Source organism: Capricornis sumatraensis, chromosome 15 (genome assembly GCF_032405125.1).
Source record: "Capricornis sumatraensis isolate serow.1 chromosome 15, serow.2, whole genome shotgun sequence".
NCBI classification, from domain to species: domain Eukaryota; kingdom Metazoa; phylum Chordata; class Mammalia; order Artiodactyla; family Bovidae; genus Capricornis; species Capricornis sumatraensis.
In genome coordinates this window covers 28,755,805-28,877,233 of record NC_091083.1, presented here as the reverse complement: position 1 = coordinate 28,877,233, position 121,429 = coordinate 28,755,805, and the positions used below count along the sequence as shown (strand labels likewise).

At 42.3% G+C, this 121,429-nt stretch overlaps 1 protein-coding gene across 1 annotated transcript; it reads left to right on the top strand.

The window, feature by feature from the left end:
• The first annotated feature begins 7,882 nt into the window (after positions 1 to 7,882).
• On the top strand, positions 7,883 to 113,055 carry PRTFDC1 (phosphoribosyl transferase domain containing 1). The gene is made up of 9 exons (XM_068987624.1): positions 7,883 to 7,939; positions 17,098 to 17,204; positions 24,264 to 24,447; positions 89,438 to 89,503; positions 102,859 to 102,876; positions 104,216 to 104,298; positions 104,786 to 104,832; positions 110,428 to 110,504; positions 112,957 to 113,055. The coding sequence occupies exons 1-9, from the start codon at positions 7,892 to 7,894 to the stop codon at positions 113,002 to 113,004; spliced, it is 678 nt and encodes a 225-aa protein (XP_068843725.1). The 5' UTR covers positions 7,883 to 7,891; the 3' UTR covers positions 113,005 to 113,055.
• Positions 113,056 to 121,429: the final 8,374 nt, after the last annotated feature.

Sequence of the window (121,429 nt, the reverse complement as noted above, 5' to 3'; positions counted from 1 at the left end):
GTGGTAAAGAATCCACCTGGAATGCAAGAGATGCAGACAGACCCAGGTTTAATCCCTGAGTTGGGAAGATTCCCTGGAGGAGGGCATGGCAACTCACTCTGGTATTCTTGCCTGGAGAATCCCCATGGACAGAAGAGCTTGGTAGGCTATGGTCTGATGCAGAGGGTTGCAAAGAGTTGGACATGACTGAAGCGACTTTGCGTGTAGCATGCATATATATATATCAAGCTGATAACACAACAAATATAATTTCATGGAAAATACTGGCTCATTTACATGAAGAAACTGTAAGTGATATAGTATAGGTTTATTTACTTAAAACTTTTCAACTGATCTGTTTATTAATTCAGAAATTCTAATTAGGGATTCTATTTAAAATTATTCTTAATAGATAAAATGTATTGTGCGCTCCTTAGGTTATCTGGACACATTATTTAAGCCTCACAATAGCCCCGAGAAGGAGGAACTAACATTATCTTCATTAAACAAATGCAAAAAATAAGGCAAAGAAATTAAGAAACTTGCCCAAGGTCAGGTAGGAGGTGGTGGAGTCTGATTTTAAAGCTGAGTCTGCCTGACTTGGAGCCAAAAGCCTAACACAGAGTACCATAAACTTTTCACTAGTCTAGGTATTACTTCATGGACTACAGCAATAAAAGCACATTGTTTTAAAGTAGTCTATAGTTAAGAATTTATCATAAATTCAAATTGACTTTTTCTTATTAGTTCCAATTACTAAGCTTTTAACATATGTTAGCTAATACTCTACCCTCAAACCTCAAAGTATTTTTGTAACAAAGTTTTATTCATGTTCAGTTAAAAATCCCATGAGATTTACTATAATTTTCCATTGAAGAGAGACATTAATATTGCAAGCTAAATTTAGAACTATATATCAAGAGTCTTAAAAAATATTTATACCCTATAACAGAAATTCCATTTCTAGAGAATTTATCCACCAGAAATAGTTAAAGTATACATAAATATTTTATTAAAAACATAGCTATTTATATATTTTTATAAAATCAAAATTTGGAAGTAATAAAAATATATTGAGGAATGGTTGGCATTGCCATTTCAAGTGATATTTATAAAGAGTTTACTATCCCATGGAAAAACACTTGTGCTATGTGTTTATTTTACATATAACACCAAAAGGTATTGATATTGTTAAAATGTCCATACTGCCCAAGGTAACCTACAGATTTAATGCAATCTTTATCAAAATGTGAAATACCTATATCTATTGTAATATAATATATATAATGTAATGTTATATATTATCCATTATATTTATACTATACATTCATTATATATTATATACATTATCTTATTTTATAAATATAAATTATATTTTATTTCATCTGTATGGTTACTTATTACTCACCATAATAAAGAAGGAAGTCCTCCCTTTTATGATAACATGGATGCATCTGGAGGACAGTATGCTATATGAAATAAGACAAGACAAATACTGTATACTCTCACTTAGAAGTAGAGAAAAGAGTGGTAATTTCTGAGGACTCAGGGTGAGGTGGAATTTGGGAGATGATAAAAATGTAGCAACTTTCAGTTATAAGATAAATAAGTTCTGGCCGTCTAATGTATGGCATGGTGACTGCAGTTAATAATACTATCTGGTACATTTTATATTTGCTATCACACACACACACAAAGACAACTGTGTGATTACTATGGGGATATATTAATTAGCATGATTATGGTTAATTATTTCACAATGTATAGGTATATCTTATGTTACTACATTTTCCACTTCCTGTGTACGTGTGTGTGTGCACGCATGTGTATGTGTGTGCACGCATGTGTATGTGTGTGCGTGCTCAGTTGTGTCAGACTTTTTGTGACTCTATGGATTGTAGACCACCAGGCTCCTCTGTCCATGGAATTTTCCAGGTAAGAATACTGGAGTGAGTTGCCATTTCTTTCTCCAGGGGATCTTTCCAACCCGGGGATAGAACCTGTGTCCCCTGTGTCTCCTGCATTTGTAGGCGAATTCTTTACCACTGAGCCACCTGGGAAGCCCCTTTTATATCTTAAATACATACAATTTTTATTTGTCAATTATACTTAAAAAAGCTGGAACAAAACCAAAAACTTAAAATGAAAAGTTATAAACTTAAAACGTAGTAATTTTCACCCTCTGTGAATCAGGTTTGACTTGCCATGAATCCCACTGGTGCAGCTGAGGTAGTCAGTAGAGTTAAAGGTCCCAAGTTAGAAAACACCGGGACTCAGTCCCTTCAAGTACAAATCCCACAGGACTATGAACCTGGCCACTGCAATAGAATCTCATTGTCCTGGCTATGACAACGAATGACTTGCTATATCACATCCCTGCTTTGCCTCTTGGCTCATCTGGATATTCTATATCCTGGCAGTGTCTAAAAACAATGGCCTTTGGAAGCCACCACAGCCACCGCAGTTACCGAGAGAGACCAAAGGAGACTGCCACAATGAGATAGCTTGCATCTATCTTGCTACTCTGAAGGCTGATCTTATTTGTAGTTAGAGGGGAAATAAAGTATGAATGGCAGGGGGAGAGGGAGTGGGTGTGAGAGTAAATCCTTGTCTTCTAAAATACTCAAGTTTCATGTCCACTTGAAGGATGGCACAAATTGCAAAGCCATGGCCTTTCACAGGTTGAGAAAGGCCTTAGCCATGTCCATTTAAGTTTACTGCATATTTTTGAAAAAAAATAAGACAAAAAACAATGCATAGTCAGAAAACTGTATTTTAAATATTTAGTCCTCTCAAATATAGCCTTTAAGTTCATATAAAATTGCCTACTTCCAGATAAGTATAAATATAAATATCTTATAATAATGCAATTTTAAAAACCTTTTATAAAACACCCTCTAAGAAGATTTGCATGGTAAAAAAAAAATAAAATTTGGGAAACACTGCATTTTGCTATAGTCTTCTTGACTATTGACAGTACATGTTGGCATATTTAAGACTCCCAGACATTCCACAAGATAGAAATGTTTAGCTTTGCTTATCTCATTGTTTCTCAAACATAATGAATCACAGCTTCATCTTTTTCAAACATAAAGAAAAATGAATTGAAACACACTTTGGGAAATGTTCCTCTAGGTAGATCAGTGTCCAAATCTCTTTTTCTTTCTCAGTCTCTTTTCCCATGTGAGATGGTCTCGACCTCAAATCACTTCTCAGCCTCTTCCCCAAGCTAAAATATAACCCTAAAATACAATGCAGGACCTGACAAGAACTGGATTCATTCCTGGGATATTGCCAGTGGATGTCATACATCAACTCTCATCTGAAGAGAATCCATGTTCAGCCAAGAGAATTTTCAGCTCCCAGTCCAGTTGGTCCTTATAATTCCTACACCAGCAAGTTTTCACCAACTAAGGTTTCCTTGTTCTGTGTGTATGTGTGTATATTTGAAGTAGACATCTTTCCATTAGGAACTGGGCACTGGCTGAGGTGCCAATTAATTTTGCATAAGCTGCCACTGCGCCCTTGGATGCTAATCCGCTCATTCATAACCACAAGGTATTGTGCTAGGGTCATGTACATGACTTGTGCCTCCAGCCCTGGGATTTATTTAGTCCTTAGCCTCTAGTTCCTGCAGCTGTGTCCTTTCAATGACTGCTTTATGGTGGCCAAGAGAGTTGAGGGCGGCTGCCAGGACTCTGAGATCTGGAGGAACACATGGATGCATTATTCTTCTCTGAACCTTTCCAATTCCTGTTCCGGTCAGATGGGGGAGATGGTGGGAGGATATCTCTGAAGCAGCCCAGCACTTACTGTTGATGGTATTGTTCGTGTCTGACATTATTGCAAAAGACAGACTTAAATTTTACCCTCTGTGTGTTCTTCAGGGTAAGGTTAATTACCAGTGAAAGTGTCATAATGCAAAACATAAATTCTGAATTTAGCTCCTGGGTTGTTTTGTATGAACTGCTATGGAGTCATTATTTTTTGCTTACTCTAAGACTACACACTGGATCCAGTCTGCTTCAGACAAGAGTCCAGGAAAGAGGGCTTACTGTGCTAATTAAATACTAATTGGGCTTTTGCTTAAGTTGTTTTGTGTTACAGTCATTTGCAACTATATTATTTTCTGTATTTATGTAAAGGGGAAAAGAATACCTCAAAGGTAGCAAGATTCTTACTTAACCTGAATATCTGGAATAAAGTATCTTGCCACTTTTTTTTTTGGTACTTGTAATATTTGTAAAGGGTTTTGTTCTGCACTAAGAAAAAGCAAAATATCATCCAATGGACTTCATCCAGACTCTAACCAGTGACTCTATGACTAACAATCTGAGTCACTAAGTTTCACATGTTTATGAATTTCAACACAATTCCCAGGCTGAGAGTTTTTTGTTTATTTTCATGTTTCAGGACTCAGAAAAAAGTAAATGCCCTTCTGGATTTCAAATCTGGTGTCACTGAGTGACTGCTCAGAACAACTCAGCACATAGACTGAATCACTCCTTCAATAAAGATTAATATTGGCAAAGGTTCAAGAACTACCAACTGTCAAAAGGTTAGTATATTCTTTTGTTAGGGGAAACACATTAAATGAAACCGCCTACCCTGGCCAGGCACAATTACCATATCTGTGAGTTATTTTATGACAGGAGGTCCTGGTGAGGAACATATAACTACCAAGCCACCACCAACTGGAAGAACTGGGGAAATGTCAAAAGGAGACTCCATGTGTCCTACCACCTCCCAGAATCCTTCTTGCTGGCATCCACCTTGACTGAGCCACGTGTGTGCCACCAAGGAAGGAGCCTGAGTCAAAATGATTAACCAGAGAAAACCCGGGAACTAATCTCATCACCATAAAACCTGAGACTGTGTGCCACGTTGCAGAGCAGTTCTCCTGGGTTCCCTCACCCTCCTGTTCTCCACCCAGGTGCCCCTTCCCAATAAAGGTCTCTTGGTTTGTCAGCACATGTGTATCTTTGGACAATTCATTTCTAAGTGATAGACAAGAGCCCACTTTCGAGCCCTGGAATCAGTTCCCCTTCCTGCAACACTTTCAGGACAAAAGCCTTTAGCCTGGTAGAGAATTCAGGTAACCATATATGTTTGCATTTTCACCATGGTAGTGATACTAGACAATTTCGGAATTGAAAATGCAGGAACCTCCAACTAAAAAGTGGATCAAGAGAAGGACTGAAAAATGCAAGTATATTTACTGGTTATTAACTTTGCAAAGACGTAGTCTTTATCCTTTTAGCTTCTTCAAAGGAGTATCAGAAAATGGACAATCTGAGCTAAAATACCATTTTTGTGTGTGAAAAATTCCATTATTTTAATAATTTTCATTTTTTTTTACTGTATCCACTCTCATACCAGTTCCACCTTGTCCCTAGATGATAACTGTCCCTGATTGGTCACCCTACACCCATCTTAAAAAGGCAATTACTGTATCATTATCCCATCAGATAACATTATAAACAATTGGTCACACACTGTCACAGCATCTCAAAGTAACACCTTACAGTTTTACAGCATTTTTCAAAGGATTCTCTAGCGTGTCACCTCACGTTAATCTCATCTTCACAGCCAGCAGAGCAAAAAAAACAAAAAACAAAAACAAACTTCATATGCAGTATTGTCCTTCTTACTGATGAGAAAATTGAGGGATACTGTTGGACGTAATTGGCTTAGCCTCATTATCTAACTTCATATGGATCATTACTAAAAAAATCAGAACCGTCGTCCAAAGCCATTGCAGTAGATGCATAACAAATCTGAGATTTAAAAAGAATTTTTGCCTCTTGGTCCTCATATCAGGATTAAGAATAAAGTCAGGGTGGATGATGTTATTCTTGGGTATTGGTTCCTGCACATGCGATTTGTGATGTCAAATGTATACTGTATTACATTAATGCAGTCCAAAGCAGAGAAGCATAAATAGATCACCCAAAATGTTATCAAAATATACAAAGGTAATAAATAAAATGAATTCAATTTTAAAAAGCCATTTGTGCACATTCCATATTCTTCACAGGATGTCCTGTGGGTCTCTACAGGATCTTCTTGAGATTCTGTGATCATTCAAGTAAGTGATTTTTTTTTTCATTGTGAACCTACTGGATTTTCCATTTAAATTAATGGCCCTTTTAAGGAAAGATTTATCTGCCATTTCCTTTACATCTTTCACAGTGCCTGGGCTGAGCACACAGTAGTCGCTTTTTTATTTCTTTAGAGCAGCTACATCTGTAACTGATACTGAAGTTTCTTGTCCCCAAGACCCATGTACCCACGGGTAAACCTGACTTTGCCACAGTAACAGTGGGATTCCTTAAGGTAAACCACTGCATTCCCACCTCTGAGTGTCTCAGCAGTTCAGGTGTCTGAATCTGAGCACACAGCTTCTACACGGTAACCTGCCCCGACGTGGGGTGGCTGGCTTCCCACCAGAGTCTTCTGGACACTCCAGTCTGATGATCACCTTCAGTTCCTGGAAATTTTAGTGACTTTGGTTGTGAAGATGCTTCCTGGGCTTGCTCTTCGACAATGAAAATAGAAGGTGGTGCCTCACCTTTGAGAAAAGAGGTGGGTCAGACTATAAAAATTGCCCCAAACAAGGACGTCTGACACGTTTATCTGTGCAAGAAGCACCTAAGCGCTGGTTAACAGGAGCCTCCCCGCCGCCTTTCCCCTGCCCATCCCCAGAGCCCCCAGGGCAGCGCCTAATCTCAGCGACGCACGTGCTGGCTGTAGACACACAAGAGACTGAAGGCACACAGGGCTGAGTCGGGCCATGTCGTAATGACTAATATTTTCCCCACCCGGAGCGACATTCACGGATTGATAACTATTTTCCCCTCAAACCAAGCAAAATCAGCAGTCCTTCCCTGCTTTGCGCCAGAACTTGAAGATGAACAAAATAGTCTTTCGGAGAGGCCTGAGTCCAGCTCGGGGCTTCAGACCAGAGCCGGCTGCAAAGGATGAAGCGAGATGGCAGAGAAGAGGGCAGTGAATACATTTAAAGGGAGAGCCGGGCCCTGGAGGAAGGGACAAAGAACCAGGACCCTGTAAGGGGGAAAGCTGAGATCAGGGGTTGAATTAACAAAAGATTCATAAAAGAAGGCTCGTGAATCTGAGAAGAGCTATGGCTTTAAGCTGCAACCCGAAACAATTAAACTCTGACCACACGTTCTTTAAAAAGTGATGAAGTGGATGACGTATAAAAAACTCTTTTTTCACCCCCGCCCTGAAATCAATAAAGGAAGGGCCTTCTTTCCAAGTCCAGATCCTGTAACCGCGGGTTTGGTTCAAGGGTAAACCACCGCACAGCTCTTTCCAACTGGGCAGTTAGAGGGTTTTAAAAACACATCATAGTTTGGTCCACAGCCGCACTTCGAGAACATCCCATACCGCAGGCTCTTTGGCGGATTTACTTGCGGTCAAGAGCACCCAGAAGTCAGCAGGCAGGATTCCAGGACCTTGTTAGCCTGAAAGCGGGGACGACAGACTTAGGGAGGCGGGGGACCTGGGCACGGCTTCTGTTGCAGCCTGGGCGAGCTGCGTGCAGCCTGGGTCCCCCGGGTCCCCGAGCTCGCAGACGGGCGGTGGCCGCAGGGGACCCGCGCTCAGGTGGAGACGGCCTCGCGGCAGCTGCGTCCCGACCCCCTCCCCCCTCCCCGCCCCCACCGACGCCCCGGGCCCTTCCCCGCCCCGCCCGCGCCCAGGACCCGCCCGAGATGCGGGCGCGGGCCGAAGCGCTGGAGTCCCGCCAGGCCTGGGGTCCTGGGTGCGCAGCGGCTCTGCCGCCCTGCGGCCAGGGGCGGAGCGGTCCCCCCTCTCACCCCCACCCACCCTCTCCCGGCCCCTCACCCTCCCCTCTCGCTCTTTTCCTTCCCGCTTTCCCCGGAGAAACATGGCCGGGAACCGTGAGGAGGCGCCAGACTACGGGCGAGGCGTCGTGGTAAATGCAAACTCCGATTTCGGGGCCGAGGCGCGCGCTCCCCGCCCCTCCTTCGTTGGCACCCCCTCCCCCACCTCCTTTTTAGATTAAACGCCCGAAATGCATTCGGGAGCGAGCTGGCCACGGCTTTGTTCTTCCCTCCCAGCGGGTCGCTTCCATTCTGCCCCTCCCCCGTCTGACCCCGCGATTAACAACCCTTCCTCCGGGTCCTCGGTGTCCCCACCGCCCCCCGACAGCCATGCGCTACTCCCGGGGTTGAGCCCGCGTGGTTCCGGGTCCCACTCCCGCTGGCAACCAGGAGTCACCCCTGGGCGCCGGGGCGGGGCGGGGGGTGGTGCGAGGACCCCCGCGGGTGGCTCTTACGGGCCTCCGTGCTTACGTGCTCCCTCCTGACTCCCCCAGCGCGGGCTTCACGTGTTTTCAAAAAGGATACCGAGAGTTGGCCAGGGCAGTAGGACATAAAGTTTTAGATTTGAAACGCCGACCAGGGCTCTTACTGTGGGGCCTCTGCATGAGCTCCCCTCGAGAGAGCATCCGTGTCTGCAAAAGGACCCGCTGAGCGAACTCGAGAGCATGTGTATGGAGTATCAGAAGGTGTTGGGAGGTTGGGGTCGCAGACCAAATCCTCTTTATCCCTGGGAACCCCACAAAGTCAGCCATCGCCCGGTGGGTACCCAAAGATCAGTATCCTGGAATCAAATCTGGTCTTGCCATACGGCTGCTGGCTTCCTTGGAAGGTGGTGGTTTCAACGTGTCAGGTTTAAAGTGAAACTGTGGCGAGGGTGGTGGGTGGGTGGGGCCAACTTCCTACTTTAAGATTCTTTGTTCAGAAATCAGCCTGTACTGTACAGATAATCCTGTCTGTGATTGAGGCCTGCAGGAGTGGGAGGGTTGCATTAGGAAACATCTCATTGTAACTGATCTGTTCGGGTTGAACTCTGTTGCCCAGGGTTAATTTCACAGCAAGCCTGTTAGTCTTAAAGGAGTTCATTTATTTGTTCACTGGGCTCCTGTTTATTCCACTGCTGGGTTCCAGGCAGTGTTCTAGTCTCTGGGAAAACCGGACAGACCCCTGTGTTCGTGGACCTTACATTCTAGAGAGGATCACAGGCAAGCAGTGTGAAAGCACCTACACGAAGAATATGCTCACAGACAGTGATATGTGCAGGGAAGAGAAAAGAGAGTCTTGAGATAGTGATTGGAGGAGGACTGGGGCTGCTGATTTAGCTCAGATGGTCAGGTTGGCCCCCTGAGTGACATCTAAGCCAAGAGTGGAAGGCTGAGGGGGAGGCTGGAGATTGAAGAAGGGTACCTGTAGCAAGTCCCCTACATACGAACAAGTTCCATTCAGAGAGTGTGTTCACAAGTCCAATTGGTCTGTAAGTCCAACAGTTAGCCTAGGTACCCAACTAACATAATTGGTTGTATAGTATTGTACTATAACGTTTATAATATTTTTCACAAATTATATATTAACAAAAAATAAAACATTTTAAATCTTATAGTACAGTACCTTGAAGAGTACAGTAGTCCAGTAGAACAGTTGGTATACTGTAGGGGACTTATTCTCCAAGACAGCACCTGCCAAGGGCAAGGAAATCGTTATATTCTGAGAAGGAATCGTAACATCCAGTTTATGCTTTTTGAAAAAACGATCACTCCACTTGCCATGCAGAGGATGGTCAGGCCTAGATTTGACGTGAAAAGGTGTGAAAAGAGGAAGTCATTCAGTTCAGTTCTGGGCAAGTTGAGTCTCTAATGCCTATAAAGCCTATGGGTCAGGATACACAAGAGGCAGTTTGAAATTCCTGTTTGGAATTCAGGAGGGTGACTGGATAGATTGGAAGTCATCAGCAAACAGAAATATCTGATGCTTATCCGTGGGCTTCCTTGGTAGCTCAGTTGGTAAAAAAAAAAAATCTGCCTGCAATGCAGGAGATCCTGGTTGGATTCCTGGGTCGGGAAGATCCACTGGAGAAGGTATAGGCTACCCACTCCAGTATTCTTGGGCTTCCCTTGTGGCTCAGCTGGTAAAGAATCCACCCGCAATGCGGGAGACCTGGGTTTGATCCCTGGGTTGGGAAGATTCCCCTGGAGAAGGGAAAGGCTACCCATTCCAGTATCTGGCTTGGAAAATTCCATGGACTGTATAGTCCATGGCATTGCAAAGAGTCAGACACGACTGAGTGACTTTCACTTCACAGTGGATGGGGATACCTGGCGAACAAGGTGGGGAAATAAAACTGTTGTTAAGGGTAGAAACCTGAAAATCCCTGGATGTAAGAGACTTAGTGGGAGAAGCCAGATAAGGAGACCAAGAATGAGTAAGACAGTAGGAGAGAGCAGATAGGGTGGTCGGTGCCTAAGGAACAGAGTTTTATGGTGGTGAGGGGGCAAAAGCAGGGGCTTCCCTCGTGGCTCAGATAGTAAAGAATCTGCCTGCAATGTGGGAGACCCAGGTTCGATCCCTGGGTCAGGAAGATTCCCTGAAGAAGGAGCTGGCAACCCATTCCAGTATCCTTGCCTGGAGAATCCCATGGACAGAGGAGCCTGGCAGACTACAGTCCAAAGGATCACAAAGCACTGGACATGACTGAGCGCACACGCATGTTCCGGGGGGGGGGGGTGGGTGTTAAGATTGAGCAGGAGGGTCACATGCTGCAGAAAGAGCAGGTAGCATCAAGATGGCAAAGCCAGTTATGAAGCCAGCAGTAGTGAGAGTCTTTTAAACAACTATGTCATCAGTAGAATGGTTAAATACAGTAAGTACTATTATTTAGTAATAGATACTCTTAATAAGGGATGAGGCCAGTCATTGTGACTAGTTGGAAAGGTAGATTTTAAAGTCTAAAAAGCAAATGGTGGAACAGTGAATAGCCCATCTATCAGTGTTAAAAGAAGCCCTCTTAAAAACAAGGTAATTTGGTGAAAGATAAAGGAAGGCAGTGTGAGGGTTCACCAAGGTTAGAAATAAGGTATTGTGGAGATACTCCCTGCACGCGTGTCATTCTTTCCAGTAGAGCTTGGGATAATTAGATTCACATCAAGTTGGCTATGGGCAGGCACAAATTCAGAGTGAATTCAAGGTGAGCTAATGGCATCAAGGGTCAGGAGGATAAAGAAAGCTCAGGAGGAACGGTATACTGGAAAAGTAGAGAGCCTCTCTAGAAGGGATTGCAAAAAGCCAAAGGGAAATTTCAGTACCTGTGGGAAAAGGGATAGGTAATAACATTGGGTTGGCCAAAAGGTTTGTTCAGAGCTGGGGCTGCTGTGGCGGATGTGCTGTGGCCAAGGTGGAGGGAAGGCAAAGTCATTTGAGCTAAGGTGGGTGATGTTGCCTCAAGATGGAGTAGCTAGAATGATCATCGGGGTGTGTATTGGAGTATCCAGAAATGAGGTGGTGAAGAGAACTCTGAGTTGGTAGAAACTTGGTGATGAAGATGGCAAGGGGCCTAGATGACTTAAGCCTAAAATGAGTACAGTTTGTGCAAGAGAAGGGAAAATGAAGAGATGGAAACTGGCTCTTGGGTGCAGATGGCTTTCAGTTGAATTGGGGAGATGGGACATTAGATTGTTAACAGTACATGGGATGGCCAAACCAGAGATGTGGCCCTGGGTTCAGATACTCTGCTTAGAATAGCTGGTCACCAGGGTTCCCCCACTATCCCTCACCCCACTCCTCCGCTGGTGTATCTTTGTTACTTCTCAGGGAGAGAAAAGATCTTTACCTGTCTGCCCGTTCGGCTCCAGGTTTATAGATATGTTTTGCTTTTACAGAACCATTATCAGAAGAACCATAGTTAGTACCTACACATGTGAGTTTGGTAGGAAAATAAGGAGAAGAGGAAAATCTAAAATAATTGTGCTTCTGTCATCTCCCTCCCCATCCATCCATGGAAACGTGGCGGGAATCAGAAAATCCATCGGAATCACAACTTTCCTAGGGGTGATGAGTTTCACCTTCAGGGTGTAGAACCTTCCCATGGAAGAGGAAGGCATGCAGGACACAAGGTGTCATTTGGCCTGTGTGGGTCCCCCTGCGTTCTCCTGGTGGCAGATCTCCAGGGCCCTTCTTTTCAGGCTCTGTTTGGACTCAGTTTCTCAACATGTGGCTCTGAGGCGTTCGTTGCAGTGCGCCTCCCTCCCTGGTTCTGGGCCTGGACTAGTGACCCCAGCTGGGCCAACTCCTGTTCTTGTCTGGGGTTCCTGGAAGCAGAGACTCCCTTCCTCTCCTGCGGCGGATGTGTCGATGTGAACCTGAAATTGGTGGTCGCCGTGGTCATTGCCTGAAGGAGCGAGTGGGGCCCGTGGTCTGGGGCTTACTTAGCAGCAGAGAGGAGCCTAGCCTTTTGTATGTGTTTCCAAACTGTTTTTATCCCCAAGGCAGCCGACTTGAAAAATAAAGCAGGAAATATTCTAAGCAAAAAATTAAGATTTAATGACTTAGAAAGAAGGTCTTTAGTATATCTTCAAATGGGGAACAGAGGGTCCGAGGGAGTTCAGAGGCTTGGATGTGATGTAAAATGGCTTGGTGAATGTGTTTGTCACTTCCCCAGCTTGGCCGTATTTTGGGTCTTTGAACAGAGAAAGCATTGTTCTGAAAAAACTTAGAGCGTATTATCTGTGATACTGAAACTATTTAAAGACTTCTTGTTTTGATTTTTCAAAAAGCAGATGAATAACATAATTATCTGCAGTTCCCAACAGCCTCTGTTCCCTCAGGTCTGGGACACATTTACAGTGCAATTTTGCATGCACTTTTAAGGATAAACCAGTGGTTCCCTCATCTCTTTGTCTTTTATCTCGACAGTGAAAATGAACTATTTCAGACTCATTTGGAAATAGACTGGTTTGGCTTATAGAATAGTGTTTAGAGAAACACGTTTCTTCTACTTTTAAATTTACAGCTTTAACATAAGACTTTAGCAAAGAGGTTTGAGGTACTTTTTAAAGTTAATTAAAACATAATTTTAAAGTAAACTATTGATGTTTCAGTATGTCTTACTGGTTAGCATTTCTTGCAGGGCCATGTGGGAGACCCGGGTTCAATCCCTGGGTTGGGAAGATCTCCTGGAGAAGGAAATGGCAACCCACTCCAGTATTCTTGCCTGGAAAATCCCATGGATGGTGGAAACTGGTAGGCTGCCGTCCATGGGGTTGCCAAGAGTCAGACACGACTGAGCGACTTCAGCGACAGTGTAGACCAGATACTGATGTAAGAGTTATATATCCATGATCTGTCTTATTTAATCCTCAAGCTAGCCATGTGAGGTAGGCATTGACTGTTTTATAGAGGAAAACCCCAACCCAGAGAGGTTAACGCCTGAGGTCCCATGGCTAGTAAATGCACCCCCAAGTGTGTTAGGCTTCTGATCCATGCTCTTTACTGTTACTCCATGCTGCCTTTGAGCTACAGATTTCCAGTACAGTTTTTGTCTGTAGGTTTGATTGTTGTTTTTTATTTGGCTGCACCGGGTCTTAGTTGCAGCATGTGGGATCTAGTCCCCTACCTAGGGATTGAACCTGCGCTCCCTGCATTGGGAGCACGGAGTCTTAACCACCAGACCACTAGGAAAGTCTCTATAGGTTTGTTTTATTTGTCATTTTATCATTCTTTTCTTTTTGGGAGGCATCATTTATTAAGCATTTATCATAAATGGAAATGTACTAGGAATCTAAGTACATTATCTGTTCTTTTTATCCTCAAAACAACCCTGTCTTTGAGTTTTTATTGTGTTCTATTTAAAGGAGGGGGAAACGAGTCTCAGATAGAATTTTGTTCACATCCGTAGTAAGGTCAGAGCTGTGCCCAGAACATGAACTAGAGAGTGGTCTCAGATTCAGCTAGGCAGGGGCTACCACAGGATTTCACAGTGGGAGGAATAACCCCCAGTTCGTGCTGCCCCACTATAAGGGCTCCAGGAGGTGGTGTGTGTGTTCTGGCAGGGGAGCCAGAAGGTGCTGTGTCCCTGGGTGATCTTCCTGGGGCCGGGTGCTGCTCAGGCATCTCTTCTGGTCTCTATCATGGCCTGCCAGTGAGTCTTCTGGAAGCTCCTTGTGTTCAGCTGGTGGTTCCAGGCACTGACCAGTGGTGTTGAAAGTGAACAGCTGGCCCTAGGAGGTCTCAGGGTGGAAACCGGCGTTGCTTTGTAAACAGATTGAATTGTGCCCCAAGCCGATTTGCTGGTCAAGGCAGAGCCGGTGTGACACTCTGAAAATACACAGATGACACATTGTTTGACCACCCGTCTGCCCTTGGTCAGGTAGGAATTTCCAGAGCCATGAACAGTGGTGCTCTTTATCATGAGGAGATAGACTGAGGGTTGGGTAGTACGTGGGTGGAGACTGTCATTTATTCACTCAGCATTTTTGAGCACCTGCGATATTCCGGGTCAGTGTTCTGAACGCTGGAATTTCAACAATGCATGAGACAGACAAAGTCTGTACCAGAAGGAGCTAACATTCCAGTGCGAGGAGATAAAACACACAAGCACATGTACACATGTCACACCTGGTGGAAATACATGCTGTGAAGGACAGTGAGGCTGAGTAAGAGAGGTACAAAGATGCATGGCAAGGAAGGGGTGTGTTTTTACATAAGTGTCCAGAAGGCCTCGCTGTGGAGGTGATGTTTGAGTGGAGCCTTGAAGGAAGTAAAGGGTAAGCCATGTGGGCTTCCAGGCGATGAGCGTTGTAGGCAAAAGAAAAGCAAGTGTAAAGCTCTTGGGGCAGAAGATGCTTGGGACATTCAAGCATCAGGAAGGCGAATGGTGGCTGAAGCAGGACAGGGGTAGACAGCTCCAGGGATGAGTCAGAGGCCCCGCCCCCGCAGGCCATGGTGGCAACTCCAGTCGTACTCTTAGTGAAATGAGAAGCCCTTGAAAAAATCTGAGCAGAAGCCTGCAATGATGTACACGAGGTACATTTTTCAAAGGAGGACTCCAGCTGCCACGTGGGGGTGGAGGATGGGCGAGGAGCTGACACAGTGGAAGCAGGGAGGCAAAATTGGTAGCCATGGCAATGGTCCTGGAAGACATAGTGGTGGCAGGGACTGGAAGTGGGGCAGTGGAGATGCTGAGAGGTGTGTGTGCGTGCTAAGTCACTTCAGTCGTGTCCGACTCTTTGCGACCCCATGGACTGTAGCCCACCAGGCTCTTCTGTCCATGGGATTCTCCAGGCAAGAATACTGGAGTGAGTTGCCATGCCCTCCTCCAAGGGAATCTTCGCGACCCAGGGGTCCAACCCGTCTTTTATGTCTCCTGCGTTGGCAGGCGGATTCTTTACTTCTAGTGTCACCTGGGAAGCCTGCTGAGAGGTGGTCCTGGTTAGATTCTGAAGGAGCTGATGATAGGATTCGCTGCTGGCTTGCAAGAGGGGGATGATAGAAAGGGGTCAGTTACAACTCTGCGGCTTTAACCTCTGCAGCTGAGAAGAGTTGCCCTTCACTGAGAGGGAAGGGATTCATCTGCGATGGGTTTGATCTGGCCAGCATTCCAGAGCCTGGAACCAGGATGGGAGTCGGTGGAGTCTGGACCCTTTGTGGCCCTTCCAAGACCTGGGCGCAAGAGAACTGGTTTTGAGTTCCGGGTGAGGAGGCAGGGGAAAAGCAGGGGGGTATCCCAGCGTTTGATGAAGTACAGATGGGTTTTAAAGCGATAGGAAACAGATGAGATGAGGGAGCCAGAGGCAGGAAGACAGGAGTCTTCTCAAGGAGCAGAGAGCTCTGAGGGACACAAGGAGTTTGGGCGACAAGATCACACAGAGGTGGGAACAGCCGGCCATTACTGGGGCCTGTCCTGAGTTTCTGCGGATGATGTGGAGTTTGGGATACGGGTGGGGGAGTGGATTAGACAGGGAGAGGGTGTAGGTGAGAGACAACAGATGAACAGAACACAGAACTGGAGGATCTTGATTTGACCAATTGGAGAACAGGACAAGGAATGGGGAATTGGACTGGGAAATTAGGATAGGTCTGCATTAGGAGAGACCTTGAAAGCGTACAGCTGCATGGAGAAATCTGATGGAGGTGTGTGGGAGTAAGCAGAAAACTGGAGACTGCAGTTCAGCTACGGTTTAGCTTGAGTGCCTTTCTGGATGATCTGAAAGTAAAGGGAACATGGTCTTCACTGGCATTTTCTCTCCCGCCTCTTTATTATCTTAACCAGCAGACTTGCACATCCAGTCCTAAGCAAGAGGGAGGCTTGCTAGCAGTCTGTCCACTATCTGAATACAACAGTTTTCTGGAGCAATCGGTTCCCAACAGGACTGACTGATGTTCCCACCACAGCACATCCTTTTGAAGTCTTTACGAAAATGACCCAACCACTCAGAAGTTTGGGTGCGCGATAACCCCAGGAGACATGTACTTTTAGTAGGTAACCTTTCCTAGGCAGGTGAGGTGATTGCAATGTGTAGACTTGTTAGTATATATAATAATATATGATAATAATGTGGAGTGATGCTGTCTGTGTCAGTGGCCAGACCTCAGAGACAGTGTGGGTTCAGTTCCAGACCACCAAATTAAAGCAAATATCTCAATAATGCAAGTCACAAATTATTACTATTTCGGTTTTCCAGTACATATAAAAGTTAGGTTTACTGTATACTGTGGTCAATTAAGTGTGCAATACCATTGTGTCTAAAAAAAATGTACATACCTTAATTTAAAAATGCTTTATTGCTAAAAGTGCTAAGCATCCTCTGACAATGCAAGGTTGCCATAAACCTTCAATTTGCAAAAAAAAAAAAAATACTATCTGCAAAGCCCAGTAAAATGAGGTATGCCTGTAATTACAAAAATAATGTTGCTTATATTCATGATAATATTTACAGTGTAAATATGCATTGTATCTTCACGTTTGTGCACTCTTACAGTGCTGTCAGGTTAGCTGTAGGTCGGGATTTTCTCTTGTGACGCCAGAAGTCAGGAATGGCGTTCCCTGTTCACTTCAGTAGGTCCTTCATCAGGAAACAAACTAGCTTGTTCCACCTGGCTTCTCCTGGGTTGGCGGAAGACAGTTTAATGCCACATGGATCGTCAGACCTATTCTCTTGTTTTCAATGGTCTTCGTTTTTACAAAGCGTGCTCTTGTTTGTTTATGTTTTTTAAAATAAATTTCCAATGAAAAATATTGTAACCAAAATCAATTGGTTTGCAGATTATGGATGACTGGCCAGGGTATGATCTGAGCTTATTCACGTACCCACAGCACTACTATGGAGACTTGGAATACGTGCTCATCCCTCATGGCATCATTGTGGACAGGTGAGCGCTCTTGGCTGAGTCCATTTTCTCTAGTCCTCTCTTGTGTGAATCAGACAATATGCTCAGGGAACCTGTTGGGAATCTCTTCTATACAGTGGTGGATAGAATGTTTATAGGACAGAAAAATTGGAGTAAAGTAAATCTGTGATTTCCTTGGATATTTGTTCAGGGGAAAGAGTAAGAAGGCTGTACATGCAAAAAATAGTAATGACTATAGATAGTAAGATAGGAACGGCTGTACATACAAAAGATAGATAGCCTCAAAATAACCATGTCCTATACAGACTGATAAAAATGAGGGCCGGGAAAGCATTTGTCTCACATTTTTCACAGACTCTCACCAGGGAGAGTTAAGAGGTGACCTTTACCTTCATTTGCCTTCACAGGCCATACCCCGGAAACCCTGGCTTTTCCTGCAATTTGCATTTATCTCGAATAAGTCCCGTCTCACAGGTTGGCCAGTCTGTGAACAATGATGTTTTCAGCGGTAATGTTTTGGAAATAAAATCATGTCCAGCTTAAAAATAGCAGCACGGAACTGTTTCTCCACTCCTGTTCCTCGTTCTTTTGAACCCCTTGACACAGGTGTCCTCTGGCTCCTTCCTAGCCACTTGACGCTCCTCTTCTAAGGCCCTAAGTCACCCTCATTTGTTTCTTGGTTTTCAGAGAAAAGAAAGTAATAGGAAGTTAGTCACTCAGTTGTGTCTGACTCTTTGTGACCCTATGGACTGTAGCCACCTGCCAGGCTCCTCTGTCCATGGAATTCTCCAGGTGAGAATGCTGGAATGGGTAAGAGCCTCTTCCAATTCAGCCTACCACAGGCGTTAGCACTTGTAGGTCTTATCCCTTCAACAAAGCTGCCTTAATGCCCCGACTCCTGCCTTTCCGTGGACTTTTGATTTCTAGCACAAGATCAAACACGTAAACCTTCACATTTATATGAAAAGCGAGCTTCCTGTATTTGACACTCAGAAATCAGGGTGCGAGAAGCTCTGAGAAACAAGGGCAAGCTGAGACTTGGGGCTCCCACTCTCCCCTTTTCCTTAAGCCTTTGTACTTCTGCCTCTATTTTCTTAAACTGTGACTTTCTTCTGAGTTAAAATTTAACTTATGAAATAGATCCTCAGCCAAAGGAAAGTTTGAAAAGCACTGACTGGTCACTATTCCCAGGATGTTATCTCACCATCAGTGCCTGTCTGTAAGCAAAAGGAAATGTCATTCTTTCACTCAAATTCTAAGGTTTCCCGTTGCTTAAGATCTGCATATTGCGTGTTCTCTCAAACTATAAAATATTATTAAAACAAGATCTAGTTTGGGATTTCCCACAGCCTCAGGTGACCTTCCACGGAGTGCAAGTTTTGATCCTTAGAGGGAAAAAAGGTTCTGAGAAGAAATAAATGTGAAAATTTTGGCATCTCCCAACTTGTCAAACCTCCCAGTTGGCAATTCATATTAAAGATGCAGATTCCTGAGTCATTTCATTAGAGAGCACCTGATACTTGCTACTATTCTGTTTTACAAGATTGGGAGACAGGTTTCTAAGCCCAGTGATACTCACTGTGTGGCACCAAGGAAAACAGCTGTTCAATAAATTTTTCCTTTTCCAAATGTAGACAAATATGAATGCAAAACTCCTGTTATTGATATGGTAGGGGAAAAGTGGTCTCCGTTACTGAATAGAATATTTATCCATTTTTTTATGCACATGCTTGGAAAGAAATTTCTCCCAAATTAATTTGATTCAGGGGCTGCATTAACTCAATATTTTGTTTAGTCCAACCTCAGCCATTATGATGAATGCATTACACATAAAATATGGTGGAAGGTTAGAAAACAATAAAAATACCTAATTTTGAAAAACGGGTAAATTTTATAAAATATATTCAGCTTCCTAAGAATCAGTCTACTGGATTTCTCCTACCAAAAAAAAAAAAAAAGGATACAGATTCTTGCAAAGGAAAGGGGAGGGATGGGGAAGAAATATGTTTGACTTTGATAGTTAAGCCAACTTCTCTTGTGCAGTGGGCATCCTTGTACTCGATTCACTTCTTAATAGTTCTCAGAAGTGCTTTGTCTTTGCATGAGTTTGGGAACCCCCTGGTTTAAACAAATTCTGGCTTTTCTCATCTGAAAATTAATTTATGACTTAAGTTAATTGCATCCTGATCTAGTACAGGATTGAATCCTGGCAAGGTTACCAGTTGCCTCTACTGGAAGCTTTATGTCAAGAAATTCTGATTCAGGGGTCTGGGGTGGGGCCTCAAGAATGCCCATCCCCACCTTTAAAATGAATTTATTGAGATATAATTTACATACAACAAAACTCACCCATTGTAGGTAAATGACTCAGTGATTTTTAGTACATGTTTATGGCTAGGCAACAACTACCAGCACCGGTTTACAATATTTTGTTGTCAGTCAAAAGTTTGTTGTCAATCTCTGCTCCTACCCACACTATCAGGCAATCACTAATCTAATTTCTTTCTCTATAAACTTGTGTCTTCTGAGCTTTAAATATAAATTAAATCAAAATCTGATCATCGATTCATCGATTGATGGACACTTAGATTTCTTGTTTTGGGCTACTGCGAATAATGCTTCCAGGAACATTTGCATGTAAGTCTTTGTGTGGACACGTCTTTTCCTTTCTCTTGGATGGGTTTTTGGAGAGGAATTCTGAGTTTTATGGTAAGTGTAAGAAACTGCCAATTACTTTCCAGATGGCTAACACCATTTTTCATTCCCATCAGCAACGTTTGAAGGTTCCAGTTTCTCCACGTTGTTGTTGTTGTTGTTTCAATTGCTCAGTCGTGTCCGACTCTTTGTAACCCCATGGACTGTAGCCCACCAGGCTCCTCTGTCCATGGAATTCTCCAGGCAAGAATACTGGAGTGGGTTGCCATGCTCTTCTCCCTAGTTTCTCCACATACTTGCCGACATTTCATATTGTTTGTCCTTTTAACTCTAGCCATTCTAGGCCTTCCCAGGCTCAGTGATAAAGAATCTGCCTGCCAATGCAAGAAACAGAGGTTTGATTCCTGAATTGAAAAGATCTCCTGGAGAAGGAAATGGCAACCCACTCCAGTATTCTTGCCTGGGAAATCCCACGGACAGAGGAGCCTGGTGGGCTACAGTCCATGGGGTCACAAAGAGTTGGACATGACCTAGTGGCTAAGACAACAAAACAAAAACATGGATATATAAAAGTGTTTCATTGTGATTTCAAATTTTCCTAATGATTAGTGTACTTTCTAGCTGTTCATACATCTTCTTTGGAGAGGTGCCTATTTAAGTTTTTTTGCCAATTTTGCAGTTGGGTTGTTTGTCTTCTAAATGAGTTGTAAGAGTTCTTTATATATTCTGGACACAGCCCTTTATCAGACATATGGTTTGCAAATATTTCCCACTAGTATATGGCTTGTCTTTTCATTATTGATATACTTTAAGGAGAACATTGGGTGAAGTATTCTGTAAATGTCAACCAGGGCCAGCTGTTATGTGGTATTGTTCCTTTATATCCGTACTGGTTTTCTGCCTTGTTGGATCTGTCATGTACTAAGAGAGGGATATTGAAGTTTCCAACTACATTAGTGGATTCATCTACTTCTAGTTCTGTCAGCTTTTTGACAGTCTGTTGCTAGGTGCAGACACATGAAGGACTGTTAGGTTTTCCTGGAGAACTGACCTCTTTTTATTACAGTAATGTCACTCTTTATTCCTGACAATTTCCTTGCTCTGAAGTCTGCTTTGTCTGAAATTGATGTAGCTTTTCCAGGTTTCTGTTGATATGTTTGCATGGTGCATCTTTCTCCATCTGTTTCATCTGGGTCTTTTATCTGGATCTTTGTGTTTAAGATGAATTTCTTGTGGACAACATACCTTCGGGTATTTTTTGATCCCCTCTGACAGTCTCTGCCTTTAATTGATGTTTTTAGACCATGTGTGCGTGCTGTGCATGCTAAGTCACTTCAGTTGTGTCTGACTCTTTGTGACCTATGGACTATAGCCAGCCAGGCTGCTCTGTCCGTGGGGATTCTCCAGGCAAGAATACTGGAGTGGGTTGCCATGCCCTCCTCTAGGAGATGTTCCTGACACATATATCAAACCTGTATCTCTTATATCTCCTGCATTGGCAGGCAGGTTCTTTACCACTAGCACCACTCGGGAAGCCTGTTTTTAGACCATTCTCATTTAAAGTCATGATTGATATTCTTGGTTTAATCCCTACTGTATTTGTAACTATTTATGACTCACTGCTCTTGTTGTTTGTTTCCTTTTTTGTCCACCAGTCTGTGAAGACTGTCTCCCCAGCGGTGCATAGCTGTTGATGATGTGCAATCTATTTTTCTTGTTTTTCCTTTTAAGTTTTGCTCACTGGGGTTCACACCTGTGTCTGAATAGCCTGTCTTCGGCCTAATATTGATTAGAGATTGTTCTCAAACACCTCGAGATAGTAAGGCTTCCACCCTCTGCTGATGAAGGTGTGTGGAGGCCTGGCGAACACATTCATATTGCCAGGCTTTTTTTTTCTTTTTTAATTAATTTTTATTGGAGTATAGTTGCTTTGCAATGTTGTATTAGTTTCTACTGTAGAATAAAGGGGATCGGCTGTGTGTGTGTGTGTGTCTCTTCTCTTTTGGATTTCCTTCCCATTTAGGTCACACAGAGCACTGAGTAGAGCTCCCTGAGTTATATAGTAGGTTCTCATTAGTTATCTATTTTATACATAGTATCAACAGTGTATATATGTCAACCCCAGTCTCCCAATTCTTTCCAGCCTTTTCCAAGTCTTCCCTGGATTTTTACTTTTCACAAAGCTTTCTTGTGTGTCTTCTGCACAGGCTTACAGGCTCTACCATTCAGGGATGTGTGGGTGGCTTGGGCCCACACTAGTCTCTGCTGTGCATACGCATAGCTTCCTTAGCTTCTGGTCAGCTTGGGATATGTGAAGTTTGTCATGGTCCCCTCCCATGAATGTAACCTCTTGGAACTCCCTATCAAATCCATGTCTGGTCTGCCAGTTAGCTGCTCAAACAGGACTGCAACTTCAAGATAGTGAGGCCCCTGGCCCTCCCTGTTCACTTGCTACCACGATGGCCATGTTAGCTGGCTGTGCTCCTTACCAGGTGAGCAGTGCCCCCCCGACCCCAGTTGAACTACCTGGTAAAACATTAGAGCTGATTGGGGGGCAGGGAGAATGGGAGCATTCTCAGACAAGGATGCCACAGACCTTTTCTGTTTCTACCTGGTGTTCAGTAGTTTCATGAATAAATGGTCTCAGTTTGGGGCACACCTTTGGTGGGTCTCCAGAGGGCTGAAAGGGTTGGTTTTGACAGTTTCATTCAGCTCTCTACTTGCTTTTTGTGAAGAGGATGTGTTGACCTCCTCACTCCATCATGCCAGAAACAAATGTCCCTTTATTATAGAGTATTTGGCATGCTGACGTTAATGTTTCCCTGATCATATTTTTGAGAAGCCACGGTTGTCATATCACGTGTGTGTGTATATGCATGGTAAGTCACTTCAGTCGTGTCTGACTCTGTGAGACCCCATGGACTGTAGCCTGCCAGGCTCCTCTCTCCAGGGGATTCTCCAGGCAAGAATACTGGAGTGGGTTGCCATGGCTTCCTCCAAGGGATCTTTCTGACCCAGGGATTGAACCTGCATCTCTTATGTCCCCTGCATTAGCAGATTCTTTATCACTGTGCTACCTGGGAAGCCCATGTGGATGTATATATACCCATATAAAAGCATATAAAAGTATATTGTAAAAGTATATATTATATATAGAACATATGTGATATAATATTTTTTCATATCATTCAGTTCATCTGTTTTATTTCTTTAAGACCTGCCTGGCTGGGCACCCCACTCCAGTACTCTCGCCTGGAAAATCCCATGGATGGAGGAGTCTGGTAGGCTGCAGTCCATGGGGTCACTAAGAGTCGGGTACGACTGAGCAACTTCACTTTCACTTTAGACTTTCATGCATTGGAGAAGGAAATGGCAACCCACTCCAGTGTTCTTGCCTGGAGAATCCCAGGGACGGTGGTGCCTGGTGGGCTGCCGTCTGTGAGGTCGCACAGAGTCGGACACGACTGAAGTGACTCAGCAGCAGCAGCAGCAGCAGCTCTGGGTCTTAGTTGCAGCACACAGAATCTTTAGTTGCTGTATGCAAACTTAGTTCTGTGAGTGGGATCTAGTTCCCTGACCAGGGATCAAACCTGGGCCCCTACAAAAGAGTGTGGAGTCTTAGGCAGTCAACCACCACGGAAGTCCCAGTTCATTTGTTTTAAATCTAATTCAGTTTGAAGTGGCAGTGGGAATTTTTTTTAAAAATATGTGCCTTAGAACATGCCTGCATTCAAGATTTTAGTGTTGTATGCATATATGGACCATGGACTTACAGATCTGAAACAATGAGAGAAAATACAATGACACTTCCAGATTAGGTGTTGGGTGTCAGCCCAGGTTGAAGAACTTCAGGAGACACCATTCAGACTGTGATCCGTGGAAATGGTGTCCATTGAGATTGTCTGGGGCACCTTTCACATAGGTAACATGCTATCTTCAGTAAATAAAAGACAAATATTATTCTTTTGATAGTAACTACGGACTTGACTTTTCCTCTAGTCTTGTCTAACGTGGTCAGGTGGGTGAGTCATTCTCCATTTCCTCTTTCTTTGCTTTAAAGTGAGTATAATATCACCACATACCATCATAGCCTTGTTAAAGCTAACAACCAGGCTCTGTAGTGATCAAATAGTTGCCTTCATGATCTTTGACATCATGTTTTACACCTTAATCATTTTTTTTGTGACACAGAGGAGAAAAAAATGTACCACTGATGATATGGTTATCAGAAATATGTTTTGAACACTCTCTCTTTGTCCGACATTAACAAAGCTTCTTTATCTGGAGGCTTTGGTCTCCCAAGACCTTTTCCACTTTTCTCCTGCATAATCAAATATGTAGAGTACATCATACAGGTTTTTTTTTTTTTTTTTGAAAGGAACAAATATGCTCAGAAATTAAGTGTCTTTTAATCCCTTCTTTCAGAATTGAACGGCTGGCTAAGGATATTATGAAAGACATAGGATACTGTGACATTATGGTCCTGTGTGTACTCAAAGGAGGCTACAAGTTCTGTGCAGATCTGGTAGAACACCTAAAGAACATCAGTAGAAACTCTGATAGATGTGTCTCTATGAAGGTTGATTTCATCCGACTAAAAAGTTATAGGGTAAGTTATGATTTACTCCATTTTCATTATATGATGTTTAGAATGAACAGTGTTATAAAAGCAGAGAACTAATAATGTGATGAAAATGAAGGATGTATTTTATTTTAATTTGCAAGATACTACAACCTGTCATTCTAATAATGTTCTTGGTGGGGCAGGGAGACCCTCCTATCTATTGCTCATATAGAGATAGAAACTTCAGGCATGATTCATGCTTTCTTTTATGGCTATAAAGTTGAGTGGTTATTTCCTGGCGCCTAGTCTCATGAATAAATGTGAGGAGAAAGAGTATTAAGGAAGTCCAGTGAATACAGATATATCTGCTCTGGATATCGCTCTTGGGCCTGGAGATCTGTATGAGGGCGTCCCCCCAGCATTAGTACTTGGGTGACCGCAGTCAGGGCCCAGATATGAAGAACTAAAACCTGTAGGGACAATGAATTATCAAGAGCAGTGAGACAGAAGACCAGCGAATCTCCAACAGAAGGCTCCTACCAGTCTGTGCTGGGTTTTCGTGACCTGATGACTGTTGTCCGCCAAGCCCCTCTGTCCTTGGGATTTCCCAGGCAAGAATACTAGGGTGGGTTGCCATTCCCTTCTCCAGGGAATATTAGCGACCCGAGGATCGAACCCGGGTCTCCTGCATTGCAGGAAGATTCTTTACCATCTGAGCCACCAGGGAAGCCCAAATCACTAGCTTTGAATTGTGTTTTCATTGCTTTGGGACAAAATAACCACAAACTTAGTGACTTAAACCAACACATGTTTATCGTCCTACAGTTTCTCTAGGTCAGAAGTTCTCTGCTCAGAATCTTTCCAGACCGAAAACAAGGTGTTAGGTGGGGCTTTGATCACTTCTAGGATTTGGGGTCCTTCTCCAAGATCACTGATCATTAGCAGATTTCAACCCCTGATTCCCTGCTGACTCTAGACTGGATTCACTGTCAGCTCTGAGAGGCTGCCCTGGGGTCCCTGCCTCGTGGACAACAGCATAGGCTGTTCATTGCAGGGCAGGAGAACTGCTCCCTCCAGTGGGGCCCTGCTCCTTTCTAAAGGACTCCCCTGATTAGGTCAGGTCTACCCAGGATAAACTCTTTCTGATGAACTCAAAGTCAGTTGACTAATCACCTAATCATGAGAGTAAATTCCATCATATTTACAAGTCTCGCCAACAGGTAAGTGGAGGAAATTATACACAAAGGGTGTGTGCATGGGGACAGGGATGGGAGGGCATCTTAAAATTCTGCCTACCCTACCATTCTCTTTCTTTGACTCAGTTGCTTCAGCTTTCAAGCATCTAGTAAATTTTTCATTGCTTAAGATACTCTGTATTTTCCTGATGACCTCTCAGGTCAGGATAAAATTGTGTTTTGGTTTTGTTTTGGGGTGTGTGTGTGTGTGTGGTGTGTGTGGCCATCTTAACTCTAATTTATTCATTTCATCTCTTGAAAATCTTTTCTCTCTTTGTCTCTCATCCTAGTTTAAGTAGCTGTACTTCCTTTTTACAAGATTTTTTTTCCCCACTTACTTGACTCTGATCCTTATTGTAAAATCTTCTAAAATCTTAAAAAAAATTAAAGTCAGGTTTATTTGAGCCTAATTTACATGCAATAGAATTTACCTCTGTCACTTTGGTGTTCTATGAGTTTTAACAAATGCATAGTCATGTAAATCACCACAGTCAAGACACAGAACAGCCCTTATCACAAAAATTGTCCTTGTGTCCCTTGGTAGTTAATCCTTTCCCCAACCCCCAAGCTCTGGCAACCGCTGATACAGTTTCTTTCCATGGAGTTCTGCTCTTTTTAGAATGTCATATAATGTAATCAGATACTATGTGGCCTTAGTAAATCTGTAAAGCTTAGCATCTCTCATTTGAAATTCATCAACATTGTTATATGTCCCAATAATGCATTTCTTATTGTCAAGTAGGATTTCATTGTATGGATATGCCAGTTTTAAAATCATTCATCAGCTGAAGGATATTTGGTTTGTTTCCTTTCTGGGGTGATTATGAATAAAGCTACTAAGGGGGGGTGGCAGAAGATGAGATGGTTAGATGGCATCCCTGACTCAATGGACATGAGTTTGAGCAAACTCTGGGAGACGGTGAAGGACAGGGGAGCCTGGCATCCTGCAGTCTACGGGGATCACAAAGAGCCAGACATAGCTTAGCAGCAGCACAACAAAATATTCACATGCAGGTTTTTGTATGTACTTATGTCTTTGTTTCTCTCGAGCAAATTTGTCTTGAGATTGCTAGGTTATATGGGGAGTATTTATAAGAAATTACCAAACTATTTTCCAAAGTGATTGAATAATTTTGCTCACCCACCAGGACTATATGAGAGTTCCAGTTGCTCTACACTTTTGGCAACACTTGGTATTGTCAGTATTTCTTTATTTTTTCCTTTTTTTGTTTTACCCATCCAGATAACCAATAGTATCTCGCTGTGGTTTTAATTTGCATTTCCCCAGTGAATAATGATGTTGAGCATCCTTTTATTTGCTTTTTTGTTGTTTATACAGTTTCTTTGATGAAATGTTTATTCACATATCTTGCTCATTTAAAAATTGGGTTGTTTCTTATTATTGAATTTTAAGTTTCTTATATATTTTTGTTACCAATCCTTTATTAATATGTTTTTGAGTGTATTTTCCTTTCAGTGGGTTGTTATTTTTGTTTTCATTAGAGTGCTTTTTTTCCCAAAGGGTATAATTTAAACATTTTTATAAACTCTACTTTATCATTTTTTCTTTTGTAGATCATAATTTTTGTGTCTGTAAGCAATCTTTGCTTAAATCTTTGTGTATATGAGTAATCTTTGCTTAATTCAAGGTCATGAAGATTTAGCCTCTGTTTTCTTTGAGAACTTTCCTAGTTTTAGATTTCTAGGTGTATCTAGGTGTATAATTCATGTTGTGCATGCGTGCCTAGTCACTTTAGTCGTGTCCGACTCTCTGCGACCCCATGGACCATGGCCAGCCAGGCTCCTCTGTCCATGGGATTCTCCAGGCAAGAATACTGGAGTGGGTTGCCATTAATTTATTAAAGTGGTACAGATCAATATTTCTTTTTTTTTCTTTTTGCACGTGAATGTCCAATATTTCCAAGATCATTTGATGAAAAAACTATTCTTTTCCATCAAATTGCCTCTGATCGTTTATTGAAAATCAGTTCACTGTATATTCGTGGGTCTATTTCTGAGCACTCTATTCAGTTCAGCTCATCTCTATGCTTATTCTTTGGTCAGTATCACACTGTTTTGATTACTATGTCTGCACAGAAGTCTGGAAGTCAGAGAGTATGTGTCCTTCAACTTTGTTCTTTTTCATAGCTGTTTATGAAAGTTTATCTTTCTATGTAAGTTTAAAAATCATGTTGTTGATGTCTACAGAATAACCTGTAATTGATGTCCTGTACAGGAGTGTTGGAGTTACATGTTCCTTCTGGGATGCATGCTCAGAGAATTGTGTGTTAGGGTGATCTGAGAGTGGGGGTTTGGGTCCTATGATGTCAAAAGGTCATCCATTAGATCTTTCCACTAGACTAGTTTAAGGGTCGGGGATCTTGACTGGTTTGACTTGGATAAGACTAACTCTCTGCCCCTGAAAGAACAGCTGTACTGTAGCAATCCATGTATCAGATGTGTTATCTGTAGGGGCTGCTGAAAGGAGTCTAGTGATATATTGTCTAAGCGATGTGGACCTTGGAGGGTGTGCAATTTTCAAAACAATTAAAGAGCGCTTAGTCAGGAAAGGCAGTTACAGGATGTTATTTATGGAGCAAGTTATAGTTTAAGGGATCCAACTGATGACTGCCCTTGGTTTCACTATTATATATGGTAAACTTTTCCTTGAATTTCAATTTCTAATTGTCTGTTGCAGGTACATAGAAATTTTGTGTATTGAACACTTGACTTTTCAAAACTCTCATTAGTTTAAATAGCTCTTCTGTAGATGCTTTGGGGTTTTTCTATGAAGATAATGGTTTTCCTTCTTTCTTTCTAACTTGTGTATTTATTTCATTTTATTGCTTTACTGCACTGGCTAGGACTTCCTATACAATTCTGAATAGAAATAGTGAAAGAAAATCTTCTTACCTTGTTATCAGTCATGTGATATTAACTGTTACATCCTCAAATTTTTGTTGTATTGTTTTCATTTTCATTCAACTCAAACTATTTTCAAATTTCCTTTGTGACTTCCTTTTTCATTCATGGATTATTTCTTGCTGCTTAATTTCCAAATATTTGGGGATTTTCCAGAGATAGCTCTGCATGATTTCTAGTTTAATTCTGTTGCAGAAAGAGTACTTTGTATGACTTCACTTCTTTTACATTTTTTAAGTCTTGTTTTATGGTCCAGAATATGGTCAATCTTGCTGAAACTTTTATGATCCATGTCAGATTAAACAGTGTTACTGCTTTTCACCATCCATTTCTCTAAACATCCTCTATTTTATCAGTGTTTTAACCTAGAGGCACACGTTCTAACACTTCTTATAATGTATCCTGTTTGTTTGTTACTAGTTCTGAACAAACATTTGTATGTATATAGCTCCAGGAATATTGTGATCATTTTTGCTGCATCTAAACAGATATTTTTGGACTTCCCTGCTGGTCCAGTGGTTAAGACTTCTCGATTATAATGTAGAGGGTGCAGGTTTGATCCCTTTTCAGGGAACTAAGATCCCACATGCTGTGTGGCACAGCCAAAAAAAAAATTTTTTTTAAAGCAATGAACAGATATATTCAAATCAACATTATTTCTCCTGGGGATCAGGCTGTGGAGGCTCCTACCCAGGGTTCTGATGAAGGAGGAAGCGAGAATAGACTTTAAATGTTTATCGCCAGCATCGGTCCTTACACACACATTTTAGTGTTTGTCCCACCTTTAAATCATGTAGCAACCAAGCATAACTGTGGCATCTCTCCTCTTCCCTTCTTACAAAATGTCCTTCCTCTTGTCCATCACCAAGGTGACGCAGATCATCTGCTGATCGATCACCTCACATAAAAGCCTGCCTGCTCACTCAGAGCAAGCTTTGCCCCTGATTAAATACCCTCTCAGAAATGGATAGAAAACCATACTCATAGACCAGGATCTCAGGCAAACAGCCCAGCTTTCTCTGCTCACAGCATGTAAGCTGTCCTCATCCGGAGGTGGATTCAGTGCCTTCAGATTAGTCTTGAGCTGACCACCCCTTTACACACTCGAACTCTTTCCACAGTCCTGAGGACAGAGAACCATTAAAATCCCAAGCTAATAACACCACCAAGGAAGGGAAACAGGACTAACTCATTTTCCTCTGAGGGTGTCTGGGGCTCCCGCATACCTCCAAGCCGACTCATCTTGGCAGAAACAGCGGCCGCTGAGGTATTCTTTTCATTGCTGCAGAAGCTCCTGGGGGCAGTCAGGACTCTGTGGGCTGTTGCGGGTGCTGGGCGAAAGCATCCCGTAGGTTTACTCCCTCCTATGCTTCTACTCTGTGATTCTTTTATTTGCCTGAGGAAAACGTTGCAAGTTCCGTTTACTGAGAAGCTGTGTCTCCTTGTCACAGCCATTGGCATTCGGAGGTCACTCAAGGGGCTCTTTTACTAGGAGGGGACCCAGTTGTTTTACGCCCTCCACGTAAGTTTACTAAGGGACCTGCCTAGGGTATGGATGGGTCAGACGTCCCAAGGCAATTTGACTTGTCTTTGTGTTGTATTACACTTCCCATGAGACATGAAATGAATTTGCGGAACGATACCCATCTAGACGAAGATTACTTAGAAATTAGCCTTAGGCTAATTTATTGGAGAGCATGGCCCACAGACTCCTGGTTTTTAAATGAAGTGAGAGGCGCTGGCAGCCTAGATTCCTTAACGTTTCAAGGTTTCCTTCCTCCTTCCCTTCTTTCGTTTTCCCTTCTGTCCCTCTGTTCAGTAGTTCTCACTTAGCTCTCGCTAGATTAATTAATTTAATCTCATTTAATCCTGACTGTAACTCTGCCAAGTATCTCTCAGCTTTTTTATTTTTTTAAACTGGTGAAGAAAAAGAGGCTCAGAAAGTTTAATTAACTCATTCATATAAGGTCACACAGCCAGTAAATAGTAGAGAAAGCACCAGAGGCCAGACCATCTATCTCTCAAGCTTGTGCCCTTTGCAACATATCACATTTTCCACAAAATTTTACTGTTTCGTGAGGTATTGATATGTTTGCTAACATTTATTAAAGGAGTTAGTTGTATTTTTCTGCTAAAAAATATATAAGACAAACATTAAGTTCATATATACAGTTATTATTATCATTATGCAATAATTTGCCTTTAGGAAATGGTGACATTACTTGAGAAAATTCAGAAGTTGCATGACAGAGAGAACTTATAGCATGTATTACATTCCATGTGCCCACAGGAGGTTATACTTTGTAGTTTGACTTAAAAGATCAACAAAACTTGTGAGAGTATTCAGTGTTTATTTTATTTAGCAAAGAATCTAATTTCAATTATTTCTCAAAAGAATTTATTTATTTGAGGGCCCTGATTTTTCAGCTGATCTAATAACCCAAAGATAACACTGCATTATGTGAGCACTTATTTGTGTTACACCATTACATTACACATTAAAAAAATATTTTGTTTTTCTCAAAGTAATACATTCAAATAGTTAACAACCCAAATAATAAATTTAATTGTGGCAGTTTTATGGAATAAGCAACTTGAAAATTCTCTTGCTACAAACATCTAATAATACTAGGTGAATATAATAATAAATTTTTAGTCACTTATTTACTGATTGTGGCACAAGGGATCTTAGTTCTTAGACAGAGGGTTGAACCCACAGCCCCCTGCAGTGAAACCGTGGAGTCTTAACCACTGGATTGCTAGGGAAGTCTCTAAAAAGCCTTTTAAATGCTTCCTGGAGTTCATAGAAGGTAGGGGATATCCAAGGCAGAAATGAAGAGTCTGAGAATCTAAGCATAAATGTGCACCGGGGGCTTCTAGGAGTGGGGGTTGGGAGTTGTCTTAGTAATCTGACTTTAACCCCCATGCAGAGACAGATGGCAAAGCCTTGGACTTGTATCAGATGGGACATTAGATGAGACCCTCATGCAAAGCCATTGCCTTCAAAAATATATGCCCTTGCTGAAAAAAAAAAAAAAATCCATCCTCTAGTAATGGGAGACACTAAGAAGCTAGCTTGTCATTCTTGGCCTGCCCTAGAGGGGAAAGTAAATATCCTGTGAGAACTTTTAAACATGAATCTGTACCACATGTGAGTCTGAGGTTTTCATTTACTTTACCTGTATCATCTGGGAAACTCCAACCAGAAAACTTAATACTAAAATTGGTCTCAGACCACAAAATCCACAAGACACCTGGTAGAAGCAAGTGGAAAACCTCTGTGGAGGAAATACCTTAACTTCAGCCAGATTCCTACAGATATACCTCACTTAACCTGAGCTCACAATCCCAAAGCACAGAAGATGCATAGAAGCAATCTTTCACAGGCAAGATCGGCTGGCAAAGTAAATAGCAAAAATAGGTAAGCAAGCTATGTGAAAGACAATATAAAATAATTATAGTTACTTTGACTAAAGACATAAAAGGATTTAAATAAAAGATAACACAAGAAGAAAAAAATAAATGAGAACTTTTGGATAGGAAAGAACAGAATGTCTAGCAGTGAGAAAGATACCGATTGAACGGATAAGAAAGTAACTCAGATAACAGGATAAGCAGCAGATTGAAGTTCTTATGGGTATGAATTTTGAACTGGAAGACAGATCTGAAAAAATGATCCAGGAGGTAGCATGGATAGAGATGAAATATGAGAGAGGATAAGAGACATGAAAAGTTGAGTGAGAAGATACAAAAGATGTTACCGAGGAATTCCATGAGGAAAGATTAGAGAAAATTGAGGAGAGGTAATTTTTGATAAGATAATGCCTAAACTGATTCCAAATAGGAAAAGGAGTACGTCAAGGCTGTATATTGTCATCCTGCTTATTTAACTTCTATGCAGAGTACATCATGAGAAACGCTGGGCTGGAAGAAGCACAAGCTGGAATCAAGATTGCCAGGAGAAATATCAATAACCTCAAGTATGCAGATGACACCACCCTTATGGCAGAAAGTGAAAGGAACTAAAAAGTCTCTTGATGAAAGTGAAAGAGGAGAGGGAAAACGTTGGCCTAAAGCTCAACATTCAAAAAACAAAGATCATGGCATCTGGTCCCATCACTTCATGGGAAATAGATGGGGAAACAGTAGAAACCGTGTCAGACTTTTTTTTTTTTTTGGCTCCAAAATCACTGCAGATGATGACTGCAGCCATGAAATTAAAAGACGCTTACTCTTTGGAAGAAAAGTTATGACCAACCTAGACAGCATATTAAAAAGCAGAGACATCACTTTGCCAACAAAGGTCCGTCTACTCAAGGCTATAGTTTTTCCAGTAGTCACGTATGGATGTGAGAGTCGGACAGTGAAGAAGGCTGAGTGCCAAAGAATTGATGCTTTTGAACTGTGGTGTTGGAGAAGACTCTTGAGAGTCCCTTGGACTGCAAGGGGATCCAACCAGTCCATTCTGAAGATCAGCCCTGGGATTTCTTTGGAAGGAATGATGCTGAAGCTGAAACTCCAGTACTTTGGCTACCTCATGCGAAGAGTTGACTCATTGGAAAAGACTCTGATGCTGGGAGGGATAGGGGGCAAGAGGAGAAGGGGACGACAGAGGATGAGATGGCTGGATGGCATCACGGACTCGATGGACATGAATCTGAGTGACCTCCAGGAGTTGGTGATGGACAGGGAGGCCTGGTGTGCTGCGATTCATGGGGTTGCAAAGAGTCGGACACGACTGAGCAACTGAACTGAACTGAACTGAACTGAAGCATATTCCAGAGCTGATGGGAGACATAAATATCCAGGAAGCACATATCCAGTGAGACCACATGTAGACACATCTGGTGAAACTGAAAAGCAAAATCCCAGAGTCAAAGAATAGATCATGAAAGTAACTGCGAAGAAATTAAAAATTCTCCCCTATCCTCTCAACAGACTTCTCAAAAGCAACAGCAGAAATCAGAAGACATGGTGTAGTAACATCGTCATTCTGAGAGAAAATACCTGGTAACAGATTTTCATTTGAGCTTATCTTGAACTCAAGTGTGAGGGCCAGCTACAGACATCAGTGGTCACCTTCCAGAAGAGTTTCCTGATAATAGATACTGGCTGAAAACACCTCCTAATTTATTTTAGTATATTTATGGTTCAGTTCAGTCGTTCAGTTGTGTCCGACTCTTTGCAACCCCATCAGTTGCAGCACACCAGGCCTCCCTGTCCATCACCAACTCCTGGAGTTCATTCAAAATCATGCCATCGAGTCCGTGATGCCATCCAGCCATCTCATCCTCTGTTGTCCCCGTCTCCTCCTGCCCCCTATCCCTCCCAGCATCAGAGTCTTTTCCAATGAGTCAACTCTTCTCATGAGGTGGCCAAAGTGCTGGCGTTTCAGCTTTAGCATCATTTCCTCAAAAGAAGGAAATTGAAGCCAGGTGAATAAACATAAACCCCTCATCCAAGATAAGGAGCAGTGGCTGTGCTTTGTTGGAGCAGCTGTGAAGCGATGCCCCATGTCCAAGGTAAGAGAAACCCAAGTAAGATGGTAGGTGTTCCAAGAGGGGATCAGAGGGCAGACACACTGAAACCATAATCACAGAAAACTAGTCAATCTAATCACACTAGGCCCACAGCCTTGTCTAACTCAATGAAACTAAGCCATGCCCACAGGGCAGCCCAAGACGGGCAGGTCATGGTGGAGAGGTCTGACAGAATGTGGTCCACTGGAGAAGGGAATGGCAAACCACTTCAGTATTCTTGCCTTGAGAACCCCATGAACAGTATGAAAAGGCAAAATGATAGGATACCAAAAGAGGAACTCCCCAGGTCAGTAGGTGCCCAATATGCTACTGGAGATCAGTGGAGAAATAACTCCAGAAAGAATGAAGGGATGAAGCCAAAGCAAAAACAATACCCAGCTGTGGATGTGACTGGTGATAGAAGCCAGGTCCGATGTGGTAAAGAGCAATATTGCATAGGAACCTGGAATGTCAGGTCCATGAATCAAGGTAAATTGGAAGTGGTCAAACAAGAGATGGCAAGAGTGAACGTCGACATTCGAGGAATCAGCAAACTAAAATGGACTGTAATGGGTGAATTTAACTCAGATGACCATTATATCTACTACTGTGGGCAGGAATCCCTTAGAAGAAATGGAGTAGCCATCATGGTCAACAAAAGAGTCTGAAATGCAGTATTGGATGCAACCTCAAAAACAACAGAATGATCTCTCTTCGTTTCCAAGGCAAACCATTCAGTATCACAGTAATCCAGGTCTATGCCCCAACCAGTAAAGCTGAAGAAGCTGAAGTTGAACAGGTTCTATGAAGACTTACAAGACCTTTTAGAACTAACACCCAAAAAAGATGTCCTTTTCATATAGGGGACTGGAATGCAAAAGTAGGAAGTCAAGAAACATCTAGAGTAACAGGCAAATTTGGCCTTGGAATACGGAATGAAGCAGGGCAAAGACTAATAGAGTTTTGCCAAGAAAATGCACTGGTCATAGCAAACACCCACTTCCAACAAAACAAGAGAAGACTCTATACATGAACATCACCAGATGGTCAACACTGAAATCAGATTGATTATATTCTTTGCAGCCAAAGATGGAGAAGCTCTATACAGTCAGCAAAAACAAGACCGGGAGCTGACTGTGGCTCAGATCATGAACTCCTTATTACCAAATTCAGACTTAAATTGAAGAAAGTAGGGAAAACCACTAGACCATTCAGGTATGACCTAAATCAAATCCCTTATGATTATACAGTGGAAGTGAGAAATAGATTTAAGGGACTAGATCTGATCAAGTGCCTGATGAACTATGGACTGAGGTTCGTGACATTGTACAGGAGACAGGGATCAAGACCATCCTCGTTGAAAAGAAATGCAAAAAAGCAAAATGGCTGTCTGGGGAGGCCTTACAAATAGCTGTGAAAAGAAGAGAAGCAAAAACGAAGGAGAAAAGGAAAGATATAAGCATCTAAATGCAGAGTTCCAAAGAATAGCAAGAAGGGATAAGAAAGCCTTCCTCAGGGATCAATGCAAAGAAATAGAGGAAAAGAACAGAATGGGAAAGACTAGAGATCTCTTCAAGAAAACTAGAGATACCAAGGGAGCATTTCATGCAAAGATGGGCTCGATGAAGGACAGAAATGGTCTGGACCTAACAGAAGCAGAAGATATTAAGAAGAGGTGGCAAGAATACACAGAAGAACTATACAAAAAAGATCTTCAGGACCAAGATAACTAGGATGGTGTGATCATTCACCTAGAGCCAGACATCCTGGAATGTGAAGTCAAATGGGCCTTAAAAAGCATCACTACGAACAAAGCTAGTAGAGGTGATGAAATTCCAGTTGAGCTATTTCAAATCCTGAAAGATGATGCTGTGAAAGTGCTGCACTCAGTATGCCAAGAAATCTGGAAAACTCAGCAGTGGCCACAGGAATGGAAAAGGTCAATTTTCATTCCAATCCCAAAGAAAGGCAATGCCAAAGAATGCTCAAACTACCACACAATTGCACTCATCTCACACGCTAGTAAAGTAATGCTCAAAATGCTCCAAGCCAGGCTTCAGCAATACGTGAACTGCGAACTTCCAGATGTTCAAGCTGGATTTAGAAAAGGCAGAGGAACGAGAGATCAAATTGCCAACATCTGCTGGATCATGGAAAAAGCAAGAGAGTTCCAGAAAAACATCTATTATTGCCTATGCCAAAGCCTTTGACTGTGTGGACCACAACAAACTGTGGAAAATTCTGAAAGAGATATGAATACCAGACCACCTGACCTGCCTCTTGGGAAACCTGTATGCAGGTCAGGAAGCAACAGTTAGAACTGGACATGGACCAACAGACTGGTTCCAAATAGGAAAAGGAGTACGTCAAGGCTGAATATTGCCACCCTGCTTTTTTAACTTATATGCAGAGTACATCATGAGAAACGCTGGGCTGGAAGAAGCACAAGCTGGAATCCAGATTGCCGGGAGAAATATCAATAACCTCAGATATGCAGATGACAGAAAGTGAAGAGGAACTAAAAAGCCTCTTGATGACAGTGAAAGAGGAGAGTGAAAAAGTTGGCTTAAAGCTCAACATTCAAAGAACGAAGATCATGGCATCTGGTCCCATCACTTCATGGGAAATAGATGGGGAAACAGTGAAAACAGTGTCAGACTTTATTTTTTGGGGCTCCAAAATCACTGCAGATGGTGACTGCAGCCATGAAATTAAAAGATGCTTACTCCTTGGAAGAACAGTTATGGCCAACCTAGATAGCATATTGAAAAGCAGAGATATTACGTTGCCAACAAAGGTCCGTCTAGTCAAGGCTATGGTTTTTCCCGTGGTCATGTATGGATGTGAGAGTTGGACTATCAAGAAGGCTGAGTCTCGAGGAATTGATGGTTTTGAACTGTGGTGTTGGAGAAGACTCTTGAGAGTCCATTGGACTGCAAGGAGATCCAACCAGTCCATTCTGAAGGAGTTCAGCCCTCGGATTTCTTTGGAAGGACTGATGCTGAAGCTGAAACTCCAGTACTTTGGCCACCTCATGCGAAGAGTTGACTCATTGGAAAAGACTCTGATGCTGGGAGGAATTGGGGGCAGGAGGAGAAGGGGATGACAGAGGATGAGATGGCTGGATGGCATCACTGACTGATGGACATGAGTCTGAGTGAACTCCGGGAGTTGGTGATGGACAGTGAGGCCTGGTGTGCTGCGATTCATGGGGTCGCAAAGAGTCAGACATGACTGAGTGACTGAACTGAACTGAATAAACATAATGGAAATGAATTGACAGGCATGTAGGTAAATCAGCAAAGAGAGGTTCAGATAATAATTGGTGAAATAATAGTAGTGACTACGACCCATTTTATGGGAAAACAATCAAGGTGGAATAAATACCAGCTCACAGTCAGTTTTAAAAGACCAGAGTAAAAGCATTCTAAGGTTTTCTATGGTTTAGGAGAAGTATAGAGAGGTTTATGATTTACAAAATTTCAGTTAGGTATGCCTGTTAAAGTTTTGGTGTAACCACTGAAAGAATAAAAATACGGTATATATTATGTATACCTTCCCAGCAAATAGAAAGGATGAAATGGAATAAAGAAGTCTCCGAACTTGATTGATTCAGTAGGAGAAGGAAAATGAGTAACAGTTGGTAACATTGTTATACCCATTTTACAGAGGAAGATGAGACCTGGGCTGTTAAGTAACATGCCAGAGGTGGAACAGCTTGTAATGGGACTAATATTCAAACCCAAGTTCAACTCCAGAGCCCAAGATTGTGACCACTAAAACATACTGTGAATCTAGAGATGTGTTGATGTATTGAGATGTATTAGGCTAAAAGGAGGGAAATTTCACCAAATGAATCAGCTTAATTTTTTCCTGAGGTTTATTTTGATTTACATACCTAGGTTAAGCCAACTCCTATAACTGCTGGAAGAATGGCAAAATCTATAAATAGACAATTAACTGCTTATTTTTCTGACATGTGTTATGTTTGATATTAATAAACTATGAAATGCCCTCCAAAAAAATGAATAATGAATATTCACAGGGGTTTTTTTTGGTAAATGATGGGAAATTATGATTTTTTTTTTCATCTTTGCCCCCTCCGCCATGGAGATTCTCCAAAAGGTTAGAACATTCATTCCACCTGCTTCCTCTCTGGATTCAGTTAGAGCTGCTGCTCTTTGGAAGGCAGACCTAGCAGAATCTCCAAGAAACCTTGAACTCCAAGCTCCCTGCCAACTCTGGAGGCTGTAGTCTTGAATCAAAGAGAAACGGGCATCATTCAGCTGCCAGTTGAACTCCCCACCTTAGTGTGTTCTGAAGAAGCTCTTTCTGGGTAAGGGTGGGAAGCCTTTCAAAACATCTATTCTAAGGCGCTTGGGGGTAAAGAAATGGGAGGATATGAGAGAAGTCGGATGGAATATTGGTAGGTGCTAACAAGGGCCAGCTCTTTCGTATGTGGACGTATTATTTGCAAGTCTTTTCCTTTGATTCCCTCTGAAATGCTGCCTTGATTTAAAGCTGCTTCAATCTGTGTACAATCCAATGTTGAGGATAAAGTGTGATTCAGGGAACTATACTCTGATTTGTTCATGTTCCACCATTTCAATAACTAACCTGCGAGCAAAGTAAAATCTTCATCGAACTTCAAGTCTTTACAAACCAAGAATTTAATTTGAGGCGTTGTAGTTGCCCTGGATCCCTTGCCTGTGCTCCTTGTACATGCCCTGCTTGTATTCATCAATAATTCCTGTGTGTTGGCAGCACCAAGAGGAAGCTTTCTGGACATAAAAAGAATGCAGAGTGGGCTGCAATGGGACTGAGACGTTTGCCATGCAGGGTATGTGGGCCCCTGGGGATGCTGGCACCTTTATTAAAGAGGCTCATTAGAGCAAAGAGTTGGCCACAGACCTATTCCCATGAGAGGAGTTTCTTCTCTTTCATTCCCAGAGTTCAGAACAAAAGCTTTAAGTCATCCTTTGTCATCCAAGCTAGTGAGGAATGGGTAAGGGATAGATAAACCAGACCCAGCATCCCGAGAGTTAGTGTTTTCACTTCACCCTGCAAAGCCTGTCACTGTAAGTTTTCCACATAGTAAGGGGGGCTGAATGCCTCCTTTCTTTTTTTTTTTTCAATTTATTTTAATAAAAACAAAGATAAGAACTGTTTACTCATTTCTTCCACCTCTTACTGCCCACCCACCCATCCACACCTCTAGTAACCACCAATCTGTTCTCTGTATCACCGAGGTTTTTTTAGTGTCCATGCACAAGTGATCATGTAATATTTATCTTTTTCTGATTTATTTCACTTAGCATAATGCCCTCAAATTCCCTCTACATTGTTGCGAATGGCAAAGTTTCATTCTTTTTTATGGCTGGATAATACTTCACTGTGTGTGTGTGTGTGTGTGTGTGTGTACCGCATCCTCGTCTTTATCCGTGTTTATCAGTGGGCACATAGGTTGTTTCTGTACTGATTATTGTGAATAATACTGCAGTAAGTATGCAGAACTGTTTTCAAATTAGTGGTTTTGGTTTTTTCAGATAAATGCCCAGAACTCGAATTGCTGAATCATAGGATAGTTCTATTTTTAATTATTTGAGGAATTTCCATTCTTTTTTCCATAGTGACTGCATCAATTGACTTTCCTACCAACAGTGCACAAGGGTTTTCTTTTCTCCATATCCTCACCAACACTTGCTATTTGAAATAGAAAATCTTAACAGACCAGTTACTATTAAGGTGATTGAATCAGTAATCAAAATCCTCCTAACAAACAAAAGTCCTAAGACTCGACAGCTTCACTGATGAGTCCTCCCTTTCTTTTTGAGGCAGGAAGTCCACCTTTAGTAGAGTCCCATCTTGGACTTGGGGTGAGAAAAAGGACCCCAGCTTGATTCTTTAGAGATAGACAGGTGGAGGAAAGAGGTCCTCAGTTCTTGGAGATGGCACCCCACTCCAGTACTCTTGCCTGGGAAATCCCATGGATGGAGGAGCCTGGTAGGCTGCAGTCCATGGGGTCGCGAAGAGTCAGACACGACTGAGCAACTTCACTTTCACTTTTCACTTTCATGCACTGGAGAAGGAAATGGCAACCCACTCCAGTGTTCTTGCCTGGAGAATCCCAAGGACGGGAGCCTGGTGGGCTGCCGTCTATGGGGTTGCACAGAGTCAGACACGACTGATGTGACTTAGAAGCAGCAGCAGTTCTTAGAGATGCTGGTTGGGTCCAAGACAGGTATATGTGTGTGTGTGTGTGTGTGTGTGTGTGTGTATCTATATACATATATATATACACACCTATATATATGTATATATGCATGTATGTATACACACACACATATACACACTATATACATTATATATATATATACATTTTACATATATACATTATGTGTATGTTCATGCCTTTTCAAGTGAGAAAGGGTGTAAAAACAAAAGGACTAGAAAAATAGAAGAAAATAAAGGAATAAAAGAGGGAAGTTAAGAGAAAAGAAACTCCAGACCTTACCATATTTTGTTAAATTCAAGACATCATTGATTGTAAAGAACACTGTTACTTTACCTACCAATAAGGGCTTCCCTGGAGGCTCAGTGATGAAGAGCCCACCTGCCAGTGCAGAAAACGGAAGAGACATAGGTTCAATCCCTGGGTCAGGAAGATTCCCTGGAGGAGGGCACAGCAACCCACTCCAGTATTCATGCCTGGAGAATCCCATGGACAGAGGAGCCTGGTGGGCTACGGTCCATGGGGTCACAAGGAGTTGGACACGACTGAAGCAACTGAGCACGCATGCTGGTTTGGGGCAGTTCTGAGTGTTTGAGTAGCTAATATGTGACAGAAAACACTGTCTTTATCCTTTGGTTATTCTTAAATCTCAGGTCTTGTGATTTTATTCCAATATTATTTTGCAAATGGTGGGATATTCCTTTGAGGCTACAGATTTTTTCCACCTTAGTATCTAAAATATTTTTAATATCCTGAAAACATTTTTGTAGACTTCAAAGGGAGAGTTATTTACCAAAGAATAAATGGGGGAGAAGCCTGGGTGGTTTGATTCAATCCACATAAATCCTTAAACGAAATCAAAAGCGCTTATGAAAACCAGAACATAATTTCTCTGTGACCTCTGGATAGAGATGCTGAAACATCTGTCATGTTTATATGTTTACCGAAACACGGAGTGTTGACATTACTTGCTTTGTCTTTGACCTTTGGTTCTTAAGATATATTTACTGTTGGCTTTCAGGATGCATGAATGAACAAACTTGGCATGAAGCAAATATCTAGTTTGGTTTTAAAAGAGATTATTTACCATTGCTCTGGGGAGGTTTACTTTGAGATTCCAATTCATCAAGTAAAATACATTAAAGTAAAATACATTAAAGAAAAATGTGAAACCAAACCATTTATGTAATGTAATAAGGTTATGTTGTGTTCAGTCACTCAGTTGTGTCCGACTCTTTGCGACCCCATGGACTATAGTGCACCAAGCTTCTCTGTCCATGGGATTTTCCAGGCAAGAATACTGGAGTGGGTTGCCATTTCCTCCTTCAAGGGATCTTCTGGACCCAGGGATCAAACCTTTGTCTCCTGCATCTCCTGCATTGGCAGGCAAGTTCTTTACCACTAGCGCCATCTGGGTAGCCCATAATAAGTTAATGAAGGAATGGCAACTCCAGTATTCTTGCCTGGAGAATCCCATGGACAGAGGGACTATATCCCTGGTGGGCTATAGTCCATGGGGTTGCAAAGAGTCAGACACAGCTGAGCGACTAACACATACACAGGGATTATAGCATATATTTTTAGTTAGCATTCCTAGTCTTTATCTTGTATCTGTGCATTTTATTAAAGTATACATTCTTTGTATTCAGGTTTACTGTCCTGTAGAACACTGAGAGGGCAAATAAGGGAATAATGCAGAAGCAATGATTAAATTATAGAGGCAACCAGGTTTTCAGAGAACACTCTGGGGTCAGAGCTGTGCTTAATTCAGTGTCTGCCTCAGGCTGTGTTTCGATCCGGGATAAGGAAGCATACAGAGGGTGGGTATCTATTTTACCCATGCAGAGCAGGGTGTACTGGGGAAGGACTCTGCTCCAGCACAAGGTGAAGTCCAATACAGCAGGCATGAGAGGTAGTTGAAAGATATGGACTGAAGGACCACAGGCTGCAGAGCTCCAAGCACTAGGCTGGTAGTTTCTGCTGGCTCGTGTTGTACTATCGGTTCTACTATTAATGAAGCCTGATATACCCTGAATACTCATTCATGGCCAGCTCTCGTCTAAGTGCATTATATGTACGAACTCTCTAAACCCTCACAAGATGCCTGTGAATTGGGCACTACTAATACTCCCTTTTCACATGTAAGGACACAGAGGCCAGAGAGGTTAGTTAGACCCCCAAGGACACGTGGCCAGGAAATAAAGATCTGTCAGACTTTCATACTAGAGCTTTTTTTTTTCCCCGAGGAAAATTGCTTTACAATGTTGTGTTGGTTTCTTCTGTGCAGCAGTGTGAATCAGCTGTAAGTATAACCTATATCTCCTCCCTCTTAAGCCTTCCTGCTACCCACTCCCTGCCCCCTATCGCCACAGAGCATCGAGCTGAGCTCCCTGTGTCATCCAGCAGCTGCCTGTTCTACACATGGCAGTGTGTATGTGTCGGTGCTATTCTCAACTCATCCCGCCTTCTCCCACCCCCGCTGTGTCCACAAGTCCACCAAACTAGAATTTTGAACCATAGTACCACAGCTGCCTCTTGAAGCTGTGGAGGGGACAAAGGAGCCCAGTGCTTAAGAGGTAGATGGGCAGAAGAAGGGAGCACCCCAGTTCTTCATGAATGCTGGGCAGGTTTCTAGGAGGAGACTTGGGCAAGGAAACAGAACAAGACACAAATGCAGCGTACAGTGGGTCCTGATCTTGAGAACGAGGCAGATTGCCAAAGCCAGCAGGAAAAATGTACTACTGAGTCATGGAGTATTAGGTTCTGATTGCCTGCCCAACAGTTCCAAAGAGTTCCAGTCCCATCTGACGCTGGAGTTGTTCCTAGAGATGCGATGAGGCCGATGCGATGAAGTGGGAGTGGGGAGCAAGTGACTGAGCTATTAGAGGCAGCTGCCGACGAGGCAGGGCCTGGCCTCTACAACATGTGTGTCCTGGAGTTTTGATGGCAGCACATGCCCCAGGCTTCCAGTTGTGTTTCATGCTCCCGTGTCACCCCATGTAGCCTTCACATGCATGCTGGACCCATGAAATTCAAGTGTACTGCATTTCAGCACACTTATGTGTTAATAGTATGTGTAAGTATGCTTAAAATCATTTAAATCCATTTGGACCTGACCTTTTCCCAGAAGTATGCAATGTGGTATTTTATTAATTATGTTCAGACAATTTCTAATTTTTTGGCACAGAAATAATTGCTGGCAGCAAAAATCCTTGTCCTCATTTTCAAGTGATGTTATTTAATCAACATTTTGTAACTGATGTAGAATATAAAACCTAGCATCAAGACCATAAAGCCTTTAAGAAATTTATGTATTCCATAGGTATTTTATAAACCACATGGGCTTTATATGCCAGGGAAGTTACCAAGGAGTAATTTGGATTTAGATGGGAAAAAATAGTTGGATATAATAAAATGACTTGGGGAAAATATTTGGGGGGAAATTAGTCTCTTTAAAAATCCTTTATGGTGGTCATTGTGCTATAACATGGTTTGAGTTTAATGTTTTGGTTTCAATTTTGGATTATAATATGGGTTACTTTAATGGCATGAGTTTGCTGTTACTAAGCACAATACTCCAATTAGGTAATTTCAATGTATATTAATATAATTTTGACATATTAAAATGCTTGAGATCCATAGCTTTAAAGGACAAGAATGATTTCACTCTGATTTTGTTAATTTGGCATTCTTCTTGAGGCTAGTTTTGAAAATACTTGTTTTTTTTGTTTGCCTAGCCCTATTTTCTCCTGGAGAATAGACATGGAATTCGAACAGACATTGACAAATGAGAGTCTTCCATGAAAACAGGATGACTCTCCGGGGGGGAAAGGGCACGGCAATACGTCAAGGGCCCCGAAACTCACGCCAGAGACAGAAATGACCGGTCAGAAGCGCCTCCGGCGGAGACTCGGCAGTCACTGTGGAGCAGTGGTCGCGATGAGTCAGCAGTGCTTTGGCTGCAGACGCTAATCTAACGCAGCAGTGGGAAGCGTGGACAGGCGTGTGGCGCGCGGAAGCCAGGAATTGCTCCTTCCTCTCTCATGGGCCCCTGCAGAAGTGCGGGCATGGGCTCAGTGCCCTGCTAACCTCTGTGTGTTGTTTTGGTTGTAAAGTCTCTTCTAATTAGGAAAGGCAGCTGGAAGAAATGGCTTCCAGAATCTGCCCCAGTTAGAATTCTGGTAAGGGCACACGTCTGAAGTTCATCTTGGCCTGTGTTTTCAGAAATCGGAGAAGTGAAAATGTACCATTTTAGCTTCCTTCCTCCTATGAAGATAATTTAAGAACTTTTCACATTGAAGCATAGTTGCTGTGGGCTTCCCTGGTGGCTCAGCAGGTAAAGAATCTGCCTGCCAGTGCCTGCCAGTGCAGGAGACTTGGGTTCGATCCTTGGGTTGGGAAGATCCCCTGGAGGAGGAAATGGCAATCCACTCCAATATTCTTGCCTGGAGAATCCCATGAACAGAGGAGCCTAGCGGGCTACAGTCCCTGGGGTTGCAAAGACTAAGACACGACTTAGTGACTAAACAACAGCATAGTTGCTGTGCAGTGTTATATGTTACATGTGTACAATACAGTGATTTCACAATTTTTAAAGATTATACTCCATTTATAGCTATTGTACAATATTGGCTGTTTTCCTCATATTGTACAGTATATCCTTGTAGCTTATTTTATACCTAGTAGTTTGTACCTCTTAATTCCCTACTCCTATGAGGCCCCTCCCATGAAGATAAGTTCTTAAAGATGAAAATAGGACTTTTCTTTTATTCTACTACTTTCTGCGCCCGAGTCACTCTGGAAAGTGTTAATTATGCCTCTGTTGTTTAGTTCTTTAGATCACTTCTAACTGTTATTGAATTGTAGGCATGGAAATACTTAACAATGGCAAGACAGGAAGGTGTGTCAATCGGGCCATAAGAGGGAAGGACTACAGATTAGGTGGAGACCGCCTTGTCAGGAAGTAGGTGTTGATGCCAAAGAGGGGTCCTTTGAGCATAAAATTTCCATAGGCTAGTCATGCAACAAATAATTATTCTATGGGTCAAGTCTTGTTCTAGGTACTAGCAAGACAGGAGTGAACAAAACAAAGTCCTTGCCATTCTCCAGCTTACCTTCTAGGTTCAACAAACAGAAAACTTCACAACAAAAAATATATGAAATATTTCAAATAGTGAGAGATACTGCAGGGACAAATAAAGCTGAGTCAGAGAGATAGGGTGAGTTGAGGAGGGTCAAGGGAGAAGTGGTTAGAGAAGATGGATTCTAATGGGCTTTGTGGGGGATGTGAAGCAAAGACTAGAAGGAAACCAGAGAGCACACTATGGATAAGGGAAGTAAGCTTTGGCTTCGTTGGGTTTTGAGCAGAGTGACACAATCTTACTTCTATTTTAAAGGATAAATCTTTTATGTTGAGAACAGAATGAATGGGGTAAAGATTGAAGCAGGGAGACATTTGGAAGGCCATTGTGGTCATCTGAGAGATAACAATAGGCTGAACCAGGCTGAACCATGTTTCCTGAGCAGGAAATACGGTGAGAAGTGTTTGGATTCTGTATGTGTCTTAAAGTAAAGCCAAAGCACTAGATTTACTGTCGATGGATTTGACATTGTGTTTCAAGAGTGACTCCCAAGTTTTGGGCCTGTGCAGTAGTTAAGAACTGAACTGCCATTTGCCTCAAATGAGGAAGAGTATGAAAAGAGGAGGTTTGGAAAGGAAACCAGAAGTTTGATTTCGAGCTGTTTTTCCTCTTGTACATCTAAAATGAGCAGCAGCTGGATGTGCCAGTCTAGAATTCAGAGAGAAGTTTGAGGATGAAGAGGTCAATGTATGGAAGGGATCTGAAGCCATAATAAAGGATGAGGTTACCCAGGGAGTAGGTAGAGAAGAGATCCAAGGACTGAGCCCCAGGGCATCCTATTATTTAGAAACTAGGAGGACAAGAAGAAACTAGCACAGGAGTCGGAGGAGAAGCAGCCAAAGAATCATGTCCTGGAAGCCAAGTGAAGGTGGGGCTGATCAAAAATTCAGTTGATGGATCAAGTAAGAAGAGTGAAACTTGACCTCTAGCTTTAGCAAGGTGAAACTTGTCAGTGGCCTTGACAAGAGCCAGGTGTCTTTAGGAACAAAGAGAGGACAGGTTCAGCAAATGATGCTGTCAGCAATAGCACCTAACCTAGACAGCCAGTCGTTGGAAGTGCGCTGCAGCATGGAAAGTGACTCCTTGTCTAGGAGGCGTGTACAGTTCCAAGATTGCCTGTAAGGGAACAGAAGTCAAATTTGGACAGTCATTAAGAAGAAAATAAGAGGCTCTGGTAAAACACCATTTGAGTAGTAAATTCCCTCTGAAGCTCTTATTCACTTGGAAGATAGAAGGCCGATTCCCCTGTCCAAATGTCAGAGATCTTTGAAAAGGCAGGCGTAATAAAAAAGAATATAAAGAGAAGAAAATGGAAGCAATAAGCATAAACTTTAGAATAAAGATGCATCTGATGCAAATTCCAATATTCCATACTAATTTTTGATACCAAGCTACTAAATCTTTCTGAATCTGAGTGTTCTCATCTATTAAAAAAGGCTGTTCACGCCTATCTTATGGGAAGATTTTATAAGCAGTAACTTAGATGACCCATAGAACACCCCTAGAATACAGATTCATGCAAATTGATGATCAGTAAATAGCAACCATGATTTTTATTATCATTATTGTTATTATATCCTAGTTAGGTCTGAGGTAGAGGCCTTTTGCTTTAATGTGGAAAAAAATGAGGCATTTCTTGACATGAACCTAGTTGGCTGTGCCTGCAGTTCCAATAAAATTCTCTGAAAGGCATTTCTCATAGCCTAGATCTTGTACAAAGCAGAGCAGGGCTCAAGGCCATATTTTCTCAATATCTTCCAAAACAAATTTCACTGACTTCTCTTAAACTCTACTCTTTAAACCAGATCATAGCCTGTGTTGAGGTTAAGATAATATCACACCCCTGGGATGCTGAGGGCAGAAACTTTGAGCAGGAGAGAACACCTTGCTGCCTAAGGATGTTGCCAGGCCAAGAAGTACATTTCTGTGAAGCACTCAGTGGCCATAAACTCAGCTTCATTCTCTGGTTTCCATTCTCTCTTATGTATTTTTCCAATATGTACTCATGGGTGTTGGTTCTCGTCTCGCTGGTTCACAAAACAGAAAGCAGATCGCAAAACCGAGGAAATAATTTTGTGAAAGCATGTTATGACTTTCTTTTTATTTTCACAGTAACTCAGACCAACTGGCATCTTTATAGCAGAAAGTGTCACATTCCTCACACTTGAGTAAAATATTTAGAAATTTAGCAAATGGATTCTATGTCCTAAAACAATGTTTACTTGTAACTATTACTGACTTCATTTTCTTATTTAAATATGTAATTTTGAGTCCAGGCTCTTCGATTTGTTTTTTCTAACTGACTGTGACTCTGAAACTTTATGGCATTGAAACAGTTGAGCCAAGAGGTTCACAGGACAGTGTTGGTTTTGGATTTTGTTTTTGTATTACAGTTCGTGGTCATTTAATTTATCAACAGAAAAATTCAAACAGATATTCCCAGAAGTCAAGTAGTTTCCCCAGAGGGCAAATAAAATGTCATTAGTCCCTTAAGTTTAAAATATTCTAACTCCCTTTAATAATAACCATGGAAATCCTATTTCTTCACATGTGACTCAAAGAAAGATTTTTTTGTGCTTCTTGGATGCACAGCTGCTTTGTATGCTAACCCTTATGTTTTTATTGTGCTCACTCAGTCGTGTCTGACTCTCTTGTGACCCCATGGACTGTAGCCCGCCAGACCCCCCTGTCTGTGGGTTTTTCAAGCAAGAATACTGGAGTGGGTTGCCATGTCCTCCTCCAGGGGATCTTCCCGACCCAGGGATCAAACCCGTGTCTCCTGCATTACAGGTGGATTCTTTACCCACTGAACCATCAGGGAAGCCCTATGATAATTCTAAAAACTTGCTTTAAAATCATTGCCTGAGTGACCTTTATCCTTATTAGCATCTGACTGTAATCTGAATGAAAATACATTCTGATGGGGCATTAGAAATCATTTAGGCTAACTCGAAAGGGTCATTTCTGGCAAAAATGATTCATGTTTATTATAATTAAAATTTTCTTTAAGCATCTCATAAACTTACCATACACATGAAGTTACTTAATGGGTTAAGCTTAAAGGAACATCAAGACTGATGCTGAAGCTGAAGCTTCAGTACTTTGGCCACCTCATGTGAAGAGCCGACTCATTGGAAAAGACCCTGATGCTGGGAAAGATTGAAGGCAGAAGGAGAAGGGGACAACAGAGGACGAGATGGTTGGATGACATCACCCACTCAGTGGACCTGAGTTTGAGCAAACTCAGGCAGATGGTGAAAGACAGGGAAGCCTGGCGTGCTTCTGTACATGGAGTCTTAAAGAGCTGGACACAACTGAGTGACTGAACAACAATAAAGATTGCTTGATGTCATTGTCTGATAACATAACACTCACCTCTCGTTGCTAACCTAACTTTGAACTGATAAGAGGAAGCCAGTTACAAGGTTATTTTTCGACATGAGGGCTTCCCTCATGGCTCAGCAGGTAAAGAATTTGCCTCCAGTGCAGGAGGCACAGGAGATGTGGGTTTGGTCCCTGGGTCAAGAAGATCCCCTGGAGGAGGGCCCAGCAACCCACTCCAGTATTCTTGCCTGGTGAATCCCGTGGACAGGGGAAGTTGAACATGACTGAGCATGAACATGAGCTCAGCATAGAGTTCCTCTACTGAGTGACTCTGCCTTCAAAGCTGGGCAGCCCTAGAAAAGGTAGTGTTTACTATAAAGTGGCTGAAATTTCAATGGCAAATGGTATTAGAACCATCCAAGAGGCCATGCTTGAAATCTTTTGTATTTGGTTCAGTGAAAAGATTTTATTATATTGTATTGCCAAGTCTACTTTTAAAAAATGTAAATGGGAAATATTTTCTGAAATGAAAATGTAAACATTTTGTCTGTTTTTATAACTGTAGTTTTGACTTAGTAAAGGGAAGACTTTGGAAGGTTTCAAGTGGGAAAATGACAGGATCTGACTTTTGGTCTGAAGGGATCACTCAGGATGCTATGTTTAAATAGAATGAAGGGGCAAGAGGGACCAGTTTAGAGGTTACTGCAGTAATCCCAGTGAGAGATGGTGGAGCAGAGTGGGAGCAGTGGAGGTGATGAGAAGTGTCAGATTCTGGATACATGTTAAGACAGAGGAAGGAGGGTTGGATTATGAAAGGAAAGAGAAAGAGAGGTGTCAAGGCTCACTCTAAGGTTTGGTGCTTAGGCACCAATTGGAGGGAAATATTTGCAAAATGTATCTGATAAAGGTCTTGCATGCAAACGTATAAAGAATTGTTACAGCTCATTAATGCCTGTGTGTGGTTGCTAAGTTGCTTCAGTCGTGTCTGACTCTGTGGAACCCCATGAACTGCAGCCCACCAGGCTCCTCTGTCCATGGGATTCTCCAGGCAAGAATACTGAAGTGGGTTGCCATTTCCTGCTCTAGGAGATCTTCCTGACCCAGGGATCAAACCCACGTCTCTTATGTCTCTTGCATTGGCAGGTGGGTTCTTTACCACTAGCACCACCTGGGAAGCCCCACAACTCATTAATAGGAGGACACACACCCAACTTTTAGAAATAAGCAAAAGAGAGACTTCCCTGGTGGCCCAGTGGTGAAGAATCCACCTTCCAATACAGGCGACATGGGTTCAGTCCCTGGTTGGGGAACTAAAATCTCACATGCCTCAGGGCAACTAAGTCTGCAGTCTACAACAAAGACCCAGTGCAGCCAAAAAAATAAATAAATAAATAAAAATAAAAATAAGCAAAAGATTTGAATAGACCATCCACCAAAAGAGATATATGAGTCACAAATGAGAACATGGGAAAATTCCCAGCATCATTAACCATCAGAGAAATGCACATCAAAACCCCAGTGAGATGGGACTTCCCATCCACTAGGGTATGTATAATCAAAGAGTCAGAAGATGATGTCAAGAAATTGAAACCCTCAAATTGCTAGTCAGAATGTAAAAAGGTTTAACCACTTTTTAAATCTCTCTGGTAGTTTCTTAGAAAGTTACATATGCACTTGCCATGTGACACAACAGTTCTGCTCCCAAGAACTTTTCCAAGTGGAATTAAAACGTGTTTTACACAGAGACTTGTATACAGATATTAATGGCAACTTTATTTATAATAACTCAAACTAGAAATAATTCAAGTGTCCGTGAACCACAGAAGGGACACATGGTGGTACATCCATGAATAGAATACTACTCAGCAATAAAAAAGAATGAACAATATGCAAAGAGCAATGCATGGCAACATGGATGAATCTCAGTGCATCATGCTGAGTAAAAGAGCCAGACTAGAAGAGCTACACACTGATTCCATTTCAGTGAAATTCTAAAACAAAAAAACCCCAAACACCCAAACTATCATAACAGCAAGCAGAACAACATTTGCCAAAGGCTGAAGGTAGAGAGGAGAGAAACACAAGGGCACAGTGAGCTCGGGGGGTGATTCTTGATTGTGTTGTGGTAATGGGAGCATAGCTGTTTACATTTGTCAAAACTCATTGAATTATATGCTGAAAATTGGCATATACAAATTAAGCTTCCAAAGAGTCAGTTCTTTAAAAAAAAATAGTTACAAGTATCACTGTCTTTATTTTTGAAGGTAGTGTATTTTCATTGTTTGAGATTCAGTAAATAAATGCACGGGTGGAAAGTGCCTAAGCAAGATTGAAAAAGCTACTGAACTCTCTGGCCATCTGTCTCCTTACCTGTAAAACGAAGCCCATTGTTCCCGATTTAGTTTTTTTAAACCTAAAAAGTCACGTGGGATAACCATTTTTGTAAATTGTGTTCAATTTTAATTGCTTCAAGTTCAGTTTTTATTTAATGGAATCCAGTAGTGATTCATATAGTCAAGTATCCTTTGGCAGTAAAAGAAGTGGGCTTGAATTTTGTAGACTTGCATTTTTGAATATTTGATTTATTTAAGCCAGATAGATCTATAAACATATTTCTGAGGGGAGAAAAAGGCATGCTCTCACACTGACAACCAGAAATTCTAGGATTTTAGTTGATTCTCACTGAATTAACATCGATTATGGGATTGGCTGTGACCGTACATTACAGTTTGGCATACATTATCTTCATCTTCCACAGCTATGACATACATAACGAGATAGAAGGAAAAAGCTATGGGTTGCTAGATGACTTGCTCGTGGTCACCCAGCTTGTGATTGGTAAAACCAGAATGAAATCTTAGGCTTTCTGGCTTTATGCCCTTTCCTCAACCAAAGCTGCATTCTCTCCCTAGTCCTTAAACTACACGTGAGTTGTCAAGCTAGTAATGGTCCTTAATTTGCTGATCTACCATCTTCTGCCATTGTTCAGCTCATTGGACAGGTTTGTCTTGTGTCCATTTTATTGGACTAAATCTGCATGAGAACACAGCGTTGTTGACAGAATCTGGCCACGGCACTGAGAAAGGTCCTTTTACTGCTCAACTAGCCCCCTACCTAATTTCACTGAGGTGCTAAGGGTTTTGTGGACTTTCTGTAGGAGGTGAGATGAAACAAAATGTCACTTTTCAATATCAAGGGTAAATATGGAACAAGAATCTTTGAAATCTAAATTTAGTGCCAGGAATAGCATATTAATCTTGACGGCACACTCCCAATGCAGGGCCCTGGGTTTGGTCCCTGGTCCTTAGTTCCCTTCAGGGAACTAAGATCCCACATGCTGCACAGGTGCAAGCAAAAAGTAAACAAAGATTTTGGGACTTCCCTGGTAGCTCAGATGGTAAAGAATCCACCTGCAGTGCAGGAGACCCGGGTTCAATCCCTGGGTCTGGAAAATCCCCTGGAGAATTCCATGGATTTCTGGTAGACTACAGTCTATGGGGTCACAAAGAGTTGGACATGACTGAGTGACTAACACAGTTAAGCATTGGAGGAAAGGGACATTCTGCCCCTACACAAAAAGCTGTCAAAATTAAGACGAAATATACACAATATTTTAAAATTCATCCATTCGACTAACATTCACTGAAAGTCTGTCCATCAGTGATTTTGCTAGATCTGTCAGTTTGCGAAAACATAAGCCCCGCACAATCCCTGTCCTTGAAGAGACCACAGCCCAAAGGGTAAACAGTGTGATCACAGATAATGGATATTTTTATAATAAAAAGAGTGTATCCCAGCTACTTATTTAAAAGTCCTGCAATATCTCTCTAATATTTCAGGTAGATGTTCTTTTATTTAATATTTATTTATTTAATTTATTTATTTAGCTGGTTGCGCCGGGTCTTAGTTGCAACATGTGGGATCTAGTTCCCTGACTAGGGATTGAACCTGGGCCCCTTGAACTGGGAGCTCAGAGTCTTAGCCACTGGACCACCATGGAAGTCCCTGAGGCAGATGTTCTCATCCCCCCTTAACATATGAGCTGACCAAGGCTCTGGAAGTTTAGGCACCCTGCTTGAGATTGGTCTTCTCAGGGTGGGAGTTGATGTTTCCAACAGCCGCCCTCTTTCCTGCACTATCAGTCCAGCCAGAGATCTGGTTTCCTTGAGGTAGAAGGAATCAAAGGGGCTATTTGGAAGAGAGGTTAATTCCTAATGTTCATCGCTCGCCTCCACCCCCCACCTCGGTCACTAGGGCCCGAGTGGAAATAGGTCTCAGATCCAGTGAAGGAGTACAGTTGCACATGGAAAGTTCTAGCACTCAGCCCTTCCTAGCTCCTTCCAGCCCTTTCTATGCTGGCAGTCCTTAGAGGAAAAAAACAGACACTTTGTCACTTAGTATGTTTCTTCCTGCCCTGAGACTATGAAAAATAACAAAATATGTAAAGAAACACTGTTTAGGCATTAAAAATGTTGCCTTGAAATACAGCTTGGAATCTTCCAGTCCTTTATTCATTAAAGCATAGAAGGTATGTTCAATTAAATTCAATTCATCAAAAATGCATTGAGGGTCTGTTATGTGGCAGCTTGGGTGGGAGAGGGGCTTGGGGGAGAATGGATATATGTACAGGTATGGCTGAGTTGAGTCCCTTCGCTGTTCACCTGAAACTGTCACAACATTGGTAATCAGCTCTACCCCAGTACAAAATAAAAAGTTCAGAGGTGAAAAAATAAAACACTTTTATTAAAAAAAAAAAAATGCATTGAGGGTCTTCTGTTACCACAGGAGTGGGCATGTAAACATGTGATGTAGCCCTGGGCCTTGGAAGACTTTGTTACAGATGAAGTCACGGTCAGTGAAACTTTACTCTAAAAGGCTCTATTCAACATTCATGTTAAATGTCTTGGACCATATCCTAGAAAGCAGTGTTGCCCTCAAGTAAAATTTTCCCACATTTAATGCTCAAAACAGTTGGTTGCTAGAAAACTCTGTAAAGAAATTTTACTGAAAATCAAACTCTGAGGGCAAAGGTTATGGCATTTTGTTGCCTGGCTCCAGAATGAAATAGTCTTTTATTCTGTATTCTCTCTTTACACTCTGTTTACTTCACTTTGAAATGTATTTGGATGTAGTTTTAAAATGAGAAAGGACAGAAAGAAAAAGAAAGAAAACAATCATTCAAAATATTTTTTTATTGTTAAGACATTACATTTGAAAGAAAAGAATTTCTTCAGTAGTGTGAATGAAGCTGTTATAGATTTTCAGACTCAAGTGAATTTTAATTAGCTCGAAAAACTATCATGTTGCTTTTTTCGTAGAAATTATTATTTTTTTCTAAAGAATTTGCCTAGAAGTGATTCAAGTCAGATACTTTTATCCTGTGGGAATTCTAACTCATAAGCTCACCATCTCTCCATCTCCATCTCTTGGGTCATTTTCCATTTTTATTCATATCTACACTGTCCCATTTTTCTGTAATGTGTTCATGTGACTTTTATATTCAAGAAAGTTAAAACGTGAGCTGCTTTCTATTATGAAAGGATAGAACTATGACATAACTGTATGCCCATATTCCAAAGAAACCCATTAAAGGAAAGATGAGCTAGCAGCAAATCAGGAAAAGTGCCAGAATTGCCTGACATCGTGTCCATTTCTCTGTTCTTCGGACCCTGTGCCTCTCAGAACCAGGGCCTGTGATGCTTGAGTGGGAGCAAACAGCCAGTAGCCCTCAAGACATCTCTGAGGAACAGCTGAGGCAAGCCTCTTATGTGTGTTGCTCCTGTAAAATGAGGTCTGGTAGCAATCTTGCTTTTATTTCTTTGATAAATAAAAATGTCCCAGTTCACTGGCCTCTTAGCAGAGATGCCAAGGATACCAAAGAATCAAAGACAGGCTTTCGGGTTCCTTCTGTGTGGTCTGTATTCTGGCCATGTATCAAGGGAGATATTATTCTGTTTGTTCCACATGATCAGGTAAATTCATTCATTCATTCTTAGGAGTCATTAGTTCCAGGTATCAGTGAGGCCCATCTGCATCTAGGAATTAGTAAGTGTGTGTGCACACATGTACACACATGCTATGTTTAGTTCAGTTCAGTCGCTCAGTCATGTCCGACTCTTTGCGACCCCATGAATCACAGCACGCCAGGCCTCCCTGTCCATCACCAACTCCCGGAGTTCACTCAGATTCACCTCCATCGAGTCTGTGATGCCATCCAGCCATCTCATCCTCTGTCGTCCCCTTCTCCTCCTGCCCCTAATCCCTCCCAGCATCAGTCTTTTCTAATGGGTCAACTCTTCACATGAGGTGGCCAAAGTACGGGAGTTTCAGCTTTAGCATCAGTCCTTCCAAAGAAATCCCAGGGTTGATCTCCTTCAGAATGGACATTCCAGTTATACCACATTATTTTTATTCTTCGTATTTCTTCATATGCAGCCTCTAAGGATCCTCATATGGTGGGTGACCCAGGCCTCTCTTGACTTTAGAGGGGATCTGGCAGCCACAGTGTCATGAGAACTGCAGTGAGGCGAATAGCACACAGAAGCATACAGTAGGAGACGCGGGTTCCATCCCTGAGTCAGGAAGGTCCCTGGAGAAGGAAATGACAACCCACTCCCGTACTCTTGTCTGGGAAATCCGTGGACAGAGGAGCCTGGTGGGCTATAGTCCATAGGGTGGCAAAGAGTCAGGCACGACTATAACGACTTGGCATGCACGTGTGTTGTACGCAAAGCCTGGGAGCAGAGAGACCGTGCAGAGCCTCCTCAGCCAAGTCATGGACGCAGAAGAGGGCTGTCTCTGAAGATAAGAGGAGCTGGGAGTCAGGCTGAGGAAGCAGCACCTCCCACTCCACAGGAACAAGAAGAAACTTGATCTGGGATGGATGGAGGCCCATGCGCTCGGGGTGCGATAGGAAGCAGGTCTGCAAAGATGGGCCTGGTCACCTCTGAGGAGTTGCCCCTGACCCTCTGGGCCTAGAGGATGAGTGTTATGTATAGTGAAATGAGTTGGGTAGAGAAAGACAAATACTGTGTGATGTCACCTAATGTGGATCTAAAAAACAAATGAATGAATATTACAAAATGAAGCAGACTCACAGATACAGAGAACAAACTAGTGGTTACCAGTGGGAAGAGGGTAGGGAAGGGCAAGATAGGGGTACGGGATTGAGAGGTTATACTACAAAACATAAAGAATTTAGCTAAGATTTTTTTAATAACCATGAACAGAGTATAACCTTTAAAATTTTTGAATCACTATGTTTTACACCTGAAATGTACATAATATTGTAGATCAACTATGAAAATTTTAGTTGCTCAGTTGTGTCCAACTCTTTTGAGATCCCATGGATTGTAGCCCACCAGGTTCCTCTCTCCATGGAATTCTCCAGGCAAGAATACTGGAGTAGGTTGCCATTCCCCTCTCCAGGGGATCTTCCTGACCCAGGGATTGAACCCAGGTCTCCTACATTGCAGGCAGATTCTTTACTGTCTGAGCCACTAGGGAAGCCCGCTAGATCAACTACACCACAAGTGTAATTACATACAGAAACGTGCTCAAACTGTGAGGGTACAACTCAATGAATCTTTTGCCAAGTAAATATGAATACACTTGTGTGATCATTACCAGTTAACTACAAATAGAACATTACCAATGGCTTCTTAACTAGTTTTCAACTTTTTAATTGGAGTATAGTTGATTTATAGTGTTGCAGGTATACAGCAGTGATTCAGTTATAAATATCTATTCTTTCAAAGACTTTTCCATTATAGAGTATTACAAGATACGGGATATCTGTGGTATACAGTAGGTCCTGCCCGCAGTAGTAGATAAAATGGTCATCTGAGTTAAATTCACCCATTCCAGTCCATTTTAGTTTGCTGATTCCTAGAATGTCGACGACGTTCACCCTTGCCATCTCTTGTTTGACCACTTCCAGTTTGCCTTGATTCATGGACCTGACATTCCAGGTTCCTATGCAATATTGCTCTTTACAGCATCGGATCTTGCTTCTATCACCAGTCACATCCACAACTGGGTATTGTTTTTGCTTTGGCTCCATCACTTCGTTCTTTCTGGAGTTATTTCTCCTCTGATCTCCAGTAGCATATTGGGCACCTAATGACCTGGGGAGTTCCTCTTTTGGTATCCTATCATATTGCCTTTTCATACTGCTCATGGGGTTCTCAAGGCAAGATACTGAAGTGGCTTGCCATTGCCTTCTCCAGTGGACCATGTTCTGTCAGACCTCTCCACCATGACCCGCCCATCTTGGGTTGCCCTGCAGGCATGGCTTGGTTTCATTGAGTTAGACAAGGCTGTGGTCCTAGTGTGATTAGATTGACTAGTTTTCTGTGAGTATGGTTTCAGTGTGTCTGCCCTCTGTTGCCCTCTTGCAACACCTACCATCTTACTTGGGTTTCTCTTACCTTGGGCGTGGGGTATCTCTTCACAGCTGCTCCAGCAAAGCACAGCCGCTGCTCCTTACCTTGGATAAGGGGTATCTCCTTAGCACCACCGTTCCTGACCTTCAGCGTGGGATAGCTTCCCTAGGTCCTCCTGCACCTGCGCAGCCACCGCTCCTCAGGTTGCTCCTCCCGGCTGCGGGCCCTGGCCTTGGGCTCGGGGTGGCTCCTCAGGGTCACCGCCCCTGGCCTCAGGCGCGAGGTGGCTTTTCTCGGCCGCTCCTGACCTTGGACGTGGGGTGTCTCCTCCCAACCGCCACTGGCCTCGGACGCGGGGTAGCTCCTCTCAGCCACCCCGACCTTGGATGCAGGGTGTCTCCTCTCGGCCGCCCCTGACCTTGGACGCGGGGTAGCTCCTCCAGGCCGCCGCCCTGACCTCGGACGCAGGGTGTCTCCTCTTGGCCGCCCCTGACCTTGGACATGGGGTAGCTCCTCTCGGCCATCGCCCATGACCTCGGACACAGGGTGTCTCCTCCCAGCCGCTGCCCCTGACCTCAGACGCGGGGTAGCTCCTCCTGGCTTCCACTGACCTCGGACGCAGGGTAGCTCCTCTTGGCCGCTGCCCCTGACCTCGGACCCAGGGTAGCTCCTCTCCGCCATTCCTGCGCCGTCGCAGCCTGTCACTCTAGGCCGCTGCCTCTGACCTCGGACATGGGTAGCCCCTCTTGGCCGCGCTTAGTGAGCCGGCTCTCGCAGCCGCCCGAGCAGGAATCCCTCAGAAGAAATGGAGTAGCCATCATGGTCAACAAGAGTCCAAAATGCAGTACTTGGATGCAGTCTCAAAAATAACAGAATGATCTGTTTGTCTCCAAGGAAAACCATTCAATATCACAGTTATCCAAGTCTATGCCCCAACCAGTAATGCTGAAGAAGCTGAAGTTGAACGGTTTTATGAAGACCTACAAGACCTTTTAGAACTAACACCACAAAAAGATGTCCTTTTCATTATAGGGGACTGGAATGCAAAAGTAGCAAGTCAGGAAACACCTGGAGTAACAGGCAAATTTGGCCTTGGAATGTGGAATGAAGCAGGGCAAAGACTAATAGAGTTTCACCAAAAAAATGCACTGGTCATAGCAAACACCCTCTTCCAACAACATAAGAGAAGACTCTACACATGGACATCACCAGATGGTCAACACCGAAATCAGATTGATTATATTCTTTGCAGCCAAAGATGGAGAAGCTCTATACAGTCAACAAAAACAAGACTGGGAGTTGACTGTGGCTCAGATCATGAACTCATTATTGTCAAATTCAGACTAAAATTGAAGAAAGTAGGGAAAACCGCTAGACCATTCAGGTATGACCTAAATCAAATCCCTTATGATTATACAGTGGAAGTGAGAAATAGATTTAAGGGACTAGATCTGATAGATAGAGTGCCTGATGAACTATGGGAATGAAGTTCGTGACATTGTGCAGGAGACAGGGATCAAGACCATCCCCATGGAAAAGAAATGCAAAAAAGCAAAATGGCTGTCTGGGGAGGCCTTACAAATAGCTGTGAAGAGAAGAGAGGCGAAAAGCAAAGGAGAAAAGGAAAGATATAGGCATCTAAATGCAGAGTTCCAAAGAATAGCAAGAAATGATAAGAAAGCCTTCTTCATCAATCAATGCAAAGAAATAGAGGAAAAGAACAGAATGGGAAAGACTAGAGATCTCTTCAAGAAAATTGGAGATACCAAGGGAACATTTCATACGAAGATGGGCTCGATAAAGGACAGAAATGGTCTGGACCTAACAGAAGCAGAAGATATTAAGAAGAGGTGGCAAGAATACACAGAAGAACTGTACAAAAAAGATCTTCATAACCCAGATAATCATGATGATGTGATCACTAATCTAGAACCAGACATCTTGGAATGTGAAGTCAAGTGGGCCTTAGAAAGCATCACTATGAACAAAGCTAGTGGAGGTGATGGAATTCCAATTGAGCTGTTTCAAATCCTGAAAGATGATGCTGTGAAAGTGCTGCACTCAATATGCCAGCAAATTTGGAAAACTCAGCAGTGGCCACAGGACTGGAAAAGGTCAGTTTTCATTCCAATCCCAAAGAAAGGCAATGCCAAAGAATGCTGAAACTACCGCACAATTGCACTCATCTCCCATGCTAGTAAAGTAATGCTCAAAATGCTCCAAGCCAGGCTTCAGCAATACATGAACCGGGAACTTCCAGATGTTCAAGCTGGTTTTAGAAAAGGCAGAGGAACCAGAGATCAAATTGCCAACATCTGCTGGATCATGGAAAAAGCAAGAGAGTTCCAGAAAAACATCTATTTCTGCTTTATTGACTATGCCAAAGCCTTTGACTGTGTGGATCACAATAAACTGTGGAAAATTCTGAAAGAGATATGAATACCAGACCACCTGACCTGCCTCTTGAGATACCTTTATGCAGGTCAGGAAGCAACAGTTAGAACTGGACATGGAACAACAGACTGGTTCCAAATAGGAAAAGGAGTACGTCAAGGCTGTATACTGTCACCCTGCTTATTTAACTTCTATGCAGAGTACATCATGAGAAACGCTGGACTGGAAGAAACACAAGCTGGAATCAAGATTGCTGGGAGAAATATCAATAACCTCAGCTATGCAGATGACACCACCCTTATGTTAGAAAGTGAGGAGGGACTAAAAAGCCTCTTGAAAGTGAAAGAGAAGAGTGAAAAAGTTGGCCTAAAGCTCAACATTCAGAAAACAAAGATCATGGCATCTGGTCCCATCACTTCATGGGAAATAGATGGGGAAACAGCAGAAACAGTGTCAGAGTTTATTTTGGGGGGCTCCAAAATCACTGCAGATGGTGACTGCAGCCATGAAATTAAGAGATGCTGACTCCTTGGAAGAAAAGTTATGACCAACCTAGATAGCATATTCAAAAGCAGAGACATTACTTTGCCGACTAAGGTCCGTCTAGTTAAGGCTATGGTTTTTCTACTGGTCATCTATGGATCTGAGAGTTGGACTGTGAAGAAGGCTGAGTGGCGAAGAATTGATGCTTTTGAACTGTGGTGTTGGAGAAGACTCTTGAGAGTCCCTTGGACTGCAAGGAGATCCAACCAGTCCGTTCTGAAGGAGATCAACCCTGGGATTTCTTTGGAAGGACTGATGCTAAAGCTGAAACTCCAGTACTTTGGCCACCTCATGCGAAGAGTTGACTCAGTGGAAAAAACTGATGCTGGGAGGGATTAGGGGCAGGAGGAGAAGGGGACGACCAAGGATGAGATGGCTGGATGGCATCACGGACTCGATGGACATGAGTCTGAGTGAACTCCGGGAGATGGTGATGGACAGGGAGGCCTGGCGTGCTACGATTCATGGGATCGCAGAGTCGGACACAACTGAGCGACTGAACTGAACTGAACTGAACTGAATTGAACAGTAGGTCCTTGTTTTAGTTTTCAACTTCTAAGCGAGGCTGAGTAAATAACAATTTACTTAGTTTGTGAAGATGACCCAGTCTTTCCTCATAGAAGTCTCTGTCCTGTGTCATTCCATTCATAGTGGGGAATTTGTGCTGAATAATCTACTCAGTCTTTTATGGTCTTACGGAAATCAGTAGATATTTGTTGAAAGAATAAATGAATGACTATCTACACCAACCATTATGGTAGAACACCAAAAATTGAAGGAGAAAGAAAGTTACCTAGACTCTTTTAATATATATAAATTTATTTATTTGTCTGCCCTGGGTCTTAGTTGTAGCATGTGGGATCTAATTCCCTGACCAGATATCAAACCTGGCCCCTCTGCATTGGGAGCACGGAGTCTTAGCCATTTAGAGCACCAGGGAAAAGTGAAAGTGAAAGTTGCTCAATTGTGTCCGACTCTTTGCAACCCCATGGACTCTACAGTCCATGGAATTCTCCAGGCCAGAATACTGGAGTGGGTAGCCTTTCCCTTCTCCAGGGGATCTTCCGAGCCCAGGGATCAAACCCAGGTCTCCTGCATTGCAGGTGGATTCTTTACCAGCTGAGCCACCAGGGAAGCTCTAATTTTGATAGACGGCATTTGCTTGCTTTTGCTCCTAGCTCTGTTCCTAAGACCTTGTCACTGTGTGGTGGGAGGAAAAAGCTAAGTTTCAGTGTCACTCTCTTTGGTCTCAAGTGTGAAGAAAACTGTAAAAAGTAACTTCCTCCAGGACTTCTAGAAAGAGCCAGATAGGCCGTTTGCGCTGGATTGCATTTACGAAGACTAGATTCTAACCCTGGTTCTGATGTGACCTACTGAATCACACAGTCCCAGGCAAAAGTTGACTGGGTCTCTCATCTGTGAAAGGACAGAAGTAGACAATTGCTAGAAATTATTCCTACTCTTAAGATTCTAAGGGCTTCCCTGGTGGCTCAGGGTAGAAAAAAAATCTTTCTGTGGTGCAGGAGACACAGGTTCAATCCCTGGGTTGGGAAGATCCTCCAGAAGAGGAAATGGCAACCCACTCCAGTATTGTTGCCAGGAAAACTCCACAGACAGAGTAGCCTGGCAGGCTACAATCCAAAGAGTCACAAAGAGTCAGACACCACTGAGCACGCGTGCACTACTACTGAAATTCTAGCCACACCCACTTTTTCCACAATGACTAGCTGTATGTAGTTCAGGGTGCAGCCTCTGGCCACAGAGAGAAAAACAAACTGGGCCTCGCCAGTAGTGAGCCATTGACATGGCTCTGTGAGTTGGTCAATCATACTAACCAGGCAGAGAGAGATCCGAGCCTAACTAGGATGTGAACTATCGCTCTGCAAAAGAGCAATTTAAAGATTAAGGGGAAAAAAAGAAAAAATCCCGGGCAATCTTATCCCTCTCCCATCTAGCCAGACGGGCAGCTTTGATGAGTAATCCATTGATTGCTCTAAACCATCAGCCTTCTTTCATCCAGATTTGCTGCAGCAGAATTTTCACTGCCAAAAGCAACTCCAAGTGTGCAGGCTCGCACCGTCCGAACAGTGCAGGAATTGCAGTGATACTCAATTGGGGGAGATTCTGGACCTTGTGGATAGATAGCCTGTGACAAGTCATCTGGGCTTTGGACTGTCTCATTTGGGGGAGTTGGATATTCTTAGATGTTCAGGAAGAGAAATTCACTGAAGTGCAGTGGTTTAACACAACAGAGAGATGCTTTTGGTGTGACTAGTTCCACAACATGGGAACGATTAGAAATGTTCTGTGGCAGCCTTTGTAAAAACACACTTTCGTGTGTGTTAGTGAGGTTAGGCAGTGGGGAGTCATCTCTTTTTAAAAGCAACTTTCTTTTGGTAACATCTATTTTTGTCACACTGTGACAGTGTGCACACGCTTTGACACTTGCCAGTTTCCACACGCTTTGACACTTGCCGGTTTCCACGTGCTTTGACACTTGCCGGTTTCTTGACACTTCTGATTGCTGACATTCTGCCAGAAAAGAAACACCCGCTTGGTTTCTTTCTCACACAGTTGCAGGTTCCTTTTTTCTTGCTGACCTGATGTTACCCTGCTTGGCCATTCAAGAAACAAGAGCCTGACAATTGAGAGATCTTAATTGTGACCTGCGAGCCACTACACATGCAGAAAGGAATGGCGATAGAATTTCCTATTAAATTGTGTGATGATATTTGAGGCATATGATTTTGAAGAGTTTTAGAGGATGAAACTCATTTCTGATGCTAAATTATGATTTCCAGGTTGTAAGTACTTTGTACTATGATAGTTTGAAGTTCAGTTTTCAGATTAGAAATTTCAAACACCCATTCTTGACAGGTGGCCATGAAGTAATTTCCTTTCTTAAGGATGTCCACAGGAGGCAAGCTTCTTCCTTTTTAATGCAGCCTTTATGCATAGATTTTATTTATATAAAATGTGCATCCCGAGTCTTTATAAATAGTGTTCTGCCCAGTTTTTTTTTTAAATTCTGAAAGCAAACATACAAAATTTAACAACTAAAAATCCAGACCCATTGGGCTTGCAAAGTGATGTTATATAGATTCGTTGATTTGGTTTGTAGGAGAAATGACTGATTTAAAAAAAAAAAATCAGTGAATGGATTTGAGTAAACTACCTAAAATAAAGAGCTGTATATCCCAAAGAGCATTTTCTTTTGGTTACCCAATTAGCACCTTCTTCTTTCTTTATCCTCACTCAAAATTCTAGAAGATTCTGAGGTGTTGCCTATGTTAATTAGCCAGAGTAAGGGGACAGCTTCTTACGAGCTGCAGAAGTTGGTGGGGAAAATTCAGTTGCAAAAATACTAAGTTCCCTAAAATTATATAAAAAGTCAGCTGCAGAGATGCAGAGTTTCTGTTTTTCTGGTTTACTTTCCTGTTTGAGCCGAGGCATGAAATGGTGTGTAACCTCCTGATCCAGGGCTTCAAGGGACTCTGGCCCAACACCACCACCGTCTCTCTCATGTCTGCTCAATACTTGTTCAGCTTTTCATAAGAATTTGTATTTGGAAAGAAACTCTGAGGAGTCCATTGTTTTTAAGTTCTCTCAGTTTAGCAATATAAGAAATGATCAAATAAATAGTATGCTTGTCAAAAGGGAGGATTAGGTTACATCGGGAAATTAGGTGAGGTCTGAAATTCTGCCTCTTCATGGGCAGTAGGCAGTAATTAAAGTTTTTTTTTTAATTGATTTTAAAACCTTCACCCGCTAGCAATCTCAGTAGATTCTTTATCTCTTCATAAATAAAATCTGTGCACTCATTTCCAATTCATCTTCAATCTGCTTTCTAAATCTCCCAGTTTTAGTGGGTAAGAATCCACAGATATCCATATCTGAACAATAAAGAAAATCCATAACAGGCAGCAGTATTATTTCGTTTGAAATACTTCCTGCAACATTGTGGGCTGTTCTCTAACAGAATTAGAGCATTTCACTGTTGTGGTAGCATGTTTAAAATGACCATCATTTGTCATGTCAACTGTCTATTGTCTTGAAATCTTGGATTTTTAAAGACTCATGCTGGATTTTTCTCTCTTTCTAAGCTATGGGTTTCAGCATGACATCTCTAATGATAGCATGATAGAGTACACTTTATGGTTAGTTAGAAATCAATATGTTTTAGAAATGCTAGATTTCAATGGAATAGATAAGTTGCTACTTGTTTCCCATAACCAGTTCTTACCCACTTTTGTGGAAGTGGGTATGAATTTCTTATGAATCTTTTGTGAAAGATTCGAAGTTTTTCATCAGTGGTGGCGGCTCATCTCTGGTCCCATTCAAACAATGAGACTGGGGACAGTCATGCCCCGGGTAACCCCTGTCTAGTGCCCTTTATCCCAGACCACTTCCCAACCACCAAGGGAATTCCTCTACATGAAATAGAGTAAGACATATTTCCTCTTTACTCTCTCTCTCTCTCACACACACACACAAAATTCAGTCCAGCTATTGGAAAGGAAGCAGTAACAAATAATATCAGCAACTGAAGTTGCCCAGGTGTCCCTGAGCATGCTGTTCCATCCTCTGTGCCTCTCACAAGGAATCCAATCACCCTGTTGATCACAGTGGTTGATCTCAAGTGGTTATTTGACACAAAGCAAGCAGATCCTTCCAGGTCACAAATACAATGATTGGAGTAGAGATGTGATCCAAACCAGGCCAACCAAGTCTTCCTTGGAATTTATCTCAGGGAGAAACTGTTTTCTCTTGGGCGATGAGGTTATTAGGATGAGCCCAGAGATAGAGTGGAAGCAGACACATGAGAAAGAGAGGGTCCTGAGACCATCTGAGTCTCCGGTTCAGGACGCCCTGTATTCATCCTGCCTTCCTAAGCTTAGCCATTCAGCTCTTCCTTGACAGTCACCTTTCTGTTTAAATTAGTTCAAATGAGCTTCCTATCACTTGCACTTCAGAAAATCCTGAGTTGCACATGTACCAAAAAGAATAATTTCAAACTCATAGAAAAAGAGGTCGGGTCTGTGGTTACCAGAGGAAGAAGTTGGGAGGTTGGGGGAAGGGGGGTAACTGGATGAAGGTGGTGAATAGGTACAAACTTGCAATTGAGGAATAAAAAGGTGCTAGTAATGGACAACATGATGAATATAATTGACACCACTGTCTGTTGTATATGAAACTTGTTAAGAGACTATATCCTGGGAGTTCTCATCAGATGAAAAAAGGTTTTTTTGTTTATTTCTTGAATCTTACATCTATTTAAGATGATGAGTGTTCACTAAACTTACTTTGGTAATCACTTTATGACGTATGTGAGTCAAATCATTATGCTGTACACCCTAAACGTACACAGTGCTATGTGTCAATTTCAATAAAACTAGAAGAAAAAATAATGAAATATTTTTTAGAAGAGCAATTTATGATACCATACTAGTAAGCAATGATAATCACGATGGTGTGATCATTCACCTAGAGCCAGACATCCTGGAATGTGAAGTCAAGTGGGCCTGAGGAAGCATCACTACGAACAAAGCTAGTGGAGGGGATGGGATTCCAGTTGAGCTCTTTCAAATCCTAAAAGATGGTGCTGTGAAAGTGCTGCACTCAATATGCCAGCAAATTTGGAAAACTCAGCAGTGGCCACAGGACTGGAAAAGGTCAGTTTTCATTCCAATCCCAAAGAAAGGCAATGCCAAAGAATGCTCAAACTACCGCACAATTGCACTCATCTCACATGCTAGTAAAGTAATGCTCAAAATGCTCCAAGCCAGGCTTCAGCAATATGTGAACCGTGAACTTCAAATTTTCAAGCTGGTTTTAGAAAAGGCAGAGGAACCAGAGATCAAATTGCCAATATCTGCTGAATCATCAAAAAAGCAAGAGAGTTCCAGAAAAACATCTATTTCTGCTTTATTGACTATGCCAAAGCCTTTGACTGTGTGGATCACAATAAACTGTGGAAAATTCTGAAAGAGATGGGAATACCAGACCACCTGACCTGCCTCTTGAGAAACCTATTTGCAGGTCAGGAAGCAGCAGTTAGAACTGGACATGGAACAACAGACTGGTTCCAAATAGGAAAAGGAGTACATCAAGGCTGTATATTGTCACCCTGCTTATTTAACTTCTATGCAGAGTACATCATGAGAAACGCAGGGCTGGAAGAAGCACAAGCTGGAATCAAGATTGCTGGGAGAAATATCAATAACCTCAGCTATGCAGATGACACCACCCTTATGGCAGAAAGTGAGGAGGAGCTAAAAAGCCTCTTGATGAAAGTGAAAGAGGAGAGTGAAAAAGTTGGCTTAAAGCTCAAATTCAGAAAACTAAGATCATGGCATCTCATCCCATCACTTCATGGGAAATAGATGGGGAAACAGTGGAAACAGTGTCAGACTTTCTTTTTTGGGGGGTCCAAAATCACTGCAGATGGTGACTGCTGCCATGAAATTAAAAGACACTTACTCCTTGGAAGGAAAGTTATGATCAACCTAGATAGCATATTGAAAAGCAGAGATTAATATATTACTTTGCCAACAAAGGTCCATCTAGTCAAGGCTATGGTTTTTCTACTGGTCATGAATGGATGTGAGAGTTGGACTGTGAAGAAGGCTGAGTGCCGAAGAATTGATGCTTTTGAACTGTGGTTTTGGAGAAGACTCTTGAGAGTCCCTTGGACTGCAAGGAGAACCAACCAGTCCATCCTAAAGGAGAGCAGTCTTGGGTGTTCATTGGAAGGACTGATACTGAAGCTGAAACTCCAATACTTTGGCCACCTCATGCAAAGAGTTGACTCATTGGAAAAGACCCTGATGCTGGGAGGGATTGGGGGCAGGAGGAGAAGGGGACGACAGAGGATGAGATGGCATCACCGACTTGATGGACGTGAGTTTGAGTGAACTCCAGGAGTTGGTGATGGACAGGGAGGCCTGGCGTGCTGTGATTCATGAGGTCGCAAAGAGTCGGACACGACTGAGCGACTGAACTGAACTGAAGCAATGCATCATATGCATATGTTTACAGACTTTTTAGACAGCCCACTATGATTAGATACTTAGATCGCTTAAAGTGTTCCTGCATTGTAGATAAAGCTGTGATACACCTCCTTATTCACAATGTATTGTGCTCATCTCTGATTGTTTCACTAGGCTTGCTACTAAAACCATGTGTACTTTGAAAGCTCATTTTCATTGGGATATAATTGCTTTACAGTGTTATGTTGGTTTCTGCTGTGCAACATCGTGAATCATCCATAAGTGTACATATATCCCCACCCTCTTGAGCCTTCTTCCCACCCACCCCTCTAGGTCATCTCCGAGCCGAGAGCTGAGCTCTAGCTTTCTTATTTTACTGGTAGGCTACAGTCCATGGGGTCGTGAAGAGTCGGACAGGACTGAGCGACTTCACTTTCACTTTTCACTTTCATGCATTGGAGAAGGAAATGACAACCCGCTCCAGTGTTCTTGCCTGGAGAATCCCAGAGACGCGGGAGCCTGGTGGGCTGCTGTCTCTGGAGTCGCACAGAGTCGGACACGACTGAAGCGACTTAGCAGCAGCAGCAGCAGTGTATGTCAGTGCTACTCTCTCAGTTGGTCTGCCCATCACTTCCCCCTGCTGTGTCCACAAGTCCATTCTGCATGTCTGTGCCTCTATTCCTGCCCTCAAAATAGGTTCATCAGTACATTTTTTTGTTACTTGTTTTTCTCTTTCTGACTTCACTCTGTATGACAGGCCCTAGATTCATCCACATCACTTCAGTTGACTCAGTTTTGTTCCTTCTTATGGCTGAGTAATATTCCATTCACACTGGCCGGAATGGCCAGCATCAAAAAAAATCTACAAACAACAAATGCTAGAGAGGGTGTGGAGAAAAAGAAATGCTCTTACACTGTTGGTGGAAATGTGAGTTGGTGCGACCACTACGACAAACAGTATGGAGGTTCCTTAAAAAAACTTAAACATAGAACTAACATATGACCCAGCAGTTCCACTCTGGGGAATATACCCAGTGAAAAATGAACTCAAAAAGACACATGTGTGGCAGTGTTCACCACAGCACTGCTAAACGATAGCCAGGACATGGAAGCAACCTAGAGTCCAGGGACAAATGAATGAATAAAGAAAATGTGGTACTTTGAAAGCTTTTGATACATTATCGCCAGGTTTCCCTGCCAAACAATTGCATTTAATATGTACTGTATCCCCAGTAGCGGATCATGGAAGTATTGGGTTTTTTCTCCCCCCGCATGTCACCACCTCAGGATATCGTCATTCTGTTTCTTTGATATGTTTCTCAATTATACAGGCAAAAAGGGCCAGCTCATTGTTTTCTTCAGTTTGCACTTCTTGGGAAAAACAGGTCATTCTTAAAAGAAGCCCTGAATTTGCTTCACATTTTAGAGCACCGTCACCATCATCACTGCACTGGGCCTCTGTGGCCACCTCACTCACTCTGTCAAAATGCTGACACAGTTTCCTGCCGTCGGAGGGTTCCGTCAGAACATCACATTGCCTAATTTTGATCCAAAATACCAACAAAATCCTTCATTCTTAGAGACAGGGAAGAGAAAGAATCAAATACGCATCCTGAGAGACAGTAGCAGGTGATAGGAGCATTTCTGCTTTCATTTGTCGGGATCTGTTTAGGTGTAGTGGCTGAAGGACAGGTAGGAAAGCCCTTTCACGGACAGGGAAACCGACCTTTCCCAGACCGTGGGCAGGGAAAGCTGAGCACTGAAGAATTGACGCTTTTGATCTGTAGTGCTGGAGAAGACTCTTGAGAGTCCCTTGGACTGCAAGGAGATCCAGCCAGTCAATCCTAAAGGAAATCAGTCCTGAATATTCATTGGAAGGACTGATGCTGAAGCTGAAGCTCCAATACTTTGGCCACCTGATGCAAAGAACTAACTGATTGCAAAAGACCCTGATGCTGAGAAAGATTGAAGGCGGGAGGAGCAGGGGATGACAGAGGATGAGATGGTTGGATGGCATCACCGACTCAATGGACATGAGTTTGAGCAGGTTCTGGGAGTCGGTGATGGACAGGGAAGCCTGGCGTGCTGCAGTTCATGGGGTCACAAAGAGTCGGACACGACTGAGTGACTGAACTGAACTGACTGAAACCAACCTTAAGGAGACTTTCTTTGAGCCAGCTCTTGATTTTTTTAATGCACCCACAATAGTTTCTCCTGGTATGGAGTTGGAATGACCTTGGATTTCACAGAGGCGCAGTACCTCTCATTGCAGACTGAACAACTCATGCTCTATCCTTCCTCTGTCTCAGTTCCAAACAGGGTGCATTTGCTCTTGTCTTTTTCTCCCCTTCCATTAGAAACAGACTAAATCTACCGTTACACTCTCAGAAGCTGAATTTAGTGAACCCTGGGATTCTCATGAAGAGGCTTGAGTGGAGAAAAGCCAGGTCTCATAATTAAAGGCTTTGGGAAGCATCCTTTTGTCCACGTGCCAGTGGCTTCTGGAACCTGTTGTCCAGCCAAAGCCCCTTCTCTGCGTGTTGCAGTGTGAGTGTGATGTGGCCAAAGAGAGTGGATGCTTGAGATTTTTTTCTCAGTGACAATGCAGAATATGAAGCAAGGGGGAGACACTATATTCATTTCATTTTTAGGTTAAGTTGATGTTGACTTTTAAATTCCATTGGTCTGAGAATTACTACATGAAAAAAAATTTAATAAAGTTTGTACTGTGCTGTGCTTAGTCATTTAGTCGTGTCTGACTCTTTGCAGCCCCATGGACTGTAGCCCGCCAGGCTCCTCTGTCCATGGGTATTCTCCAGGCAAGAATAGTGAAGTGGATTGCCATGCCCTCCTCCAAGGGATCTTCCCATCCAGTGATCGAACCCAGGTCTGCAGCATTGCAGGCAGATTCTTTACCACCTGAGCCAGCAGGGAAGTTTGTACTAATGTCTCATTATTATTGATGTAATGGGTTAAAAAGATTGCATTAAATTATATTGATTTTCATTTTAATCAGTCTATTATATGCAATATATATAGTGGATTGACCAAAAAGTTTGTTTAGGATTTTCCGTAAGATGCTATAGAAGAAACTAAATGTACTTTTTTTGCCAACTTAATATGTTAAATACAGTTTCCATATTTAAATACAGATGTGTATGTATATATTTGGGTTTCCCTGATAGCTCAACCAGTAAAGAATACACCTTTAATACAGGAGATCCCAGTTCGATTCCTAGGTCTGGAAGATTCGCTGGAGAAAGGGTAAGGTAGCCCCCTCCAGTAATCTTGGGCTTCCCTGGTGGTTCAGATGGTAAAGAATCCACCTGCAGTGTGGGAGACCTGGGTTCGATCCCTGGGTTGGAAAGATCCCCTGGAGAAGGAAATGGCAACTGACTCCAGTATTCTTGCCTGGAGCATCCCCATGGACAGAGGAGCCTGGCAGTCTACGGTCCATAGCGTTGCAAAGAGTCAGAAACCACTGAGCGACTAAGCACAGAGGTATATATTTGGCCAGCTTCAACTTTACACCCCTCCTAGGTTTTAAGGCTTTCTTTCACTTGTTCCAGAACTGCATCTTTTCCCTAAGCTCACAGCAGGTCCCCTCATATATAGAAAACTACTTTGTGTATTTAAATAAGAAAAATTTAGAGATTTGCAGAAGAAAGGAGAAAAGCTGCATGGATATAGAAACAGAATATAGACTATGCATTTCTAATTCAACCTTGGTGTAAGTCACGTCTTCTCTGGACCTCAGTTTTCACATTATGAAAGGAGAGTTTTATCATTAGAAGAGGTAACACAAGTAAACGCCTCTCTTTACCTCAGACCTGTCTGGCGAGCCAGGCCCCAAGTCCTTCACAAGCCATCAGCTCTTTCCTCTCCTCTTCCTCCTCCTAAATTTTAGCGCAATTCCCCTCTAGCTCTTCACCTGCTAATAACGTCAGTCCATAGGGTTAATAACCACCATTGCTTCTTACTCGGTAGTCGGAATAAGTTTGAGGTTCAGAGGTTGGGTTAACTTGCTCCGTGAGGCACATAAACCAGAAGAGCGGTTGAACTTGGACTTGAACCTATGTTATCAAGCTCCAGAGCCATGAGCTTAACCACTGAACTATGCCATCTCCAGCAGCCTGATGGTTCTCCAACTTTTTTTCAGCACTGAAACTTTTCAAGTGATATCCTCCATAAAACGTCAAAATTGGGGCTGCTCTGGGTCAGTGGGAACCAGGGTCTCAGCCGCTTGGCTTCATCTACAAAGTCAGGTGGGCCCCGTGGTGCTGCCACAGAACTCTGGGTGGCAGGAAGTGGGAAAGAAACCACTACACTCTCCTGACTACACGTGACCATGATGGATGGAGCAACACCCACCTTGCCTCCTCTCCAGAGTCTCTGGGTGAAGACCAGGCAGTCAGGGTCTGCAGAGGCAGAGGCCAGAGCGTGACTCACAGCTTGAGCAGCAGTGCCAACAGCCAGAGGGCCCGCAGAGCTGCCCTATTTTCATACTTCCTTTGAGGGCCACAGAAACATTATCAGGAGACAAGCAGCATCTGCACTTCCTCTGCCTTGCTCCCCGCTCACATTTCCCATAGATACGACGAGGGAGGAGCCCTCGGGCCTTCATTTTGGGGCACTGCTGCCAGTAGCATTGCCAAGTTGACGAGTGGTCATTTGTATCTTTTCTTTTTTTTTTTTTTGCCACATCTCATGGCTTGCAGGATCTCTGACCAGGAATTGAACCCTGTCCCCAGCAGTGAAAGCACCAAGCCCTAACCACTGGACCACCAGGAAATTCCCAAACTTGTATTGTTTTCATGACGTTCACCATAATGGTCCAGTGTAAGAACTCTGCCATGGGTGGACCTGGGTTCCCGTTCTGCCCTTGCCAGTGAGTGGGCTTGGAGCAGCTTTTTAACTAAGATGCCATTTTCTCATCTGAAAAATGATGAAGGGACTTCCCTGGGGGTCCAGTGGTTGAGACTTCACGCTTCCAATGCAGGGAATGAGGGTGCAACCCCTGGTTGGGGAACTAAGATGCCATGTGCCCTACAGACAATAAATAAATTTTTTTAAAAAAGGAAGAAAATGAGATAAAGCAAGTAAAACCCAGCATCTACCACAATAAAGGTTAGCTATTAATAATATTGCAAGTTAACAAAAGATATGTTTCTAGTTATAAGAAAAGTCAGTGTTTTAAAAAACTTCATTAATACATATAGTTATATAATTTTTAAGAGATGGACCCATGAAAAACTTTTTTTTTAAGTTTGGATACTTCCCTTCTGAACTGCATTTGAATATTTTTTAATGATTTCCACAGTAAGTCTAATTAATATCCATTGCCACATATAGTTACAAAACTTTTATCTTCTTATGAGAACTTTTAAGATCTACTCTCTTAGCATGATGTAAGATACAGCCTGTTGACTATAGTTAATAATACCAATTATAATAGTATTGTATATTTCAGAGTTGCATTGGAATTTTAAGTGAGTTTTCTCTCATTGTGTAATATAGGAAGCGCTACTTCCATTTCATGGCACTTCAGTCAGAGGTGCCCTTAGAAACACAGATGTTATATGATCAGAGTTTGGGAGATTTTATTAGCTATTGATTAGCTAAATCCCAGGGTTTTAAGAGAATTTGGAAACTCCTTCCAGTTCTTCTCAACCAAATAGAAAACAGTTTTATAAAAGTCAAACCTCCTATGTGGCAGGTTTGGGAATCATGAGTACATCCTTCATACCTCGCCATGTTGACAGTGGTAGCAAGGTCTGCGTTTAGGTCCTTAATGCTTCAGAAATAGCTAAAGCTTTAATAGAATCCGAATTGTCAGTTTCCTAGTGAAGGAGAATATGGTTTTCATTGCCACTTGCCTCCTGAAATACCTTAGTCCCTTTCTACTGTGGACAAGTGTATTTATAGTACCCACAATTTGTTATTACATTTCAGCTGCTGAGTTAGATGTGCTGGAAGGGTATGTGAGCACAAAACCACGGCTACACTACCTAATTGGCCTCGGCGGCACTTATCATCAGATAAGCGCGAGAAGAAGAGAATCTATTTTGACTGTAAGGGTAACAATCATAGTGTAAGAGCCAATCTGAGCAGATGAGGATCAGGGGTGAGCATGCAGAAGAAACAGATGGTGGTGAGTAAAGAGAAGCAGGAGGCCAGGAGTTTTACATAAGAAATGTGACCTAATCAGAACCCTGGCAACTTGAATGTGATTTAAAAGCACATCTGAAAGAAGTTTGCTTTACTGGTCTCTATGGTGGAAATGGAGTGAGAGCCCTTGGAGCAAGTTTCTAGAACTTTTGGCTACAGTAGAGTGTAAGTTATGTAACATTAATCAAATCTGTTTATTGATATTTTTTAAACTGAGTTTTTAGTTTTGAGTTTTTAGAATTTTCAAATGTTGTTCAGCCACCAACTGACTCTTTTTGACCCCATGGACTGCAGCACTCCAGGCTTACCATTTCCTGGGGTTTGCCCAAGTTCATGCCCATTGAATTGAATGCCATCCAACCATTTCATCCTCTGTCGCCCTCTTCTCCTTTTGCCTTCAACCTTTCCCAGCATCAGAGTCTTGTCCAATTAGGTGGCTGTTCGCATCAGGTGGCCAGAGTATTGGAGCTTCAGCTTCACCATCAGTCCTTCCAGTGAGTATTCTGGGTTAATTTATACTTCAGCCAGGTATGAAGTTCTCTTTGAAAATGGCCAGACCACACGTCACAGCACGCTTAGCACAGGAGCCTAGATGAACATCTACTCATCCTTTTATTCACTTCCAGTGTGAGGCATTTCCGTTTTCTAGTGCACAGCACCCTCCTGCCCACTTGGTACCTGTTGGTGGACATAGAAGTTTTCAGTTTGGGGCTATTGCAAGTACAGCTGTTATGAACATCTGTAACAGATCTTTGTATGGAGATAAGCTTTCTTTTCTCTTAGTAAATACCTAGTGGTGAATGAATACCTGGACTTTGTAGTAGATGCATATTTAACTTTCTTAAAAACTGCTCAACTGTTTCCCAAAGTGGCTGCACCTTTTCATATTCCCCTCAGTGTGAGTTCCACTTGCTCTACATCCTCACCCACATTTGGTATGGTTGTTAACTTCAGCTATTCAAAGGAATAAAACCATCTTATTGTCATTTGTATTTCTTTAATGAATGGTGATGTTATGTGTTTCTCTTTCCTTTTAGTTTTAACTAGTTTGTTCCTGAACATGCAAAGTTGGTGTCTGAAGGCAGCATATATCCAAATACCATCATACTAATCTGTAACTGTTCTGTAAGTCTGAAATTATTCCAAAAGTAAAAGTTTATGTTTTAAAAAAGAGTTATACTAAGAAAAAAATATTTTATGTTTACTCCTGTAGTCACCATTTCTTGTGCTGTTCATTTCTTCATGAAGATCCACATTCCCTTCTCATGTCATTTTCCTCTTATCTGAAGTTCTTCCTTTAATGTTTTCTATAGCACAGCTCTGCTGGTGATGAATTATTTCAGCTTTTGTTTGTCTGAAACCATCTCTGTGTCACCCTCAGTTTTTGAAAGATAGTTTTTCGGAGTAGGTTGACAGTCTTTTTTCAGTAATTTAAATGTGTACTTCCATTATTTCCTTGTTGTTCCGTCGCTAAGTTGTGTCTGACTCTTTGTGACTCCGTGGACTTCAGCACACCAGGCTTTCCTGTGCTTCACTATCTCCCAGAGTTTGTTCAAACTCATGTCCATTGAGTCAGTTATTTCCTTACTTGACTTGTTTCTAATCAGAAGTGTATCATCATTATTTTTATGGTTTGGTGTATTTTTCTTTATGTTGCTTGTACTTGGATTTCATTGAGCTTCTGAGGTTTGTGGATTTGTACTCTTCACCAAACACGGAAGTTTTTCGGTCATTATTTCTTCTAATTGTCTTTTCTCCACTTCAGTTTCAGGTGCTCTAATTACACATCTCTTGAGTCGGACACGACTGAGCGACTTCACTTTCACTTTTCACTTTCATGCACTGGAGAAGGAAATGGCAACCCACTCCAGTGTTCTTGCCTGGAGAATCCCAGGGACAGGGGAACCTGGTGGGCTGCCATCTATGGGGTCACACAGAGTCGGACACGACTGAAGTGACTTAACAGTAACAGTAGGTAATGTCTTAAAATCGGCCGACAGCTAATTAATGATCTTTTTACTTTTTTTAAGTTCTTTGTCCTCTGTTCCATTTTGAATACTCTCTATTGCTGTCATCAAGTTCACTAATCATATCAAGTTCACTGATCATTTCTTCTGCAGTGTCCCGTCTGCCATTAACTCCTTTTCATTGTATGACTTCTCTGTTGCTGCGGGACATATTACTACAAATTGAACAGATTAAAACAACATATAGGCATACCTCATTTTACTGTGTTTCACTTCATTTAGTTTCATGTATTCTTTTCATATATAGTTTCATACCGCTTTTTTACAGGTTGAAGTTTATTTCATGCCATTTTCAAACAAGTCTGTTGTCGCCGTTTTCCCAAGAGCATTTGCTCCCTGTGTCCGTGTCGCATTTTGGTAATTCTCACAGTGTTTAAGACTTTTTTATAGTATTATACTTGTTATGATGATCTGTGATCTTTGATGTTACTGTTATAATTGTATTGAGGCACTATGAATCATGCCCATGTAAGATGGCAAAATTAATCAGTTGTTGAAATGACAACAAAGGATTTAGACTATCCCATAAAATTAGCTGGTAAAGGAGCAGCAAGCGTTTGAGAGGATTGTCTCCAATTTTGAAAGACGTTCTCATTCTGCTGTGGGTAAAATGCTGCCAATCAGCATTGCATGCCCCAGAGAAATTGTTCTTGAAGGAAAGAGTCAATCGATGCAGCAAACTTCAGTGTTGTCTTATTTTAAGAAGTTGCTACAGCCACCTCAGCCTTCAGGAAATATCACCCCAATCCATCAGCATTACAATAGAACCCTCTACCAGCAAAGAGATTTCAGCTCACTGAAGGCTCAGATGATGGCTAACATATTTTAGCAATGAAGTATTTTTTATTGCTGTTGTTAAAAGTATCAATTCATTGTTTCAGTGTTAGTCACTCAGTCATGTCTGTCTCTGCAACGCCATAGACTGTAGCCTACCAGGCTTCTCTGTCCATGGAATTCTCTGGGAAAGAATTCTGGAGTGGGGAGCCATTCCCTCCTGCAGGGGATCTTCCCAACGCAGGAATTGAACCCAGGTCTTCCGCACTGCAGGCAGATTCTTTACCATCTGAGCCACTAGAGAAGCCCTGCAAGTATCAACAGTTGTTTCTTTCATTCATTCATTCATTCCTTTTTGGCTGCACAGGTCTTCATTGCTACATGTGGACTTTCTCTCCTGTCAGTAAGTGGGGGCTACTCTCTAGTTGCAGTGTGAAGGTTTCTCATTGTGGTGGCTTCTCTTGTTGCAGAGCGTGAGCTCCAGGGGGTGTGGGCTTCAGTAGCTGCAGCTTGAGGGCTCAGGAGTTGGAGCTCACAGGTTTAGTTGCCCTATGACATGTGGTATCCTCCTGGACCAGGAATGAAACCCGTGTCCCCTGCATTGACATGCAGATTCTCAACCATTGGACCACCAACAAAGTATTTTTAAATTAAGAAACATACATTTTTTTAGGTATAATGGTAGTGTGCACTTCTTGGACTACATATAGTGCAAACATGACTTTTATATGCACTGGGAAACGAAAAAGTCTGTGTGACTTGCAAGAGGGTAAATCTGGTCTTTGTTATTCTATCTTGGCGAGAAACAGAAGTCACAGAGACTTATCCAAAGTATAATGAAATTTCGAAACTACCACAATAATAAAAATCATTGCCTTAACGTTTTTTAAATGAAAAAGCAAGGTGGATGATAAAATAGTTTCACGAGCTCCACAATGTTAAAGACATTGTGACTTCCATTGCAAATGAATTTGGTGTAGGCAGAGGAAGATTACCTAAATGCCAAATAAATACCTGAAATTTCCAAAACTCTACACCATTTTCTGTGTAGCTTTGACCTTTGGCATTACCAGTTGGTAAATACAAAATTGGATCCATTTATTAGTAGGCCCAAAGTACATTGAATTGGGGTTGGGCATTTCCCCTCTAGCCAGTCAAGAAAGTATTCTTCAGTTATTTCTGCGGGTCCCCAAATGGGTCCTCACGTGTGTCTATAGACCAGTCTGTCAGCCACAGTTAGCACAGTGCATCCGCCTCCTCCCTGGCCAGCCCCGACTCCATCTGCCTGAGAAGCCTCTTGCTAGCATCATTAAGGAAGCCTTCCCTAGTGGGCTTTATTATGAGAGAGCCAGCCCCTGGGTCTCCAGGCTGGACCAGGTTTCTCGCAGAGGCAGGGGCTCCAGGCAATTCTGAGCCTACCATGCTTCAGACCTATCACCCCTGTAAGGAGAGCAGTTCAGTCCTCCAACACTGGGGCTCAAATGTAAACCAGCGAGCCAGACAGGGAACAGAGACCACATCACACTCCAGCCTCCTCTTCTCTCCCCGCCACGTCTGCGTCGGTCAAACTTCCTCTGTTCTGCCCCTGACAAAACAAAGGCCCTTGTGCTCATCAGGCAAAGACAGCAAACATTTGATGGGGCAGAGGGGGAGAAGAGTAGGTATTTCATGCGTTAGCAGTATCTGGATGCAAAACCCAGATAACCCAGGTGCCCTGTTCCATAGTTGCTGGAGCTTATTAGCCCACATCATGTGGACTTTGTGACCTTCAGGACATAGAGGTCATCAGGTCTGAAGCCTCAGTTGAATGTCTCATTGAATTGTTCTTGGATCATCCAGAAAAAGCTGAGGGCGAAAGCCGCCCTCCCGGAGTGATCTGGCATTCTCCTTGGCAGTCTAGAATAAGGTACCCTCTTGGAGCTTCTATATTCCCCATCTTTCGAGAAGGCACAGCCTCTCCTGCATCAGGCACAGCTGTGGACTTCTTCCTCCTCCCACTCCTCCTCCAGGCTTCCGCTGACAGATCGGTCCAGCAGAGTCTCATTTCCTTTGGTGTCCTGGACCTTCCTTTCCACTGCGATTATAAAAACATTTATTAGAGAATAATTTATTCCTCGGGCCCATTAATGGAGTCCAGATTCCGTTTGTCTTATATGGACAGACAGATGTGCAGTGTTTTGTGCTGCTTTTCGATGAGCAATGCTGTTTACACAGAATTTTCTCAAGACCACCCAACTCAGTTCGCATGTCATCTTCAGCAACTTCCAAGCCCTGGCTTCCAGAGGAAAAGAAAAAATTTAATAAGTCAGCGCCCCACCCAGTTTTGAAGACATGACTTCATACTGAAGGAATCTGCAAGCCTGCACTGCCAATCAACATGCCTACATCAAATAAACCATCTCTTCTTATTCTGAAGAAGGGAAGGTGGCTCTAGAAGCATTCTGCTCTCTGACCTCCTCACATGGCTCATGGCTCATTTAGGTACCTGGAGCAGTTGGAAGCCAAGACCATAAATCTAAAACATAGTAATAGTAGATGAAACACTTAATAGTTGGACCTCCCCAAGTCTTCCACTTTCTGTAGGTTTCACATAAATTGCCTTTCCCCTCAGCTTTGGATTATATCTAAAGATACTGCTAATGATTTTTCACACATAGAAAGTTTGCTGGATTTTTATGGTATTTGCATAAATTGGCCTTTTTTTTTTTTTGCTCATTCCTTGAACTCTGAAATAAGTAAGGCGGTTTGTAGTATCTGTGTTTTTGAGATAAGTAAATGAGAAATCAGGTGAGTTTGCCAAGGTGTCCCAGTGAGTAATCCGTAAAGGCAATCGTTCTGGTTGATCATAATCATTTATTTTCTTTTGAACAATCATATTTAATCTGGAACCATTTCCTATTTTTAAATTTGGTTGTGTTGAGTTTCATAGACATGCCATTACATTATAGATGGATATGAAATATGTTACTTTATTATTTACCAAGATGTAAGAATATATCAATGCCTTTTATTTGTAAGCCCTGTCTGAATTTTAGCCAGTGATTTGTACAGGAAATGTGAACCAGGAAGCAATATTCTGGGTTTCTTCTGTAAACACTGATGAATTTTAGTCATATGAATGACTGGGAATGTTACTCACATAAAGTACAGTAGAACTTGACAGAGTGGAAAAAATGACTGGAATAAAGGTTAAGATCCCTGGCACTAGGCCTGGATCTATCATTAACTCAATTTTTAAAAATCCACATCCTTTCCTTATTTAGATAATAAGAGGAAAATCCAATTCAGTACATATTTATCAGTGGCTTACTATGAGTGAGGTATTTTACATATGACCTTTTTTTTTTAATTTTTGACTGCATGGAGTGTTCGTTTCAGGGCATGGGCTTAGTTGCCCTGCAGCATTTAGGATCTTAGGTCCAGGGTCAGACCCCCATCCCCTGCATTGAAAGGTGGATTCTTAACCACTGGCCACCAGTAGTTAAGAAGTCCTTACACATGACGACATTTAATTTAAACCTCACAACCATCCAAATGGGTAGGTGTTAAATTTTCCTATTTTATAGAAGAGAGGACCAACATCAGGGGGCTAAAGAAGGGGGCAAGGTGGGGTCATGTTCCTTTCTGCATACAAAGCCCCACTTGGTGTTAAGCAACCTGTAAAGATGAAAGGGATAGAGTCCCTCTCAGCATGCTTTCAAAATAGCAGAAGTGAACAGATGCACAGCCAGTGAGCAGAGAGGTGCCACCTAACGAGAAAGAAGCAAGCACTGCTTGAAATGGTGCTGAAGGCCAGGAAAGCCCATCAGAAGGACCAATTGATTCTGGCTGTGGGTGGGGGTCTGGGGGCTGGTGAGGGTCAGGTGATGACTTATCATGCGAGTAGACTTTAATTTGTATATCTACGTTTTTTACAAGCAGAGATGTGGCAGAAAGACATTCTGGGTGGAGGAAGCATCAGTAAGACACAGTAGTGCTCGGTCAGCAGGTTGGTATGGGCAGAGCACAGACCCAGGCAACTCAGTGTGTCCCCTCTGGACCTGCTCCATCCTTGTCGTCCAGGAGCTTGTTGGAAATGCAGACTGTCAGGTCCCATTGCAGAGGAGATCACAGTCTGCACAGATGATTCATGTGCAGAAGGGGTAAAGGGTCAAGTCACACACAAAGGCAGCTTCTGATCAGACCCAAGAGAGAAGTATAGGACTTATGTGTTAGATGGAGCAAGACAGAGGGTCAGTCCCTGCTCTGTCTTCAGCTCCCTCACTTTTCAGCTGTGGGACCTTTGGCAACGTTTGTTGTTACTCTTGTTTAGTCACCAAGTCGACTCTTTGTGACCTCATGGACTGTAACCCACCAGGCTCCTCTGTCCGTGGGATTTCCCAGGCAAGAATACTGGAGTGGGTTGCCATTTCCTTCTCCAGGGGATCTTCCTGACCCAGGGATCGAACCCACGACTCCTGCATTGGCAGGCAGATTCTTTACCGCTGAGCCACCTGGGAAGCTTTTGGCAAAGTTATTTAAATGTTTTTTTAAGTTACCTGTTGCCTCAAGATTTTTTTTAATGGACTTTATTTTTTTAGAGCAATTTCAGGTTCACAGCAAAATCTAGGGGAAAGGACAAAGAAATCCCATATACCCACTGCCCTCACACACCCTCATCCTCCCCCATTATCAACATCTCTGACCAGATTGGTACCTGTGTTACAGCTGATGAACCTACATTGATTCATCATTACCCAAAGTCCATAGTTTACAGTAGGGTTCATTCTTGGTGTTGTACATTCTAATGGGTTTCCATGTCTTGGCTGTTATGGATAGTGCTGCTATTAGCATTGGGTTATAGGTCTCCTTTTGGATTAGAGTTTTATCTGAATATATGCCCAGGGTGGGATTGCTGGGTCATTTTTTTTTTTTTTCTGAGGAACTTCTATACTGCTCCACAGTGGCTAGGGTGTGAATTTTGGTATGGACCCAAGTGTTCAACTCTGTGGGTAAATAACAAGGAGCATGATTGCTGGATCATGTCTTACAGGATTTTGTTTGGACTCATGTAAGCAGTGGCCTTAGCATTATAGCGCCTAGCATTCAGTCAATGGTTCTCAAAGTCAGCCTTGCCCCTTATATGTATGGGGCTCAGGGCAAGAGAACAAATGGAGATTCACCTGTCATATGCCTAAATAGTTAAGGTTTTGACACTTTATAGATTTGTCCATGGCCAGGCTCATGTTTCCAGCCAGATCACCTGCACTGGAGGCCATAGGAGTGGTGCTCGTCCCAGCAGTGGACAAGCCTGGGCAGAGCCAAGTGCCTTCTGGGCAGGGCGGGGCACCAGCTGGGCCCAGAACCTGGGTGGTGACCAAGCCTGCCTGAACCCTGCATGGGACTGGCAAGGTTAAGCTCTCCAGGGGGTTGGGGCAGCTGGATTCTTCATACCTCTCTTTGCTAACTCAGATGACCCCAAAGACCCTATCCCTGAGCACAGAGGTGGGAGGGAACACAGTTATCCGGGTACTCCAGTCTCTGAGGCACCTGCTTTGGATGATTGAGGGCAGCCAGCTTGAAAAGAGACCAACCCCTCTTTGTCTGGTTTCCCAAGGTAGGCCACTGCCACCTTCCCTACAACAACTTAACTGGACCCTGCAAGGGTGGGGGGTGAGGCACATGGCCCACTTCAGCACACATTTCCCTGTTGCATAATTCCCATTAGCTCAAACTGTCCCAGAGTTTCCCCCAAAACTGCCTTTTAAGACCAAAAAGAAAACAAATGTCTTTGTGTTTTGGTATTTGTGACATGCAAGACTTCTCTTGCCTGACTGTAAGGATGGCCCAGCCCAATGCAATGACAAAATGAGACTCCTTTTTGTAGGCATGGGCAACTGCAAAAATATTTTGAGCTGAGAAGTCACACAAGGAAGCAGGACCTTGTGGTCCCAGAGTACACCCGGGTGGGAACAAGGTAGATTCAGTCTAATGCCAGAAAGCAGTGTGTGTTCTGGAGGTCTGCTCAGCTCAGGGTGTCCTAGCAGTCCTCCCCCTCCGCCTTTCGTGTTTACCATCCCAGCCCCTGGCAATCTTAAAACGGGTCTGTAAGAGCTGGTTTAAGATTTCTTTAGTGTTGAACAACAATTTCCATTTGAATCCTTTTATTTAGAATTATAGTTATAAATCTTCCTTGGGTTATCTAGGGGAAAAAAACTGTGTGGCGAAAATGACCTTTCAAGAGATACTTAGGACTTCCCTGGTAGTCCAGTGGTTAAGAATCCGCCCTGCAATGCAGGGAACGCTGGTTCAATTCCTAGTGGGGGAACTAAGATCCTACGTGCTGAGGAGCAACTAAGTCTGTGCTCTGCAACTAAAGAGTCCTCCTGCCTCAACGGAAGAGCCACATGACACAGGAGAGATCTTGGGTGCAGTAACTGAGACCTAATGCAACCAAATAAATTTTTTTTTAAAGAAATGATGAAGTTTATAAGAAAAAAAGAAAGAAAGAAAAGTTACCACTGGGATATGGTCATCCACATTTGAACACGTAGATTTTACCGAAGCCCTTTGGGGTCGCTGACATGCGTCAAGGGCTCAATTTGTTTTTCCCTTCTGATTCATAATTTAAAAACGTGATTTAAACCAAAGCAACAAATCCATACCAGGTTTCAAAACAGAAGGTTTTGAAAAGTTTCAAAAAGAAGGCTTCAAGGTTTCAGAGTCCATGTAAAGCAATGTCACTGAATCTGTTTTTAAACTTAGTTTCCTCCTTTCTGGGGTCTTTTATAACTAAATTGAAGTGAAAGTCCACTTTTCTCCTTTTCCCTCCCTTTTCCTTTTTCTTGGTGACCCTTCATTATTCCTGCCAGCCTATAGCTTCTTCTTATTTTTGTGGTTGCTTCTTCTGACCCAAAATTGCTTTCTTTTAAAGAAAAGAGCCTTTCTCTGTTGGGTAGGGATTACTCTTAGCTAGCCAGTACCTCTCATGGAGAATGGGTGGCATGGAATACCGGTCACAATAGAGCAATAGATCATTGTCATTAAACAGAAAGCCATTTTGTCTTCAAATAAAGTCTCAACCGTGCTTGCAAAAGCTACACACCAAATTTAGAAAATGCAAAATGTGCGTGTCCCTTCAACTAAGCTAAATTGTACATGCTGATACTTACATATTTTTTTCCTGGTTAAATGCTAGTTTGGCTTTAAAATACATCCTTAACTCATCATGAAATGAATGACTGATCTTCGTAATTCCTGATGCATCTTAATAATTCCTGTTTTCTTATTTTTCATGTTCAGAATTCACATGGATTTTTGCATTTATATTTTTTTCAAAGTATTGACAAGGCTCTTTGGAAACCAGTGTAATAGAATAGTAGCAATAAGAAAGAGTAAAGAAACAGTTTCTTTATGGGTGGGAATCACTCAGACATCACAGAGGAAGGTCTCTATTCTTTCAGTCTTAGCATTTTCCAGGTTGCTCGAGTCAGCTTCCTTTGTGTTCACTTTCAATCGAACTTTACAGATATTTTCCCATGTGTTTGTTTATCTGTATTTTTTTTTTCTCTCTGTCTCCATTGGGCAATAAGCTCCTTCTAGTTCCTGGACAGCTGGAAGAAGAACTTAGAGCAAGGGAAACCAAGTGCTGCCTGAGAACACTTAGTATTGTAATGTGGGTAGTGGAAGGGGTATTAAAAATATAGCAAACACATGTATGCAGATACTTCAGTGTCGCTCAACAAACACTGGATGCCACAATGTGTCAGCCAGAGGGGGTGTAATTAGGATGAAAATCAGGCTGTTTGTGCTGAAGTTTTCATGCCACTGGCAGTTGCTGCATTCTCAGAAAATTCTAGTGACCTGTTGACATTTAGAGAGTGTTATCAGACACAGATCAAGTCCAGAGGACTCCAGGAGAGCTTCCTGGAAGAGATCATGCCTGAACTGAGTCTTGAGGAAAGAGTAAGAATTACTCCCTTGAAGAAAGACAGAGAGAGGAGACAGGAGCAGCCACCAGCTAAGACGTGGGGGAAGAAGCAGTCCATCATGTGCTGGGGACGCCTAGGATCTCGTGCAGCACGGTGAGGCGTGGTGATGTGTCGTGAGTAAGTTGTCACTAATCATAGTTAGCAATATTTGCACATATTGAGTTCTCCTGTAAATTGGTATGAAATCTTAGTCAAGGTTCTGCTGTTGACAGGTAGTGTAAATCTATTTTAAATTACCTTAAGCTAAGACGGTGAATCAAAGGGAAGAATTGGAGCAGCTCATGATCCCCAAGCAAAACTGCAGCCAGGGTTGAGAAAATTATCAGAAGTCCGGCCATCCGGTCTCCTATTCTACAGATTGTCACCTGCCATCTTGTGAAGCAATTTCAAGGTTAACTCTTTGCTCTATTGACTGTAAACGGCTCCTACAAAGAATAGATGAGAGGTGATAAGGACAAAAGAGGATTCGAGCATGATTTCCAGGTGGCTTCTGTCCATTGGGAGAAAGATGAAAACAGCAGAGAGGAGTGATGTGGGTAATTATATCCACCAAATGGTCCACTCTAAAGATTCAGACACCACCGCTTGGGAGCAGGGGGATCACTGAGAAACCCTGAAGGAACATACAGTGGAGCTTGTTTTTAACCAAGACTGTAGCCCTGATGCACAGTTGCCACAGGACAGGAGTCCTCCTTAACCACGCGCCTCATGGGTAGCCATCAGCCTCAGAAACCTTTTCCCCAAAGCACGAGACATTCATGTATCGATGATGGACTCAATGAACTGTGCAAAGAATCATCATGAGGTCCAAGCTGAGAAACTTGGGTAGACATGCAAGTTTCTTAGACTAAAAGTAGATGATGATCCTGGGGTAAGCCAAGGCTTTAGGAACTGCTTCTTGTTAACACCAGGACTCAGTGCTCAATTCATATTAATTCATTTACTCCTCCCAATAATGCTAGGTAGGAACTATTAACATTGATTAACATTCTCTTTTTGTAGATGAGGACACTAGAGTACTGAAAGGTTTAAGTCGCTTCCTCGAGGTTGGACAGCTCATAGAAGGTGGGGCTGGGACTGGAACCCAGGCAGTCTGGTCCCCAAGGGCATGTAGAGACCCCCCCAGCTGCCTGTTTACCAGTTGCCATGTTTTCCTTTCTCACAGCTCATCCACATATTGTAAAAATGAGATTCTAAACAAAAATGACCTCAGAAACAAATGGATATTTAAATGAGCAAGAACCAAAAAGATGGCAAGTCTGTTTAAAAGGAAGCAAAAATATTGACACAAGAGTTTTCAGACTTTTTGGTTCCCACCATCTTACCTTGAGGGAAGATTCCCTGGAGAAGGGCATGGCAACGCACTCTAGTATTCTTGCCTGGAGAATTTCATAGGCAGAGGAGCCTGGGGGGCTACAGTCCATGGGGTCACACAAAGTTAGAAATGATTGAAGTGATTTGGCACTTCTTACCTTGAACCCAGTTAATACAACAGAGATAAGTGGAGTTTCTCTGGGTGAAGCAAAGGGCAGACATACAAGCCACTGCCCTGTGACCTCCACTTTGACCCTAGGTGGCTTAAAGGACTCAGGGACCGAGTTAAGGGTCATGTCCTATATCCACCACTGGTTGAAAAGTAAACACTGAACTGATTCATCTCTCCTTGTTATCTGACTTTGTACCACATGTTAGAGTTTTTGAAAAATTTTTCAACACTGCAACATTTTCATTAGAAGCTCTCCACTTTGACCATTAAAACTTCTTATAATGAACTGTTTGTGTTTTTGGAAAAATATTTCCTTACTTATTTTGTTATTTTTGGCTGTGCTGGGTCTTTGTTGCTGCACGCGGGCTTTCTGTAGTTGCGGTGAGCAAGGGCTACTTTCGAGTTGCGGTGTGCAGGCTTCTCACTGCCATGGCTTCTCCCGGTGCAAAGAGCGGGCTCTAGAGCCCAGGCTCAGTAGTTCTGATACATGGAGTTATTTGCCCAGCAACATGTGGAATCTCCCCAGACGAGGGAGAGAACGTGTATCCCCTGCATTGACGGCAGATTCTCAACCACTGATCACCAGGGAAGTGCTATAACGAACTGTTTTGGTTAGGGGTTTGCCTGTATTTTATATAGTGTCGTTGACCTTACTGAGCACAGGAGAATAGCTGAGAGGAAGGATAAGGCTGAAAAGAAGAGGGAAAAAAGCAAAGTTAAGGCATCTGTGGAGGCTGAGAATGTTGAGAAAGTCTGTGCGTGTATGGATTCTGAAGCAAGTCTGTCTCTCTTTGGAAATGAGTGGCTGAGAGAGTGATTCTTTTGTTTATTTGTTTTCTTTACTCATCCCCTTCCCGTTCCTCAAAAGGAATTCAGGATATTTATTCTTACTTGGCTTTGTTTTTTCCTGAACATTATCTAAACAGTCCAAATTCTCTTTTGTATGAGCAGTCACTATACATGCTGAGCTCTTTTTTGTACCTGGAGACCAGGTCACCAAAACTAGTAATTTCCAACATGTTTCTATCTGAGGATGCCTGGGCTAAATGTTGGAGACTTCCTTTGCTCTTTATTCGTTTGTTTTAATGTTTTTAATTGGAGTATAATTGCTTTACAATGTTGTGTTAATTTCTCCTGTACAGCAGTGTGAATCAGCTATATGTATACATATATCCCCTCCCTCTTGAGCCTCCCGCCCACCCTTCCTTTGCCACTTAAATAAATCCACACAACTGTTACCAGCATTTCTACCAAGGTGTGTATTTCTCCTAGCCATTTCAGCTTATTATATATTTTACTTCCTTAGTACAACCAGGACCCAGTTCTTCTCCATGGTACTCTCAAAGATGCGCTATTATTTCTACCTTCTAGGAATGTTGTGGGGGATGGGGGTTGTTAACACAAGAATAATGCCAAGCCAGACAATCCTAGAACTGAACTGGTTCCCCTCACTTACTAGTAGTGCCTTTTTTGGGCAAGCTACTCAAACTCTTACTGCCTCCAGTTCCTCATTTGTAAATTGGGGATTAAATAATACCTATTCTGAGCTCTGCTGAACCTTAGCAAAATAGATAAATTCATTCACATACGAACTTCGAGCATACAGAAAAAAGACAAAGAACCACCCAACTCATGAGGCTTGTATAACTTGCTTTAAAAATCCACAGAGGTAGCAAAAGAAAGGAAAGTACAGGCCAGTCTTATGAAGATCAGATGAACAATCCCAAGTAAAATATCTTCAAATCAAAATCAATGATGTTAAAAAAGAAAAAAGGATACATCAATGCTAGGAATATAAGGATGTTTGTGAACCACTGTGCAGAGTGATTGCATCAGTGACCCTAATTAAATGGCTTCCCTGTGTCTATGTACTTCGTTCTGTTACTTAATGATTGCTTCTCAGATTAATGCTGGGCTTGTTCGCGTGACTTGCTTTGCTAATGGGACAGTAAAAACTTGACTCAAGCAGAGGTGTTTGAAAAAAACAACAAAAAAAAAACCCCAAAACAGCAAAAGACCAGTGGATTCTGGATAGTCTTTGATTTTCTCCTTTGGCTATCAGTTCCCATAAGAAGAAAATTATTGGTTTTATCTAACTTACGGGGCACTTTCAAACATTTCAAGCATTGTCACCACTCCTTTGCAGTTAGGAATAAATGCTTTCAGACTGAAAGTAAGAACGTTTTAAGGTCATTTTTTTTTTCTCTTGAGCAGTAAGGTGAAAAACAAAATGCTGCTTCACTGGTAAAACTATTATATTGGTTGATTGGCTTTTTTCTTTTTTCCTTTCTGATGACCAGTGCCGTGACAATGTATCTCTAGGTCTAGACTCTGAGTTGCAAGTGACAGAATCCAATTCAAACTAACCCAGGAAAATTCCTTTAGGGGAATGACCTCCCTCCCCAACAAAAGGCAGGGCCTTCTTGCCAGAATAAGGGAGAAAAGCACTGAACTGGCCAAAACAACAGCAGTCACCAAAGATACTTCCTGGTTCAGCGCATCATATATCTATTCCCTCACTTAGCTTATCATTCGGATGAAGGGACTGCAGTGTCACCGCAGTCTTGCTTGATCATGAAACCAGTTGCCTGTAGGATGTCGCCTTCAGTTCCTCTAATGCATCTTTGCAAGGAAGCCAGAAAATAAGTTGGTTGCCTTCTTTTAACCCGTTCTGCCCCCTTGTTATTCTACTGTGATATTTACTAAGAAACAACTCATGTTTTATTATGTGTGTGTGTGTGAGAGAGAGAGAGAGAGGTTTAATTGAGGCAGAATGATGTCCCATATATATACTGTGAAAAGAAATGCTTATAATCTCTAATAGGACTTAAGTGAAAAGTCTCTTTTTTAAAACTGAAGTACAGTTGATTTACAATGTTGTGTTAGTTTCTGGTGTACAGCAAAGTGATTCAGCTATATGTATACATATACGCGTGTGTGTGTGTTAGTTGCTCAGTTGTGTCTGACTCATTGTGACCCCATAGATTGTAACCTGCCAGGCTCCTCTGTCCAGGATTCTCCAGCCAAGAATACTGGCGTGGGTAGCCATTCCCTTCTCCAGGGGATCCTCCCAACCCAGGAATCAAACCCAGGTCTCCTGCATTGCAGGCAGGTTTTTTACCATCTGAGCCACAAGGGAAGCATATATATATATATATATATATATATATATATATATATATATATATATATATATATATATATATATATATATATATATATATATATATATAAAATATTCTTTTCAGAGTCTTTTCCATTATAGGTTATTACAAGGTATTGTGAAAAGTCTTCTAAACGGGATTCTAGTCTCATATTCCTGAATTCCAGAAAGTTTCTGAGGCTGCTTCATCCTTGTCTCACAATCTAAGTGTAATATTTCTTGATCTGTGGCCTTTTAGAATTGCCCTTGATACAGATAAGGGATTGGACCCACGTTGGTAGTGAGGAGAGGGGGTCTCTAACCTCTGTGGGAACCACAGTCTAATTGTCCCCCACTGCAGGGCTGTAACTGGGGCTGTTGGCACAGCTGACAAACGCTAGGCCCCCTCCCCAGCTCCCCCCTCCATAGCCCCAACCACCCCAGGGAAGTCCAGGAGCATGACTGTCTTCTCCAATTCCATCTGCCGCAGAATAGGCTCAGGCACCTTCCATGGTTTTATTTTGTTCCAAAATTAGATTTGCTTGTCCTCTCCCCGCTCCCTCCATCCCCTCTCCACACAGGCTCGGCTATCAGCCATTAGGATGCTTTGTCTCAAGCGTGGTGGCAGGAGACTGGCTCTTGGTAACCATAGGCAACCATGAATCAGGACCAGCTATTTGTGCTGTATTTGCAAGGCACAATCCAGCTCCTGGCTGGGTAGATGGGGAAATGTGCTTTACAGCTTTTCTTGTATAGTAAAATATTATCTCCCCCTTTCCGTTTAGAATGACCAGTCCATGGACGAGATGCAGATCATTGGAGGCGATGATCTTTCGACTCTGGCTGGAAAGGTTTGTTCGTATGACTCTGCTTTGTGCCCACTGAGGCCTGGGTGTTGCGGGGAAATCAGTAACCTCCATTTCAGGTCAGCGCTGCAGTCCATTTCAGACACTCTCCTGGGTTTGCTAATTCATGCAAATGAATGTGTGGATCCTTTTAATGATTCCTCCTTTTATAAAGCACTCCTTTTATCATGCTTCCAAGGCTTGACTCAGACCAAATCTTTCGTCTCCAAGCTTCCTTCCAATCTTATTTCAGACACCCTCACATTACAAAACCCCCTTAGCACTCCTTCTTCTCTTTCCCTTTTTTTTTTCCCTACTCACACTTTCAGGTACCTCGTGAAAGGGAATTCTTTTCCTTTATTTGTCTGGTTTTCACCCTTCATCTCCTGGGCACCAAAGTAAGGCATTTAAACATGTTTGTTGAAGTGTTTAAAATTTAGGCAGGGAATTTAAAAGAAGAATATCTGAAGACTCTTTCCTTTTTCAACACTTTGCCTCCTCCCCCTCGTTGCTGTATCCCATGAGATTTTGGGGCAGGCACCTCCAATGTTAACTTGGAGATCCAAATCTGCCAAAGCTTAATAATTACATAATTAATAATTACATAATTACTCTTTGGATTCTGACATAAATCCATGCATTGGGAAGGAAGAGTGTTGCATCAAGCAGATGGTCTTTGTGCAAGTTTGATCTGAAATGCAAGTTTTGCCATGAATGAAAGCAACACAGAATTTGTTTTTGTTCAGCTCTGCTGACATTATCTTGTATTCATTATCCCTGAGCAACTTAAGCTTTCTAAGTGAAACAAAGCAGTCTGTTACACAAGCTTAATCTCGTATCTGCAGTTGTTACTGGTTTGCAGTGCCCACCTGGGGAAGGGATAGCAGCCATATTTAATAAAAATGTGTGTAATAACATGAGGAACATTGAAGAGCCACAAGGACTAACTGCAGAACAGCTTCCTTCCCCTCTTCAGAAGATAGCTTAGCATCTGAATGTTAAATTGCTACCTAGTAGTAAACTGTGTCCTACAGAAACTGGAATTCACTTGTTGGTGTTAATGTATGTATCACGAAGCCGCCATTTGATGTTACTACATCACTGCATAATACAACATCCTGGAAAGATAAAAAAAAAATCAAAAGCTATTTCCAGAAATTCATAACTTTTAACCACCCTGGGGTTGTCTTTAAATGATGTCATTGTAGTACTTTGTTGTATGACGTTGCCTTATAAGTTTATCACACAGGAGAAATAGTGAATCTGTCAAAGTGGCAACTCTAAAAAGAAAATTGCACAGAAAAAGTACAGTGTTTCTCTCCTGCCTTTTAAAATCATCTTGTATTTTGTTTTAAAGTCATTTTTCCTCTTATGAGCACTGGATAGTCCCTTCCTTTAGGAGGTAGAGAGAGGATAATAGTTATAATTTTTTCAAAAAGACTGAGAAGAGATTGAAGAAAGGGAAGTTTCTTCCTGCGGGTGGAGTGAGCAAGAAGGGGTGATAAGGCTGTGCCTCGGTTTCCCCTTCTGCAATTACTGCAAAGACCATCCCCTCATGAGAAAATAGACATCATGGAAGTTCAGGTTAGGAGAAACGGCAAACCAGCCAAACAGTAAGTCTGAGCAGAGGTTGGCTTCAGTTTTTTGCTAGCACGATGAATGATTCGTCCAGGTTACCAGGTACTGTTACGTGATATCTTTCTAGTCACTGTGTGTGCAGAGATATATGCATTCAAATTCATGTCAATATTTGACTTCTTGGGTAAATATTTCTAAGATATATCAACATCGATTAGCCAGGTTCTCAACTGTCATGACAGCTTAAGATTCCGCAGTTCAGGGTTCCTACGCTCACATCAGAAGTCAATGTTTAATGAACCAGTGTAGACCACACTCTGTTCTCTCAAATGTGTCTTGAATATGTCCATGTCTCTCCATTATGTCTCTCCATCTCCATGGTAACATTCCAGGTCTAGACCTTGCTACTCAAAGTGTGTTCTAGGGCAGGTTTCAGATAAACTTTCCAGGTCAGGGCAGGTAGTAAATATTTTTTCAGTTTTGTGGCCCATACAGTCTTCTGTTGCAGCTATTTCACGTTGCCATCATAGCAGAAAAGCGGCTATTTGCAATAGATAAAGTGCAAACAAGTGGACACCACTGTGTTTCAGTGAAATTTTGTTTACCAAAAATCAAGCAGCAGGCCAGACTTGGCCAGTCAGCCATAGTTTGCTGACCTTTGCTCTAGGAACCAGCAAGGTCAGCAACTCCTGGAGACTCATTGAAAATGCAGTACCTCAGATCCCACCCCAGATCTGCTGAATTAAGTCTTCATGTTAACAAGGTTCCCTGATGATTCTATGCGCATTAAAGTTTGAGAAGACTGGTCTCTAAGGCGAGACAACCTCTATCCCTTTCCTGGGCAGCTGTGAGTCTCCCTGAACTTCTGCCTTCGCTTAACTGTTGTTAAGATGCTCAGTTGTGTCCGACTCTCTGCGACCACATGGACTGTAGGACACCAGGCTTCCTTGTCCTTGCCATTTCCTGGAGCTTGCTCAAACTCATGTCCATTGAGTCAATGATGCCATCCAACCATCTCATTCTCTGTCGTCCTCTTCTTCTGCCTTCAGTCTTTCCCAACATCAGGGTCTTTTCAAATGAGTTTGTTCTTCGCATCAGGTGGCCAAAATATTAGAGCTTCAGCTTCAGCATCAGTCCTTCCAATGAACATTCAGGATTGATTTCCTTTAGGATTGACTGGTTTGATTTCCTTGCAGTCTATGGCACTCTCAAATTTTTTCCAACACCACAGTTCAAAAGCATCAACTTAACTGTTGCCACCCCTCAAACCAGTCTCCAAGAAGCAAAGGGATTTTCTTAAAATACAAATTGGATCCCATCACTTGCCTACTGAAAACCTTTCAGCAGCCTGTCAATTAGGGTTGTAAGACTTAGTTTAAAAAAAAAAAAAGCAAGATGCCAAGTTAAATTTGAATTTCAAATAAACAATGAATAAATTTTCAGTATAAGTATGTCCCATGCAGTATTTGGAACACACTTGAACTAAAATATTGTTTTTATCTGAAATTCAAATGTATCTGGATGTTCTATATTGTGCCTGGCAACCCAGTGCTCTGAGATTATAATCCAGACTCCTTATCACAGCCTAGAAGACCCCGATGATCTGACCCTGTCTCCTTCCCAACGTCAATGGCACACCGTTCACCACCTCCTCTCTGGCTAACACCACAGCGGCTAAGCTCCTTCCTGCCAAGACCCTGGACAAGCTGTGACCTCTGCCTGGAATTCATATTCCTCCCAACCTTCAGATTTCAGCCTAAAGACTTTTGTCTCAGAGAGAGGCCTTCCCTGAGTCTCTAAAATGAGCATTAACTCCTCGCCTGTAAGCCCCTGTCCCCGTATTCTCCATTAGCCTCTGTATCAGCACCTTCTTTCCACTGAAGCCCTTTCCATAATTTCTGGTGTTTATTTGGGGCTTCTTTTTCATTTGCCTATTTCCCCACCAGGATGTGGAAGGAGTGGAGGAGTGAAAAAAAAATTCACTCAACTTTCCTTCTCCTTAAAAGAATAAAGACTCTCTTATGGCTTGCCCTCCCTTACCCCTTCTTTAGCTTTTCAGAAATAGGCTATCCATTAGGAGTTTGAGAAAACTATAAAAACAAATTTCAGGAATTTCCCTGGCGGCCCAGTGGTTAAGCCTGCGCTTCTGCTGCAGGGGGTGTGGGTTCGATCATTGGTTGGGGAATTAGGGTCCCCCATGCTGTGCAGTGCTGCCAGAAAAAAAAAAAACTTCAGAAGCCCTCTAGCATCTTTCCATCATGTAGAATTTATACCAGCTGGGAAAAAACTTGAAAGGCACATAACAATGGGCAGGCCCTTTTTTAAATGGTGGTAGAAGAAAGCCTGAAACTGCAATAAATATCTGCCTGGGATGGAAGAGTGTTGGATGAATATCTGCATTGGAAGGGTTGGTCCAGGTCATCATCTAACTTCTCCCTTCTCACAGAGCAATCACATGATTTCTCAGTTAAAAATTCACACTGAAGCTACATTTATCATTATATTACTACTCTGCCATGAACTTGTTCTTGCGTTCTCTTTTTTAATACTCGGCATCCAGGGAAGAACATTTTAGAGGGTAGGGGGCCTTTCCATACGATACTTTTCCTTGAGCTTAAAGAAATCCAAAGAAAGAATAATTTCTTAGGATTGTAATTGTCTTAGAAGAAGGTGAGGTTTTATTTGGAACCAGAAGGTCAGGGAATAGCGCAGGAGAGGGAGAGAGAATAGCCTGTGGAATCGGGGAGGAAGAGAAGAAGACAGCAGAGCCAGAGAACAGGAGTGGCCCCGTGTGACTGAAGGAAATTCATCAAAAAATAGCAAAATAATAATTTAAAGAACTGAAATTGGATTTGCTTTATAGACTATATCGGGGACTTCCTTGGCAGTCCAGCAGTTAAGACGCCACACTTTCACTGCATGGGATGCAGGTTTGATCCCTGGTTGGAGAACGAAGATCGCACTTGCCACACGGTATAGCTAAAAAAAGCAAAAAGCCAAAAAAAAAAAAAAAAAAAAGAATATGTTGACTAATGAGTGTAACTTGCTCAGAAAAGCAAAGAGGAGCCACCAAAGTTGTTGAGCTGCGGTGACATCGAGAAGCTGTGTTTTAGGGAAATCACCTGACAGGAGGGCAGAGTTAACTGAAAGAAGAGAGAGAGACTGCAGGGAGAGAAACCAGTGAGGAGATGGTGTGGTTTGAGCACTTGAACTTCAGGAGTGAAGCGGAGTGAAGCAGAAGGAATAGCCCTCTCTGAAGGAGCAGTGATTCCTGAAGGAGGGAAGGTTAGAAAATCACCTGTCTAATTTCCCATACATTAGAAACCCCATAGATTTACTGTGTCACTTAAGTCCTCTACTGCTGCTGCTGCTAAGTCACTTTGGTTGTGTCTGACTCTGTATGACCCTATAGACGGCAGCCCACCAGGCTTCCCCATCCCTGGGACTCTCCAGGCAAGAACACTGGAGTGGGTTGCCATTTCCTTCCCCAATGCATGAAAGTGAAAAGCGAAAGGGAAGTCACTCAGTCGTGTCTGACTCTTCACGACCCCATGGACTGCAGCTTACCAGGCTTCTCCGTCCATGGGATTTTCCAGGTAAGAGTACTGGAGTGGGGTGCCAAAGTCCTCTGTAGATGATCAAGTTAAAATATTTAGGAAACGGAGACTCTAGACAGCCCACATTCTCCTTTCTGTTTCTGGGCTTCTTTTATTACCTCTTCTTCCTTCCTCCCTTCCTCTCTCTCTCTCTCTCCATCCTTCCTTCTTTCCCTCCTTCCTTCCTTGCCTCTTTCTTTTTTAAAAGCAAAAGGAAGAAAGCTCCCCAGAAAGGATGGCTGAATCATGGTTCTAAATAGGTCATAGCTGCTGAATAAAGAGAGCCCGCAATGATTCATTTTAATGGTTCCTTCAGCTCACAGCATTAAAAGCGTTTCGTTTGGGGTGTTTAAGCTGCCTGCACAACACGCTCTCTGGCTGATTTTTTTTTCAAAGTTGATTTAATCCTCAGTTCAGTTCAGTTGCCAACTCTTTGCGAGCCCATGAATCACAGCACGCCAAGCCTCCCTGTCCATCACCAACTCCTGGAGTTCACTAAGACTCATGTCCATCGAGTCCGTGATGCCATCCAGCCATCTCATCCTCTGTCGTCCCCTTCTCCTCCTGCCTCCAATCCCTCCCAGCATCAGAGTCTTTTCCAATGAGTCAACTCTTCGCATGAGGTGGCCAGAGTACTGCAGTTTCAGCTTTAACATCAGTCCTTCCAATGAACACCCAAGACTGATCTCCTTTGGGATGGACTGGTTGGATCTCCTTGCAGTCCAAGGGACTCTCAAGAGTCTTCTCCAACACCACAGTTCAAAAGCATCAATTCCTTGGCACTCAGCTTTCTTCACAGTCCAACTCTCACATCCATACATGACCACTGGAAAAACCATTGCCTTGACTAGACGGACCTTTGTTGGCAAAGTAATGTCTCTGCTTTTGAGTATGCTATCTAGGTTGGTCATAACTTTTCTTCCAAGGAGTAAGCATCTCTTAATTTCATGGCTGCAGTCACCATCTGCAGTGATTTTGGAGCCCCCCCAAAATAAAGTCTGACACTGTTTCCACTGTTTCCCCATCTATTTCCCATGAAATGATGGGACCAGATGCCATGATCTTTGTTTTCTGGATGTTGAGCTTTAAGCCAACTTTTTCACTCTCCTCTTTCACTTTCATCAAGAGGCTTTTTAGTTCCTCTTCACTTTCTGCCATAAGGGTGGTGTCATCTGCATATCTAAGGTTATTGATATTTCTCCTGGCAGTCTTGATTCCAGCTTGTGCTTCTTCCAGTCCAGCGTTTCTCATGATGTACTCTGCATAGAAGTTAAATAAGCAGGGTGACAATATACAGCCTTGACGTACTCCTTTTCCTATTTGGAACCAGTCTGTTGTTCCATGTCCAGTTCTAACTGTTGCTTCCTGCATACAGGTTTCTCAAGAGGCAGATCAGGTGGTCTGGTATTCCCAACTCTTTCAGAATTTTCCACAGTTGATTATGATCCACACAGTCAAAGGCTTTGGCATAGTCAATAAATCAGAAGTAGATGTTTTTCTGGAACTCTCTTGCTTTTTCCATGATCCAGCAGATGTTGGCAATTTGATCTCTGGTTTCTCTGCCTTTTCTAAAACCATCTTGAATGTCAGGGAGTTCACGGTTCACGTATTGCTGAAGCCTGGCTTGGAGAATTTTGAGCATTAGTTTACTAGCCTGTGAGATGAGTGCAATCGTGCGGTAGTTTGAGCATTCTTTGGCATTGCCTTTCTTTGAGATTGGAATGAAAACTGACCTTTTCCATTCCTGTGGCCACTGTTGAGTTTTCCAAATTTGCTGGCATATTGAGTGCAGCACTTTCACAGCATCATCTTTCAGGGTTTGAAACAGCTCAACTGGAATTCCATCACCTCCACTAGCTTTGTTCGTAGTGGCCCACTTGACTTCACATTCCAGGATGTCTGGTTCTAGGTGAGTGATCACACCATCGTGATTATCTGGGTCATGAAGATCTTTTTTGTACAGTTCTTCTGTGTATTCTTGCCACCTCTTCTTAATATCTTCTGCTTCTGTTAGATCCATACCATTTCTGTCCTTTATCGAACCCATCTTTGTATGAAATGTTCCCTTGGTATTTAATTTTCTTGAAGAGATCTCTAGTCTTTCCTATCCCTTGTGGTTCAGCTGGTAAAGAATCCACCTGCAGTGTGGGAGACCTGGGTTCGATCCCTGGGTTGGGAAGATCCCCTGGAGAAGGGAAAGACTATCCACTCCAGTATCTGGCCTAGAGAATTCCATGGACTGTATAGTGCATGGAGTTGCAAAGAGTTAGAAAAGGGTAAAAACAAATGCCTCTGATTTAATCCTAGCACTTCATAAAATGTGTGTATCCATTAAAGCAAGGCGATTTTATTCATGTTGAAGAGAAATCTCTGAAAGGGTGGAATAAAACCCAAATGCACAGAAACAGGCCCAAATCCGGCAATGGGCAAACATAGATGTGCAGGTTTAGTGTGAGATTTCGGGAGACCTACCACTACACCGCCCCCCCACCTCAACTAAGTTTCTAATCAAATGCCAAAAATGAATCATCAGAACCTGCTGAAATTTCCTCCTTGCCTGCCTGAACTATTTAAATCATTCCTTTCTATTGCATCTGCTTAGGCTGAGAACAGTCATGTAAACGCCCAGTGACTGATGATTCTGGCAGTTTTGTGAATTATCACATGAAATGCTGGACTGCATGCCTTTCTCCATGGGGTTTATAGTCACACTCCCACGCAAGCTCAGGATCCATGCTCAGCTCACCATCATTCCTGCCATTGTCCCTCAGCGGGGCGCAGCCACAGCCACCAAAATACATTGCTGCAGATTAGACTGTGGTATGCTGGTCGCTTTACATTTTAAAAGACTAAAAGGAATAACCTATTTAAGAAAACCATTCTGATTTTCATCAGTCTGTGCTTTCTTTTCTTTTTCTGTTTCTTCCTTTCTTGCTTTTTCTTTAGGAAACCCACTGGGATGAGCTTCCAACAGGATCATGAAATAACAGAGATAGGACACGCCGTGGAGGTTCCCCATAGGATTCTTGCCTGCGGCTCCCAGGCTGCAGATTTCATTGGCTTTCTGGGAGGAAATGAGCTAGGTGTGATGAGATGACTGCGACAGTAACTGGCGAGCATCTCAGATTCAGTGATGGGAGTCAGCAGATTGGAAGTGTTTAAAGAGGCACAGTGTGTTCTGGAAAAAAAAAATCCCCAAGGCAGCCCACTCAAGAAAATGGAAACTTTAGAAGATTTCTTAATGCAAAATTAAAAGCAAAAGACATTTAATGATAGCTCAGTTAAGGAGGAACTGTACGTCATTAAGGAGAAAGATAGAGGGGGTATATGATAAGCTAGAGACAGAAAGGAGGCCAGAATTGTTGAGTTGTTCCACAGGCATTTACTAAGCACCTACTACATAGCAGTTCCCATGTTATATACTGATAGTATAAAGATGGGTTAGTCTTCCTCTCTTGTGTTGCTAATCTTGGTCTGCTAAAGTGTAAAGAGATGAGTTTTCTTAGATAGTATTGAAAAATGCTTCTATAGTTGGGGTAGTCACTTTCTCTCTACACTTGGACTACTTCTTGTTTTGCAAGGCAGAGCCAGTCTTCCAAAGGTATTAAAGTCATTGCTCTCATTCAGGGTAAGCTTTTCACACAACAGGCAGGACACTAAAGATCCAGGAGTCAATTCATGTACCACTAATGAAAGAATTTGAAAACATAGCTCATGTTCTATAAAGGAAAATAAATATATATCTGATGGTTGCTCTGTAAAGTCAATAAAAAAACTCTAATTTTCTGCTTAATCCCCATTCAGTAGCAGCCCTTGCCCATCATTTTTGATCCTACTAAATAATTTTACTTTTTTAGTACTGTTCATAACACAGGAAGTTCTTTCTGTTGTTACAGATTTTATCAACCTGTTTGCTTTCTTGATCCTCCAAAAATCCTTTGAGAAAGACAGTTAAACCATAACTAGTCAAAGTTTTCCTCATTATAATCCTTCTAAGAAAGAAGAGCTTAGAATGGGACTTCCCTGGTCATCCAGTGGCTAAGACTCCATGCTCTCAATCCAGGGGGCCGAAGTTCAATCCCTGGTCAGGGAACTAGATCCCACATGCCCCAACTAAGAGTCTGTATGCCTTAACTGAAAAAAAAAAAAAAGAAGAAAATACCATGCTGAAAATTGAAGATCCTGTATACCACAACTAAGAACCAGTGCAGCCGAATAAATATTTTTAAAAAGACGAGCTTCCTGGGAAAAAAAAAAAGGCAGGAAAAAGTAAGGGTTATTACAGTATTATAAGACAATGGACTATGATAGGAAAAACAATTAAGAACTTCAAGAAAAGTAAACAAGCTCTAAAAAGAGATATAGTATACTACTTGACTTTTTAGTGGGAAAGAATGTAACCTGTATGAGAAGATACAGTCATAACAAGGTCACACTGGGGCATGGGGAAAGGAAGGGAGATAGTGTGAAAGAATATAGTAAATAGATGATGTATAAGGTTGTGAGAGAGAGAAACAGAAGTACAGAAAAAGAGACTCTTTTAAATTAAAGGACATTAAAGATCGTTACATGTTCTTAGATTAGCCAAGCCAGCTACAACAAAAGCTATTTGAAATATATTGTATATATATGTATATGGCTGATTCATGTTGTTATACAGCAGAAACCAACACAATATGGTTAAGCAGTTATTCTCCAATTAAAAAAAGCCATTTGAATGACAACTGGGGAAATTGTCCTGAGAAACCTAGTGAATGTGTAGTAAGTTTATATGATATTAAGAAATTTTGGGAACTTCCCTCACAGTCAGTGGTTAAGACCCCAACTTCCATTACAGGGGGCATGGGTTGGATCCCTGGTTGGGGAGCTAAGATCCTGCATGCTGCCTGGTGCAGCAAAAAAGTAAAAGAAAAAATAAATTATTGTCAAATACATAAATGTGGTATACATGCACAATGGAATTTTATTAAGCCATTAAAAAAAAATCCAAGGAAATCCTGCCATTTTCAATAACATGAATAGACCTTGAAGGCATTATGCTAAGTGAAATAAGTGAGACAGAGAAAAACAAATTCTGTGTTGTCTTACCCATATGTGGAATCTAAAACATAATAAAACCAAACAAAAACCAAACTCACAGGAAAAAAAGATCAGATTTGTGGTTACCAGAGGCAGGGAATGGGAGCTAGCCATAGGTACAAATTTTCAGCTATAATAAAAATAAATTCTACAGATGTAATGTATAATATGATAACTAGTTAACACTCCTGAGTAATATAGGTAAAAGTTATTAGAAGAGTAAACCCTAAGATATGGCAGAAACCAACACAATATTATAAAGCAGTTATCCTCCAATTAAAAATAAATTGATATTTTAAGAAAGTAAACCCTACGAGTTCTTATCACAAAGAAAAAAAGTTTCTGCCCCTTTTCCTTTGTATTGTATCTACATGAAAGGATAGATACTGACTAAACATAGCAGTAATCATTTCACAGTGTATCTAAGTCAGAGCATCATCCTGAACCCCTTAAACTAACATAGTGAAGTATGTCGGTTATATCTCGATAAAACTAGGAGAAAATGAAAAAAATAAAATGAAAAGGATTGTTGTCATTTTTGTGTGTTGTCATTGTTGCTAAGTCATATCCGACTCTTTGTGACACCATGAACTGCAGCATGCCAGGCTTCCCTGTCCTTTATCTCCCAGAGTTTGCTCAAACTCATGCCCATTGAGTTGATGATACCATCCAACCATTTCATTTTCTTTCTCCCCTTTCTCCTGCCTTCAGTCTTTCCCAGCATCAGGGTCTTTTCCACTGAGTTGGCTCTTCGCATCAGGTGGCCAAAGTATTGGAGCTTCAACTTCAGCACCAGTCCTTCTAATGAATATACAGGGTTGATTTCCTTTAGGATTGACTGGTTTGATCTCCATGCTGTCCAAGGTACTTTCAAGAGTGTTCACCAATATCACATTTCAAAGGCATCAGTTCTTTGGCACTCAGCCTTCTTTATAGTCCAGCTCTCATATCCATACATGACTACTGGAAAAACCACTGTTTTTGTTAGATGCGCTAATAGTTTTTGTTAGATGAACTAATATTTTGGAAATGCCATAACTTTAATATAAACATGTAAGCATTTTGAAATACTCTTACCACTTAGAAACACATCAATATCTAGAAAATTTTTAGACTTTTCTATTTTATTTTAAATATGTGTATACATTACCTTGATTTTAAAATATGTTTAATTAATTTTGACACTGTATCTCTGGATTTATGTCTCTCTGAATTCTAATTCCCAGATATCTTGTAGTTGAAGCTAATCTTCTCAAGAATGACTCTTGTTTTGCAAGGCTCTGAACTTTCAAAAAACAGATTTAATTATGTTCAGTGCACTTCATTTAATTAGGCAAGAATGCAGACTAACGGTTTTAAAAGGTTTTTCATTGTAAGATTGAAACAAAAATAGATTGTGAACTAGGACGTTAAATTAACCAAGTATTCTTCCAGTGTTCTGGTTAGCTAATATGCCTCAATCAAACTAAAAATGCACATCCTAACTAGTTGTGATGGATTGATGGTTAATAATACAGCAAACGCATTGAGGATACCAAGGGGACTTCTCCATCAGTGTGATCCATGGGGTATACCGTGGGCATGACCTATTTTTAAAACAGACAAAATAATCTTATATTTTAATGATAAAATTAAGATTCTTTCATGAATTTAATAAATAAAAATACTAGAGAGAAAAACACTTCCAGAAAGATATTCCACCTAAGAATGCAGTTGACACATAAGGTAGTATAGTAGAGATTTAACAGAGTGGTTGGTTGGTTCCCTTTTTCATTATTTAGATCTCTTTTGTGTGAGACATAACCAAAGTGTATGGTTTGATAGAATTTTTAAAGTAGTGTATAAATCATAGGGATAAATGAAAAGTTATCTAAAGAAAGACATCACTACATTGAGGAGAATAGCCAAAACTTTTTTTTTAACGGGAATAGCATGTTAACACGGTGGTATTTTAATTTGATGGGGCAATATTGACATGTGACTACAAATCCGCTTATTGGTTAATTTGTCATTAATAAGTATGATTAGTTATTGTTCCTTCATTCACAAATAATTACTGAGCATCTGTTTGCAGTATTTGGGCTAGTGGCTGAGACTATGGAAGTAAGCAAGAAAAATGTGATTCTCTGCATCCCTTGCAGAGTTTATAGTCTAGTGGGGAGAATAGGTATCATTCAAGAAGTTAAAAGGAAACATAATCTGTGTTCCTAGGGGAGAAGCAGAGGGATGGCTTGAGAGCACAGAGTAAAGAGTGTAACCACATGACTAAAAATATAAACCAAGCACCTCCCTTTCTTTGGGGTTGAAAATCCAAGAGTAAATACCAGATCCCTGGTGATTGTGGTGGCTACACTGGTGTAGGGGTGTCCCCGCTGAATATAGGATCCTTCTGCCCAGTGCTGTCTCCATTAACAATGCTGTTTATCTGGGAAATTTGGTGAGCTTTGTATCCCAAAGGACTCGGGGTCACTTGCCAGAATGACGGCAGTGGGATGACATGGATAGTTCTGCAGACAGGTGAAGGATCTAAAATCAGCCTGCTTCCCTGGTGAATCTGGGAATTCACCAGAATTCCCTGGTGAATCTGCCTTCTATGCAGGAGATCCTGGTTCAGTTCCTGGATGGGGAAGATCCCCTGGAGAAGGGATAGGCTACCCACTCCATTATTCTTGGGCTTCCCTGATGGCTCAGATAGTAAAGAATCTGCCTGCAGTGTGGGAGACCTGGATTTGATCCCTGGGTTGGGAAGATCCCCTGGAGGATGGCATGGCAACCCACTCTAGTATTTTTGCCTGGACAATCACCATGAACAGAGGAGCCTGGTGGGCTACAGTCCATGAGGTCGCAGAGAGTCGCACATGACGGAGTGACCAAGCACAGGACAACACTAACCTGAGTATAGACACCAACATTGCATCATCCGTGAGTCCAGCAAAACTAGAAAGATAAATCTGGAAGTCCTGGATTATCTCTAAGCATTTGGGTTAGATGGGTGGTGGAGGACCAGCTAAAGTTAACTGTGAAATTCTAACTCCAAGCAAAATATGTGTTTATCTTATGAGCCAGATTTGCATCATATTCTAAATAGTTTTTTTGTTTTAATTTCAGAATGTCCTCATTGTTGAGGTAAGCTGACTTTTCTTTATCCATACTTGGAAGTTAAAAGAATCTAATATTGAGTTTCTAAATATTGACCTTGTTATTGAATGTCCACTGTATGCGGACATCTCAAAATTTACAGAATAGGAGTTAACTAGAATTTGGCTTGAAATAACTTAGAATGGAAGCTTTGCAATAATAGTTGTGTGGTATTTTATCCATTTGTATCTAATGTCTAAATTGGTTCTTAGATCTATTTGTGAATCAGACGTTTTCACAAAAGAGAAAACTAGCCCACAGAACCAAATTTTTTTAATAGAGAAACCAAGGTTGGCTTCTCCTCACCCTTAATTCCATGTTCTTGCTAATGACCTCTAATGACTTGAAACAATCCTCCCTTCAGCATCTAAATCATAAATAGAATCAGTGTAAAAATTTGCTATCCAGGGGAAAGCTATAATTTAATTTAATTTGTTTTTCTGTTTGTTTAAAAAAAAAAAGAAAAAAGAAAAGAGAAAGAAAGAACAGGTCCTTTAGCCCAGCAGGCCTGTCTTATCAGCTGGCAAAAATTCAGGGAAGCTGTTTTTGTTGCGCTTTTGTTACAGTTGCCTGGGTGTGCCATATGTATGTGCCTTTCTGGCTCAGACAAAACCCTTGAAGTAGACCCTCCAGCTAAAGGCACTGCCCGACCCTGGCTAAATTCAGACCTGTTGTTTGGATAATCAGCTCCCGACAGCTGATTTCTGTCCCACACACAATCAATGTCGCCTGCCCATTGTGCTCTAATTGTGCAGCAGCTCATCAGCCAGGGTGAGCCTCTGCTCACGGTAGCCTCGTGCCCTCAGAGCTCACAGGCTGTCACCAGCTGCTGTCCACATACATCTCACTTCCCAGCCATAAAATCTCCTATTAAGTGGGGAGGGTACGTGAAGGGGGAGGGGAGAAGCGTTTATCTGTCCCTTCAGCATATTCAGATGTGCATCCCATGTCCATGAAAATTCATGTGCCCCGTGTAGTGTTACATTACCTCAGGGCCAAATTTACTCCTTGAATGCGCATGCATGGTCCAAATGCACTCGATAAAGAGCCCCACATGCTCTCCAGACGCTGAATGTAGCCTTTCGACACAGCCCAAGGATTCTAGGAGGAAACAAGTCACCAACATATTCCCCCCAAACCCAGCTTCCAGAAAGAGGCACCTGTCTAAAAAATATAACCAGCTCTGCTTCCTACTTGGACTCCTAATTTGATGGCAGTTCTAATTATGATGCATTATTAATAAGGACTAGACTCATCTGTCTGGATGAAAAGCCTTTTAATGCAGCCCAAAGGCATCTGGTTGAATTTGTCTGTCCTCTTTTCTAAGGATGTTGTTGGAACCGGGAGAACCATGAAAGCCTTGCTCAGTAGCATAGAGAAGTACAAGCCCAACATGATCAAGGTAGCCAGGTGAGTACCACATTCACATCATCACTACTTCTGTCTTTCGAAATCTGCCCAAGAGGGATGCTAACACAGGACGCTAGTTCCAAAGAATGCAGTCCATTCCAAACCACTAACCCTTTGCCCTAGGGCATTAGGGTTTGACCACACTGAACAAACAGCCCGCTTGACAGCTAGCCTGAGAGAGGAAGGGGGAGAAGACGTGCTTTGCTGTGTATCTGAGCCCATTTTTCCAATGCCTCTGTTAGCTGTTTCCAGGAGCAGCTGACCGAGCCCCAGTGCCCACGCCCCTCTCCCTCCCATTTATCCAGAATCTCACTGATAAGGAGCCATTGGAGGGAATTCAAGGGCTGTGCCAATGCCCCACATGCTTGAGGGGGGGGACAAAAAAAAGCACGTTTCAAATATATATTTTAATGATGTTCAATTCTATTTGCAATTCACAAACATTTTATCTGGATCACTGAAACATTTTTTTTCCTTTTAATGGTAGTTTGTTGGTGAAGAGAACGCCTAGAAGTGATGGCTTTAGACCTGACTGTAAGTGTTTGAGGCGGGGCGGGGTGGTTGTCGGTTGTTTATTGGCTAGTGGTGGTGTTTTGTGTTTAAGACTCTTTTCATTTCCTAGTTGTCAGCATTCCATGTGAAATGGAAGCTATAAAAGATTTGATGGTTCCATAAATGCTCTATGTCTCCAGCAATAGAACCCTCTACAACCCGGGGTTTTCATTTTCTAATTACACCTTTCCCAGGAATTCTGTTGTATACATTGGATGTTTTTATTTTTAGGTTTTTCTAAAATCTTTGCACCTTCATTCCTAAGAGCTCAGCTAAAATGCGGTTTGGGGGTTGGAGGGAGATGTGACCCCCCAACCCTTGTCTGCCTTGGATGCACAGGATTCCTGCCTTGGCCTCTGTCCCCACCCGTCTGTCCTCTTTGTGTCTCTGTTGGATGCAGAGAGGCACTGGGAAGGTTGAGGGGTTCTACCATCTCCAGGAACTGTGAGCAGACAATGCTAGTGCTGACCTTCAGCAAATTGGAATTTTAGCACACAAAGGGAAATCCGAGACTCTACCCCACCACCTCCAAACACAGATATAACCACACAGAGAATTAGAGCAAGTATCTCTAGATACCATCTTCACACTTCAGTTCAGACCTGTGTTCTCAAGGAGTTTTCTCATCTAAAGCAGTTTCCTCCATCCTCCCCAGGATATGAATAGTTGTAATGCCAGAAAGGATAAACAAGCTGCTTGATTATTTATTATTCTAACACTAGAGGCGATTTTTTTTTCACTTGCATAGGCAGACTTCGGCTGGATTTTTATAACTTACATTTGCACTGGGATAATTTGGCTACAGTTCTCATCAGCAAGCTGAACAAACATTAGCACGAGAAGCATGCTATGGATGGGTAATGTGCCAATGACATTGAACCAGTGGTTCTTTATTCTGAAAACAAGTTGCATTCCTGGGTGGATGTCTTAAATCTAGACAATGTTAGCTCTGGCCAGATAGACCCAGTAACATGTTCCTGTCTAGTTATTGGTATGGGGAATATAATCTGAATATAGTTAGGGTCGGACAAGGTTAGTAAACAGAAATCTTCTAAGGAAATAATCTAAGATACTACATAGAGAAAATTTCAACTGAAGTTAAAAGACATGCACTTCAGAGATATCCAACTAGTTACAAATTTCTTGTGTCACAGCAACAGTACAAAGACAGACATATAGATCAATGGAACAAAATAGAAAGCCCAGAGATAAATCCACACACATATGGACACCTTATCTTTGACAAAGGAGGCAAGAATATACAATGGAGTAAAGACAATCTCTTTAACAAGTGGTGCTGGGAAAACTGGTCAACCACTTGTAAAAGAATGAAACTAGATCACTTTCTAACACCGCACACAAAAATAAACTCAAAATGGATTAAAGATCTAAATGTAAGACCAGAAGCTATAAAACTCCTAGAGGAGAACATAGGCAAAACACTCTCAGACATAAATCACAGCAGGATCCTCTATGATCCACCTCCCAGAATTCTGGAAATTAAAGCAAAAATAAACAAATGGGATCTAATTAAAATTAAAAGCTTCTGCACAACAAAGGAAACTATAAGCAAGGTGAAAAGACAGCCTTCTGAATGGGAGAAAATAATAGCAAATGAAGCAACTGACTAACAACTAATCTCAAAAATATACAAGCAACTCCTGCAGCTCAATTCCAGAAAAATAAATGACCCAATCAAAAAATGGGCCAAAGAACTAAATAGACATTTCTCCAAAGAAGACATACAGATGGCTAACAAACACATGAAAAGATGCTCAACATCACTCATTATCAGAGAAATGCAAATCAAAACCACAATGAGGTACCACTTCACACCAGTCAGAATGGCTGCGATCCAAAAATCTGCAAGCAATAAATGCTGGAGAGGGTGTGGAGAAAAGGGAACCCTCCTACACTGTTAGTGGGAATGCAAACTAGTACAGCCACTATGGAGAACAGTGTGGAGATTCCTTTAAAAATTGCAAATAGAACTACCTTATGACCCAGCAATCCCACTGCTGGGCATACACACCGAGGAAACCAGAATTGAAAGAGACACATGTACCCCAATGTTCATCGCAGCACTGTTTATAATAGCCAGGACATGGAAACAACCTAGATGTCCATCAGCAGATGAATGGATAAGAAAGCTTTGGTACATATACACAATGGAGTATTACTCAGCCGTTAAAAAGAATTCATTTGAATCAGTTCTGATGAGATGGATGAAACTGGAGCCGATTATACAGAGTGAAGTAAGCCAGAAAGAAAAACACCAATACAGTATACTAACACATATATATGGAATCTAGAAAGATGGCAATGACGACCCTGTATGCAAGACAGGAAAAAAGACACAGCTGTGTATAACGGACTTTTGGACTCAGAGGGAGAGGGAGAGGGTGGGATGATTTTGGAGAATGGCATTCTATCATGTATACTATCATGTAAGAATTGAATCGACAGTCCATGTCTGATGCAGGATACAACATGCTTGGGGTTGGTGCATGGGGATGACCCACAGAGATGTTATGGGGAGGGAGGTGGGAGGGGGGTTCATGTTTGGGAACACATGTAAGAATTAAAGATTTTAAAATTAAAAAAAAAATAAAAAATAAAAAAAAAATAAGTAAATTAAAAAAATAAATAAATAAAATAATAGATAGCACTAGTAAGAGATTCAGAGAAGGCAATGGCACCCCACTCCAGTACTCTTGCCTGGAAAATCCCATGGACGGAGGAGCCTGGTAGGCTGCAGTCCATGGGGTTGCGAAGAGTCGGACACAACTGAGCAACTTCACTTTCACTTTTCTCTTTCATGCATTGGAGAAGGAAATGGCAGCCCACTCCAGTGTTCTTGCCTGGAGAATCTCAGGGACGGCGGAGCCTGGTGGGCTGCTGTCTGTGGGGTCGCACAGAGTCGGGCACAACTGAAGCGACTTAACAGCAGCAGCAGCAGCAGTAAGAGATTAATTTTTTTTTAATTAAAAAAATTAAAGTGTAATTGATTTACAATGTCATGTTAATTTCCTGGTGTGCAGCACAGTGCTTCAGTTATACATATATATTTGGATACATGCATGCATGCTTGGTCATGTCCAACTCTTTTCCACCCCGTGGACTGTAGCCCACGAAGCTCCTCTGTCTATGGGATTTCCCAGGCAAGAATACTGGAGTGGATTGCCATTTTCTACTTCAGGAAATCTTCCAGACTCAGGGATCAAATCTACCTCTTCTGTGTTGACAAGCGGATTCTACCACTGAGCTACCTGGGAAGCCCATTTGTATACAAATACATTCTGTTTTAGATTCTTGTCCCTTATAAGTTATTACAAAGTAATGAGTATAGTTCCCTGTGCTATACAGTAGGTCCTTACATATGGAATCTAAAAAATAAGTTGCAGATGAACTTATTTACAAAATGGAAGAAGACTCATAGACACAGAGATTTTGGTGTGTCTGACTCTGTTTTAAGAGCTACAAAGAGATGAACATGTTTAATCCTCACAGCTTTCTCTAAAGTAGGTGCTATTGCTGTGCCCATTTTACAGATGATGAAACTGAACACAGCCCGGTTAAAGAGCTTGCTGGGTCACAAAGCTGTAAGTGTACAGTCACTGTTGAGCCCAGGCAATCTGATTACTATCGCGGCTCTTACTCATGCACTCCATCTGTAAGTAGCATCTGCAGTTGCAAATATAAGGGTAGGAACTGCACTCACTCACCGGCTAGAGACCAGTCAACTCTTTCCTGGCTGTTCTCCTGACCTGCTGGTTCAAGATTCTTTTACTCCATGACAGCTTTGAAGGTTTGACCTTTGGAACCAATTTTTCCCAGTCTGACCTGCCCATGTCCATTGTAGAGATTGCGTTACTCACTGTAAAGTCATCATTATCTTTACAACCATGGGTTCCTGGGCTTTGCTAATATTCTTTTAGCTAGCTCAGAATCTTTGTGTTTCTGTCTTTCTTCCCGGATTTCTGAGGCTTTGTACTTTTTGGTCCTTTTTCATAGTTGACTTTTTCCTCTATGCTCAATGACACTTGTATCTTCTGACACCTTTTCTTCTGCTCTGCTTGTCCTCTTTGATTATTTTTCTCAAGAAACCTACAGTTTGGAGGGATCAAACTGGCTTTCTAACAGTGACACACAATGCAGTGCTTAGGAAAACAAGTCCCTCCCCTCTAGCACTTTCTGCGAGCAGTAACCAGTTGGTTTCTCCCTGTGAAAGCATCCTTGATCAGAAGGACCAACGAGGAGGTGAGTAGTTAACCACAGAGGTAACTGTCTCCGTGCTGTAAGTCCACTGGCTGTGCCAAAGTACTCTTTTGTAAAAGTAAGCAAGTACATCTCTCATTTGCAATACTGTAGTAAACTAGCAGAAGATTGCCCTACACTGGAAAGAATTTGAAAAATCATTGGGCTATAGGCACATTTATTCAGTTTTAAAACCTGAGGAAGAAGAACTGTTTCATGTTCCTTAAGAGTCCTTTTCAGGGACTTCCCTCATGGTCTAGTGATTAAGACTTTGCCAGGTTAGATCCCTGGTTGGGAATCTGAGATCTCACATGCCTCACAGGCAAAAAACCAAAACATAAAACGGAAACAATACTGAAACAAATTCAATGAAGGCTTTTAAAATGGTCCACATTAAAAAATCTTTTTAAAAAATCCTTTTCAATAAAAATCATCTTTCAATATATTCATTTTTTTACTTAACCTGAGTACCTTAATGGGCTGTGGCTCAGTGGAAAAGAATCTTCCTGCAAATGCAGGAGATGTGGGTTTGATCCCTGGGTTGGAAAGATCCCCTGGAGAAGGAAATGGCAAACCCACTCCAGTGTTCTTGCCTGGAAAATTCCATGGACGGAGGAGCCTGGCAGGCTACAGTCCACGGGGCCCCAAAGAATCCGATACAACTGAGTGCCTGAGCACAGATGCACGCTCTCATCCTACCCTCAGTGGAGACAGAGTTAATTGCTATCATCTGCATTGAGGATTCAAAGACTAGCATTAGAGTAACCTTCAGCATGTCTTCCTCAAGCTGAACAGTCCCGTCTCCTTTCACCTTGTCTCAGGTTTTGCTTTCTAGCCCTTCATCCCGCCGAGGACACTGGATGCAGTGGGAGGATGGCTTCCTATTGCAACAGCCTGCGCCCCTATTCACATCTGACAGCACAGGGACACCTTCTGATTGAACTGCACTTCATGCTTCTTGCAGTGTTTCCTTTGGCATGATATTGTTGGATACTCTCTGCTTTGAAAAAGCAGCGCTATATGCCTGACTCAGGCATACTTCTTGTTATCCACGGGGCTTCCTGAGCCCTTTCTCAGCTTTGTCTACAAGGATTGCAGTCATTTTTCACTGTCTGTTTGTTGGTTTGTCCTGTCTGCCTGAGTAGTCACTCTGGTCCAAGTCCCACTGGGTTCATCTTATGCATTGATTGTCACTTTTCTCACTTACTTCTGCCTAATGGAAGGTCCTCACACGTTAGGTGCCAACAGCAGCTTATGGTGGCTTTATATTTCTGTTATTTAAATTGTGTTCTTTTTTTTTCCCTTCCTCTCTCTGCTCAGATGCTGGATTTGAGATTCCAAACTTATTTGTGGTGGGTTATGCCTTAGATTACAATGAATACTTCAGAGATCTAAATGTAAGTCTTGCGTGCAATCCCTACCCCCATTTTCACAAGAACATCGCAATGATACCAGTTTAACAGATTTTTAAAATAGCCGTAATGATGACTGCCATTTATTGAGTGTCTTTTGTGTCAGGAATGTTCTGGGCACTTGGCATTCTTAGTCTCAGTGAATTGCCACCACTGCCCAGCAAGGTTGGTATTAGGATGTTGGAAGCAGTTATGATTGTCTCTATTTTGTATGAAGGAAATAAGCAGAAAGACAGCTTGCTGCTGAGTTTTCTCCATCGTCATCAACTGTGTCTCCATCGACCATACTAACAATACTCAATAAACTGTTTAGTGTCAGTGCTTGAGGTCCAGAAGTTTCCAATTACAGTGGCTTGTAGCTCATAACTCTTTCCCCTTGGGAGAAATGGCTATAGGCATGGACCCTCAGGTGTGTGACCCTGACAGCTGCTGAATGATCTGGAGATAAACATCTAACCCAATGTGGACCAGTCCGTCTCTCTCCCCTAGGATTTAGAAACTTAAACCAAGAGCCACAGAGACCAAGGGGTTTGGGGCTTAGGCCTGGGCTGGCTTCTGGAGCCTGTGTCTGGCTTCCAGTTGCTGCACTACTCTGCTGTTCCTCTGCCTTTGCGAGCTACCCCAGTCTCCTACCAGCAATAGCCCCCTGCACCCCCCACCGCTTTGCTTACGTTAACCCAGCGCCATTTCTGTTGCTTGCCATCAAAATACATCTGACACATTTCTGGCTACCCAAAAAGGATCAAAGAAAAGTCAGTATTTGTGTTTACTACAGCTGTTTCTCTATTCACTGTAGAAGCTGTAACTTCACCAGTAGGATACGTCTATCTCCACCACCACCTATATTCCACAGCCCTCAGTATGTATATTGTTGTTACAGACCTACAAAGCGAGATTCAGAAAAGAGCTCAAAACTCGAATAGTGAAGAAATTTTTGTCTTAGTGGGTCTCTTTAGATTTTACAGATATCTGCATGTGTACACATATATGTGCATGTGTATGTGCATATACATAATATGTATATATATATACATAATACACATATAAATAAATACATATTGGGTTGGCCAAAAAGTTTGTTCATCTTTTTCCATAAGATGGCCCTAGCAGCGCTTGGTTGTCTTTAACTTCATTCAAAGCAGTTCTGGTAGATTGTACTGTGACAGCTGTCATATCAATGTGCATCTTTTTTTAAAATAATCAAAATTGGTGAATTTTTGTGTAGCCATTTTAATATTGAAGATGGAAGAAAAAAGCAACATTGTCGACATGTTATGTTTTATTACTTCGAGAAAGGTAAAGACACAACCAAAAGGCAAAAAAAGACTTGTGCAGTGTATGGAGAAGGTGCTGTGACTGATGAAATGTGTCTAGCGCGGTTTGCAAAGTTTCATGCTAGAGAATTCTTGCTGGACAATGCTCAATGGTCGGGTAGACCAATTGAAGTTGATAGCAATCAAATCAAGACATTAACTGAGAATAATCAGTGTTATACCATGTGGGAGATAGCCAACATACTCAAAATATCCAAATCAAGCGTTGAAAACCATTTGTACCAGCTTGGTTATGCTAATCACTTTGGTGTTTGGGTTCCACATAAGTTTAGCAAAACGAAAAACCTTCTTGACCATATTTCCACATGTGATTCTCTATTGAAACATAATGAAAATGTTGTCTTTAAAACAAATTGTGATGGGAGATGAAAAGTGGATACTGTACAATAATATGGAATGGAAGTGATTTGGGGGCAACCAAAGTGAGTCATCACCAACCACATCAAATGCCAGTCTTCATCCAAAGAAGGTGATGTTGTATATATGGTGGGATTTGCAGGGAATCCTCTATTATAAGCTTTTTCTGGAAAACCAAACGATTCATTCCAGCAAGTACTGTACCCAGTTAGACCAACTGAAAGCAGCTCTCAAACAGAAAATGCATAATCTTCCATCAGGATAACGCAAGATTGCATGTTTCTTTGATGACCAGGTAAGAGCTGTTACAGCTTAGCTGGGAAGTTCTGATTCATCCACTGTATTCACCAGACATTGCATCTTTGATGCCCATTTATTTTGGTCTTTACAAAATTCTCTTCATGGAAAAAAAATTACAATTCCTTGGAAGGCTGTAAAAGGCACCTGCAACAGTCCTTTGCTCAGAAAGATAAAAAGTTTTGGGAAGACGGAGTCATGAAGTTGCCTGAAAAATGGCAGAAAGTAGTGGAACAAAACAACAAATATGTTGTTCAATAAAGTTCTTGGTGAAAACGAAAACTGTATCTTTGATTTTTACTTAAAACCCAAAGAAACTTTTTGGCCAGCCCAATTCATATGTATTTAAATGAAGAGTAATGAAGTAGGAGATGATATTACTGCATCCCATTTTCTGCACTTCTTATTTTGTTAAGAGGCTGATGCATTTAAATCCTTTATTGTTTCAGCACATATGTGTGATCAATGAACACGGCAAAGAAAAATATCGAGTCTAAAGAAGTAAAATTTTGCCATCACATCTCCAGATAACATCCTACTTAACGACTACACTCAGGAAGCCAGCATGTAAAATTTGTCTCCCAGGCATCTTCACTCAGCAGGACTTAAAATGGAAAAAAAAAAATTTTTAATGAACGAGCTTTCTTTTCTGAGACTATAACATAACATAGAGAGTCCCAAAGGTTTTTAAGGAAAAGAAAGCAATGCTTTTATTTGACTTGTTCCAAATTAAACACTCCACCTTGTGACTCACAAGTTCAGTCCACCTTCACACCCCTGAGAAACTCCTTCTTTTGTTTTGATAAAGTCATTATGGTTGATTACTATACCCGCACCTACTTACTCAAATATTTTTCAGTTAAGTTTTTTTTTTTTTTAGTACTTCATTTTGGTGATATTTCACAATCTTAAAACCTGAAAGCCTTTTCAGTGAACCTCTGAGCCCATATTCTAGAAATGCAACTGGATTCCATACTAATAAAGGAGGAAAAGGACAATTTAATATAAATTTCTGTTTGCACACTTCTGACAGGCCATTATGATCTGCTTTGACAAAGCCTCTCTGAACAGCAGCGTTCAGTGCATCTTAATGATGTTATGAAATGGGCCTTTGCCCAGTGCTCTTGATTGGAGCTTCCGGTATGTGATAACGGTATGTCATGTATGCTTGGATGTACTCAAGTGTGTTTAATACTCTGAATTTTAAATAGAAAAAACACAATGGCAGCAAGGACCCTGGTCTCTCAGCAGCACTCGTTTATTCGTTTGAGACATGAGCAAATAGCAAAATTGTGGGGGGAGGGGAAGGTGTTTTCAGTGCTTGAAACTGGGAAAGTATAAATTGTTATTGTATTTCCGTCAGAGGGCCAGACACTATTATGTATTATCCTAAAGAAGAATACAGAGGCTGAATAATTTTTTTAAGTGGCCTTATGAGACTGATCACATAACCCAGTGCGCTACAGAAAACTAGGATACTTAAAAGTTTTTTTCTGAATAACATTTTTTTCCATTTCCACTGTTTTATGAGAGGTTTTCTAATTTATGGGGATTTTAATTGAAAATAAACTTGAGTGCCAGTAGAGCTGTTTTTTCCTCACTTCCTAAAGGAGCAAATGCAAAATAAATAACTAAGCAGCCTTTGTTTGGTTCTGAACTGTATGTGGTGTATTGTTATCGAGTTCCAGCTTCCTTTAAAGTAATAAAGAATAAGAAAACTTGTTATGTCTCATAACTGCTTACTGTTTTTCTTCCGCCTTCATATCTTTTATGTACTTGCAGCCAATAAACTGTGTGTGAGCCAGTAGCTTAAATATACGGCTGCATACGTCTTCCCTGTGGCTTTATTTTTGTTAACCTGGAAAAAATCCAGTATGTGCACCAATATAAGCAAACGATTAAACCAGGCTTGATCTGCTGCTTTTTTTTCTTCTCTCCTCTTAAGCTTGTTTGCAAGAACAAGGAATTTGAGTTGTAGAAAGAAGATTTTCCTGCATATCTTTGTTCCAGTCAGAGAAGAAAATAAACCACACCCAGTTATCCCAAGGGGCCAGCAGGGAGAGGGAATTCTTTCTAGCTTTGTTCTGCAGAAGAATCAGTATCCAAGTTATAGGTTGAAAATTCGGTCTCACTGGCCAGTTTCTTGATCTATCAACATGAATCTTCTACATATAATTTCCCACTATGCCACATTTATATCAGAGGACCTAGGAAAATCTAAAGATACTTGATTTTAAATATAAAATTAGCCAGAAAGTATGTATAATTGAAAGATTTTCTTGAAAATGTTGAATTTTAGTAACCATCAGTATCATTTCTGAGGACTGTAGGTTTATTCAGATTAGAAAGGGAATTGATCTACTTCACAAGATTTCGAGAAGGAATTATGAGAGTTAATACTGAAAAAGAAAAATTCATTAAACACACAAGAAAGGTAATCATTCCTGAAATGTTTTCCAGTCAGACAACATTTTGACAGTGATATCCAAGAACATCATCTTGGGAAGAATATTATTTCCTTTTCTCTTGAAAACTCTAATCTGTTTAGTACCACTGAGTTTATTCAACCTAGACCAAAAATATAAAAGCTTATCATCTGATTAACAACCATGTCCCAAACCTGAGTAATAAGGAGGAAAAAGTGTGTGGCATGTTTCCCTGGAAAAATTACTTACTAATACTTTGGGATCTTTGAAACAGATCAGAACCCCTTGTTATAACCTGGCCCTTACTGAACTGGAACATTTTGCATATTGAACCAGGTACCCCCAAGCTGAACTGTGTGAGGGTCAGATCCTAATGTGTCCTTGTTTTTTTTTAATTTATTTTTTTTATTGAAGGATAATTGCTTTACAGAATTTTATTGTTTTTAACCTTTGGATATCTTTGGGTATCACTTGTTTTGCTGTGTCTCAGGCCTGCGGAGACTGAACACAGCCACCTCCTCAGCCTCCTGTGCCATGAACTTGGATCTGCCCAGCGGAGACAGAAGGTAACCCATCCCACTTCTGAAGACCTGCTGTCATGGAAATATCGCCCCATTTTTGTAATCGAGTTACTGTGTTCTAGGAAATTGAAACCCTAAACCACACTCTCCACCCAGATGTCTGGCTAATTTGGGCAGAAAATAGCATTTGGGAGTTTACCACCATAAAGTTCCTTTGGGTCCCCTGATGACATCTGAGGCCTGGTGGGCCAACAAGCTTTGTGAAGGGAAAGAGAATCACAGGAGGGACTCTGGGAGTTGATGCTGGAAGGTGTACAGAGTAAGGAAGGACGATGCGGTAGGGAGGGCTGCGTGGCCCATGGCCCCCGTCATGCCCCATGAGTGGATCTGACGCCAGCAGGAAGAGCTGTTTTCCTAGCAGTCTTCATGCTACACAGTGGGGCAGCCAGGTGGGTCCCTGCATTTCACCGAGGATCCTGGTGCAGCTTTGCCACAGGGAGGAGTCCTAGGAAGACATCTCCCTTTGAAGATCCCAAGGATTTTGCTCTTGGGATGGGAAGAGTTGGGGGAGCTCTTGGGCTGGGAAGGGGGTCCACATCCAGGGTGCTTCATGAGATTTCCCCTCAAGAGACTTCATGAGCCACAGGTGTCCACAGGCGGCCAGAGCACCCCCATGACATGAGTGTTGATGGCCACATGTGAGAAAGCTCTGGGTGCCCCAGAAACATAGCAGTCACCTGGATCATGCCGTTCACGATGCTGGTGCCCTGGGTGAGGATGGCTGGCCCTGGGGCAGGGGGTGGGGGGAGAAGGGGCTGAAATCCACCCACACTCCACTTGTTCGGCCTGGGACTGTGTCAGGCTTCAGGTAAGTGTGTCTTAAACTAGTCTACCAGAAAAGAGTGCATTTTTTGTTTTTAGCAATTTCTCATCCAGGAATGCTCAGTCCTGTGCTTAGTTGCTCAGTCACGTCTGACTCTTTGCAGCCCAAAGGGCTGTAGCCCGCCAGGCTCTTCTGTCCATGGGGGTTCACCAGGCAAGAATACCGGAGTGGGTTGCCATGCCCTCCAGGGGATCTTTCCAACCCAGGGATTGAGCCCAGGTCTCCCATATTGTGGCAGATTCTTTACCGTCTGAGCCACCAACAAAGCCCAAGAATACTGGAGTGGGTAACCTATCCCTTCTCCAGAGGATCTTCCTGATCCAGGAATTGAACTGGGGTCTCCTGCACTGCAGGCAGATTCTTTACCAGCTTAGCTACCAGGCAAGCCTGAGGTGGCTTTTTCTGCCAGAGTGGCATTTATTCAGAAGTAGGTAGGGAAAAAGATGGGATGGGTGCTGGAGTACCACATTTTCCAAGTGAGAGGAATAAGCCTGAACTAATGTTACTGTGACCTCATCCATATCCAGATCCTAGTGGGTGTTGACTAATGAGTAAGCTATGAGTAAGGATGGTGAAGTGTAGGCAACTTGTTCAAGAAATCTGGCTCTGAAGAGAAACCATAGCTAGATGGCTTTTGAAAGGTGGAAGAAGCTTGTGGGGGCTTCCCTGGGGGTCCAGTGGGTAAGAATCCTCCTGCCAGTGCAGGGGACACCAGTTGGATCCCTGGTCTGGGGAGATCCCACATGCCGCAGAGCAGCTAAGCCTGGTCAGTCCAGTGGTTAAGACTTCTTACTTCTGCCCAGCCACTGAAGCCTGAGCCCTAGGGTCAATGCTCGGCAACAAGAGAAGCCACGGCAGTGAGAAGCCCTCGAACCACGGCCAGAGAGTAGCCCTCACTTGCTGCAACTAGGGAAAGTCCACTCACAGCAGCAAAGACCCAGCACAGCCACACACACGCATGCACGCACACACACACATGCACACGCACACACGCACGCACACAAGATGGAAGAGGCTTGCATATCTTTATTTGCTATAGAGAACAAAAAACAGCTGTATGACAAATCACCCCAAAACTGAGTGGCTTAAACCAACAATAATTATTTCTTATCTTGTATGCTTCCAAGAGCTAGGAGTATGGAGAGAGCCCAGTAGAGGCTCGTTTCTGCTCCATGATGGTGGTTGCTTCTGCAAGAAGATGCAAAGGCTGAGGGCTAATCTGTCCAGTGTGGCAGCCATTAGCCACATGCAGTTACTTGAATTTAAATGCACTGAAGTTAAATTAAAGATTTACTTTTCATTCACACCAACTACATTGTAGTTGCTCCATGGCCTCATATGATAGTAAGCACAAATGGAAAATATCCATAATTGCAGAAAGTTCTATGGGTAGCTGTGATCTAAAGGCCTGTCTGGTGGTTGATGTTGACCTTTAGCCTGAACCTCAGCTAAGGCTGGAATTCTGTGTGGTGTCTCCATGTGGTTTGGACTTCCTCACAACATGGCGGCCAGGTCCCCAAGGCAAGTGCAGAGACAAAAGCAGGTGGATGCTGTATCGCTGCTTATGTGACAGGCTCGCTACTATCACGTTCTGTGAGTCAAAGCAGATAAAGGGATTTTCCTGCATTCAAGGGGAGGGAACACAGATCACCACCACACGGGACAAATAGCAGGATTTCCTGCTTTTACTGCAGGAGTTCTGGGTTTGACCCTGTTGGGGGTACTAAGATCCCACAAGCCATGAGATACGGCCAAATAAATAAATAAAATGTGATTTCTTTCTTTAAAAAAGGAAAAGAATAGCAACATCATATTGTAAGAAAATCAACTGAGGGACTTTCCTGTCCAGTCCAGTGGTTAAGACTCCTCACTTCTGATGCAGGAGGCGTAGATTCGATCCCTGGTCAGGGAACTAGATCCCCCATGGCACATGGTGCCGCCAAAAAAAGAGCAAATCAAGTGAGATGGCATACATGTTGCTGTGGCCACTTTCAGAAACCTGAAGATGAGATCTGCCACAGAAAGACAATGTGTCCTCATTTCCCTACTACTAAGGTTAGTGAAGGAGCTGACTGTTCAGTCGTCATAATGCATAATTGAATGTATGCCTGCTTGCACAGAGTCTTAAAGATTACAAAGTACTAGCTAGCCACATGGGAAAATATGAGATGATGACAAGAACAGCAGGCGGTAGCACAGAAGCACACCTTGATTACAGAGAGAGAAATGCATGTCTTCCCACTGACAGTATCTGGAATAAATTAAGAAGACTTTGAAAGAGCAGTTTTATTTCTGTTAAGGTGCTTTAAGTTTGAAACATAAAAAACTATAAAATAATTTTTTCTTGACAAACATCCTATAGAGGTAAATTCATTTTAGTATTTCCATTTTTATATGAAAAAATTGTGTAATAATTTGGCCAAAAAAGTGATTAAGGATAGGGGTCCTTAAAAACACAATAAGATTTAAATGTAACAAGATGAACAGTTACATATATATATATATGTAGTTATATATATATAAAAGTTACATATATATACTACATATACTAGAAATAATACTCACCAAATAAATTACAAAACAACAGATAACTCAGTACTAATCTGTAAGATTTTTCAATGAAAACTTCTCTGATTTATCTAGTCTCCTAATATTCAAAGACAGAACTGGTTGACTGGAAAAAGAAATCAATGTAATTTTTGTAGTAAGAATTTTGGCTCTGTTATGTGAAGAATATCATCAATAGCCTGAGAAAATGACTAATAGTATATAGCTACTGAGTGATTGCACAAACCCTTATAATTGAATTCAAAAGAGATCTGTCATGAGCCTAACAAAGCATCTCATGAAAGATTCAAGCCCAGACATTGAGAGTGTTGACATTTCGTGAAAGATTTGGCTGCAACTATCGTGGGGCTTTCCTGGTGGCAAAGGGGTAAAGAACTCACTTGCCAGTGCAGGAGACGCAGGAGACTCGGGTTTGATCCCTGGGCCACAAAGATCTGGAGGAGGAAACGGCTACCCACTCCAGCATTCTCGCCTGGAAAATCCCATGAACAGAGGAGCCTGGTGGGCAGCAGTCCATGGGGTAACAGAGTTGGACGTGACTAAGCATACACACACACACACTGTGATCAAGGGCTATGCGAGAACTTAACAGTAACTCAGTGTAATTACTTAGCACAAAACTCAGAGGTAGGAATTGGCATCTCCACTTTAGAGATAAGGGAATGAGTACCAGAGAGATTAAATCGCTTACCCGGGGTCACACAGCTTTGTTCAAAACCCATAAAAAGGGCTTGTGCCAACAGAAGACAAATAAAAGAATTTTGATCTCGTTAACGTAAGCAAGATAGACCTGAGGTTCCACTCTTTCAGTTAGAGGCAAAGGCATGAAATGCTGAAGCCAAAATTCCAAACCCAAGTAATTCTGACTTCTGTATCACTGAGCTCTACTTTCAGGCCCAGCCAGTCCTTTCCAGGCCTTGCTTTTATTCATCTGTTAACCCAGAAGAGACAGATAGGCCTCCTCATTGTGTAGCTATGAGGAAAAATTCATTAACAGAAAACTGGTAAACTATCGGCAATAGCAAACGTCAAGATACTTATAATTAACTTGAGAAAAAGAGATGACTTGAGATGTTTACTGGGCTTCTCTCTGAGTCCAGGCTGCTAAAGCTGCTCCCATACAGAGAGGCCTCTTGGTGAAGTCAAATGTCATTGAATGTATAGAAGGTTCAGGGCAGAGGTGTTCAGTAGGAAGATAATCTAGGCAAGGTCACATGGTGAGCAAGGGCTCTAGAAGGAAGTGCTGATGTCTGTGTGACGTGCAGTTCATCTGTTCCTAGTGCCATCAACAGAATGATGGTCCCCCAAAGATATCCACGCCCTCACGCCCACAGTGAGTACATTGCCACATGTGGCAAAAGGGACTTTGCAGCTGATTTTAAATTAAGGATGTTAAGACAGGAAGATTATCCTGGATTGTTCAGGTGGAGCCACTGTAATCATAAGGGTCTTCATTAGAGATGAGCAGAAGAATCAGACTCAGAGAAAGATATGATGGCAGAAGAAGAGGTCAGAGGCAAAGAAATTTGGAGATGCTCCACTGCGGGCTCTGAAGGTGGAGGAAGAGGCCGTGAGCCGAGAAATGGAGGATGTCTCTAGAACTGGAACCAGTGAGGAAATGGATTGTCCCCTAGAGCTTCTAAAAGAAACACCTTGGGGTTTCCCTGGTGGTCCAGTGGCTAAGAATCCACCTTGCAATGCAAAGGCCTTGGGCTCAATCCTGGCCAGGGATCTAGGGTCCCACGTGGACCCGAGCACGCCGCATGGGAGAGAGTCTGTACCACAATGTAAGGGCCCACAGGACACAATGAAGATCCCAAGTGTCACAGCTAAGGCCCAAATCAGCCAACTAAATACATGTTTTCTTTAAAAAAAAGAAGCCTCTCGATTTAGTCTGGTCAGAGTTGTTTTGAACTTGTGGCTTCCAGAACTGCAAAATTATACATTTGTATTGTTTTAAGTCATGGAACGTGGACAGTGTGTTACAGCAGCCACCTGACACTCCTCCTGTATACCAGTGCTGTATGGCAGGTGAAGTTTTTATTCCACAGCCTCTACAGGGAGGCAGCACATCTAGAAATGGGGGTACCACACAAGACGGCCACCACACACTACCCCCGTCCCCACCAGCAGAGCAGGAAGAGTGATGCGTGCAGGCCTGTCTCTCCACTGGCGTCGGTGACAGGGCAGGATGAACCCAGGACGTTATTCACACATTTAGACATCCATGAGATACACTGATTATTTACTGCAGCTGAGTATTGCTAGACCTCCTTACTTTTGAATGACATAAAAAGCGCTGACTTTCTGCTGAACGCCTATGACTCAACACACCTGTGAAAAGCACACCCCCCGCCCCCACCAGGGCTGTGTTTGTCTTACTCAATATATCGTGTGAGCCCAGCATCACGCCTGGATGACAGTGAGAAGCGCCATCACCATTCCTGACACCATTAGGTCACTTCCGGGTTGCTACGGTAGTGATGGACCCATCTCGTGGTGTTACCTACGACTGGTTTGTGCC

Excerpts from the sequence above, each read along its gene's own strand:
- PRTFDC1 (XM_068987624.1), top strand. The coding sequence starts at position 7,892 with ATGGCCGGGAACCGTGAGGAGGCGCCAGACTACGGGCGAGGCGTCGTG. Across the intron at positions 104,299-104,785 it reads AACATGATCAAGGTAGCCAG|TTTGTTGGTGAAGAGAACGC; the intron begins GTGAGTACCACA and ends TTTTAATGGTAG. Across the intron at positions 110,505-112,956 it reads AATACTTCAGAGATCTAAAT|CACATATGTGTGATCAATGA; the intron begins GTAAGTCTTGCG and ends TTATTGTTTCAG.